Below are 101,835 nucleotides of genomic sequence, written 5' to 3'. Positions count from 1 at the left end.
CAGGACACTGGTTGTTTTATTAAAAAACACTCATTTCAGTACTATGACCAGACTTAAACCCAAATTGATTGTCACTGGTATTCCAGAAAGGCAATAGATGATTCACATAAAACGTTCAAACAGTTTTGAGATTACTGTGGCTAAAGCAATAAGTCTATAGTTACCTGAATCTTGAATGTCGCCATTCAAATTCTTTACAATCGGGACTAAGACAGTGTTTAAGCAAGAATTTGGTACAGTGCCATGACTAAGACACATATTAAAAAGTACACTGATATAAAAACAAATAATCAGCATAAACAATATGTTCAGCTGAAATTTTGTCAGCACCAGCAGCGCGGTTTATGGCAGTTTGACAAGCAAGGAACCAATTGTGTCCATGTTGCAACAAAAGTTGTAATATTTATCCCTAGAAGAAATACATGAGTTAACAAATTCTTTTTCAGTGTTGGTTTTGCTAGAATTTAGCAAGGAGCTGTAATGATGTTTTCACATCTCAGAAATTGCTTCAGGACTTTGTGCTCCACCAACATTTACAGGAAGAGAACTCTTTTTGCAAGTAGACTTTTTTACTTTCTGCCAAAATGACCTATGTGAGCTGTCCAAGTTGAGTGCTGAGGCAAACACATTTGCTCTATGTTGTTCAGAGGCATGATTACAACGGCGAAAGGCTTTTTTAAACTCCTTTTGTTTGCTCTGCATCAACTCATATAGGTAACCATTTCACTGTTTCCCATTTTTCACCTACATGATGTAACTTTCTCTGGCAGTAGCATGAGCTTGCTTAACATGATTATTCCAACCAGGAACAGAAAATATGTTACATTTCTTCTTTACACCAACAAAGATTTTATCAGAAGCTGCTTTGAGAGCATCAGTTATAAAATTATAGAAAGAGTCTATTGAGGCAACATGAGAAGCATCTGAACAATGAGAATTATTGCATTTAATACTTTCAGTTGGCAAGGAAATTTGGGATAGATATTTTTAAATACAACAATACACATGAACAGCAATTTTTAAGCATTGCCTCAACCATAAATTAAAGGTAGCCTACTGTTTGTGAGATACTGTTGTTACACTGCAAATGGCTATAGCCAGATTAAGACAAATAAAAAAGCATCAAAATTGTAGCCCTATGAAACTGCAATTTCAATTGAATTGAGATGCTGTTTGATAAAAATAAACTCAACCTATTTGATCAAAACCTGGTAGTAATAGTAAGTTCACTTTTCTATTTCGGTAATTCTTAATTTGCACATGCTTTAGACCAACAGAGCCCCACACATTCACGTTTTGCAGTAGCGTACTATACCTAACCAAGTCACCAGTCACCACAGATTGAATCCTTCCAGCTTACGGTGACGTCACAGCGATGTTGCCGTTTTTATTTTCGCAATAGAATGAGTGTCAGATTCGCCGATGTCAACGAAAGTTTGCAAGCGTGTAACTTAGTAGCCTGTTGATATTTTTTACAATTTTCTGGTCAGGGAAGTTTGTTAGTGTCACCTTTTTGGTATCTTAGGTAAATTTCGCAAATTTATTTACCTGTCAGGGGCACTTTAAGCTGGTGCTTTCAGGACATTGCAACAGTAATTCAGCCACTGCAACCGTAATAATAACTGTTGCAGTGTAGATTGTAATCTTTAAGTGTCGCAACTTGCTTTACTGGGCATGCAATAAGCTGTCAAGGAGCAGATAGACAAGATAGCTCATTTTAGCATCCTGATAAACTAATAGAACGTGAAATTCTAGAAACTGTTGCAAAATACACATAATATGCAAATTTGTGTGTTTAATGTGGATCGTAGCCTAGGCCTATATGCTTCATCAAAAATAATCGCTCATATCAGGCCAACTATCTACCTAAAACTTAGGTTATACTATAGTTATTTTACAGGTTTAAAATTACTAACGTTTGGAATTTGTGTATTCTTGCTTCGAGATGAACCATTTGTTTCTATTGCTTTCCTTCATAATTGTCGGCTGCTTATTGGGCGGTTCAAAAGGGTGGTAAGTGCGTCGTCAATCTAGAATTTTTGAGTAGGCCTAAACAATAACTATATTTAAAAAAGAATTGTAGCAAAAATGCTCAATAAATTGACCACGGTAATGAACTCAGTTTTTTTTTTCGGGATGGAGTTCGGTTACCCTATTATAAATTGTGAACTGGTAACTAGTGGTGCTTATTCTTATTGTCATAATAATATTACATTTTTGATGTATTAATTTAATACATTTTACTCTTATTGAAGTAAAAATTGTTAGCAACGACCCATGGCTTCCTGGAGGTAGCCTACGGCCTGATTTGTCATGTTTTACAGATTTTGACTACCTCTACTCATAGTCGTAGGAGATGGGGAGCGGGGGCGGTCGCCCTCCCGCTGAAAAAAAAAAAAACGTCGCGAATTTGGGTAAAAATGTCCAGTTATTTGGGCAAATCAATTTTACCATGATGTTTCGACATATCACCAGTTTACAAACTTTACATAATTGTTATAATTTATGAGATACATTGATATTTTCCAATGAATGTAAAATGTGTTATCATCGATTTTGGAAACTATTGCATGCGGCATTGCAATTTGGGCAGAATGATAAGTTTTGATTCAACATTTGCAAAATTAAGTGTACAGTAAAAGAGCACAATTGGCGAGCAGAGATAAGTTTATTCACAAGCATGAAGGCTAGATTTCTTTGCAGGTACAGTAGGATTCAAAAGCCTGCTGGGTGCTGGTAACCTTATGAGTATTTTTACAGTATATCCTACTAATGCAGTTGTTAATAAAATCATTTGGGCAAAAATGTCTAGTTATTTGGACAAATTCATTTTTATCATGAGTTTCAATATTTTACAAGTTTAGGAACTTTGTATAGCCCAGTGTTGCATTTTAAAATTTATTAACATTTTTTTAATGTAAAATGTAGCATCATAAATTTTGGAAGCTTTTGTATTTGGTATTGCAATTTGAGCTGAATATTAAGCTTCGATTCAGCATCTGCATAAATTAAATGCAAAAAATAATGCAATTGGTAACTAGATGTAAGCTTAGTTCAGATATTCATTATGATACTATAGCCTACATTTCTTCATCGGTGCAATTTTGAAAGCCTGCTAGGTACTGTGATAACTACGATGTTCCTGTTTTAGCATCGAAAACTGTTTAGATTTTTTGTCCATATCCTACTAATACAGTTATTTGTAAAAATATTAGGGCAAAAATGTCCAGTTATTAACGTAACGATGGTACTGAAAGAACAATGACTATGATTTCAGTAATATTAGGATAGCCTACATCAAAATTAATACAAATTCTAGTTTTGTTCAAAGGTGCAAGTTTGATGCAAGAAAAATTTAATTTGATGGTATGTTACGGTAATTAGGACAGACAGACCTTTGAATGTAGATTAAAATTAAATCAGCCTTGTTTACCTAAGTTGAACGTTTTGTTGCCTGTGTTTTCGTACACTGCCAAGTTGATAACTGTGGAGTCATTAGACCAGGGGTCGGGAACCCATGGCTCGCGAGCCATATATGGCTCTTCGTGGCCGCATCTGACTCACAGAAAGTTTTATCTTAAATTTTCATCACAATTTAATGCTGAAAATACGGTTAGAATGCACCAAATTAAATATGTATTTTTTTTTAAATTCTGGTAGACGTCCTCCAGAACCCGCGCTGTTTTTCTCATCTACAGTAAACACATGGCCCCTTTTTACAACTCATCCCATGCCACTACATCTTTGTTGTATCAAGTGTTAAAGCATTATATGGTTCTTACAGAAAAACATTTCCAAAAATGTAGCTCTCATGGCTCTCTCACCTACAAAGGTTCCCAACCCTTGTATTAGACTGTACACCACCTCAGAGATTGGATGTAGGCCTAATGCTGCGTTTTTGAAAGTATATTTGCAAAGACAAAATTTGGGCAAACTTTATTCGCCCCCTAAAATGTTTTAGTCTCCTACGGCTATGCCTCTACTGTCTGACTGAAAGTTTATAAGATTTTTTTTCAACTTTTTACTGACTCGTAATGATATAAAAGCTTTTTGTTACCTTGTTGAATGAGAAAGCAGTAAGAATGAGAAAAAGCCAAAAATGTCCAATCAGACTGTTAGCAAGCGGCCACCAGAGTGACTGAAATATTCTGAATCAAATTGTCTTTGTTTAGCAACCCCTGATAATTTATATTGAAACCCAATTTATCACCTGGAGAAGACAATCAAAAAGACGTTAAAACATTATCATTTGAAGATTTCATGCATAGGCTAGTTATCAATAACAGACATGCCTGATCAACACCAAAACATTTAACAATGTAACAAACAAAAAAATAATAAAGTGAACTTATTCGGCTACACATAAAGCCCTTTTCAAGCCTTAAAGAAAAGTATTGCGTTGTATAAGACGTAGGCTATTGTGGCGTAGCTAATTGAGAAACAGGCTGTAGGCTATAACAAAAATATGGTTTGATCTAAACAATTGAAAAACTGCATAGGTTTTCTTGCTTACGTGAAATAAAAACTTGATTACGCAGCACAACGAGACGAGTATTTGAAAGACGAAAAAGTGATTGTTCAGGGACGAAAAGTCCAAACATATTACGTAAGAGAAGCACAACATGAGACAGTTGCACAAACAAAGCATAACACGACAAATCAATAAAAGACGGTTAAGAGATAGGAGGCCCTGTCGCTAAACCATTGCCTGTTTAGATTAGAACAGCGGTTCTCAACCGGTGGGCCATGGAAAGATTCTGAGGTGGGCCACAGACCTATTTAAAATTTTGCCAGAGTTAGTGAAAAATTTAGTTTCTTTTGTGTTACTATAGTTAATTTTACACTTGTGTGTTTTGTTTACTTGTTTTGATTGTAGCAACAATGAAGAGTGCTGCTTTAATTTGCTGCAGAATGGTAATTTCCATTCTAATTACTGAAATAATAATTTTGGTGGCGTGATGTAATCAATGCCGTCTGTTGCATAATATACGAACGTTGATTTTAAGCAACTACAACAGTGTGGTTCTTATAGGGAGCCACTTGGCTCCGTAAAGAGAAATCTTTAACTTAAAGAGAGGAATAATCGTGTTGAAAGGAATAGAGAAAAAACGTAAATCAAATGTAAATTTATCTAAATAATCTATTGAAATGGTTAATTTATTTATGACTGAGCACATAGCCTAGTTTTAGATCAACGTCGAGTTTTTACAACACTTTATGATGTAGGCTAATAGACCACTTTGTGAAATCAAGTCATAGCCAAACTGAAAGCGGTAGCCTACTGAAATTTGTGCAGATCTGTTTTTAATATTTTTTTTTGTGAATTATTGCGGGGAGAAATTGACAATAGTAGTGTCTTTCAAAGAAGGAATATGGCATTAATGTTGAGAACCACTGCAACTACAAGTTAGTCAATAACATTCAGGAGCACGCATCTCATTGATGCACGGTATAATCTGTTTTGGAACATTTTCTGCTGTATTTTGTTTTTAAATCTATTTTGCAGTTTTTTCTTGCATAAATGATTATTGGGTCATAAGAATTTTTGTGCAACGAAAATGGGCCACAAAAGAAAAAAAGGTTGAGAACCACTGGATTAGACGATATTTTTGTTATAGCTTACTGTATGTCTCTCAAGTAGCCTACTTCTTATATAATTATAATGTAATATTTTTCTTTTAGGCTTGATAAGGGCTATATGTGTAGCCGAAAACGTTTGCTTTGTTTTAGTTTGTTATAATGTTAAGTGCTGTGGTGTTGCTCAGCTACGTCTGTTTATGGTTAAAAAGTAGCCTAACCTCTCTATCTAATCTAAATTGTAATTACGAAAAGTTTGCAAAATCTGGAAAAATTTGCAGAATGTAACAAACCAGGCCGTATCTCGAAGTAGCCATGCAATTATCATAAAAAAAATAAAAAAAATATCAATCAAAAACCGCCGTTGGCTTTACAACTTTCGGAACCTTTGCGACATAGGAAACATTGTTAGATACAACAACACTTCAAAACTGAAATTGCAGTTATTGTTTCGAAGTTTTGGTACCAACAAAAACTGTGAATCAAATTTGACCTCAAATTAATCTCTGCTGACAATAGCCTACGAGGTAAAGTAAACTAGCTTCTTTTTTGTTTTTAAGGTGGTTCAGTCGACGACGGCGGCGACGACGAACAGACTGTGCGTGCAAATTTAATTGGCAACCCTGCACTCGAACATGTGGGGGAGGTTGGGAAATTCCAAAGGCAACAACTAATTGCTGTAACAATTTACCAAGAAAAAGAGCGTGCAACATTCAATGTTGCAAAATTGATTGCAAGCTTGGATCTTGGGGTACTTACGGAAGTTGTTCATTACCATGCGGCGGTGGAACTCAAAATAAAACTAGACCCGTGCTAGTTGCTCCAAGCTGTGGGGGTCGTGCTTGCACTAACCGAACCTATTTTCGTGTTTGCAACACAGATTGTTGTGCTATAGATTGCAAGTGGAGCGGTTGGGGTGAGTTTGGAAGGTGCTCTGTTCCATGCGGTGGAGGATTAAAAATGCGTTCGAGAAATATCACAGCAATGGCATCATGTGGTGGAAAACCCTGCAAAGGTTTTAGTGGAAATGAAGAACCCTGCAATTCCCATAGCTGTCCTGCTGTTAATTGCACTTGGTCACAGTGGGAAGGTTGGAGCGAATGTTCGGTCTCGTGTGGCGTTGGATATCGAACACGAAGTAGAGAAATATCTATTTTACCTGAATTTGGTGGAGCAGATTGCGAAGGTCTAAAAATTGAAAACAGGTAAACTAAGATTTGCATTAAGGTTTTAATCGTAATTTATCGCTGCACAAAAAAATAATAGCTTACTTTTTTTTATGTCTTGTAGAGACCAATCTCTGTTTTAACAAATAACATTGAATTTTAGTAGCAACGCCCGGACAATCTAACTAAAAAGAAAAGGCGCTAAATTTAGACACTAAACTCTTAATTAGCAAGCGTTTCGAAAACTCATTGTTTTCATCTTCATCAGTGCTGTTGAAATTAATAGTAGCCTATACTGAAGATAAAAAACAGTTTACGAAACGTTTGCTAAACGTGATTTTATAGTATCTACATTTTGGGCTCATTTTTTTGATTAGATTAACATTGAAAGATATCGTGAAATGAGTTACACGTTTCAACCTACTTTTCTTAGGACCTGCAATAAAAACTGCTGCCCAGTTGACTGCACATGGGCGGACTGGAGCGGGTGGACACCTTGTTCCGGATTCTGTGGTACAAAAGGTAAAGATGGTCCCATACTTGATTGAAGTGTTGGGTATGAGAAGATAAGGTTCTCGTTGTTCTAAGCCTTCGGACTAAGGAGAGTAGGGTGGCCAGTTCCTTTTTCTCGGCCGCCTTTCCTGCAGCAATTATGCCCACCCAATTTATTACACCCTAGGTAGAGGTGAGATTCTGTGGACCCGGTGAGAAAATATTCCAGACGACGTATTACAAAAGTTTCAATGTAATCACAACTAAATCTTCACAAAAAACTCACCACTTTAAAACAATCAAATATACCATTATACCTGCAGTAACACTATAGTCACTACAATCATTCGACATGAAATAAAAATAAAACAAAGTTAGCTGTTGCCAGAATGATGTTTTGAGAAATAAACAGCATAAAATGACACAAATAATTTCGTTGTTTAGCTTGCTATTAAAAGAAACGCAAAAGCCCTAATTTATTACTTGCAATGACACAAGTTGGTTTTATGGTAGCAGGGGCCTTTTTTGTACCGCATAGGCTAAAATGCATTTCCATCGGTAACAAAACCAGGGATATCTAAAGAAGGGGATGCGAAGGCTCACACCGATTGCCTTATTCTCTTATGATACTACCAGGGTGGTAGTTTGTAGCGCGTGAAACAGGTAAGTTCTTTTCAAAATTGCAGAAAGTTTTGTCGTGCAGCTGATACAGTCAGCTACAGAAGATCGTTAGTAAATGTTACATAGAGCATATTTAAAGAATACTTGTTTGGAAAGACAATTGAAAAGTTACCAGTAAGCTGTTTTTCGTAACAAAGCCTTTGCAGTAGGCTAGATGTAAAGCAAGTATACATGTACTGTAGTTGAATTAACAAGTAACCATGAGCATGCAGTGAATATCCAGGCCTGATGCTAATAGTGCAATGCAGGTTATCATAACAAGATTTAAACTACTATCGGTGCCAATTATCATTTTACGATAAACAGAGATTATTGACGATAAACAGAAGCCCCTCTATTGTCAGACGTAATAAAAGCCTTCGTATCCTCTTCCTTAGATATCAAAGTAACTTCAGCGGGTTTAACATGATGTATTACATACACAAAGATAACATAATTAAAAATAAACTGTAACGTTTTCGACACGTACGTGTGTCCTCATCAGGAATTACATATCTGCAATATACATAAAATGAAAATTGTAAGGTAAATTTGAGTTTGCACTATAACTGTAACTATGTACTAATGACACTCCAGACTGAAAAGCACAAACTGAACGAGGGACGCAGGAATGATTACAAGTAAATTATACGGTGGAAAACAGATCACATGAGGTGTAAAGTGCAGGCATTTGACAAACAATTAGAACACACACAAGAGGAACGATGAGCCACAGGCGAATAACTGCCGGTTGAGAGATGGAGACGGAGATACCGGCAGTTATTCGCCTGTGGCTCATCGTTCCTCTTGTGTGTGTGTTCTAATTGTTTGTCAAATGCCTGCACTTTACACCTCATGTGATCTGTTTTCCACCATATAATTTACTTGTAATCATTCCTGCGTCCCTCGTTCAGTTTGTGCTTTTCAGTCTGTAGTGTCGTTAGTATACATTTACAGTTATAGTGCAAAGTCAAATTTATCTTACAATTTTCATTTTATGTATATTGCAAATATGTAATTCCTGATGAGGACACACGTACGTGTCGAAAACGTTAGAGTTTATTTTTAATTATGTTATAAGCTTATTTGTGTATGTAATACATCATGTTAAACCCGCTGAAGTTACTTTGTTTTATTTCTCTGTGGTTCAACAAAGCACACTCTCTATCAAAGCTTTATCTTTAGATATCCCAGAACAAAACTTAATTTTTTTATAAACCTTCAGTTGGCTTTATCTTGAAGCAAATTACAATGAACGCTCTATATGTTTGTTCGCTAGGAATACAATACAGAGGAAGAAGAGTTTTAAAGGAGGAATCATGTGGAGGAAATCCTTGCAAAGATGAAATAGTCGAACAGAAACATTGTGTCGGTTGTTGTCCTGTTGATTGTGAGTGGAATGAATGGTCAGAATGGGAAAGGTAATCCGCATGAAATACAAAGGACTTGACTTCATAAAAACCACGTATTAACTTTTGAAGTATATATTAGGGTGCGGTGAAAAATTAAAATTTTAGAATTTCAACAAAAAGTATGTCTTAAATGGTGGCCCTACACCTAAAAACATGTCTGATGGTGTTTTGGAGTTGTTGCACCCCTAACTGTCCGTGCAACTTTGGAAAGTTGTATGCGTGGGGGCCAAAATCATAAAAAATAGCATAACTCATGATCCATGCGTCGTAGAAAATTAATTTTTGGCTCTATGGAATCAGAAACACCATGTTTTTATTTGTTCTAAGAGAACTTTTAACTCTAAGAGCAATAGAATTTAAGTTACGTGTAAAAATCGAATTTTAGGCCCAAGAGAACGAGAAAAGTTCAGAACAGAAGTCAGAGTAAACGAAGAGAACTTTTTTCAGCTGGTTGATGCGATTTATTTTGATGGCAGAAAGGATTTAACTCTAACCTTGGTAAAAGAACAAACAGGAAAAACTTCAATGTCTACACAATTGGAAGAACACTACATTGTTGTTGTGGGTGAGCCAGAGGACTTAGTTTATTTGACACACTTTACAACAAGCAATAGTAAAGGAGAAACACTTGCTGAAAAATTTGTATAATGTCTTGTCAGGAACTGATCTGGAGCATAAACTGAAAATTATTGGTTCTGATGGAACTGCTGTGAACACTGGCAATATCAATGGTTGTATTGTAAACCTGGAGAGACACCTTCAACGCCCATTGCAATGGGTAATTTGTTTACTTCATTGCAATGAACTGCCATTACAATTTTTTCCTTACTAGATGGTTGCACAAAAAGTCCTGACAGCTTTTCAGGTGCAATTGGAAAAGAAATTGGCGGTTCAGTTTCCGAATGGCTTATTGCAGAGTTTCAGCCACTTCCATATTCCACTTTCCCGACTTTACCAAATGACATTACTGATGATCTAAGTTCAGACCAATTCTACGCTTATAGAATTTGTTGGTGCATCATTTTAGGAGAAGTGGATGAGGATTTGAGATTTATGGAAGTAGAACCTATCGTGCACTCTCGGTGGTTAACTCTTGGATGTAGAAGATCCAAGAACCTTAAAGTTTTGGCTGAATTTTGTTTGAAAGTATATTTTTCTTCTTGGTTTGACATCAAACTGAATAACAAGATTTCTGATGACAGCAAGAATTTCTTCAGAATGTTGACGACGACGAGCGTGTTATCAAATTTTAAAATCAGCAAGTAAAAGATGAGGCCTTGAAAACTCTTCAAAGAAATGCTTATTTTGGCCACCACGAAAACACCTTGCTTGCAATGTTGTGTGAAGAGGATGATGATATTCGAAGATTGGGTGTAAATAAAATAAGAGCATTACGAGATGGCTCTACTTCTGGATGGCATCGAGAAGAAAAAGATGTAATTGTTGAAGATGTTAGTAATTCCAACCAAGCAATTCGAAAATTTGTTTTACCAAAACTTAATGTCAAGGCAAAGTCATATCATGAACTTACTGATTTGGCACTCGAACGCATCACAGAGCCACCTGCTGTCAAGGACTTAAATGATGCTGATTTAAACGTGCTGTATGACAAACCGTTGAGTTTAAAACATCCCTGTCACAATCAAAGAGTAGAGAGACATGTCAAGCTTGTTACTGAAGCTGCTGGAGCAGTAGCTGGTTTTGAAAAACGAGATGGCATGATACGCCAGCGAATCAAATCAAGAAAACTTATGAAAAAGTTTCATACTAAGCATCAATTTACTGTCGACAAACTCTCTTAGAAAATAAATCTGACAACACATCGTATTGTGTTGACTGATGCACTGCTTATGATTGTGTAATGTATTGCTTATGATTAATGTCCCACACGTTGATTAGTCAAGTGACAACATTTAAAGAGCTTAGCTTAAGTACCGGTAATTAGCCCAAACTACAGAGTTTCTTGTCCCAAAGTTATTTGAGCGCATCATACACAATTTTGCATCATTGTTTTGTAGGCTACAGTACCAGTATACTATAAGCCAGTGCTCCATTATCGAAATTTGAAGTGTAAGCTCAACAGTCAAGCACTGACAAATGACAGAAATGAAAATTTTTCTTGTTTAAATTTTGTCATTGGTTTGTCTAAACTTGTTGTCAATTTTGTGACAGTTTTGCCCACAATATGTCTCAAATTTAGATATTTCAGCATAACTTAGATTCTATTGCTCTTAGAGTTGAAATTTCTCTTGGAACAAATAAAAACATGGTGTTTCTGATTCCATAGAGCCAAAAATTAACTTTCTACGACACATGGATCATGAGTTATGCTATTTTTTATGATTTTGGCCCCCCTGCATACAACTTTACAAAGTTGCACGGACAGTTAGGGGAGCAACAACTCCAAAACACCATCAGACATGTTTTTAGGTGTTGGGCCACCATTTAAGACATACTTTTTGTTGAAATTCTAAAATTTTAATTTTTCACCGCACCCTAGTATATATCTCAAAAACAAATTTAAGAAACAAGTATTTGCGCTTATTTGATATTTTCTGAACAACATGCACAAAATTGTTTGCATCTGTTAGTTTTGATTCAGCTGCAAAGCCGAGTGGTGAGAGCCATTAGTTCAACTTTCGAAAGGCCGCCGGTTCGACACCACTCAAGGGCATGTGTGACTGTGTCTTGAGCAAGACATTTAAAGGCATGCCTTCGACTGCAGAGTGGCACCACTTTGACTATAGCCCTTCATTTCTCTCGTGATTATAATTAACAGTACACAGCTCTAGAAATGTTTAACGTCCTTCTTAGGGGCCTGCTGAACTGATCTGAGTTAAGAATAAATTTAACAAACTTTTTAAAAAACAGATTGCTAAACGTTTTCATATGTTACGTTTGGTGCAGTTGCAGTGCAACCTGTGGACCGGGCACCCAAAGCAGATTAAGATCTTTTCTCACGAAAGTATCATGTTTCGGACAACAGTGCGCGGGACCAGATAAGGAAGTTAGAAGCTGTAACGAGAGGTGTTGTCCAGGTGGTAATCAAACTTCTATTGAATTACTGTACTTCATGTCATATGAGCTTATGCGTAGCTTAGAAATATCACAAGAAAAAACGGACGTTTGTTTTAAAAAAATAGTTTTGTTTTGTCATTGTGAAAGTTATGAAAGCAAAAGTTATGTGTAGAAATATTAACAACGAGGCCAAAACGCCTCTTTGATTGCCAATTTTATGGGCTAGGCTATATCATATCGTAGTTATTGAAGCAACCACACCGTTCTTTTAATATCTCTCGACGCGTGATTGCTATTTCTGATTTTCAAAATATTCCTTTTTTTGCATCGATTTAAAGTCCGCAGAAGTTGAATCAATGTGCAAAAAGACGAGTTTGCTGGCTGAATTTTGTTTGTGGCTTATCCTTGGTAGTAATAAACTGCAAATTACAGTGAACTGTGAAGTCACAGACTGGTCCACATGGGGTGATTGCACTGCCACTTGCGGCAGTGCAGGAATGCGGCATCGTCAACGAAATATTGCAGTCAACTCATCTTGTGATGGCAACCCTTGTGACATGCTTCTCGAAGAAAAAAAATCTTGCAGCCAAGCTTGTCAAAATGGTGGAACGTTAACACAAGAAGCTTGTAAATGTACAGATGGATGGAGTGGAGTGTGTTGTGAAAAAGGTACCATCCCTTGATACACAAAAATATACAGGTGTTAATGGCAAGTCCCTAAATAGGCATCAAAAACTTGCAAACAAGAGGCCTATCAGATTTCTATTTTAGTTTACTAAATCATAATTTCCATATTATAATGGTTGTATGTTTGGACATATAATAAAAATGAAGTAAATAAGGTTTGCAGTGACCAATAAACAACTGTCAACATACAAAACGTAGAAATAAGAATAATAGCCAACCAAGGAAGTAATAATCATTCGCTATCTCCGCTTGCAGCAGATTGCGCATCAACATGGGTTACTTAACAGGGTTCCATGTGATTTTATGAGCGTACTGCTTCCATGCTAGCTCAAGGCAGATTGGAAGAGGGTGATATGTCACCAGATTATTACCCGATTTATCCTCACTGCGTTATGCAAGAAAGAACACAATCGGTACCCTTTTTAAAGTCTTTGGTATGACCCGACCTGGAATCGAACCCAGGGCAACCAGCACCAGAGCCGAAGGCGGTAACCACTGAGCCACGGGTGCTGGTACCAAGGAAGTATCAAGAGGTAAATGGATTTTCACTCACTTGGTTGGCTATTATTCTTGTTTAGTGGTAATCAATCCCAACGTCTGTAGCCCTACCAGAAAACGCTGAATGTGATTATGCAGTGAGGCTGGTCACAAGTTACATAATATCAACGTAAATTAAATGACGACTATAACAATAATGCATTGCATAGGCTACAATATGATAAAAAATTGCTGAAGCTAAGTAATTTTATAGAAGCATATCTTATACAGTACATTAAAGTCACGTCCCTTACTTTTTGTTTTACCTGCTGTACTTTAATGTAGACATTGACGAATGCATTTTGGACGAAAACAGTTGTCACCCTTCAGCCACGTGTACAAATACAATTGGAGGATATCAATGCAAGTGCGAGGAAGGATTCATAGGCAATGGTTTTGAATGCGAAGGTGATTCCACTTTTTTGCGTCAGGGCCGCTGAGGGGTTGGTTTGGGCACAGTAATAACGACAACCAGCCTCTCCTAAAAAAATGTTATAAACACAAGATACTTCCTGAGAATATGTGATGCTTTCTTTCAGTTTTCAGGGCCACTGAGAGGATTTATAACTTTTCTTACACCAAATTTTTTTTGCTGGCCCAGATCAAAAAGCATCTCCTGTAGGCTACCCCTGGCTAACCCAATTGTTTCACACACTAAAATGACACGCATTGCTTTATTTTGATGCGTTGCTTTACTAAAGCTGCATTATAAACGAAACGTTTAGTTGGTTTGGTTGTTTTCCTTTCCACAATATTGGCCGGCAAAAGCAGTTGCTAAGAGCTCTGTGGCATGTAGGCTATTAGTGATGCGATACTGATGAGACTGAAACCAGTCACATACACCTAACCTATATCATTTGTCTATCGCTTTCAATTCTTGCTACACTCGATTGCCGATTAACATAAGCTAAATCTTTAATGTTTATACTGCTGACAAAGATCGCTTACTCAAGGCTAAGAGTATCAGGTTATATTTTACTTGTCAATTTTACAGAAATATAAAATATCTTAGCTGTTTTGGACCAGTTAAACATTACACAACATATTTTGGATTTTATGAGTCTGCGGTAGCCTACCCAAGTTAAGAAACAACAATAGGTCTATGTGATACAGAAAAGTTTGAGTGTTTATCAGGAAAATTATCTTTTCTAGCGCTAGCAACAGATGAACGTTGCAACCAGTGCTAGAAACGACTATGATATGATATTGTGAGTTATCCAAAATGACTAGCTTTTGCTTTTAAAATGCAAGGTTCAACTCACTTAGTTGCATCTTTCTGCGGTCTACTCTATTAACTCACATGCAATTTAAATGTAAGTTATGACTAGGGCGATTTTTTGTCACTAAAGTTACTTTTTTTTTAGTTGTACCAAATAACAAAAGAAATGTAGAACCAAAATTTCATGGTTGTGGGGTCAATATTTAAGAAGTTATAAAGTTACCAAAAGTCATTTTTTGTGCTTTTAGGTTACTTTGCATTTGTTAGGTTGCTTTATTTTGCATACTTTTTTGCCTAATTCCCCTATTTATTTATCTTTCATTGCTACTGCAGAGATGAATTTACATTCTATGTAATGCCAAGACTTTTAATATATCTTCTACTACAGTAGCTTATGCTATGGATTTTAGGTTTGCACAAGCCTTGTTCGTATCGCGTGTAGGCTATATAGCTTATTCTTAAAAACTCGTAAACGTGAAGTAATTTTTTTCGATGAAACAAATTGTGTAAACTATATTTAACCACTTGTTTTCCCTGCAACAGTTAAAGTGTTTGATTGACAGAAACTTGCTGCCAGAGAATGTAAAACATTACATACGTGTAATTTGAATGTGTAGCCTAATTATGATTTGAGTACAAATTGAAACTAATTTAGATGCTTTTTTATGTTGAATTACTGCCATTTTTTTCGCTTTTTTGTTTTCATTGAATAAAGTTACTTTTTGGTTACTTTTTCGCAAAATTAAAGTCACTTTTTTATTTTTTAGGTTACAAAAAAATCGCCCTAGTTATGACAGCTTAAAGTTTTGATTTCTGACTTTTCGATTTCAATGTGGAAACAACGCTTTAAGTGATATTTTTTTTTATTTCAGAAGAAGATCCCATTCTGTTGAATTGAGACGGAATTTCAGTTCAAGAAGGTTGTTGAGATCAAAATCACTAAGCCTGGACTCCATACAAAGATTTACTTCAAAACAAAAATAAGGATTTTATCAAAAATGTTTGCGTTTTGTCATTTTAATATTTAAATGGAATCCTGTTTTGTTAAGGAAAGGATGACTGTCTTTTTGATAATAAGAAAAAACTTCAACTAATAGTTTAATTATAATCAAATAAATAAAAGCAACTTTATTCTCGTTTACGCCTATAACAATTTACCGATCCCAGTTAACAGTTCTTGTCCTTTTACATTGTTTTATCGTAGGTTATAACAGCGATTGCAAAGATGATTTTGTAGCGGTCTGGAGGACGTTGAATTGTCTGAACATCCGCCCATATCTAGCTGTAAATGCTACAGCAACATCCCGAATACCAACTTGGTAGTGAAGATGATCTGAGGAATGATACCTTGTTCTTCTGCCAGTATGGGTTTATTACAAGGAAAAGAACGAGCTTCCAGGTCGAACACGTTACAGCCAAATAATGTCTTGATTACAAATAGAAAGAATTGGACAGATTCAGAACATGAAAACTAAACTATAACCATAAAATAAATATGACAATATAAATTGACATCGTGACTTCCAAGAAAAAGAATCCGTGGTGAACTGTCTAACATAACGCACCACCCGATTGACTGACAAAAACCATACTGATACTGACTTTTTTTAACACTGAGCAGTTGATTGTAAGGAAGCTCAGTGTGATTATAATGCTTCAAGCAATGCAGCATGCAGCAGATGCACAACGCTACAATACGTAAAACTGCATACTGCATAAGCTATAGGCTATGTACATCAAACCCTACTGAGTGGTACAAATTCTAAGGCAACGTCCAAATTCTAGCCAGCGTTTCAAACCCCTAACACAGATTTCACAACGGCATTGAGACGAAAGGAAATATAAGAAAAGCCGCAAGCGCTACACCACTGTTTCTCAACCTTTTTTGGCCCAACGCCTCCTTTATAAACTGGCGAGATTTTACTGCCCCCCAACAAAAACGATTAATTACGAAAAGCAAATATATATTCGCGAGCATGAAAACAGTATACTGGTAGTAGTGGTTACGGCATAATGGAACTCACCAGGTTTTGTGATATACTGAAAAATTACTGAATTTAAATTTTAAATAGATAGCGTTTGTAAACAAAACGATTGGTCAATCAAATACGACGATGGTGTAAGAGAAATTGTTTGGCTATTGTGCGAGCATGTAGAGTAGATTATCCAGACAATGATGTGACGAAATCGTTACGCCGGGCGGTAGATGGGTTAAACCAGAGTGCCCCCTGTAAAATCAAAACGCCCCCGTTGAGAACCACTGCGCTAAACTTTCAAAACCTCCAGTCGAAAACCGGCCATCAGACTGTAACATTCCTCCGTTGTCCTGTATACGGATTCACTTCATGCCCTTGTTACTACTGGAATAGGTAGGCTAGGCTAGGTTTCATTTATTTCGTTGTGGCCATGATCGAGCGGCTTTATCCATTTGTACACCTTTGGACATTGGCAGTGACTGCGGCTGGGTGTTGGGGAAGATGCCGGGTAGTCATTGCATTGATTGGTGAACCAGTTGTTAAATAAATTTGGTAAAGAAATTTTTCACTTAGAGAAATGCAGCCTTTACAGACATGTGACTACATTTAATATTCTCCGCCTAAATCTGCTGCTGACTTAAAATACTGTAATCTGTCTCTACTTTATGAACATTTATTCCTTGTTTCTGCAGATACTGTGTCATTTCATGTCCTGCTTATTTCTATGTTTCCGTATTATAGTGTTGACTCATTTTTATTTCTGATTTCAAAAGAGAATTTTGAAATCAAAATTATTATAATGTTTATTTTTATTTTATTACGTTTATTTCAGACAAACGTAAACTGACAAATGAAATGCAGCACACATGCTTTAACCGTATGTAAATGGCTTTATGCCAGAGTCAGTGGCGGCTCGTGCCATGGGGCTGCAGGGCTGCAGCCCCATGTGAAAGAACAAGAAAAGGGAGAATATGTTTTCCTCGGTGTTTGTCCGACCCGGTTACTTTTTTACTTAAGAAATGCTGATCGAAAATTAAAATATTAAAAGTTTCATTTGGCAGCACCTCTATTGGGCGAACTGCTCGGTAGGCACTTTAACATCACCCACTCGTGGAAGAGTGCCTGCTTTTCAATGTGAAATTGCTTTGTGTTTTAGTCACAATTTTCCTTATAAACTCCATTGATTGCAGTCATTAACATCCTTCTTGCACTCAGTTCAGTTGCAGAAGAAAAAATAGTATTAGCAGAGGGTGGGAATCGAACCCACGAAATCGAAATTACTACTCCTCTGCCCTAACCATTAGGCAACGCTAGTTGTAGCGAAGCATTCAGTTAAATTTCTTTGTATCAAAATTTTTCGATCAGAATATCACTTGTCGAGTCACATGACTGAAATCAGCTGAATCGCGAGTACGCTTTTCGACGAGTGGGTAATGTTAAAGTGCCTACCGAACTGCTCGGAAGGCACTTTAACATGCAGATATCCAATCCATGGACTTCTGTCCAATCCAACCACGAACCAATGAGATGCTACGTTATCTGTCCAATTGTGACCATTCCAGCATTCAGCCAGAGAATTTATTACTTTGAACTTTGTTTGGTAATTAGGCTACAGAAGAAAAAAGAGGTAGGCTATATCAGAGGTGGGAATCAAACCTACGTCAATGTAATGACTACCACCGCCCTAACCTAATGCGCCAAGTCAACCGATGGCATCATTCATCATTTTCAGCCTGTGAGAGCCCACTGCAGAGCGTAAGCCTTCCCCTTTTCATGCCAATTTACATGATTATGTGCTAGTTGGTACCAATTGGTTGTATTGCATTGTTTGTCAATGTCGTCCCTCCATCTTACTTTTGGTTTTCATTTATTTCTTTTGGTTTCTCGTGGTGTCCATGTTGTTAATTTTTTAGTCCATCTATTGTCCTGATATCTTGCTATATGACCTGCCCAGGACCATTTTAGTTTCTTGATTGTGCTTAATATATCTCGTAATTTCGTTTGATTTCTGATCCATTCGGCAGTCTTTTTATCTCGCCATGTTAAACCCATCATGATTCGTTCATGTGCTCTTTGCATAGTTCTTAGTTTAAGTGTTAATTTCTTTGTAAGGTTCCAAGTTTCTGCACCATATGTAGCGGTTGGAAGGATGCATTGATCGTAGACTTGTTTCTTGAGAAAAAGAGGCAGTTTTGATTTAAATATCGAACTTGCTCTTCCGAAGGCTTGCCATCCAAGTGATATTCTTCTTTTGATTTCATCTTCTTTATTGGAGTTGGTTGTAATTTTTTGGCCAAGATATATATAGTGATCAACTTTTTCGATAGTCACTCCGTTTAAAAGAATATTGCTGTCGATGTCTGCCAGTTTGTTAAACATAACTTTCGTTTTGTTAAAGTTCATATGAAGGCCAATCTTTTTGCTTTCTGTATTGAGTTCACTTAGCATTGTTTGTAGTTGTTTAGGTTGCTCAGATATAAGGATGATGTCATCAGCAAAACGTAAATGGTTTATGTATTCACCATCAATTTTGATTCCTTTTTCTTTCCAGTTAAGTTGCTTGAAAATTTCTTCTGAGGTTGCTGTAAAAAGTTTTGGAGATATTGTGTCACCTTGACGTACCCTTTTTTGAATCTGAAATGGTTCAGAGTCTTTGTGCAGCCGAATTATAGATGTATTTTCCGCGTAAATGTTTTTGAGAAGTTGAGTGTAGGCTATGATTGGTCAATTCCTTGTTTTTCCAGTGCTGAAATGACAGCTGATGTTTCCACAGAGTCACACGCTTTTTTATAATCTATTAGTCCAAGGCAGAGTGGGATGTTATATTCGTTTGTTTTTTCAACTAATTGGTTGATAGTATGCAGGTGGTCCATGGTTGAAAACCCTTTCCTAAAACCTGCTTGTTCTCTCGGTTGGTGGTAGTCCAAATCTTTAGCAATTCTGTTGGTAATTACTCGGGTAAAAAGTTTGTAAATTGTTGGAAGAAGACTAATCGGGCGATAGTTTCCCAAGTCTTTTTGGTCTCCCTTCTTATGAAGAAGTATGATGATAGCATTCTTCCTGTTGGAAGGAGTTTGTCTTGTTTTAATGCATTACGTAAACAGATGGGCAAGAGGTGATGAAATCGTTTCTTCTGCATCTTTAATTAGGTCAGGCGTGATATTATCTTCACCAGGCGCTTTATTTCGTTTCATCTGACCAATTGCATGCTTTATTTCAGAGATATTTACTTCTGGAGTGATTGCTAAAATTTGAGATTTGTCACTGGAGTTGTCGACCGGCCCTTGACCCTGATTGCTAGCATAGAGATTTTGATAGAATTCTCTTGTTTTTTCTATTATTCGGTTTCTGCATTTCGTAATAGAGCCATCTTGTTCTTTTATTCCAGTCATATGAATTTTTCCCAAGCTGAGCTTCCTTTTGGCAGCTTTAAAAACCTCGACCTTTCTGGATTGTTTCTTCAACAACATCAGAGTTGTATTTTCTTATGTCTCTTTTTTGTTTTTTACTGATGAGTTTGTCAAGTTCTGCTTTTTCGATTTTGTTCCTTGCTGATACTGGTTTCTTGAGATCTCTACGCTTCTTCATAAGGTTTAAAGTTTCTGTTGACAGTTTTGAACCATTGTTAGGCTTTACTTCTCTATACTTTTCAGCTGTTTTTGTAAGATTGATAATGATACTGTTATTTAAATCTTCAACTGTATTTCCTGTGTAATTGATTGGTTGGTCTTCCAAGGCTTGAAACTCATTTTTCAAATCCAACTGGAATGACAATTTGTGAAAAGGATCTATTCGTAGTGGTTTGTTTTTTGACCGAAATAACTGTCTTCTTTCTTTCTGAATGTCTAATTTGACAATGCTTCTCAGTATTCTATGATCGCTTCCAGTATTTACTTTGTTAAGAGTTTGAACGTTTTGGAAGATTTCAGGTTTGTTGGTAATTATGTAGTCTATTTCATTATGTGTTTCATGATTTGGGCTTCTCCATGTCCACTTTTGGTGCGGTTTCTTTTGGAACATGGTGTTTGTGATGCTGAAGTTGTTGCTCAAACAGAAATTGATTAAGTTTTCTCCACGTTCATTTCTTGTTCCGTATGGAAATTGTCCAAAGCAACTTTTCTTTTCCTGTACCAATTTTTGCGTTAAAATCTCCCATAATTACATTAAATTGAGTTTTTTGACAGTCTAGAGTTCTTTGCAAATCATCATAAAAAGCCTCAATCTCCTCCTGAGAGCTGAGGGTTGTTGGGGCATATACTTGGATAATCCTGAGATCATATCGTTTCGAACTTTTTATAGTTACACTGGCTACCCTGTCCGATTCGCCGTGAAATTCTTTTACATTAAGTATTGACCAGATTTTTGTGAATAAGAAATCCTGCGCCACTCTGCTTAACGTTTTCTCTTCCTTTTATAGAGCAGATGGCCATCCTTGATATTCATTAGTTTTTCTCTTTTTCTTCTGATTTCACAAAGACCAATCACATGCCACTTGATAGTTTTTATTTCTTCCATTAGGTTGGTAAGATGAACCTCTTCTGACAAAGTTCTAACATTGTAAGTTGCGATGAAAAGTTATTTGTTGTTTGATGTACCGGTGCATTGATTTGTTTGTACACAGTAGGCTAGTCATCTTTGCACACAGCACCCCTGTTCACTGCAGGTACTGAGGATGGACCTCTTTCCGTTGATCCACCGGGAACGGGTATTCTTGTTTGTACGCAGTAGGCTAGTCATCTTTGCACACAGCATCCCTGCGTACTGCAGGTACTGAGGATAGACCTCTTTCCGTTGATCCACCGGGAACGGGAAGTGATGTCTTTATTGGCATATTTTCACTGGGGAGTGTTGGGCCATGGCCTTCCATGCTGGCCCAGTGCAGGTTGGAAGGTGGGAGGGTGATGTTAATCTGACTACTCGCCAAGAACTTCTCTGATTTCTTTGAGCGTGTTCAGTACAGCTTCTTGGGTCTTTGTAACTTAGTACACAAGCTTCAACACCGCGACAAGGTCTCACCCAAAGTCAAGATGGCATAGCATTGATTTAATTTAGCTAGAATTTGCGTTTTTCCTTTATTCTTCCTAAACGCAACCGTGATGATGACGTCATGAACAGCGTAGCTTCTGATTGGTTCGTGGTTTATTAGAAATCTGCTTGTTAAAGTGCCTACCGAACTGGTCTGCAGCCCGAAATTCTGGTTTTCAAGCGCTCTGATTGGCTAAAAATTATCCTTGAAGCCACACCTCTTTTGGTATTTTTCAGCAATTTTTGAATCTGTTGGGGCTGCATGGAAAACAGCCCCACCTAACCGAACAACTTTACAGACTTTTTAAAGTTTTTTTTTATTTCGCAGAGTAGCGATGAGCCATGAATGTAGAAGTGTTAGCTGTAGAGTTAGGGTATTCAACAGGTTATAGAAAGTGCTAGTCCAGCCTATAGGGCATTTCAAAATCCCTTGAATCTTGTAGCTTATGCAACGGCTAGGCTAGTCAAGACTAAGCTCAATACTAGTAATTAAAGTTTGTCTCCAAAGCAATAGCCTACTGCTAGTTTTTTAAATTATAGCTTAGGAATACATCATCTTTTTAACAAAGTTTGAATGCAGTTTTTCAAAATTTGGGGTAAAAGCATGCTCAGAACGCTCCAAATTTAATGTTATTTTTCTGGGGTAGGACCCCCAAACCCCCCACGAAATCGTTCGCCTTCGGCAAACTCAGCAACCGGCTTCGCCCCCCGGACTATTTATTGCAGCCCCACTGTTCACAAACATCATGAGCCGCCACTGGCCAGAGTCACAAGATATTGATAGCCTACTGTAGAAGAATAGCCTACACAATAAGAATTCCAGTAGCCTAGTCTATTAGGCCGGCAGGCTACATTCTTCATTAGTCTGGCATTATTGTAGGCTTTACAATTGAAACACAAAACAGCATCATATATGTTAGTCAAAAATAGAACAAATTTAAGCCCTCTTAATAGAAAATCGGCCGTCTGTTGTTGAAATAAACATTTTTGAAATCGTTCTTAAAGTAGGGGAATATAGGCCTAAGGGAAAGGCTACTATTAAAAAGGTAGGCTGCAATCCTTCGTAATTAGGTCTACCTTGAAGCTAGCTGTGTAAATATTCAGCAATGCAGTTTCCCCTTATTACTGGCGATGACTGATCAGTAACATAGTAGCTGATATAACGAAATAAACATCGGCGACCGGATGGTGTTATGTGACCTGTGATGTATGTAATGTAGGCTACTAGACGTTGTTTTCCCATTTAATCAAAAATTTTCTTCTATTGGCCTAATGTGACGATTTTTTCATAGTTATCAACACAGAAACAAATATCTGACTACATGAAGCTAATGATGATTTTTTATTTACCTAGCTTTAGCCACGATTTTACTTTAGCTTCTTCCAGAATTCCTACAAAGTTTTTATAGTGTCTGATTATTAACTAGTGCTAAAGATTTTTTGCAGCGTTTGAAGAGCGCACTTTATCTAGAGTCCTTTCAAACGCTGCCACTCTCTATCCGTTTGCGGTACCGTAGGCTGATCACTTTTGTTAAATAACTTACTCATGGAAAATCGTAACAAAAGTAAAGCTTCTACCATCCCTAGCTTTAGGCTAATACAGTGGTTCCCAACCTTTTTGTTTTGGTGATTCCCTTTGAAAATTTTCGTATAGATACCGCAATTATACTATTAACAAATAATAGCCTACAACAAAAGGCAGCACTAAAAACATTTTTCTTGCATTTATTGACAAATCAATGCGATGGTTGACCTTGTACGTTTGCAGCTAACCGTGAAATTCGAGGTTGCGTGCTAGACAGAGCCAGTCTCATGTCGTCTTCCACATCCATTCTATTTCTTTCCTTCGTTTTCATATGCAGAAGAGCTGAAAAACCACTCTCACTTTGATACGTCGTAGCGAAGGGCAGCAATAGCCTACTTGAAAAGCCAGCTTATAAATCTGTGGGTATGAATCATACATTTCACACCAAAATTGAGAGAATGAATTCATATTATTGGTTCGCAATTGCTAATTGCTCACTAAAACTAAACAACCAGCATTCCAGTGCCACTTGAAAATATCTATCACTATGATTTCAAAAACACAAAACTATTGCACTGATGTAATGTTCAAGTTCTCTCTTCCTCCTACACTACAAATAAATACCTCAGATCACAAACTACTAGCACTAGGGCTAATCTCGTTGCTAGGATCTCATTGCGATGTGTTTACATCACCCGCAACCGCTTCATCTCGGTTTCATTTCTGTTGAAACTACCGACATGAAATTCAGACCGCCACGAATCTCATTTCGGTCATCGCATGTAAACAGACTAGGCTACGAGTCTGGCAGACTAACCGAAACGGAAAATTTTCATTTCGGGCGCATTGAAACGTCATGTAAACGTAGCCTGGCGCATACTAGGCTACTAGCGGACCGGTAGCCTAACTCGTCCAACTTACATTCACTTTTGTTGTTGCATGAGCAACAGCTTCGCGACCCCCTATAAAATGCTCTGCGACCTCCTTGAGGGTCGCAACCCCCAGGTTGGGAACCACTGGGTCAATCAATAAAAAATGCAAGCGCTTGCGTAGGCTAACTGAAACCATTAAATAAAGATAAAAAAGCCGTGCATTGCCCTCGACCTCGAGCATAATTGAGCGCAATCAAATAAGCTAAGGTTTTTTTGTGAAAAGATTACGGTAATAAGTTAAGGCTAATAAAAAACAAGAAAGAAGTCAAAGTTTTGCCGCTTCGTTTGAGAGTTTCTCAAACACCGTTTGCCAATTTTTTTCCTATTTTTAGTGCTTCATCTTAGCAGCATGTTTAGCACTCCGAACCGGGGTTGGCTGAACTAAATCTGCAATAGTAAAGTGGGACCAGTTACTTGGGCTCAGTTACTTGTATCTGTGACACCAAGGTCCAAACAGCGAACCATCTGTAGGCCTATGTGTGCCTTTGTCTACCCTGAAAGTAAAAAAATATATATTTATAGTCTAGATAAATCTATGGGCTATCTTTTTGCGTATTGTAGTTTACAATATTTAGGCTACAAGTTCATGATTTATTTATCACATGATATCAATCAAACAATAATTACCTTAATAATTGTAGAAGTTGTTAAAAAAATCTATAAACTTATAGCCTTATGACCAGGGCCGGATTTAGCTGATGGGGGGGCCTGGGAGACTTTTAGATCCGGGGGCCCTCGTGCGAAAAACCTCCTCTAGCCTACGTCTACAGTAGCATTAATCCAGCACCGCACAGCACAGCATTTTGCAGAAAGTTTAAAGGTTGAAAGAAAAGAATAATAACACAGAATAACATTTTTTCTACGTAGGGGCCCCCAACTTTTGCCTCCAAGAGCCCGGGCCCCCAAATTTTGAAGGCCCGGGGCACCTGAACCCTCTTCCCCCTAAATCCGGGCCTGCTTATGACATGTTTAGAGAAACAAACCGTTGAGTTGAATAGTGAGGAGATGCGCACCAGTTTTTGGAAAATTTGAGTTTGGGAATTTTATTGCTGGGCATCTGGCAACACTGTCCACTTGCGAGGAAATTTTTATAATTTGAGAAAAATCTGACGAAAACTTTTGAAAAGGCAAAGATTTGATGAAAAAAACTCATTTTTCAACGCGAATGCTGGGCGCCAATATGTATGAAAACCAAAATTTCTGCTTTTCATGACAGTAGCTACAATTTCAGAAATTCTAAGCGAAAGACTTCACATTTAATATCCCTAAAATTTCAGTAGAAAGAATTTCATTGATTTGCCAATACAAGCAAGACTGCCTATTTATGCATCTCTTGTTTAAAGTTGCTGTAAGTTTGATTACTTGTTATTGGTTAGTAAATAGGAAGGAAACCCTACTAATCCAGTAGCATACGGTGACATTTTTGAGGGGTTCACTTTTTTTCAACAGGCTTTAAGCACACTAGGTTTGCAATTTGCCCAATTGAACTGAACTGAACTGCTGATTCGGATCAGAGTCTCCTACAATCAGCGAACTGAGCAAGCGACAACTGAGCAAGTGCCAACTAAGCTAGCAACATTTGAGCAAGTGGCTGAAGTTGGTAGGCTAAATAAGGAAACCGAGCAAATCAAAACTTGTATATAATTATAATGTCACAAGTCAGTAAAATGAGTTTGACAAGAGATGACAAGGCAAATCCCACGTGAGGATGTAAATTTCATTTTCTGACTTAACAGAGCTGGAATGTACTTGCTGAGTTGTGGTATGCTGAGTGTTGCAATGACCATTCATATCGTACTAAAACAAGCTGATTTTATACCAGTATATATATATGATATATAATATGATATAAAGAGTCACTGTGTGAATCAAGCATGTGTTTAAAGCTTTCTAAAAAATATGAACCCCCAAAAAAGTGGTCACCTTTTGCCACTGCTATAATCGTTTTTTGAAGAGATATTATGCCGGAAACCGCTCTATATTTTCGAACTTAATATCATAATTTATTTTGATAAGGCAGACTAATATTTATGAATGGAGTCTATTACTGCTCTTCAAAATGCTTATGGTGGCAGTTCTGATAGTGAAAACTCAGAGATATCAGATGCTGGAGATGTGGATGTTTCAAAAGAAGACGATTTATTGCATTTGAAACCTTTATCTGGAAAGAGTAATACTGGTTTGGCAATAGCTGCTGTTCAATCCAATCCGGATGTTATTACAAAAGTAAGCGTCTTATGATGTTATATGATTGTTTATAGACATGATGTAATATCAAACTTGCAGTTTTATAGTAGGCCTGTGTTATTTGTGATGATTCTGTTGAAGATTAAGGTAGCTTAACCAGATATATATTGGAGTATATTGCTGAAGTAAAGGTGGCCGAGAGAAAGGAATTGGCCACCCTACTCTCCTTAGTGCCGAAGGCTTAGTATCATGATAACCGTATCTTCTCATTCCCCAAAGCTCAGTACCTGAGTAATAAGTATGGGACTTTTACTTTATATATCATAAAGAATGGTTACTTTAGTAATATTGTTGCTTGTTATTAATATTTTATTTGCAAGCGGTTTTGTTGTTAATGTATTTCAGAAGAAAAAAAACTGTAGCTTATTTATCAAAATGTTTTAGATTTTTTTATGTTATTCAACAATGTTTTTGACACATATTTTCCCATTCAACAACTTTTTTTGTTTTTGCAGGAAGACGTTTTCAATACAAGGGTTGTTGATCATATTTCTACCAAAGTTATAAATTACAACCCAACATATGCTGAAATGCATGCTCCAGAACAGGTATTATGAATATTTATTTTAAAATACAGAAATTACATTGTCTGAAATGTGTCTATAAATTTATTTTTATTGAAAAATCAATTGTCTTTTTCAGGGCCCTGTAAACCCATTCAAAACTAAACAGCAGTTGGCTCAAAAAAATACTTTAGCTGGTTTTGTACAAGATGCTCACTTTAGTGCGTTCAATTTTGAAAATCAACGAAGAACTTTTCATAGTTATGGTAAGGATGTAAATTTAGTTTCCATCTAATAACATAATTTGTCAATAATCACTTTATTGGTAATGCTATATGTATAACCAATGTGTACACATGTCTAATTTTGTATCAATTGTAGAATGTGTTTTCATTTTATTATGCAATTTGATTGGTTACCAGTAGTTTATGTGGTTACATGTTAGTGTAATGTTGGATCGTGGCATTGCAAGCATAGGCTATACATTTTAAATTGTTGCTTTTGTTATCAATATTTGGACTTGGACTTTACAATATCTTAATATACCATATGTAAAGTAAAGGTTCCATACTCAGATACTGAGCTTTGGGGAATGAGAAGATAAGGTTCTTATTATACTAAGCCTTCGGCACTAAGGAGAGTAGGGTGGCCAGTTCCTTTCTCTCGGCCGCCTTTACTTCAGCAACTACACCCACCCAATTTATTAAACCCTGGGTAGATGTGAGCGGTGTTTTTCAACAACCAGCTGAAGCCGGGATTCGAACCAGGTTTGTATAATTCGAAAGCCAACGCCTTATTCGTTGCGCCATTCCACCGCTGCGCCATTCCATATGAGGAATATAAATAATTGCTGAAAACTTTAGTTTTTCAAATTTATTAAGTAACCATTTCATTTTGAAAGGAATCAGTGTATCTTAAAAATACCCTTAAAAGCACTGTGATCAGTTTTTGTAAATCATCTTTATTGCTGATTATTCTAAATATATTTTTACTTTATCATCTGTTTTTAACTTAAACTGTATGCTTATCGTGCAATCTGCTGTTCCTCCTTCAATAAGTTTACGTCTTGAGTAGATGCAACCTGATTGTTAACCTCTCTTTCTGGGTTTTTTTTTTTCGCTGAGACTTTTCGGTCATTTGTCCGAAATGACTTGAAAAAAATCGGTCATTTTTTATTTATTTCGGTCATTTTTTCTGATGAAAACATTTCCTTTCAAGTAGCTGATACAAACCAAAATTTGCACTTCTTGACTAGCTACAACATTAAATTTCGCTGAAAAACGTTGACGTGTTTTATCTGAGAAAAGTTAGAACAAACAAACGTTTCTTCAACGTTCATCAGCAAAACTCAACCTTGCAACACTTTTTTCGGAGATTTTGACCGAATTGACTATATTTTTTTCGGACATTTTGCAAAAAAATCGGTCAATGACCGATAAATGACCGAAAAAAAAAACAGCTCTCTTTACTTTGTATGTCTAAGTCAATTCCATGGAAATCTCGGTACCGTACTTTGAAAATAATTTTTACATTTTCAGGATATGCTGTTGATCCTTCCATTGATAGTTCAGTCAAAGGAGACAAGATGGTTGGTAAGTAATTGTAGATGGAATCATTGTTTATTGGTGTATCAATGTTTATTGGTGTATTGCAAGGACTGTTATTTCTAATTCTATCGTATTGATCAAGTTAATAGCCAAGATGAGAGATGTTTCATTTGATATTGCGTGTTGATTGCTTTTTTATCAATTTGTTTATGAGCTGATTCCGTTTGTTGTCGCTGTAACAACCTTTGACATGGAAACCTTTTATCACTTAAATTAACTCGCTCTAATACTTTTCCATGCAATACACTTTGTAGTACCGTATACTATTATATACTCTTAAGGACAATTTTTAATTCTCTATTTTGATCAGTTTGTGCTACCGATTTTGAGCACAATCCTGATCAGAAAAAAACAGACAATGACAAAGCAAAAGAAGCGGAGAAACCTCTTACTTCTGGAACCAAAACTGTGTTTGAAAAGATAGAAAAGCGCACAGAGGACAAAAGAAAACGTGTGCGACAAAATGACCCTGAAGACGTCGACGGATTTCTTGGCCCTTGGGGAGGTTACGTAGGCGAAGTAAAGGTTGCCAAGCCAGATGAGGCAAGTCCATCTGTTTTGAAGATTTTTGAATCACTTTATTCGTGTTTTGTCTAGTTAAAACATGCAGTATATATATATAACGTGTGTGTTGCAACATCAGATTTGCAAACAAAATGCATTATACTGCATTTGAATAAGGACCTTCTGATGATTCTCCTTTTAGGTGAAACAGGTTGTCAAGGGTTTAGAGATAATAACTATATATATTTGATTTAATTCGCTCTGTTTGGCTTTTTGCTTAGCATTGAGCACTTTTTGTAGTATTAGAAATAGTTTTCATTGTTTAGTTATTGAGAAAAATGCTCGCATTAAAAATAGAGTTTCTTTGGCTGAATTTTTTGAATTTTACCTTGTTATTGAAAAACCACTTTGTTGAAGAAAAATGTTAGTTAGTCAATAGTTATCAAATACATGTTATTCATTTATGAACATATTAACAAATTTAGGAAACCCAAAAAGAATTGGATGAAATAACTGCTAAGCGACAGAAGAAAGGAAAGACTGAAGAAGAGAAGACGATTGAAGAAAAAACAACACTTCATGTCAAAGAAGCTACAGATTATCAGGTAAAAAGAACTTTCAAACAGTTTGCATTAACATAGGATTTGTGTGACGTGGAGGAATGCATACCAGATTGGTCACTGTTAAAGAATATTTTTAAGGCCGTATTACTTGAGGTCCGGCCATTGCGTAGTTTTAGCGATAAAACACCTATTGTCCATTGAACAATAAAATGCAACACAAATTCATAGTTGGAAAACTGGCTGAAATAAATTCATAAATCATGTTCAATTCGCAAATAAAGTAATTCGCATTAAAGCTTTTGTTTGACTTCAGTTAACGTTTGAAATTCCCAGCTGATCGAGCTGTGTGCTCATTCAGTTGATCTTTTATCAACAAGATTTTGCAATTATCTTGAAAGCGGTGTTTTACATGACGTTACCAAAATATTTGTGACTACTGACTATTCTGCATTGTCTCTCACTTCATTTTGCTTCGAAGAAGCCTGGATTGTAGCCCAGAAAATAATCATCAACCAAACTCGGTTTTGTCCCCACCGATAATGGCCTGCAGTTATGTGATGCAGATATATCTTTGAAAAATTATTCATCATTTGTCTTATTGTAGGGACGTTCTTATCTTCATATCCCACAAGACGTTGGTGTCAATCTAAAGTCAGATGTACCTCCAGCCAAGTGTTACCTTCCCAAGAAGCTAATCCACACTTGGAGTGGTCACACCAAAGCTGTGTCTTCCATCAAATTGTTTCCCAAATCCGGTCATCTCCTATTGTCGACATCAATGGATTGCAAAGTTAAGGTACCACATAGATTCGTAAAAATACATAAACCATTTACTTTAATAAGGCGTCTAACAAATTTACATAAACTCTTCTGCAAATGTTCAGAAAATTCCTTTTTTTTGGGCTTTTCTTCCTCACAGCCGAAGTTCACATTTTTTCCACCCTCATGTGTTGCTTTTTGCTTGGACTACATTAATTTGTATACCTGTGCTACAACAACTCTCTATCAAAGCCTTGTCACTACGTCATTATAAACGAGCCAAACTTTGGTTTTATCGTCTAATCCTAATGCCACTGCAATGACTGCTTTCTGTTATGAAGCTGCCCCAGCAACAAAGTATGTCGAGTTCAATTCAGTTCTATAGTCTGCTTCCAAAACGTAGCACTATTTTCTGTTTTCGTTGTCGCGAACTGTTATGCGACACCGATAGTTTGCATGTAAAATATTGAATCAGTTTAAAACCCTCTTTGATGCATGAAGTTGATAGATAAAGTGTAGATTATGAGATCAAAAATTAGGTGCACTCTATGGTAAAATTCAAACTTGCAAAATCTGTTTTTTTACGTTAATTCAACGTCTGCGGACATTGCATCATCGTAAAAGAAAAAAAAAATTTCCAGCTGAGATTGTTTTTCAGTGTAGTCCTGCTGGCTTATGCTATCAACTTTAGGTGCTAAAAACATACCCAATAATCTCAAACAAAGAAGAAAAACTTAATAGTTTTCAAGTGCCCATGCAATTTTTCTTTTTTTAGTGTTGCAGATGCTTGCATAAACTATTTCAAACTATCGTTTCTTGCTGTGGGATAGCATTGTTACAAATTCCTTTGAAAAGGCACTTTCTTGCCTGAGCAAAAATATACTTTACCAAAGTAAAACTAACTGGGCGATTTATATTTCAGCTTTGGGAAGTTTACAACAAACGAAGGTTATTGCGAACCTATGCTGGCCATGCCAAAGCAGTGCGGGAGGCATGCTTTAATAACAGTGGAACTCAATTTCTCACAGCTGCTTATGATCGCTTTGTTAAGTTATGGGACACTGAAACAGGTGCTGCAGTGTGTGGTCAGAATACGGAATATCATCATGTGAACAGTGATTGAATCGTAGATTCAATACAGATTGTGTGAATTCATACGTTGCTACTCATCATCATTTTGTTCCTTCCTCGTCTGGAGGGTTGGATACAATGCGCCATTGTTCTCGACCATGAGCTGTGCGTACTGCACATTCATAACTTAATTTTGTCCATTTTGTGATGTTTGTTGTCCAAATCATTCTTGGTCTGCCTTTACTTCTTTTACCGTTTATCTTCCCTTCTATTAATGATCTTTGTAATGAATTTTGCCTTATTGTGTGTCCGAAATACTTCAATTTTCTTCTTTTGACTGTTTGTAAGAGCATTTTGCTTGAATTGAATTTGGAGAGTACTTCATCGTTAGTGATTTTTTGTTTCCATGAAATTTTTAACATTTGCCTGTATGTCCAGAGCTCGAAGGCATCGATCCGTTTCTCCATTTTTTGTGATATTGTCCAAGTTTCAGAACTGTATAATAGGGTCGACCAGATATAGCATTTTAAGATCCTGAGACGAGTTGATAAATTTAAACGTTGATTGGTTAAAATATTTTTCATTTTTCCAAATGTAGTTCTTGCAATTTCTATCCGTCTAAGAATTTCATGGTCACACCTCCCATCTTCAGTTATTAAATGACCAAGATATGAAAAAGATTTTACTTTTTGTATAATTTTATTGTCAATTATAATTTGGAGTACTGTGGTGTCTGGTGATTTTGAGATTATCATTGATTTGGTCTTTTTAGTGTTAATTTTCATTTTAAATTCTTTACCAATTGAGTTAACATTGTCCAATATTTCTTGAAGATCTTCTTGTGATTCAGCCAACAGAACAGTATCATCAGCATAGCGTAAATTTGTTATATTCAAGCCACCAACTTTTACTCCTTTCATATCATCAATTGATCGAAAAATCATTTCTGTATATAAATTAAAAAGACATGGAGAAAGTACACATCCTTGGCGTACTCCACGCTTGATATCAATTCCTTTAGATAAATCTTTTTCCATGCGAATAAATGCTTTTTGATTCCAGTACAAATTAATAATAAAACGTAAGTCTTTGCCATTCATACCAATATTGGACAAACAATGAATCAGTTTCTCATGGTTAACTCTATCAAATGCTTTCTCATAATCAATAAAACATGCATATACATCTTTATTTACTGCATTGTAACTCTCACAAATTGTTCTGAAGTTAAGTATACCCTCTCGTGTTCCTTTACCAGTTATAAATCCACTTTGAGTCATGCTAACCTCATTCTCAATAGATTTTCGATTTCTTAATAAAATTATTCTCAACAAAATTTTCAGTACATGACTGATCAAACTTAATGTTCTAAAGTCACTGCAGTTCTTTGCTTTGGATTTCTTTGGTAGTCTGACAAAAACAGTTTCATTCATTTCTTTAGGTATAAATCCAGTCATATATATTTCATTACATAATTTGTGTATGCGTTTTAAACTTATGCCATTGAGTGCTTTTAGCATTTCTGGATAAATGTTATCCTTTCCTGCAGCTTTATTACATTTCAGATCTTGAATGGCTTTCTCAACTTCAGATATCAATATTTCTTCTCCTTCGTTATTGGTAATTTCAGGCATACATGTTCTATCATCATCATATAATTCTGTTACATACTCTTCCCATCTACTCTTTATATCCTCTTCCTGAAATAACATTTTTCCCCCACTATCCATGATGCAGCTGTTTGCTTGTTCAACTTTCTTCAAACATGTTAGCTGTTTAACTTTTTTGTGTAATTCAAGTGACTTATGAGATGCTTCTAGATGTTCTATTTCACTGCATTGATTTTCCCACCACCTTTGTTTAGCATCTTTGCATAATTGGGATATTTCCTTATTTAAAGCTTTATATTTCTTGTGATTATTGAATTTGTTTTTCTTTCTCTGTTGCATTAAGTCAAGTATCTTCTCAGTAATCCAAGGCTGTTTAATGTTTTTCCTCTTTGATGGTAAAATATTGGCAGCTGCATCATTTAAGGTTTCTTTAACTTCATTCCAACTTCTATCTATAGTTTCTTGTGTAATTACTTGAGGAATTTCTGTTTGCTGTAATAATTCAAATTTATTGTTTACTGTAATACTGAATTTCTCTCGATATTGTTCATTTTTAAGCATATTCATGTCCATATGTTCTGACATATTTGTTCTTTTCACTCTTTTTAGCTTTATTTGGATTTTCATAACAACTGGATTGTGGTCAGACATTATGTCACATCCTGGATACGTTTTAACTTGTCTTACTGCATTTCTGAACCTATGGTTTATCATAACATAGTCAATTTGATTCCGAAATTGACAACCTGGACTTTGCCATGTATACAACCGCCTAGCAGGATGTTGAAAAAGAGTGTTCGCTATTACTAAATCATTAAGTTTACAAAACTCCAGCAACCTTCTTCCACGTTCATTTAAATTGCCAAATCCATAACGACCAGTTGTGGGATATTCATGATGATCACCCACTATTGCATTAAAATCGCCCATTACTATATTAACTTCTCCACTTTTAGTATATTTAAGTACATCCTTTATTGACTCATAAAACAACTCAATCTCTTCATCGGTATGTTCTTGTGTTGGTGCATAGATTTGTAATATATTTACATTAAATGGTGCTGCAGACAATTTAATCATCATAACTCTGTTAGAAATTGGCCAAAATCCAATGACTGAGTTAGCTATTTCTTTTTTCATTATCATACCGACGCCGTACATATGCTGTTCTCCTCCTGAATATACAAAAACAAATCTATCTTCTGTCACTTTACCATCACCTATCCATCTAGTTTCACTTATCCCAATTAAATCAAAGTTCATGACCGACATCTCTTGTTTTAAATTTTCGTATCGACCTGCTTTATAAAGGGTTCTTACATTCCATGTTCCTATTTTGAGTGCCCTTTTTCTAGTATTCAGCAGTCTACCATCAGACTTATGCCTTCCAGAGGGATTTGGGCATAAGCCATCATCACGAGCAGCTGTGCACATAGAAGAGGTTCCTCCTTCCCTGTAGCTTTTAGGGGACTTCACAGCAGGGGGCCCTGATCAGTCTCCATGACTTATTTTCGTTTTAATAGCTAGCATTGTTTACTATGGAATATATACTTGGTAAGGCTCCAATCTTTTCCAAGGTGACCAGCCACTGTACTCTAAACGTCAAAAGTGTGCCTAACGGGTCACATCGTTTTGCTATCATGCCTTCCAAGCCATTGACTATTTATGGTTCTTCTGCCTTTTCAGCCATTCTAGACTTTATGCACTTAAAGGAATTGACTTCCCTGCCATGTTAAAGCTGTTCTAATATCATGTTAAATATCAGTTAAGCATGTTAAATATCAGTTAAATATCAGCATGTTAAATATCAGTTAAGCATGTTAAATATCAGTGTCACTTTTGCAAATGTCAACTTTTGGTGGCCAGATTCCTATATTTACACTTACCGTAGTTTTGTATCCATCAAACGTTTGTTCTTCCCGGAATTACCATGATAACCATTAATGTTGCGCCATTTATTTAACTGCTTGTTTTCGATCGATGATACTTTGCATTTGTTTATTTAACAGCGTTTAAGCTAAATCTCTAATGAATGATAAAATACCTTCATATTTTCCCAACAGGTCAGTGCTTGTCCAAGTTTTCCAACCGCAAAATTCCTTACTGTGTCAAGTTCAACCCCGACGAAGACAAGCAGCATTTGTTCGTCGCCGGTCTCTCGGACAAGAAGATCCTGACAGTGAGTTCTATGCATTTTGTCACTTGAAGAGCGTCTTCAGTTGAAGCGTATATTTTATTGTTTCACTGCTTCCGGCACTACAAACGTCTGGATTTGAATGCTGTGATTAGCTTCGTACTTATACTTTCACCGTTACTTCGGCACATTTTGTCCCAGTTAGAGATTAGGTATCTTAGTTTTAGTATACAAATTTCAATTAGCACTTTTAACTTTTCTTTTTGACGGCAATGTCAAAGCTGCCCCCAGCATTTAGGACTTTGGTGCGCCAAACATGCGCATTCCACAACATAAAATAACGTGCAATGCACAAACAAACAACGCAAAATTAAAATACAAAAAGGCTTCAGCTTCTATGTTTTGTTAAGGGTGGCCGTGTTGTTTTGATTCGTTGATAACGTTTTTCTGCTCATACTGTGATACACTTCTGGGCTTTCCCTGAAGTCTTGGTGCTCAGAGTTGATCCACCACAGATTGGTATCGAAACATAACTTGGAGTTCTGAAGTAGTCTCGTATGGGAGATGGTCAGGTTTAGGTGTAAAGTAGTCGGCTTGGATTGCCACACGTTTAAAAGTCTACCTGATAAAGACCAGTGTAAATAAGTTTTGAAGCCTTACACTCATCAAAGCTATGCTTTGTTTTCAGTGGGATATCCGTTCCGGTGAAATTGTTCAGGAATACGACAGACACTTGGGAGCCGTCAACACGATCACATTTGTGGATAACAACACCAAGTTTGTGTCGACGTCTGACGACAAAAGTTTACGTGTATGGGAATGGTAAGTCAAGTGACTCAACTATACCGCTTTCGTTAATGTCAGTCACGAGTCTTTGTCAATGCATTTACGCGAGAGCTTATTTTCCAAAACACATGCTGGGCTATCGACGTTTATTGTTCAAGTGTTGTTGCCTGTGAGTTATTTCACCTGCTAGCTACTGTTAATTGGAGATCTGTTTTTGATGTGCGTTGCTCAAGCACATACTACCCGAGAGTTGAACCATTGTTATTTGCTCTTGCCTTTTCTTTGTAGGCAAATATCCAACTGAGCCATCTTGTCAAGATGAAGTAAATCAACTACTCGACATATTATTGCTAGTTCAGACCTTAAAACTCGTGTTTTTTTCCGGCAGCCATCGTGGCCTACCGAGAGCTCTTTCTTGACGGCCAAATCTGCGTGCTTGGAGGCCAAAATACAAATAACGATAGCACAAGTAAATAGAATTAAACTTGCAACAATGCCAAAATGATCACTTAGCGTTGTTGAAGTCTGGGCGACGTCCTGCAATAGAATCGTTGTACCACGCAATCACTGCTTTATCGGGATTGCAATGCGGTATTGCAGGACCATCTAACGACACTAAATTGTTTCAACTGCTCGCTGCTCAGTAAATTGTTTCAACTGCAATACCGCCTTTTATAAAACCTGACCATATATACCATTATGATGTCACAATTGAGGGTGTGAAGTCACTAACCCACAACGGAAACTTTTCTCAACTCTGAAGACACGTGTTTTCCCCTCGGGTGTTAACTAAACTACCTGGACAACAAAATCCGTCATTTTTACATTGATTCTACGTTTGCAGTTGTTAAATCAGGGTAAAAATGACGAATTTTGTTGTCTGGGTAGTTCTCTTTTTAACAACCATTCAATGTCCGACAACATTGAATCCATATAAAAACGACAATATTGTCAGCTGATGTAAATTAGCACTTCGGATTAATACTTTGTTAAAATAAACGTCGGGAATTACAAACAAGAGTTATAGCTGGTGATCGCAGCTGGATATTTTCCATATAATACAATAGCAAATGTTTCCGCACAATGCAACAGTGGTGATTATGACGCGCTGACCTAATTCTGCGTCACTCATTGGTGCTAGATATTTTCGACTGTTAATCCACGATCATTGTATTGTGAAATTAAATAATTAGCTAAAAGAAACCAGCGGCCAAATTGGCCGACTGAGGAGGTAGCACCGGCGGTCATTCCAGCACTACTTAGCGGCCATGGCCGCCGGCTGCTTTAAGGCTTGCTAGTTTGGAAAGAAACACAGCCATTTTGAAAAACTGTACTTCTCAAACGTGATGTGTGGAAGAAATTGACAGCCAACCTTCGGCTCGAAGATGGCACATGATGATGGTACTTTTCGGTATTCAGACCAACTTAACCATTTACCAATTTCAGGGACATCCCGGTTGATTTTAAGTACATTGCCGACCCGTCAATGCATTCCATGCCTGCCGTTACGCTTGCACCCAACTCCAAGTGGCTGGGTTGCCAGTCCTTGGACAATCGCATTGTTATCTTCGATGTTCAGACGCGCTTCAGATTAAAACGAAAGAAAATCTTCAAAGGCCACATGGTGAGAGACTGCTGTTAATTTGTGTTTAATATTTATAGTTTACTGTATTTTTTGCTATCTCTTCCTCACTCGTACTCTTTCTCCATTTTACTTCAAAGAAGTTTAGTCTCATCCCGAAACATCGGTGGGGAGGGTATCAACCAATTACCTGCAGCGAGTTTTTTGTATTTCTTCATCCTTGGCATATACAATGTTTAAGTTCTTTTTCGGATATTTATTATATAGCAAATGCTTTATGATAAACACGAATGTAATGTTACAAGTTTTATCGAACTCACGTCGTCAGCTACAGGCGTTCTCAAAATTGTTGGAAATGTGAAATAAACTCTTCACCGGTTGTTTTAAAATACCACCGTAAAACGACGTATTGGTTGATGGAATATTTATGCTTAAATTAGGCAATCCTGTATACGGATATCAGTCTTGTAGATTATGTTTATGTTAAAGTTTCTTAACAGTATATTGATCACATATTTTGTACCAGGTGGCCGGATACGCCTGCCAGCTTGACTTCTCGCCTGATATGTCCTACGTTGCTTCCGGTGATGGGGACGGGAAGGTCTTCATCTGGGATTGGAAGACTACCAAACTGTACAGCAAGTTCAAAGCCCACGAGAGTGTATGCATCGGATGCACCTGGCATCCCCATGAGACTTCCAAGCTTATCACATGTGGCTGGGACGGCCTCATCAAGTTGTGGGACTGAAGGGTGGGCGCCGGCCACATTTTTGTATTTTTACATCGCCTTCACATAAAAAGCTGAGCCGTCGAAAACTATCCTCCAGAGTTGCTTACTTGAGGTGGGGAAGTTATCAACGGTGAACTTTGACCTGTGATGTCAGTTGTCACATCCGCACATGCAGGTACTCATCGACCGAAGTGACAATGACACAAAAGGAAACTTCGTTCGTAACATTTCGAAGTGAATTTTGTTTCCTTTTTCAGATTTTACTTTCATGTATGAAAAGAACCCGTTTTGTTTCTTTTCTAATTTGCTGTAAATGATCGCTCAACTTCACGATTTTTAAATATCTGGTTTCTGCAAAGACTGATTCACTGCCGTTCTCTTTCAAATATTGGTATGGATATTTTTTTGTTTTACCGACCCACGTCTTCGCGCATCATCATCATCATTTTGAACGCCGATTGGTCGTGAAAAAAGCGCCACATGGTTTTCAACAAATCGGCATTTTGTTACATTGATCCAACGTCTGTAGTCTCCATTTGACTGTACTTAATTGTCTTCAGCGTTTCATTATTTTAACACTTTACGCAAGGTTAATGCGAGAACCTACATAACGGTAGTCTGCGTGCGACTGCATGGAGTAGCTGAAGGGATATCATATACCTGAAAGTGAGAATATTATTTTTCGAAACATCATGAATACAAGAATGTTTAATCGTGCGTAGCTATCCAAACAACAGAGTCCGTCATTTTGCTGTATGGGTAGCATCATCTGTCTGGGAGCTGGTTATATTTTAAGATTGTTTACCACAGTTGTGAGTACACCACAAAGAAGTTGCGGCCACAATGTAGCCTACCAATATGGGTAATCTTGCGTGCTTGCCAAGCATCACGTGATTTGGAAGTATGCTAAAATTTCAAACAACGTATCCTAAAATTTCACAAAGCTGAGTGCGTATTCTTTTACTAGCAATCTTGTACCCGTATTTGAATTAAAATACATAACGGTGAAATGTTTATTTGAACTACATTGCGCAACACATCTGCAATGAGAAGAATCTTTGTTTTTCCGCTGTACGCTACACTTGCTCTTCGTGTCGTGATGGTGTTAAATTGCACTGTAGGGGTGCGTTACTAGCCGCCAAGAAGAATACAGCACAATAGCAAAGATGTGCATATTGGCAGTCGCAATACTCGCTCGAATGGTGAGCACTTTCCTTGACGGGCTAGTACCTATTCATAACCCCACATAACAGGCCACAGTCGGACACGACAAGAAAATTACTAAACAGCATTTCCTAAAATTTTTTTGCGTAACAATTAAATTTCCATACTGGCAAAGAGATAAACGAGTAGCTTCGGTAGTCTGAGCAACGCAGCAATGTTTGTGTCTTTGAACAAGTTGATAGTAGCAGCTTGGAAGCATGAACCAAACGACTTGAGTCATCTTTTCTTTTTCTTCTTTTTTCCTCCTTTCTTCCCTTTCTTTTTTCCTTTTCCCCCTTTCTTCTTTTTACCACCTTTCTTTTTGCCTTGCTTTTCTTTCCAAGCTGCATATTTTTCTTTTGCTTCTTCTGATGGCCCCTTACCAGTGACGCATTCCACTCTCTTTCCAACGCACTGAGTCTGAAAATGATTATTGCCTTAACTCGTGACAAGAAATCAACTTTAGAAATTGTTATCAGAACTTTATGATGCCTCCAACAATGCGATGGTTTATCTCACCGGGAACCTCTCCAACTCACAAAACTCATCCTTTTTCCTTTGTCTTCACGTCTGCAGACGTTGAAGCAAGATAAAAGGACTAATTTTGCGAACTGGGTACTAGCTTCTACTTCAAACAATCCGAAAAATCCTTTCACTAAAAGGTAGTTTTCTCAATAGACAAGATACTAGGCTACCGTATGTAGTGGAGAGTGGGGCTAGTCGGAAAGTTTTTTTTAAAGTGAAATTTAAAAAACTTGGTGCATAACCTGACAACTTGAAGTGGCTTAAATTATCATGTATGGTGTCCTCTATCATACAACCAAAAATAAGTATTGAGTCAATTAAGCTTTTAATAAAAATTTAAAATAAACAAACATACAATTGATTTTTCAACTAACCCCATGCCTGGGGTTTGTTGAAAAACTTCAGTTTAATACCCACTAATGAACTGGATACTCTTTTTTCAACCAAGAAACATTTACATGGGGTTGTAAGCAAATATGCTTACTTGCTTTAAAATCAAAATGCAATGAATTCTACACCTGATCATCGTAAAAACATTTTTTGATAAACGCATTAATAAAACTTGTGATGCCACATAGGCTACATAGCACTTTCCAAGTTATTCAAATTAAAATTTTACAATGTATGTCTGCTTAAAACAAGTATATTGGAGTTTATACTACTTATGATCATACCACGACGATATACTCCTATCATACTACATAGTCATACCGTTATCAAAACATTTTCCAACTAACCCCACCCACTATTTTCCAACTAGCCCCATTCGCATATGACAAACTATTTTCCTAAAATATTCAAGCATGGTGCATTGGACTAAATTGTTTTTATTTCTTGGTGTTGTAGAACACCTACAGATGACACACACCAAAAAACTTCTACCTATCTTTAAACGATATCGACGCATAAAATGTTTTTTAATACGCCAAAAATTTTACTTTGAAAGTAAGAAAATACAAAATTGTCAGCCAAACAGGTATATCTTGACTTAACAATTCGAAACTAACATGGATTAAGTGTTTTTATAAACTACTTCACATGTTTGCAGTAAATATTTAAAAAAGTTATCGAGAGTTAAAAAAATGATCATTTTTCAACTAACCCCGCTTTCCAAGTTCCAACTAACCCCACTCTCCCCTATGTTTGTATACTGTATATAGCTTACACAATATAAAGAGGTTTTGATCAAAGAGGCATAATCAGGGCCGGATTTACCAGTAGGCAGTTGCCTAGGGCGGATTATTTTTTGGGGCGGCAAAATATACGAATATAGTACATTGATAATACTGTACGTGAATATAATAATTCACAACAGATATATAGCAATTAATAAATATGTTATTACACACATTTATAAACAGTGCGGCAAGTCATCGCCCCTAGAGTACTTCACGCTTGATTGGTTTTCAACAATGTGCTGCTTAGCGCTTCTTTTAGTTATCTGTCTCGCTTAGTATGGAGGACTAGGCTTTGTCTGTGCAATTTTTATTAATCTTTGTTTGGTTTGTTTAACTGTTAGTAAATTTGAAGGAGCCTAGAAAAAATGTTTTTAGTCAATGTTAGGTTGATGGAAAAGTTGCAGGCTATTTTGTGTAGGCTACTGCCTTGATGCTTAAAATACCGTAGCCTATGTAAACAAGCCAAAAAATAAGACTAGTATACCTACGAAAGAACTTTAGTTTCATGAAGTTTTATAAAAATGGCGGCATTGAGGACAAATCAGAACCAGTGCCTGTGTTGTATCGAAAATTACCATCGACAATTTTTTTGGGGAGCGGCACTTTTCTCATCTGCCTAGGGCAGCACTTAGGCTAAATCCGGCCCTGGGCATAATGACTGTAATGCATTGATCTACTTATAGTTTTGAAGTGCTTTTCTATCTACTTATAGTTTTGAAGTGCTTGTCTATCTACTTATAGTTTTGAAGTGCTTTTCTGTCGACTGGGAGTTTTGAGTATAACCAACAACGTTTTAAGTAATGAACTAATAACAGTTTTGTACACTTGCAAATTCAGTTTTATTTTTTTATTACCTGAACAAGTAGATGAAACTAACTTACAAGAAAAGAATATTGTAATCACCAAATATAAAAGTATCAAATTTTATCATAGTCTACCATGTATTTTTCGTATTTGCATAAAAATAACGGAAAATCTTTAGCTGATAAATTTAAAACATTAGCCTAACGTCGCCTTACTGAAGCTTGTGTGAAATGAATGTGTAAATTGTGACTTGATCTGTATCGAGCCTTTACAGTCCTTCAACGGCTAAGTTATTGTTTGTTTAAGGGAAAGATATCGAATAGTTGGACGCTTCTATTCAAGCAAGAGGTTTTGTTAGGAATTAAAAGTAAAAACCTGTCCCTTGTTAGGCTACTATGGATATGTAGATATGAAGACCAATTAATATCGAGAAAAGAAAATACTGTGGTGTTCGATACACTTTCATAGATAGCCTGTAGGCCATAATGTAATACATTAAGTTATTATTCCTCCTTCCTGTTTGTTTTTAGCCCACTATTTGCTGTTCTTTTTATAAAAAGCAATTGATTTGTTGTAAAAGATACAATTCATTTGTGATTCAAATCAAAAACAATTTAACCTTGTAAACTCAAATCAGTAGCCTACCGGAGTACCGCGGTATTCCCTTAGTTTTTGCAAATATTATTTTTAACTTGATAAATGCCGAGAACTAGCATTTAGCTGTTTTAAGTGATAGGCTGCAGTCAATTCGGAGTTCCATAACACTCAAAAATTTCTAACTAACTTAGTTATATGTAGGCTAAAGATAGCATTATCACATTGTTTTGTTGCAAATTTCCTTTTTACTGCAGAGGCGAGTAATTAAATTTGCTTTCCCATACCTGATTGCACATTCGACAGTGTCCCGGATCTTTCATCAAGCCGACGAATTCTCCTTTCAAGCAATCGTTGCAAAATCTGGTGCCACAATAGCGACACATAAACACCTGACAATAAAAAAATAATTTAATGTCATGTAGTGACTGTCCAACCACTTTAAATTAGGCTACTCGTGCTAAACTAGGCTGCTGGTGCAAGCCACTTGAAGCCAGGTGACGATAATTTTTGTTTAGCAGCGAGCCAGCGACCTACATTCAATTTGCAGTAGCCTAGATCAGGGGTGTGCAACCTTTATTACAGGAGGGCCATATATAAATATCTGGGTAAAACCGCGGGCCGCACGTTTATTTAACATATGATTTCTAGTAGTTGCAGGCCCAAAAGAGTAGTTTTTCTTGTTTTTCATGTTATTCTTATATTAGGGGTTATCTCTTTCCAGAATTAATAAGTTAGGACGCATAAATTTCTGAAGAAAACTGCTATTCAAATTTATTGTCACACTGTCTTTAAACGAGCTCAGTCAGAAGTTTGCAGCTGGCTTCTTTTCCTGACGGCTTTTTCCAAATTTACTTTAAATGGAAGTGATCGCAATTCGAAGTCCATTTTCCAAGTGTTGGTCTGTCAGAACCGATCAATAGGGAGATTTCATGACGCCCGTTTTAGAAAAAAATGTTCGCACAAATACGTTGAGCCAAAAAGTGCCATTTTTGAAGCCATGGATTTTTGAAATGTGGAAAGTCATCTTGGTTGAGATGTTTTCGGTAACAATCGCCAAGATTCATTTTAAAATACTTTGCTTTCAAATCCTTTTTCTCTTGAAGATCAATCTGTTCAAGTTGGATATCAGCTGGTGCTTTGTCAATGTCCGTGTTGAATGGCGAAGAGAATATATCAAACAAATGTTCATGAGATTTGAAGTCCTTGAAACGAGCCAAAAAATCATACAACAATTTTTCAAATTTAGTTTTCTTCTCCGGATGCATTTCATAGTCTCTCAAAGTTGGAAAGTGGAAAAGATGTCCTGTCTGTATGTGAGCTTTCCAAAGTCGTACTTTGTTCATAATGCCTTTTATGTGACCATACATTTTTAGAAATAATTGATTAAACTACCATTCAACGTTTTATAGGCAGAGAAAATTTTTTCTCGAACCGTAGAAAATCTCATGATCAGATCACCGCTTCAATGCGTGATGGAAATCTACAGATAAATCTGCATCTGGCATTACAGAGTGCAAAAAACAGTGTTGCAGAACGCGTTTTCGAATGTTAAATTCTCATCAGTGCAACTACGTTTATGAACGCAATAACAACGGTTAACTTTAAACTCAATACAATACATTACAAACATTATAAGGACATATTCTCAGTGTTCAATTGAATATTAATAAATCCAGAGACATCAGAATAGAAAATTAAATACAATGGATTGGCGGTGGCCAGTGAGAGACTTCTAAAATGGTTAACAAAAGGTGCAAAATCTACAATATTCCACTCCACAATGAATTGTTCAAACGTACCAGACTAAACTAAATTACCGTATAAACATGTTTCGTGGGCCGCACACAATTCAAAATTGGCACATCTTCGCGGGCCACATAATTTTTCTTCGCGGGCCACATTTGGCCCGCGGGCCGCACGTTGCACACCCCTGGCCTAGATCTTTAGGCATATTTGACTTTCCACGCAATCAATTTTGCCCAACTCGTGGGATTATTACACCGGTTGAAAAGTCAATTTTTTTGCAGTCTTTTGCCAAAGCTACAATGAGTAAACTTATGGCAAAGGCTTACTCATTATATCAGTCGTAGTGTTTGATGATTTTATGTATAGAAAAAACGGCGAATTTTTACAGAATTTAACAAGTGAATTATTTCTGAAGTGGTGACTATTGGGTATAAATCCCTTTTTAACTTTTAGACCACTGCAAGGGTGGATCCAGCAAGCTTTAAAGGAGTGAGGACTCAACAAACCACAATGGTATTATTATTTATTTGTGTTTGACAAAGCTGTCCATATCCAAAACAACGAAATAATACATAAAGGGCACAGTGAGCTACTTTGGATGTCGTCAGTTTAAAAGCTCACTAAATAGGCTATCTGCTGTTGCAAACATAGGTTTAATATAATCCGACCGTGCAAATACACTATAAATAAAGTTTCCTTTCTCTGTTTTTGGGGGTACTATCGCCCTCAGTGGATCCGCCACTGGACCGGTATGTTCCTTTGATAAGCAATATTCGGCTCCCTTTGTCCAACTAAATTGTTATGTCACAAAATGGCTTGCCTATGTCGTAGTTGTGAACTAACTCACTGTGAAGATTTTATCTATAAAAAACATTATTCACAGCTATGCGACGCGCCAGTGTCCGATAAAAGAGAGTCAAAAACCACTTTGAAATGATCGTATCAATCTTTTATAAGTTAGTTATACTTACTGTATCATTGTACACGCATCCCCAGCGACACATTTTCCGACAACAGGGCGTTTGTTTGGTTGCCGCTGTACCATAAACTACTGAATTGTTGTTATCAGATTGTAACTTTGTAACAATAAAAATAAGGGGCGATTGGCTGGATCTTGATCTGAAATTCTAAACTTCTTTTCTAGGCGTAGCCTAGGCCTAGCCTACTTATTTCTAGCAACAACAACAACAAAACATGTTTTAGCTATAATAGCTTTATTAAGACCTTAGCCTACATCATATTTAATTGAATCAAATACAATTAAGCTACCACTCACATCCATCTTACAATCTGTTTTACCCTTGACAATATTTATAGCGTGTCAAATTTATTGAATTTTATTCTGGGCCATGGCCGCAATGAGGAGGGCCATGATAAAGGCCTATTTTTTATTTTATTTTTATTTAAGATCACACAAGACTTATAGCCTACAGATTTTTTTTCAATGTAAATTATAGTCCATATTTTTTCCTGATTATTTAAGTAACCAAGATTAAACTACACAAACACATAACTTATAAAATCTTCCTCTTTCTAGATGAGGTCAACGTGATATAACATTTATCAACTGTTGATAGCAAACCTCTGGTTACTTTAGGCCAAATATGTTTTTTGCTTCTGTGTATCGACAGAGTGCATTTCAACTACTGACTGAAACACTACAAAGGACAAGCGGAACACGCGTACCAAGGTGGAGTCGTTTTCTTTATGACTTAACAATGAAACTACCCTGTTCATAACAATGAAATCAACACAAAAGGTTGAAGAGCGATATATTTTTGAAACGTCACTTGCACCATCGCAAAATCGTCTGTAATTCAAGCAAGTGCCTTTTGTAGCCTAGGCTACACCAGCAGGTCTATTTTCGAAAACCTTGATTATGAGTAGGCTACTATAATGTATAGGCTAACTATATGGTGATTATGATATAACTTACCTATTATATTAAATGTATTGCTTTTTGTTTTACCGGTTTAGTTATGAATGTAGACCTGTTGGTCTGATGCAAATAAATAACATTATAATGGTTTATGGGCTGGTCGAAAATCCAATAAGCTTAGTCGTAATATGTAAGAAGCTATATATAATCTGCCAGGATTGTTGAAAATCAACAAGACATTTCGTTTCGACAAATTATTTAATATCAAGAAACAAAACTGTTTAAAACGACGTTTTTTGGTTGTAAAAATTGCAACTTTTTTAGAGAGTACTAAATTTGAACTGAAACACAATCACGATAACTAATTTTGTATCAAGAAACGATATATTTCAAATTATTATTAGTAGCCTAAATCACCTTGTTTCTACTTTGCAACGAAAACGCTAAGCTAACTTACACAAACGCATAAAGAAAAGTTTCGCGTTCCCATTTTTCATTCAAAACTACCTAGCCTGCGATGGTACAAACAAGTGAAGGCGATAATTTCCCTTTAACTGCTACGCATTTTTTGAAGCATTTTCAGATTTAGCGTGAGTAATTCTTTGGTTTTGAACTGTTGTATTTTGAGAGGGGTAGGCTAACTGCCATAAAAAATCAAAACATGAAAGTTGTTGTATTTTCAACAGTCTTTTAAAATAACTTAATGAAAATGCTTTAAATGACCAAAAATTCTGATAGACTACAAAAAGTTTGCGTTTTTTTTATTTTTCTCATTGCCATTTGGACATCTGAAATAAAACTCTTCAAACTGCATTGCGATAAAATTCTCCGCTAGATGTCAGGCTTTTGACACAGACGTTGTCGCAATCTATGCGTTATGGGAAGAAAGAGTTGAATAAATTTCGTTTTGCAAAAATTAAAATTTGCTGTAAATGATTGAAAATTGCAGAAAAATTCAAATACAAACCTATTACGGTAATTTAATTTTTTTCAATTATTAGGAAATAGGCTGCAAGTCTTCCTCTTTCTAAAAAAGTACGACCCACGCAGCTTGGCAAACAAAGACTAGAGTTATGGTGATTGCAAACAATGTGTATTTTTTAGGGCTTGGTAAAGAATTAGGGAAACACCCTTGACCAAGTAGCCTATTAATTATTATGGAAGGTGTGTGCTGTTTGAGCCGAGTAAGATTTCGGACACATGACATTTGCTGTAGGCAAGTCAATTTAGGCTTTTGCAATTGGTTAGAAAAGCTGCAAAAAACACTGCTTGCTATTTTTCCTATTGATTACTTTGTAAAGCAAGCACAAATTCTTGTCTGCAGTGGTTTTCGCGTGACCTCAGCAAACAAATAGGCCAGTTAGATATTGCTTGCAATTTTTGGTAATTTAATTGATTGTGGAAATCTTTGTCCTTGGACAGAGAAGGTCTGCGAGTTGCGCATATAGCCTATATGTAGAGGCTTAGCTATAACCACTGATCGACGCAGGCCAGAGTGAAGTTTCCACAGTCTTGTTGAATAGTTGTTTTCTGTAAACTATTTTATTCCATTCTTAGTTGTCACTGAATAGAGAGTTGTCATTGAATAACGTTGCTCAAGCGCACAACCCAAGAGTTGAACCAGCGCTGTTTGATCTTGCTGTTTTTGATGAACAAAGTCGGGTGATTATACCATAGATATCTTACATTATACCAACTAAGTTGTCGAGGATGACAATGGCGTGAGGCTAGCACTCTATAGCTTGCAAATTAGCTTTGTTGGGCCTATTACATATTCACATAGCCTATCACATTCTAGCTCAATTACTGACTGAGTGAATTTCCAGTGGTTCAAAAAAATACATGGAGCAACCAGACAAGCTGCAATCTGCAAAATGTTGTGGCAGCTGAAAAAACAACAAAACTAGAGTTGCCAAATTTGAATTTAAAAAATGCCAAATGTATTTTAAAAAAGAAAATAATACCAAATCTTATTTTTAGAGTTGATCAACAAAAAAATTCTGTTGCAACCTTTAATTTGTTGATGCAGACAAAAACTGCACCGAAGTGTTGCTGGAGATGCAGACTGAAAGAAGAAAAGCTTTTTAAAGACCAAAAAAAATAATCAAAAACTGTATGTCCGAATGATTTGTATGCTGTTGGACATAGAATATGAAATTAAGCTAATTTATGTTTATTCACTAATTTATTTATGTTTATTCACTAATGTATATTATTGTGAAGAAAGGGGCGTTCTTCCCGGCTATCAGCACAAGGCTGAGCACTCATTAGTAGGCTACAGCGAGCAGCTGCGATTCGCCAACCATAACGGTGTAGCTTCCACGCTAGCCATTCAGACCATCCAATCAACAATATGTTTCTCGGCAGCCGATTTGTAGCAAGAATTGACAGCGATAGACACGTGTTTCGCCCATGAGGCTGGGCTCATCAGTATCGCACCGTATTCTGCCACAAATTTATTCGACCACCGCTTTACCAGTCAGTTTAACTCTTATCTTTGTGGAAACAAAGAAAAAGCCAACAAAACCAGCAGGCGCCAGGGCAGAGGACATTGTGAATAAAGGGGCGTTCTTCCCGGCTATCGCTGTCAATTCTTGCTACAAATCGGCTGCCGAGAAGCATATTGTTGATTGGATGGTCTGAATGGCTAGCGTGGAAGCTACACCGTTATGGTTGGCGAATCGCAGCTGCTCGCTGTACTAGTGAGTGCTCAGCCTTGTGCTGATAGCCGGGAAGAACGCCCCTTTCTTCACAATGTCCTCTGCCCTGGCGCCTGCTGGTTTTGTTGGCTCTTTCTTTGTTTCCACAAAGATAAGAGATAAACTGACTGGTAAAGCGGTGGTCGAATAAATTTGTGGCAGAATACGGTGCGATACTGATGAGCCCAGCCTCATGGGCGAAACACGTGTCTATCGCTGTCAATTCTTGCTACAATTCGGCTGCCTAGAAACATAATGTATATTATGTTCATTCTTTAATTTATGTTAGTCCGAATTTTAGGCCACTTGGCCACCTTGTAGTGTTTTGCTGCTTTCTGTCTGTTGTGGAATTTAGATTGCTATGGTGTTATTTTATTCGTATTTTTTATAATTGTGCCGTATGCTATTCTCGCAACAAAATAAATAAATGGTTTCTCTGTTTCTCTTGTGGTAACCTTGAGGCAGATGACCGTTTGGAAATTGAACGATTTGTCATATTACCCTGCCTATGCAATGTCAATCAATCAATCAATCATTTTATTTTTCGTCATTAACGCGTCCGAGACGAAAAAGATACTAACTACAAAATCGATATAGGCCTAGACCTACCAGCACGTTAATGAACGGGAAAAGGTGGCAAAACCTTGAAAGGTTTAAAACACGCCTGAATGAAAAATTATGTAGTAGACTATATATCAGTAGTTAGAACGGCCACAAAGGGTTAACTTTTCTACAGATATAGTTTTTCATAAAATTTGAGACAACTCACTATGATTAGTCTACGAAGCAGCCCCTTTTTTACAGCTGCTAATCTACAAAAAAGTTCCCGACGTTAGAAAAAGTTTACTTTATTCTCACATGACGAATTGCTTCAGCTGCGTTAGTGATGCGTGACAATCGAGTGGCATTAGCCTTCAGCAATTCAGCATAGTACCGCATCAGGCACTCAGGCTCAGACAGTGTTCCATTTTTTCAGGGAATTTATCCCTAGATTGGAAATTGTATGCCAGATGCCTACGAGAGACAAACTCAGGGAAATGAGCAATGCTTTGCCTTGGTTAATTTACTGCAGCAGTAGTTAGCGCGTTCGGCTCGCAGTCGAGAGCCTGCATGTTCGACTCCAGCCACCCGCACTTGCTGTTGTTTCTCTGGGCAAGAAACTTTACGATAATTGCCTCTACCCAGTGATCGATCTCGAGTAATAAATGGGTAGTACCAAATTTAAGTCAAGTCCGCTTTCCCGCAATGCAGGCTAAAGATATGAAAAACAAAACTGCACTGATTGAATATCGTGTACGGGTCAGTCCATCCTTAATCAACGAAGGTTGTCAACCCACGTTCTCCGAATTTTACGAAACTTGGTAGGCCTACACTGATTCCAATAGCTAAAAAAATCATTTTCTCCAAATTTGAGCATTCTAGCTCGAGCGGTTTTGGAGGTATCGCATTTTGAAATTACCGCCACTAGGTCCAAATTGCGTCACGCTTCAGTGAATTTGAGCTTCTACAGCTTCCCCCTTACAGTAAATCGATGGAGTAAAATGCTATTTCCCCATTTTTGAGGGTGCTGAATCCAAAAAACTGGGTTAGAACATTCTAAATAGTTGCCTTCATGGAGATTTTGCTGTTTGAGGTGTCTCACTTTGTGCACATGTTCCGAGCCGCTATGATACTTTACGAAAAAATGAAAAGTCATTTTTGGTAGTTGAAAAATGATATTATTTGAATTTAGTGAATTTAAGTTTTGCGTATGGTTGAGTAAAAAGTTATCAGTAATTCGAAAACGAAGTGTCATATGTTCTACATTACAGGTGAAATTAAGCACTTATTCTATCTATCAGTAGCCTATACTCTGTGTATAATTTAGTAATGGATAATATCCCTTGTTCAATTGGTGTGCACTTGAATGAAAATGATGAATGTCATAAACAAACTCAAATTCGCCAGAAAGGCTTTCTCTCATTTGAAGAAATTGGTAAAGAACAACTGCAAATCTTACAAATGCGTGCTGAACTGGATGACGACATTGTCTTACAAAATGGGAACATAATGCTTTCACAATGAAAAGATTTTATTGCACAACTATGCGGTTCGTTTTTCAAAATGTTGTGACATATTTAACACACATTCAAGACTTCGGTGTCATAAAAAGCCAAATGGGTCTCATGAAATCAATCTTGCCCACGCTTTATTTCTGAAAAATAAAAACTTAAAAGCCATTCCTGGACAAAAACTTTGTAGGAAATGCTGGACTCTTCTCACAGAAGATATGACAAATGATGATTCATCCAGCACATCCTCGATACCGGTAAGTGACAAGTTATCTCAGATCTCATCATCTGAAAGTGAACTAGAAACAGAGCTCCATGGGAAATTGGAACATATGGATTCATTAAAGAGAACCAATACAGTTTTAGATGCAATCGGCACATCTCCCATTACAATAAAATCTAAAAATAAGCATCAAAAACTATCTTACAGTACCGAGAAGCTTGAAAAAAGTTACAAAACAATTGAATGAGACATTTGCACAAGCAGTTGGTGTATTGGCAATGGATATTCAAAGTACTTCGCAGGATGAAACGATTGAAGATCATAAAATAAATGCAGTCAAAGCAAAAGATTCGGATCTCATAATGGATGAATTAAAAAATAAGCTTTACAATGCTGACCGTGATGATAAGTATTCTATTTTAACTTTAAAACCAAATTCTTGGACACAAAAGAAAGCACAACAATTCTTTAATGTGTCAGATTATTCTGTGAGGCAAGCCATGATGCTGAAGGAAAAAAGGGGTGTTGGGCAAACCTGCCACTGTAGGGAAAAAATACTAACTTTCAGAAGAAACCAAACAAATCATTCGTGAGTTTTATCTTGATAATGATCATTCCTTTTCACGAATCATGCCAGGTCAAAAAGATAAAGTGAGTGTGAAAAGGAATGTGCATGAACAGAAGAGATTGTTACTGTGTACATTGAAAATAAGCAGTGCATGATAACAACTGGACAAAATCTTCAGTTGAAGAAGTGTGTGTTTGTAGCATGCATTTGTCTACTGATATCCACTGTCGGTATGTGAAATTTTTTATACTTTCAGCAGCATATAAATCTGTCAAGTAATCTTGTAGTACTCTCAAACCAGGACAATTAGAGCAACCATTCATCATGCACTGCTTATTTTCAATGTCGCAGACAATCATCTTTATTAAATCTTTATAGTCCTTATCTGTCTTACTGTTGTTGGCCATAAGTATCGCATTATGGTGGTGTGTGCATACACAGACAGTATGCGTACCAGCTGAAGAAACTGTGACACACTGTTTGGGCCTTTATGAAAAAAATGATGCTCTTCCAACTTTAATATCAGGATGTCTCCTTTTGAATATGGAGTACAGTTCATCAACGTTACACAGTAACAACCTCTTCTGTTCATGCACATTCCTTTTCACACTCACTTTATCTTTTTGACCTGGCATGATTCGTGAAAAGGAATGATCATCATCAAGATAAAACTCACAAATGATTTGTTTGGTTTCTTCTGAAAGTTAGTATTTTTTCCCTACAGTGGCAGGTTTGCCCAACACCCCTTTTTTTCCTTCAGCATCATGGCTTGCCTCACAGAATAATCTGACACATTAAAGAATTGTTGTGCTTTCTTTTGTGTCCAAGAATTTGGTTTTAAAGTTAAAATAGAATACTTATCATCACGGTCAGCATTGTAAAGCTTATTTTTTAATTCATCCATTATGAGATCCGAATCTTTTGCTTTGACTGCATTTATTTTATGATCTTCAATCGTTTCATCCTGCGAAGTACTTTGAATATCCATTGCCAATACACCAACTGCTTGTGCAAATGTCTCATTCAATTGTTTTGTAACTTTTCCAAGCTTCTCGGTACTGTAAGATAGTTTTTGATGCTTATTTTTAGATTTTATTGTAATGGGAGATGTGCCGATTGCATCTAAAACTGTATTGGTTCTCTTTAATGAATCCATATGTTCCAATTTCCCATGGAGCTCTGTTTCTAGTTCACTTTCAGATGATGAGATCTGAGATAACTTGTCACTTACCGGTATCGAGGATGTGCTGGATGAATCATCATTTGTCATATCTTCTGTGAGAAGAGTCCAGCATTTCCTACAAAGTTTTTGTCCAGGAATGGCTTTTAAGTTTTTATTTTTCAGAAATAAAGCGTGGGCAAGATTGATTTCATGAGACCCATTTGGCTTTTTATGACACCGAAGTCTTGAATGTGTGTTAAATATGTCACAACATTTTGAAAAACGAACCGCATAGTTGTGCAATAAAATCTTTTCATGGTGAAAGCATATGTTCCCATATTGCAAGACAATGGCGTCATCCAGTTCAGCACGCATTTGTAAGATTTGCAGTTGTTCTTTACCAATTTCTTCAAATGAGAGAAAGCCTTTCTGGCGAATTTGAGTTTGTTTATGACATTCATCATTTTCATTCAAGTGCACACCAATTGAACAAGGGATATTATCCATTACTAAATTATACACAGAGTATAGGCTACTGATAGATAGAATAAGTGCTTAATTTCACCTGTAATGTAGAACATATGACACTTCGTTTTCGAATTACTGATAACTTTTTACTCAACCATATGCAAAACTTAAATTCACTAAATTCAAATAATATCATCTTTCAACTACTAAAAATAACTTTTCATTTTTTCATAAAGTATCATAGCGGCTCGGAATATGTGCACAAAGTGAGACACCTCAAACTAGGGGTGTTCAATTTCGATTTTCGATTCGATTTCGATTATAGTGATATTCGTTATTCGTGTCGGACATATTCGAAATTATAGCCGCCCTTTCGGCTGAACGCGGTTGAAAGTAACGCGAGTGGCGCGAAATCTGTCTTGTCGCATTTTGCAAGCGAAAAAAGACTTCGACGCATGCGCATCGTCGATCACGTGACTATCACACGCTCTCGCGGGTCCAACGGCCAGTCCTGCACCAGGGATGCCAGGTTGGCATTTTTATTGCCAAATTTCACAAATTTCTCAAGAATAAAGATAGCTAGGTTGTGCAATAGCAGAAAGTGTAGGCTGAGCTTTGTCGCAATTTTATCCATTTTTTACCGAATCCATAGGCGCCTAAGCCGTGGGGGCAGAGCCGTAGCCAGACTGCAGAGCAAGGGGTAGCCAGACCGCATAGCAAGGGGGACAACTTTTTTAGGGGGGGCCGAACAAATTTAAATATGCAAAATCATTATAATTGTAGCTTTTGCCCGAGAATATTGAGATTATGCCAAGGGCGAGGCCCCCCTGAAAAAAAGTTGACCCCCCTGCTCTGCGGTCTGGCTACCCCGGCTGGCTACAGGCCTGCGCATATTTCTGTGTGTGGGCAACTTTTTATGCTGTATTGATACATAAAACAATAGATGAACTAGCGATCGGCTGCAGGAAAACATTTTTTGAATGCAAACCGCAACCGCTTCGCGATAAATAATCACTAGAACGAGTTGCGATGCTACAATTCAACACCAGACAACAAAATCTGTCATTTTTACATTGATTTAATGTCTGCAGACGTTGAATCAATGTAAAAATAACTAATTTTGCTTCCTGGGACATAGCAAAAATCTACCATTTTGCGTCGATTCAATGTCATCAGATGTCGAATGCACCCTAAAACAGCATAAATTGCCTACGTAGACGGAGCGTGCGTTTAGCTTGATGCGCTTGCAAACATACTCGATGTCGCTTTCGAGTCGAAACCTCTGCATTCTGCAGTGAAATGTCGCGGCAGTGAATCGCTCGCTGTGAAAATGAACTTGAAGTGTTTGGGATCCCAGCAACCTCAGCTCCAGCGGAGCGATCGTTTTCAAAAGCTGGCCTGATCGTCACGAAGCTGAGATCCCGACTGACGGGTGACCATGTCGATCAGCTTGTGTTCATAAACACCAACATGGGCCTGGAGCTGTAGACGTTATTTTGTGTTATTTTTTCGCAAATTTTTATAGCTTTTTTTCGCGTTTTCTAGCAAATTTTCATGTCGTTTCTTTCAATAAAATCACATTTTGCAGTTTGGTGAATAGTTGTGATATTCCAAATCGAAATTCGGAAATCGAAAATAAATTGAATTTCGAATTTCGAATATTCAAATAATCGAAATTGAACACCCCTACCTCAAACAGCAAAAATCTCCATGAAGGCAACTATTTAGAATGTTCTAACCCAGCTTTTTGGATTCAGCACCCTCAAAAATGGGGAAATAACATTTTACTCCATCGATTTACTGTAAGGGGGAAGCTGTAGAAGCTCAAATTCACTGAAGCGTGACGCAATTTGGACCTAGTGGCGGTAATTTCAAAATGCGATATCTCCAAAACCGCTCGAGCTAGAATGCTCAAATTTGGAGAAAATTATTTTTTTAGCCATTGGAATCAGTGTACCAAGTTTCGTAAAATTAGGAGAATGTGGGTTGACAAATTGGAAAAAAAACGTTGATTAAGAATGGACTGACCCGTACGGTAGTGTGTGCTGAAATCTGCTGCAATGCACTTAATTTTGTAGGCCTACATCTTTTTGAACTGATCCATCCACCTCAACTTCCTATTTTAAATTTTCCCTAACAATAAGGACTGTTATGCAGTGTACTGAACTGTAGTGGAGTAACTACAACTAGTGTTTGATACTAGAACTGGAGCATTCTTAATTGTCCTATTAAATGAGTTTTATTTGTTTTATTGAAATAAAATCTATTTGAATGAGGCACTAATGATGCTCTACAGAGTGAAATGCCTACGCCATAAATAGGACTCTGCTGCTTCTCCATGCATTTTTAATAAAAATACTACACTGATACGTACCGTAGGGTACTTGATGGAGAATCGCTGGCCTGCTGCTTTTCTTTAGTCAGGAGATACCTTATCCTTAATGGAACTCAATAAATGAGTTTTATGCGTGATTAAGCATTTCTAATGTTTAAATCGATATGCATTAAGTTCTGTGAATTTTGATGCAATTTAGGAAATTTTAATCATTGTTTTTGAGAATTTTATGCTTGCATTTGTGAGAACACTGCAATTGGGTTAGCGCTCAGCACAAAAGAAAGATAGCAGAAGCAATATTATTAGAAGGAATATTACATCAATATTGGAACTGGCAAATTCAATTCACAACACTTTTCATCAGGCTGTCATTCATTACTACATGTGTGCTTCTCTCTGTTTTTGTTTTATTTTTTGCTATTTGTTTTTTTGGGTTTTCTGGTCGTGCTAACTACTGATATATAGCCTACTACATAATTTTTCATTCAGGCACGTTTTAAACCTTTCAAGGTTTTGCCACCTTTTCTCGTTCGTTAACGTGCTGGTAGATTTATATCAATTTTTGTAGTTAGTAACTTTTTCGTCCCGGACGCGTTAATGACGAAAAATAAAATGATTGATTGATTGAAGGAACAACCCAGACAGAAAATCAAAGTAAAAAAGGGTTGCTTTGCAGTCCGGGAATAGCCTAAGCATTTTATGGTTAATTGCAATTTCAGATTCATATTTCAATTGTAAAAAAGCAGTCTCTAAAAGACCGTATTTCAGTTATTTTTAAAGCAATAAATGGGATAAACTAGGATGTACCATTATGATTTAATTCTGCAGCAGCGATGCATATTTCTTACTACCGGTAGCTATAATAGGACTGTGCTTGTACCCCAGAGCTGAATAACGTTTGCAAGGATTTTTATTTCTTCACAAACTTTAGAGTACTGAATTTTTTTTCAAAATTACCTGTAGCCCAGCAGCAGGAAGGTGGGGTAAAAGTTATTTCAGTTTAATATGGCACAGCCAAGCGCACCTCCAGCTTATAATGAAGCAATTGGAAACGAAAACAAGCATCACCAATCCCAAGTGGGGCCATATCCCACGGGTTCTCCAGATGCTCCCAGTGGTCCATATGGTGCAACATATTCTCAGCCACTTACTTCTCATCCTGCTGGTAAATCTTGACTAGCCTACTGTACTTTGGGCAAACTTTGATTGATTGAATACAGTGACTCTTGACCCCAAATAGGGGAACCATAACCTGTTACCCATAGGTCTGTCCTTTCCTGTACCGTATATTTTTATTTGTAATGTATGTTGTCACAATAAACCCAGAAAAATCACTTTTATTTCATTAGACGTTATATACAGAATCAAGGCTATATAGGTTGAATCAAGGTCATATTCAGAATAAGACTGTTCACTTGGCAATTATATATAAAACAATATTTTAAATTTTCCTGGTGACAGCAAACTAAGCTTCCACAAGATGTTGAAAACGATAACCAGCTTTTTTTTTGATGTTTTGTCAGTCAGCTTGACTGACTTCATCAAGGGGTCTGAAACAATTGAAAACTACCTGTTCAGTAGCAAACCTGTTGTGAGTGATGAAGTAATTGGAAATAAGGCGGGTTATTGTTCTCAATCAATCAAATTCTGCTAACTATCAAAACTGATCCAAGGCAAAACTAACCAAGGAAGACCAGCACTAACTTTCAAGCGAAGGGTTTGATTGCTCACAGAGCACAGCCCGGAAGAACTGCGACAGTTGGCTGTCGCCAATTATGGAGACTTTTATTTGACACTATTTTGCACCCTACTGATGTGATATATATAAATTATTATTATTATCATTCTCAACATCTTACGGTAGCCTCGTTTGTAGTCACTAGTTTTTTTAATCTAAATTGCTATTCCTATACCCTACTTTTTAATTTTGTTGAAATTTGAGAATGATTCTAGATAATTATTTTAATTGAGAATTGCTGTATTTTAAGCTAAATATACTGTATAATCATTTTTAGTGGTTTTCCTTCAATGCGTATTGTTTATTCTCGTTATGCAGAAACTGCAAGATTTAGTCCGGCAGCTCATACAGCAACTCCGACGTTTGCCCATAATAATGAAGGATTTACTACAAGGTAATTATAAATATTTTGCATGGTATATTTATGAATGAGTAACTATGCCAAAAATAAAATACAACTAAAGGGAAATAATTCTTGGAAAAGTTTTCACCCAAACCTGGAAAATGCTGTCGCTTCCGAAATAACCGTTTTGATGGGGACAATGACATTCTGAAAAATCTCATTTTGTGGCAGCTTTGATTTATTTAGGAAAATTGTAAGGATTGTTTAAGGATGCAGTTTGTTCAAACTGTATTATTACAATGTGAGGAATGCACATCATTGGCTGTTATTTTACAATAATTTAGCAGCTTGAATGCTGGTTAAGTATATAAGTGATGAGCATTTATTGTAGTAACCCATTCATAATGCCATGGAACTAAATTAGTCTGCTTTACTTACAAAACTTTAAGCATGTTAAAACTGCGGTCATGCTAACTAAACAAAACATAATTCTACAACAAAGACATATCGTTCACAAGGACACAATACAAAAACACAAAGAATAATGCATGCCAGTGAAAAAAATTTAGAAAAACAGGGAATGTTTGGAAGATTGTATTTTGATATGGCAAACTTGGTGCAAGAAAATTAATTGTGAGCTGAATCAGATCATCTGATCAACATATTGCAGGTACATCTCACCACAGAACTATTTGGTGCAAATTCTGTTTTATCCATTGAGCCTATTTTGTACAGAAATTTTTGTTTACCAGTGTTGATTTGAATTTTCATCACACTTTTTTACCATTTTTCATCTAGGCTAGGCACTTAAATTATCCAGTATGATACTCAAAACAAAAAAATATAAGCTAAAACTAGCAAAAAAGCTAACCTACGTACAACTGGAAGTAAGATGATGTCGCAATACTAATAACTCATTGTATTTGAAGGAAATTATTTAGATGTTATAATAAATTTTTGTAATGACAAAGGAAAGTTTGTATTGAGTGATTTTTTTTATTTTTACATTTTTGTTCTGTGCAACACTACCCATTACCATTACAACAGTTTTATGCCATACTTTTCAGAGGGTCGTTTGACGATCAAAGTGTGCGCCGACTGTTTATTCGGAAAGTCTACATCACATTGTTTCTGCAACTACTCGTTACGTTTGGATTAGTTTGTATTTTCACATTCATGTAAGTTGAAAATGAATATTTTTGCTTCATCGGTCTTGCTTACCGGTATATGCTTTTATAGAGTCGGGAATAGAAGTCATGTGTTTGAAATTTTATGCATCATCATCATGTGCCGTCTCTAAGACGAAGGTTGGCTGGCAATTGTTTCCCCGCGTCACTTTCTTTCGCTTTTCTTTTTGCTTTTCCGATGCTTGACAAGTCAGTCCGCTGTTTTACATCATCTCCCCAAGTTTGTCTCCTGTTTCCCTGCACCTGTTTCCTTCTACCATATTGTCATGAGTTAACACAAGTCGAAATTTTATGTAAATACCTAGTCGAAAATACTTTTTATGAACAAAAGCCGTAAGCATGCAGGTGGAACTCAGGGTGTCACTATAGACAACTATGCTTTTAACATCATGTCAAAAATAATTTTGTAATGAACTGTAATAATTTAGTTTGAACACAGAGTTCAAAAGTACCACAGATTATATTTAAATAACTTTTAAACAGAACTATATAGTGTATATGTCGTTGTTGACTTCCTCCATCTGTTTTTTTTCAGACCAGCAGTTAAGCTCACTGTACGTCAGAATGCCGGCATGTACTATGCCGCATAGTAAGTACCGGATTTTTGCAATTGCAGGTTTTTACCACAACCGTCTAGATTTTTATTGTCAACTTTGTATCAAGAATTTAAATATTCTATGTGAGCAACATAACGATAAAGCATTCTATTATTTTATGAATGGTATTTTAGCAAACTAGAAGTTTACAAATTTGAATTTAGTAAAGTAGCGACAGCACTGGTATGGTTACGCAAAGGTAAAACGTTTAAAACTCGGAACGAATTTAATGTTTGTGCAACCGTTCTTCGAGATATTTTGGCCTTCGGTTCCCATGCTTTTAGTTTGACTTCATAGTTTTGTGAAATAATAAGTAGGCGAGGCTACTTTTTTGTTTGCGGAGTTAGTCCTTAAAGAAATTGCATGTATTTGGTTTTTAGGCTATTTGGTTTTTATTTTACTAATTTTTTATGCGAGTTATGTGCTTAGTGATATTTTATTATTATGTTATGTGTTGAAAAAATTGACGCCAGTATGCCATCCTTTGGTTATTTGAAATGGAATTCTCTTGTTGCATAACAAATATTTCACAGCATATATTTTGCAGTGCGATTTTTTTGGTTCTCTACATCACGCTAGCATGCTGCGAAGGAGTTCGTCGAAAATCACCGCTTAACATCGTTCTGCTAATTTTGTTCGTGAGTACAACACTTTTCAATGGCCCATGTAGCGGCTAACACTTGTATATTTGTACTTTGTTGCAGCATCTTTACCATTGTAATCATAGGCGCCGACTTTTCCAAAAACCTTGGGGGACGAGAAAGGTTATGACGTCATAACCATAACGCTATTTTACTTAATTAAAATAGTATTTGATTAAGCTTACTGTCTTGTTTATATTGACACCGAGATCGCACTCCGAATTTGTAGAATCGCTGCTTGAGACGATAAGTTTTACTTACGCAAACGCATACGCCCAGTCGTAAAATTTTTGATATTGTTAGCTCATAATTGGAACAGTTGGAAAACAAGTCGATTCATTTCATTTTCGTGCGAGTGAATAACAACGATCAAGACAGTGAAGTTATCGAAATAAAACGCAAAAAATCATGATCTCAAGCAGAGTGGAAACCCGCTATCAGTTTTATTAACCTCGTTTTGCTAATTACTTACCTTCAAAGCGTTAACAACGGTGAAGTGTTTTCTCTTCTGTTTATTATCGAAAGCCTTTATAGTCTTTTATCGAATACCGTATATACTCGAGTATAGGTCGAGATGTTTGCAAGTGATTTTCACCTCAAAAAGACAGGTTTAACTTACTCACGGGACAAGCCGTTGTCTCCAGCTCGGTAGTTTTCATAATGAACGCATTTGGCATTTTTACTGTGGCAAAATCATTGCCGACGTAGATTACGGAGTGTGAAATGGCGTCGGCCGCGAAGCAAAAGTTTTGAATACGTTTATTTGCAGTGATTCAAACGTAATTTTCAAATTTAATGATTTCTTGTCAATTTTAGATTTTATACACTTGTTGAGCAATATGCTAAGCTCACGAGACAAAACAGCAGAAAGAGCTGTTTTAAGAGATCAATTTTTTTTATTTTTGCGTGTAGGATATAATCGTTCTTATTACGTAACATTCCATGATTGTTGAAGTCGATGTCAAATCTTAGCGGCCGCATAAAACAATGATGCCAGGTTAGCTAGGTGATAATAGCGGTAAGAGACGTCGTTAATGCAGGCAATATCTGCGACCAAGACCATTAAACACCTTTTCTTTTATTGGTTTTCGATTTAATTCTTACACATTGTGAACAAAACAATGTGTTCTGTTCAATCATAATTGACCTCAAAACGGGAAGACCTCGTTGAAAATAGTGCCTCTAATTTAGCTGGTTTACTTAATATTGCTGTGAATGGTTACGTGACTATTCCAGCAGCGTAAGTTACTCTACATTCAACTTTGAAATTTCCTTACCTTCAACGATCATGGTATGTCAATGCCAATACTTAGAATGAACCATTGAATGGTAGTGTCGGGAATAAGGTGGTCATACAACTTATACATGAGATCGATCTATCCACGAGTATAAACGGTAGTACAGGAGTGTATGTATAAACTATAGGAGTGTAGGAGTGTATACCACATAGGAGTGTAGGAGTGTATACCACACTCCTAGTATAGGAGTGTAGTATAAACTATAGATGAGTGTATATTGATGAGTGTATGAGATGTATATATTTTCACAATATATATATACATCAATACAGTGAAAAATGCATTTTTTTAAAGCTGTATTTACGTAATTGTTTGTTGTGTCGTAGTTTCAACTCGATAAAGTTTGCTAAAATCGATTTAAAAATCTAACAAACGTTTGGATAACTCGTGAAATGAGAATAAACATTCAATCATTCGCTTTTTTGCTACCACGCGTTTTGACTTTGAAGCTGCTCCTCACGCGCGAAAGACAAGCAGTGTGCGACTGTGAGCGTGCGTGTCGTGCGCATCTCAGTAGTAATTCACGTTCCAGAGAAAGCCATGCGATCAGCTGCTGTTTTGTGGGCAAGAGCAACGTAGGCTAGGCTGTTTTTTGCTTTCGGCATTCTGTCCGTTTAAATGATCTAAATCTCTTTTGCGAAGTATTTTATCTTTGAAACACCACTTGTAATAGCCGTTTTTGTTGCCCCTCAACTATAAATTTACGGGGGGCGCCGCCCCCCGGCCCCCCCGGAAGTCGGCGCGTATGATTGTAATGTAAATTGTAAATGATTCCATTTTGAAAGTCAAACCAATTGAACGCAATCTCTTATTTAACTTGACATGTTATTAAATTGCTCAAGTTCCTTTCAATATCAGTTTTTTTATTACTCACTGTGACTGATTCTATGATGTCTAAAATACAAAGTATGGCTTCAGTATACTCCTTCATCGACGTTATGAGCAAGCCGAGCAAATTATACTTCTTGTGAACACGTGACATCGGAGTTAAAATGTTTCGTGTCTTCGAAGTGCTATTATCGCATTCCAAAATTGACTAAAGCAATCCCATGAGCATATTCAACCACCTCAACACTATCACATGCTGATGGATGTCATATAATTAACTGCTGTTCTTAAACAATTAACACGGTTTGCATATTGCAGTAATGATGACTTTTACGCAGTAACGCACATAAGATATGTGCTTCCACGTTCTTACACATCATGATGTTAAGTACGTTATGTTTTTGTAAAACAGTGATACTGATAGGTTCTTTGTGTTTATCTGAGGACAGAAATCCAAGGAGTACATCTCCTGAAAGCGGAACCTTCTTGTCAGTTCAAACTAAAACTAGGAAGTTGAGAGCTAATGTGAGATGCCACCCTTCATCGCACTTCAAGTACTTTGCTACACTGTCATCACTTTCTGTCGACGAGGGTCAAACCGACTATCTTCCATTTGCCGGTTTTACTCTGGCCGTTTAACTTCGAAGCTAAACTTCAGTGCTGCACAAGAGTTGAAGTTCTTACCCTTTTCTTGTTATTGGCAGACCCTTGCTTTGTCTTACATGGTTGGAACAATCGCCAGTTTTTACGACACTCAAGCCGTAGCTGTCACCATTGGGGTCACCGTGGTAAGTTGCTGAATCAAAACATCCTGACTGAAAGGTTTCAACAACGTCATTCAGGAACTTGCTCTTTTTCTCATTGATAGAGAGAAGACAAACTTGTTGGCGTTTTTGAGACGTTACATCAATGTGAAAAACGACTACTTTCCTGACGGATGCAAAGTTTGCACCAAGCACTGTGCAACAATTTTAGATTGCTCTCAAACAACAAATCAACCGTTTTCTACATTGATTCAACGTCTGCAGACGTTATAACGGTTCTAATATAAATTGATACTGTCGACTGATTTGGAAAGAAAAAATGTCATACCTATTCTAAAAACCAAAACGACCACGAGTTATGAAAGTGCTGTACTGCTGTCAAGCATCGTGAAGCACTAAACGACCAAGTCAAAACTTTTTACTAACTTTTATTAAGGTTGTTGCTCCATCAGTGCTGTTCGTGTGTTTAAAAAGCCTTTTTGAGATAAAAACGTCATAACTTTTGCTGCTGTATCGGTTTCATTGAACAGCTTTGTTGAAAACCTAGAGGTATTTATGTAACTCTCAACTAGAAGTTTTTTTGCTTACTTAATACGTTAGCGTCAGTCGGTGTGCCTGGTTTTATTGTAAACTATAAGTGATATAGGTTTAGTAGAGAGTTTACTTTGTTGCATCATAAACAAACAAAACAAAGTGTTGTGATGATCAGTTGTTTCAGAGAGAAATCAAGAAATTGAAAAGCATGTTTTATATAAATGAATATCCTTCTCATTTTTTCAATAAAATCTTAAACACCTTCATGGCTGACAAACCCAAGGATACGCTTGAAGAGGTAGACTTTAATCATTTTATTAGTACACCCTTTTTAGGAAAAGATTCAACCAGTTTTGCTAAACTTATATAAAAGAAATTGTCACGTGACATTCATCATCTGTGTATGAAACATTTGAAGTGCATCAATATTTACAACTGAAGTCGCCTACCCCCTTTGCTCTTTCTTCGAATCTTGTGTACACATTTAGTGGTTTGCGTTTCGCAAACCAGACATACATTGATATGTCAACCAGACATTTGCTGACAAGGGCCGGGGAGCACTACTCAAAATTAACAACCAAAAGTGTAATTAAAGAGCACATCGCCTTTTGTGTAACGTGCATTGACATTGTCTCGATTGACCAATTTAAAATCATCTCTCGAGGCAAAACTGAGTTTCAGACTAAAAGCCTTAAGAATCAAACGTAATTAAATCCATCTCTCAACAGGCAGTTATTCGCCTGTGGCTCATCGTTCCTTTTGTGTGTGTTCTAATTGTTTGTCACATGCCTACTTTACACCTCATGTGATCTGTTTCCCGCCATGTAATTTACTTGTAATCACTTTAGTATCACTTGTTCAGCTTGTGCTTTTTAGTCCGCAGTGTCGTTACAGTTATAATGCATAGTGAAATTTATTTTATAATTTTCATTTATGTATAGTGCAGGTTTAAGTAATTCCTGATGAGGACATACGTCTACGTGTCAAAAACGTTTGAGTTGATTTTTTAATCATGTTATATCTCTTTGTAATAAAACATGTTAAACCCGCTAAAGTTACTTTGTTTTGTTTGTCTATAGGTGGTATGCAGACAACGTTGTGTAGATGAAATAACAACGTAATTCTATGTCTTGTTCACCAGGTGGTCTGTCTCGCCGTGACGTTGTTCTCGATGCAAACAAAGTTCGACTTCACAAAATGCGCTGGCCTCTTGTTTGTCCTTTCTTTGGTTCTCTTCATCTTCGGCTTCATCACCATTTTCACATACAGCTACAGCTGGGTTAGTACACCCCAGACGTCAAATCAATCGTTTTTACATTGATTCAACGTCTGCAGACGTGAATCAATGTAAAAAAACGTTAATTTGTTGTCTGGTTCAGTAAACCACCAGTAAACTGCTTTCAATTTGAATTATGTGCATCGCAGTGGGAAGATATTGTAATTTTGACATGGAACTAACGCCATAAAATGTTGGTTGATCAACCCAATCGTAAACAGCATTTCCTCAATTTGCGAGAGAAGGCTTATCGCCTTTTTCTCAAATCACCGTAATTCTTTCCTTTGCAACACTTGTGCAGTTGTGCTAGCTTTTGCAAACTGCCGACGTAACCAAAACCTACTTTGCTGTTGCTGATAAGCGCTAAATTATTCATGAGTGATCGGTAAGTGCTCTCAGCTTTAGAATTATTTTTCAATATCATTACCAACTGATTGGCTCCACGGATGACCCACTTTTGCATATTTTCATTAGCTATAGTATGTGATCGGTCATGCTCGCTCTTGGGTGGCTGTCAATTGGTTGCCCGGTATTGCGGTTTTGTTGTAGTAGTAGTAGTCCAGTTTTAATCCGGTGATGTCCCCGTTACCGAGGGTGGCCGGATTCACCTCCAAGTGCCGCAATCGTCTTCACACCCTGCCTCCACATCGATCTGTCTAGCGCGTCCTCTCTTGTCAAGCCCACCTTGCTGCTTTCTTCCTCAACTTGCTTTTTCCATGTTTTCTTTGGTCTTCCTTGTTTTCTACGACCCTCCACTCGCAACTCCAGCGCTCTTCTCAAAACATCATCTTCATCCCTTCTCAAAACATGCCCATACCACCTCACTCCATTCGCTTTTGCCAACTTATCTTGTTAATTGTTTTCTTCCACAGTACCTCCAAATCGTGTATGGAGCCCTTGGAGCCCTCGTGTTCACCCTGGTGAGTGGAAGTTCTTTGTGAATTGTTTATTTCCTGAATTATACAAACCCTACTCGACTCTTGACGTTTCTGGGGACAACAAACTGAAGTTTAAAAATGTGTGCTTTTTCATATGTTAAAAGCCAAAAGGTCTACAGAGGCATGCGACAACTCAGCACGTTCTTAAACTAAACAAGCACTTTTCAGCTACTGTCTCAGTCAGCAAATTTAAGACTGATTCAGTTTGGCGTTGCTCAGTGTTGTCTTTCTCAGTCGTAATATGCTGAACTGAATTTGCTAGCTTGTGACTTTCCAAGTTTGGGCTTGCTCAGTTGTGACTTGGTTAGTTTCAGCACTTGACGATTTCAACCATTTACCGAATTATTTTTGCTTTGTTGATAACTTCTGGCTTGTAAGAGATCCATGTACTCCATCTCCAAATAAAGTTTTCTTTGCATGAGGTTGAAAACAAGCTTTCGAATTGTAGATTATGACAAACTTTGATTTTTGATAGTTTAGGTTTTAAGCATTATTATAAAATGTGACAGTCATGGTTCGGTTTCACCATTCTGTCTTCATTAATTACATGTCATATAAGAAAAGCCTCAGAGATACTTGCTCTGCACGCAGTTAGTCATTTTTGTATTTTGCATCTAACTGTCGTGAGCCGCGCACTTTGTCAGCTCAAATTCAATTGCCGCATTTATCGTTGACATGTTGAGTTGACTCAATTTTCTTTTGGAAATTTTTTCATACATTTCAAACAAAACTTGATTGTAGACCAGGGGTAGGCAAGCTTTTTGGACCAAAGGCTAAAACCTTTTTAATCTTTGACAAGCGGGTCATGTGAGTATAGTTAGCAACAACAAACGTTATTTAGCTTCCACAATGAAACTGTTACTACATGTAAGCATAACTTTATTAAGTTTGACACTCGCAAAGCTTCGAAAACTTTACTGAACGAGCTTTTCTATAAATCTGGCCAGGTTAACTTTTTGTGAGCTTTTTACTGGGCTAGCCCTGCTGTCATCAATAATGTGATTAAACAAAGTTTCAACAATTTTTTAACTGCGACGGAACAATTAAACGAAATCAACAATGCTTATTGCTTATTGCTTAGTCATGACATAACAATAAACCATAGACCCTACATAACAAAATTTCAACAATAATAATAATAAAGTAAACAATATCACACCAAATCAAAAGAATCGGTTGATTTAAATACAGAGCTTTCGCCACACAAGTGTGGCTTCATCAGTATAAACTTATTCAAATAGAATTCTATTATTAAGATTCTATTTGAATAAGTTTATACTGATGAAGCCACACTTGTGTGGCGAAAGCTCTGTATTTTAATCAACCGATTCTTCTGATTTGGTGTGATATTGTTTACTTTATTTAAAATGTTTTGTCACACCGTGCATCTCAGTGGATCATCAGTTGAATTATAGGAAAATTTGATGAAAAGTTTAGGAACGAAGTTTTGTTTTTGAATGATAATAATGTTTGTTTTTATATAGCGCTGTATCTATCGCAGAATGCGTTGCTCCTCAGCGCTTTACAAAGCAGACAGTGTCAATGCAGCCGTATAGAGGCGCAAATGAGTACACTTTTACCCGAATCCATTCCACTTTTACCCGAATCCATTCCACTACTCGGTGCCAAGCAAGAATTCGATTCAGTATCACTTTAAAAAGTCTTTGGTAAGACCCGACAGGGTATTGAACCCATTCCTACCAATTCAGAGGCAGGCGCACTAAGCCACCGAGAATGATTGTGTGTGCATTAGAAAAAATACTAATGAATTGAGTTAAAGCATTCGTTTCCTCCAATATCAGGCGGGCCAGATTAAGTAGCCCAACGGGCTGGATTTGGCCTGCGGGCCGTAGTTTGCTAATGTCTGTAAACGTTAACCTCTCTGGGCGATTGGTTTGCTTTTAATGGTAGACTCAATGTTTTTGTTAAGTTTGCGACACCTTAAATTATGATCACGTCTATCTTATAAATGAGCCCCATTACCACATCTTCAACTTCCACAGTTTCTCGCCTTTGACACCCAGCTCATCATGGGAGGCAAGAGATACGAGATGAGCCCGGAAGAGTACATTTATGGAGCACTCAATCTTTACATCGACATTGTTTACATCTTTATTTTCCTCCTCTCTTTGATTGGAGGGAGCAGTAACTGATGTAATGAGCTGCATGTAGCCTGCCGCTCCCAGTTTGTGATCACAGTGCATATCGATTGTGGTGTTTGAGTTATTAAGTTTGAGTTACCGTACTATTTTTATCAATATCCGGATATTTAAATTCCGACCGAATGGCTCTCATTGAGAATTTACACACATTTGGGCGACTAGCCGAGTGAATTGCTAATAATTTGTCCGTTGCAATAGCACAAGTGCAACCAATAATATTGAAGAACTGTCGACAATGCATTTGTGCATTTGTTTAAATTTTAAAAGACTCATTAACTATTTTGTCAATTGCCACAAAAGCATCTTCTATTAATTGAGTTATTGCAGTCTTTAAGAAGATTGTTAATATGAGGTCACTCCAGTGAAACTAGATTCGAGATATGTTCAGCAATACAGCTATAACCCGCTTACTATAAAGTGAAAGACGCGAAGGACTCCAGTTCACCAGTTTCCTTTCAGTGCCATATGCTAACTAACACTATCGGACGGTATGCTTGTTTGTGAACAAACACACCATAGTCTAACTGCATATTCGTTTCATACAAGCACCAAGTCATAAATAGTACAACTGCGTAATTCCACGCGGTTTCATATGTTTGTATTACAAATTACAACTATACTACCAGTACCAGTTATTGCATGAACCTAAACTATCAGTTTTGATAAATTTTCAATCGAATTGAGAGAATGTTTTTCACGTACTCCAATTAGTAGCCCACTATTGCTTTATAATGCTGTTTCAAAGTTATTAATACAAACTAAAGGTGTCTATGTGAAAAAAAATTCTCAGAAGGTGACCGCATAGTCTTCAAGTCCAATTGTGTGTGTAGTAGTGTATTGTACAATGTACAGTTTAGTGTGCTGTATACTGATGTTCTCATTGCCCAATTTAGCCAAAGTTTCAGCTTTTTCTTGGTCTAACGTTTCAGCTTAGTATTCTGCCGAATCATTCACTAATAATAGTAATTGTGGGATTGTTTCAAAACTATTTCATGTTTCTTCATCTATGGAACATTGGAAGTCGTCAAAACGACGTGAAAATGTAATTCTGCTTTCTTTGAAATGGGTGCAATGTCAAAACTGAAAATTAAACGTCATAATAGAAAACGACGCGTTTCAAAAAAAAAAATTGTACAAACTCTGCTTCTTTGCATTGTATGAACGTTTTTTTAACGTTGTATCAATGTAAAAATGAGGAATTTTGCTAGCTAGGGCGAATGTTTTATATTCTAACGTCACGTCGCATTGTTTAATGTACTCGTTTCATCCCCAGGCAGCAAAATCCGTCATTTTTACATGATTTAACGTCTGCAGACATACGTTGAGTAGTAGTAGTCCAGTTTTAATCCGGTGATGTCCTCGTTACCGAGGGTGGCCGGACCTCCACACCCTGCCTCCACATCGATCTGTCTAACGCGTCCTCTCTTGTCAAGCCCACCTTGCTGCTTTCTTCTTCAACCTGCCTTTTCCACATTTTTTGGGTCTTCCTTGTTTTCTACGACCCTCCACTTGCAACTCCAGCGCTCTTCTCAAAATATCATCTTCATCCCTTCTCAAAACATGCCCATTCCACCTCACTCCATTCGCTTTCACCAACTTATCAACATTCGCATTCAACCCAAGCAAGTTCATAAGTTCTTCGGTATTTCATTTGTCCATTAGCTTCACATCACACATTGCTCTCACCCTCGCTCTCTCAGTTCTTAAAATCGGAAATTCGTTTTCCCGTAAGCACCATGTCTCACTTACGTACAGCATTGCAGATCTCACACAACCAGTATAAATTCTTCCTCTCATTTTCAACGGAAATTTTCTACCACATAACGGCTCTCGACACTCTCTGAATTTCACCCAACCAAACCTTACTCTTGCAGTCACTGCCGCTTCACTACCACCACTGGCATTCAATCTATCTCCTAGATAACAAAAGGCATTCACTGATTCAACTTCGTCATTCAGCTTTTCAACAGAACCAACCATTCCTTCTTCAATCTTCTTTCATCTTTCAAATTCAAAACCATCTTCGGATCTGCACGCCACTCTCTTCATCTTTGCACATCTTCCATGCACCCACTTCCTGGATTTCGTAACTGCAGGGATACAAACGTTGAGTCAATGTAAAAATGACGAAATTTGCTGTCGGGGTCTGTGAACAGTTTGATTAGTTTCAGTGTTACACTCGGCAACTGTTTAGAAACATTTACTGTAAGCGTTTGGCGTACTAATGGAGATGGTGCATGACCTGTTGTATGACCAGCGTTTTCTGTGTGTGTATGCGTGATGCAACGTTTCAGTACTTTAATATCGTGATCGTATTACACTGGTCATTCATTTCGAAATGCTGAAAATATTGTTGTGCATTCAAAACCTTGTGAATTCCATCTTCACATGTGCCACACAGTGATTTTGCAGTCAATAAAATCAGCCATGTTCAGTTGTTCACTGTTCTTGGTTTGAACATTGATTGAATGTTTATTTGTTTATCCTCGGATTGAGAAAGCTTCTTTGAGAAATTAATCCTGGCAGTTTCGCATACTTGTGGACTGGGGACAGTAGAAGTAGGGGATTGCTCACTCAAAAAGGAGGTGGACAACTGGAGGGTCACAGTATTATGACAAAATTTGGTGAAACTGCAGCTTAAGGTCTACCGCCATGTGTCGCATAGCCAGGTGCAGCAGCATACCCAAAAGCAAAGAAAACTTTTTGCAGTTCTGCCAATTTTTAAATTTTGCAATGACCATCCAGCTGTCCATATCGTAAGAAAAATCAATAAAGCGAGTCGTTCCGGTATTCCACTGTCCCTATTGTGGACGTATAGGCTTTGAACCATTGACGCAAGGCCGGCTACCGAGATTGACAGAATGAAGTTTGTCGTTGAAGTGTTATCTGAATCATTCAATCCACTAGACGCCACAGAATGGAGAGCAGTCTTTGAAATGCTCAAGCACTCACCCTCAGAGTCAACCAGCGCAGGTTGATGTTGCTGACTATTCATAACGTCAGGTGCTTAACACTGAGCTATCAAGGAGGGCTTGATCCAGCCCATAGCATCTTTTCACAAATTGGGACTAGGTGGGCAAATTTTCAAAAAAGGGCACTTTTAGCGCGAGAGTTATCTTAAAAAGGGCACTTTTCGCGCGTAAATGATGAAAAAAGGGGCATTTTTTTCCCGAGGGTAAAACATGTAAGCTTAAAAATGTAGATTTCTCAGGCAAATTTCCCGTAAAAGGCATATTATAGCAGTAGCGTAGCCAGGAATTTTCAATGGAGGGGTTTTGACGATCCAGCAGCGGGGGGTTTGGGGGGCCTCCCCCAGAAAATTTTGAAAAGTTACTTTGAATTTGGTGCATTCTGAGAGCATTTTCAACAAAAATGTGGGTATGAATATTCCTGTAAAATGGTGCTGTCCGGTGGCATAGCAAAAGGATAAGATCATGTTTTCTTCGGCATTTTTTGCAAATAAAGCTAAGTCTCTATGTTTTCTTGTTGCTAATTCCTGGCTGAGATGTTTGGTATTGGCAAAACTCGCTCTTTCAATACAGTTTTTTGGTAATTTTTTTTAGACTGAAAGCATCATTCTCAATATTGTGACGTCACACGCGTGCCAAAGGGGGGTTGTAACCCTCAAACCCCCCCTCTTGGCTACGCCAATGTATTATAGCCTACCTAGACTAAACTTTTGAGTCCCATAATTGATTCCTATATTCACATTTTCCGCCCAGCGCCCACAATATTTTATAAATAATATTGTAATAAAATTTAATCTAGCAACATTTAGTTGCAGAGGTCTCTTGTACTAAAGTGAAAAGAAGCAACTACGATAATCTATAAAACACAACTGCTAGTCTGCTAAGATATTATAATGAGTTGAATCTTTGCAGAATTAGATGATTCTAAATAGCTGGTATTTTATTTTGATGAAAATCAGGAAACAAACTTAATTTAGAATCTCACACAAAATTTGAGGTACTCACAACACAAGTTGCTAATTAATCTGCTTGAAAGTAGTAGTAGGCTCAAAAGTAGGCTCATAAGTTCTAAATGTATGCTTAAGCTTTCCATTTAGCTGTTCATTCTTTAACTTGGCTCTAACTTAAACAAAAGTTAAGTCTTAAAAATTGCCCACCTAGTTTCAAACTAGGGGGGCAAAGAAAGGGCTAGGGGGGCAAGCAAAGGGACTAGGTGGGCAATTGCCCACCTAGTTTATATGTGAAAAGATGCTATGATCCAGCCCAGAAGTGTGATCGCTGTTTTATTACAAATCAGAATCCGCAGACCAGCCATGAAATTTTGGCTTTAATTTAAAATTCTTAAGCATCTCTAAATGACAGACACAGATTTCAACCAAAACGTAAGTTTTAATATTTACAGCTTTAAATAAAAGGTAAATGGTTTGATAATGTGGTCAATCTTTACGTTTAGTCGTATTTGTAGGCTAAGTGGGTGGTGAATAATAACAATCAACACTTGGAATGTAGGATTTGTCCCATGCGGACGACAGATAGCCTACCACAGCGACATGAATCGCCATACTTAGCAGTTGCCAATGAAATGGTTTTCAGATTCGATAAAAAGAACCGTAACACTGAAGCATAACGTTGACACACCTAGAAGAAGTGATACGTTGAATACAATTAATCACTCAAAGAATTCGGCTAATCTAATTACCACCTCCTCCTCCCCCACCACATATAAGCAAAATAAAGATAAATATCATTACTACATCTGTGTATATTGCAATGCTAGCGACGACATAGTCTTCAGGACTGTATTCGTCTTCTTTTCCCAATACCCTGTTGATGTCGTATGATAGGAACTGAAAGAATACATTGTGTAGTTAAAAATCTTCATTCAAAAAAACATTTTTTTTTAGTTTTTTTCAGGGTGGACTTACCTTAATAATGATAAGTGGCGATTCTTTGCCGGTAATCCTAAGTAGTGAGTACAAACAAAAAGTAAAACTTCACAGCGAGATTTAGTAATTGCGACATTACAAACAGGGTTAGATGAATTAAGTTGACAAAGCTTACTATGGCGAAGAGAAAAGCGCCGATAAATCCATACACGACTTGAATGAACTGCAAATAAAAAATGACGCTTGTTATGGGTTGTAATATTATAGGCCTATTGACCACCGTAGACTACCTGACAGTGACGGCCATGGCAGCGCAACCTGTAGACACTGGTGTACGCATGATTTTCTTGAGGGGAGCCAGACCCATAGCTTATCTAAATTGATTTCCTTTTAAAAAAATAACTATGCGATTTACTAACCATCGCCAGCACAGGAATATCAGAAGACAAAAGGTCATTCTTACTATAGTTCCTACTTGTAGTCCAAAGGCTTTCCACCACTGACGCAACCCGGTTACCAGGATTGGCGGAGTGACATTTTGGATTATTGAAGTGTTGTTGTTTGTGCATTATTTCATCCACTTGGTGTCGCAGAATGAAGAACAATCCTTTTCATTCTGTGCTCAAGCGCACACCCGAGAGACGAACCAGCGTCGCTTGATCTTGCAGTTTCTTTGTACACAGAGTTAACCAACTGAACTATCGGAGCGGACGAAGTGCCTTTTTGAATCCACCACTGAGCAATAATTTAACTAGAAGGCTGAACCATTGAGCAAATACAGATACAGTATAGCAGCTGCAACTGTACCGTAGGCTATATTTCATAATTCTACGTAAAATACAACAGAAAATGATGGATTGACTTTATTTTTTATTACGGTTGAGTAAGGAGATGCCCCTTGTCTGTTTATCAATATAATCTCAAGTATTGAGGCAGATAACAGAAAAACTATTGTTTGCATAACTCGCCATCAAATGGTATGGCGAGTTATCAACCTATTAAATCTAATCTAGTTTTACCCAAATTTGTTGATAAGTGAAGACAGACGCAATTCCAAACCAAAACAGAACAAACAAAAGCAGGATGAAGCAGCCACACCACCCTGCTGCGTCTAACCTAGTCCACCAGGATAAAGCAGATACGAGGAAACAGACTCCCTGCAATTTGATAGAAAAAATTAATTCGATTGAAATAAAAGACTCTTTTTTCATGCGGGCATGGGATGGAATGGAAGACAGAGTTTGGGATGGAAGATGGAAAATGTCAAGGATAGAAAGGAATGGAAGATCTTGATGATGGGATGGAAGACAATCCTCCATCCCAATTCCATCATTAACTTTCTAGCGCTTTATCAAGACATGCAAAATGTTACGTTGCTTGCTGAAATAATTCGAACGACACGTTCAAACAACAATTCAAACGGTACGTAATCCTTAGGTAAATACTGCTGTTAAATTTTTAGCTTAAATTTAGCCTATGGTTTTTAGGTTTATTTGTGGCGTATTCAACACGGAGATCGCAAAACGTGAAGATGGAAGAGATTTCTGAGATGGAATGGAAGATTTCTAAGATGGAATGGAAGAAAATCTCAGGATGGAAGATGGAAAAAACGTCTTCCATTCCATCACATACCCTGCATGTGAGAGGCCAAGCTGTTTGTCAATTTTAACACACAAAAGTTGCAACCGTGATCAGTGTTTTATTATAACTAGGTCTATTAGGCTCTATAGTAGCCTATAGGCCTAACCGACCAAAGAAAAATCAGAAAACTTTTGATTATCAAAATGTTACAGATGATAAAATATTTTCCTAGAATTAAGCGAATTAATTCTCCATAGCCTTAAATCCAAATAACATACGCATGTTTATTGTAATTTTGGTTCGTAAGTTAAGCGATGTTTTTTCTTTTTAAAGATAGAGAGCTTCACTGATTTGCTTGTAGCTCAATTATTCAGCTAAGGAAAGCTGCAACTTACCGCACTGATTCCAAACGCAACTACCACCGCTTCAGTGCTAAAGTAACTGGCAATGGTTCCGGCAAAAAGTGACATTGCTATAGTCTGTAAAGTACAGTAAAGCAGTTCAAATCAAAAAGTCTTTAGATGAAAAAGATGACAAAATAAAAGCTTAGGCTATCGGTGAAAAAAGTCTTTGTCTGAACAATGAAAATTACGCCAGATGAAGTAGGCAACTTGCTCAGTTCATAATAATATGGCTTAACCCAGGGCTTCCCAAACTTTTTTGCTCGCGACCCCTTTTAATCTCCTAAAAATTTTCGCGACCCCTTACGATTAAAAACGACGAACAGTGCGAAATATACATTTGTGATATTTATTGAAAAGCTTAGATCAAACGAAATTCAAAAAAATTATCGGCACTCAGTTCAGTTTGTTTTTATTTTTTATTTATTTCTGACTATCACAACGAAGCCTATATGGGTAGCCTACTGGAAACAAAACAAAAAAGCAAACATTTATTCAATGTGATGGATATGACTGCTTTCTGCCACAAAGCAAGTCCAGTCGTGGCTCAGTGTTTGTTAATGCAGGTCTCAAGGCGGTTTTGATGTTGCTGAGGCTGGAACCGTAGGCAAAGTGAGAACATTTCAGATAAATCATTTTGAAATTTTTGTTTCCACATGTTCAATTTTTTGATGAACGCATCAATTTTAAATTTCAATCCAAAATATTGATGTTTTTTCCTAGGATGATGGACAAATGAAATTCGTTCAGTTTTTCAAGCAAATCTGACATTTGGCATAATTCCAGAAGCTAGATGCGAAAATGAGGGACCAAGACTGAATTTTATTTTGTTGGAAAAATCACGATTTCAGTTTTCAACGTTAATTGGCTAGCCATTTTAAAGGTTTGACTTTTGAAAGCCACTTCACTTCACGATGCGGTAAAAGAGTTTTTAACTCCGATGAGTTACTTCACCTCATAAATTTTCAAAACTACGGGAAACCTATTGAGTGCGAGACACTTAATAAAGTTAATATCTGTCACAGCATCTCGCACAGAAGTGTTAATATGTAGTAACTTACCTTGTGCAAATTGGTATACTTTCTGCGATCCCTGAAGTTCGTTACGCGACCTCTTGGGGAGTCGCAACCCCCAGTTTGGGAAGCCCTGCCTTAATTTACCAAACATGAGATTTCATAAAGCGAAAAAGACTTTGCAGAAGAACAACTCAGAAACCAATAAAATGGTCCTGTTAGCCTACACCTGGATCAAATGGAAAAAAATTATAAACTGAAAGCTTCCTTGAAAGCTTAATCGTGGCAGTTTCGCATTTTTTGTTTGAAACTTTAAAACACCGACAGTCAACAACAAAATATACAGAATAAAGTTTTGGCTTGTTGACATGGCTATTGAGAGAATATTTTGGGCCCGGTAATTATGGAATTTTTGGGCCCCAAATCAAAACATTTATAAGAAAAATGCACTGCATCCAAAAAATATGCTGTGGTGCCTTTATGTTTCGGGGCCATTTGAGAAGGTTCTGAGCACCTAAAATTATCCCGGGCCACAGACCAAAAGTACCCTCTGGACCTTCTATCAACGCTACTGCTCGTTAAAGTGTTGTTTGTAACTTATACCACCCACTATCTGCCGCTGAATGGAGATTATTGGAGAGCTGTCGAGAACTACGTTGCTCAAGTGTAGCATGCACTCTGAAAGTTGAACCATCGCTTATAATCCTACTTACAAGGCCTACTTATAATCCTACAGCTTATTTGTTTTCAAACTTAGCTGGTTTGACTGCCAGGATTTTGAAACATTGCGATATTAGCAACCTGAAAGTAAGCACACCGACAACGTTAGCTCAGTGAATACGCGCCCGGCTCAAGATCACGCGGCGCTGGTTCGATTCTCGGGACCTGTGCTTCATCAACGCATTTCAGGACTGCTTTCCATTCAGCGGCATGGAATAATTGGAATAATTCCCACGGCAACAACACTTCAACAATCGGAAAACTTCACTCTGCCAAGCTCGGTAACCGGCCCTGCGTCAAGAGCCTTTACAAGTAGCCTATGCGAAACTACCAGGAATAATCTATCAAGGCTTTGTCAGTCCTATAGGATAAAGATTCAAACCAACCAATCAAGACACTATTTTTTCACACGGCCAAGTAGTGGCGCGGGAAGTAGGGGTGCTCAAGGAGCTGCAGTCCCCTAGCTAATTCAGCCCCCCTGGAATTTTTGATAATTTCTTCAGCCCCCCCCTAGAAAATTCTGACAATTTAAGGTACATAACGTTGTAAAGGAGGTGAGGCGTATTGCAGATGCCTACTTCGTTTAAAGAGTTGCAGCTGTAATTCGTGAATCTTCTGTACGTAAATCTTTATGTCGCTTTTTGTCTTTATGTCTTTAATGTCGTTAAATCTTTATGTCTTTCATGTCGCTTTTTGGTTCCAATGAAGTTGCCTGCAATTTTCTGGGTTTGTGTCCTACTCGTTGGTGCGTTCGTGCTTCTGCCTTCGCTCGTGTTGTTAAGTGCTACCCTACCCTGTTGCAATGTCTGATTGACATGACAGAAGATAGTACAATTAGAGGAGACGCACGTACAAAGATATTCGGCTTGGTAAAACAAGCATGCATGATGCGACTTTACTTTGCGATTACCAGCAGCAGCCGGTGAAGTTTTTCAGCCTGCAGAAGCCGTCGCAAGATATCTCCAAAACAAGAAGATATCTGCTTCTACAGCTTTTGAATCCATCACCATTCTCTACAAACGGATCAAAAATCTCAAAAAAATGAATTCGTTTCCAAGCTTACGGAAGCAGTGAACGTCTTTACGTCTGCCAATAACCTAAAGATGCCAAAGGATCCCCGAGTGAACAAAACTCCAGCAAGATTTCGAAACACAGAGGAATCGGATGCTTTGTCGTCTGCTGGAGAAGGAACGTGGACACGGCAATACACCGAAGCCCTTAATTCGGTTCAAACTGAGCTTGATCGAAGATTCGGCCAGGCGAATCTGCTTACAGCAGCCAACAGAGAGAAGGCCCTTCTGAGCTGGGCAAACGGTGAGGAAAGATTTGATACTGAGATCATCTTACTAGATGCCATCAGAAAGATCGCCTAAAAACGGAACTTACCTTGCTCAGCGATGTTGCAGCTTGGTAAAACCGCAAACTTCTTTCAAAAGGTTGCAGATATGCTATCGCAACTAAACCCCACATAAGGGGGTCTGGAAGCAGTGCCGGTCTTTGGGGTGTGCAAACCGTGCGATCACACAGGGCCCGCAAATTAGGGGGCCCACAATTTACTCAGAAAATGCAGTAATTTTGTCATTTCCAATGAAAAAATTCAGCAAGTGAATTCAACAGCAAAGGAATTAGCAACAAGAAAACATAGACACTCAACTGGTGCAATCTATTTCGTCCCCTGAACATTTCGTACCCTGAAAAGATCGAGAAAAAAAAACAACAGAGACGAAGTCGCTGATCGGAGTTGCGGCAAACATTTCAAAATTTCTCTCGATCTTTTTAGGGGACGAAATAGGTCAAAATTTGATTCTGTTACTCCGATTTTAGGGTACGAAATCGGGGTACGAAATAGGTTGCACCCAGACTCAACATAGAGACATAGCTTTATTTCCGAAAAATGCTAAAGAAAGCATGATCTTATCCTTTTGCTATGCCACCGGACAGCACCATTTTACAGTAATATTCATACTCAAATTTTTGTTAAACATGCTCTCAGAATGCCCCAAATTCAAAGTAATTTTTCAAAATTTTGTCGGGGAGGCTTCCCAGACCCCCCGACGCTGGGTGTCGCCTTCGGCGATCACGCCGACCGTCAAACCACCTCCTCTCCCCTTTCAAATTACCTAGCTACGCTATTGAATTGGATCATTGTCATTGGGGCTCGCAGAGCATATTCCGCACAGGGCCCGAAATACACTAAGTGCGGCACTGTTGGAAGCCCCCCAGAAGCTGACAGCACTACGGCAGCTTCAGCCCCCCCTCCTAGAGAAAAATAGTTCTCGCACCACTGCGGCCCAGCGTTGTAGGCCTACTCAACTTGCTTCATTTGCAGCAAACACTAACTGCATTATTAACTCTGTACGTACATAAAGCAACCTTTTCTGGCAAAATGTAACGTGAAAAGAAGTTCTTATACACCATTTCAATTTAATAAATACAGTAAGTTATAAGTTTAACGGTCCATATTGGACTATGTCTATATTGACAACGCATAGCCTACAATGTAGCCTATTTTTAATTTTTTCAAGTCGGCTATAACTCTTGCAATAATTTAAAAAAATCCCAAACATTAGCCTACCGTATATAAAATATTTCACATAAATTTGTTCCTACCGTGACACAGATGGCGATGAGGTTCTGGGGGGATTTTCTTTGCAGGGATTTATTGAATGCGATAATTATGTACAGAACAAACGTTATTCCCCTAAAAATCATAGAAGATTTAACTCATGAACTTGTTTCTAAAAAAAATAAACATTTACAGCCTACTTTCTTAAGCTTAACAAAGAATCAAATTAATAGTTTGTCATGTTATTGTAAGGTAAGGACAGTTTTTCTCAATATTTTTCCTCAGAAAATTTAATAAGCTGATAGATTTAGTTTTTCATCTTCTAAGTTGTTATTTCAATTTGAGGAAACATAGGTAGGCCTAGCTATGCGATAGGGATGGAGAAACCACGTGGGCCTCGTGGGCCCAGGCCCACCTACTTTATTTTCTGGGTGGGCCTGGCCCACCCACTATTGAAAGCCAACTTTCTTTAAAAAGATAGCAAAAACGGCAAATCAGAGAAGGAGTTCCAAAAAAAGGTCTTCACTCATTTGATGCACAGTTAGTTTGATTATCTTTGATAGCTCAATGATGAAATCCAATCTTCAAACTTTTCTGTTGAGCCCATTATTGATGGGCAGCACGTGTGGGTGTGGTTGCGTGTGACTGGTGGAGCAATCTATCAATCAATATAATTATTCTCTATGCTCTCTATGGTTAGAACAGTGATATCATTACATACGCACGTATGACGTAGGCTACTGTATTGTATTATGCTGCATATTATTACTCCCAGGTGGTATTATAACTGTATGTGTATTGTTGCCTTTTTATTTGTGTGTACATTGCCACATTTTGTACAGCGCTATAGAGCAATTCAACAATTTTGTAAATTTGTTTGACCAAATTCGGCCCAAAAATGGAAAATTTTGTCTGTTGGCACAAAAGGCAATTATGAAAACGCAATGTGTGAACCAGGGGTAGGCAACCTTTTTCTAACAGCCGGCCAAAGCCAAACTTTACATGGTTTTGGCGGGACGTAGCCTATTAATACCAGTTTTGATAGATTCAGTGGCATGATTTCAAGGCGTTGAAGTAGCCTAATGCCTTCAAAATATCGGCCAGTAATATCTTTGACGAGAATCAGCTGAACAAATGCTTAAACATCAAAATCTTTGTTTACTGGATGCACAAATACTGCCAGCTCAGCTGTAGGCTTAGCCTATCTGTCCTGTCTGTGCTCTCATCTATTGCCATTGCGAAGAACTGTAGATATACGGTACAAAAACTTTTTGCTAGATGCTACGTTCTCCGATATCTTTTCTTTTCGTCGAGTTACGGTTCTTGTTGAAAGACTTAGGCCTATATCTGAAAAGTAGTTTGTTTTTTTATCTCTGGACATATGGTTTCAATAACATCCATCTTACACCTTTTCTCAGATTCTCCATCACTATAGCCTACGATTGATTGATTGATTGAATCTTTATCCTCGGACTGGGAAAGCTTCTTGCAGTGCTTAATCCTGGCAGTTTCACATGCTTGTAGAGACTTTGAATCACTGACGCAGGCCCGGTCACCGAGATTGACAGAGTGAAGTTTTTGATTGTTGAAGTGTTGTTGCCGGGGAATTACTCCATTCACTAGGCGCCGCTGAATGGAGAGCAGTCCTTAACGTGCATTGCTCAAGCGCACACCCCGAGAGTCGAACCAGTGCCGCTTGATCTTGAAGCTTCTTCGTTCCAGAAGTGACGTGCTAACCAATTGAGCTATCGGGGCTATGTTTTGCTATTGATTGTGCTACCTTGTAGCTAGCAAAAGAATTTTCTGATTCATTGGTTTTCCTTTCCTTTGTAACAGAGAAATTTGCTGTTTTAAAGTTATTTTTGAGTAGATTAACTTTGCCGTTCCTTGTTTGATCCATTAACTCGGAAAAAATAATCTGTTTTGTATCATAATGGCGCTTTATGTTCTTTGTTTATACCAGTGTTTCTCAACCTTTTTTGGCCCAACGCCCCTTTTATAAACTGGCGAAATTGCACCGCCCCCCAACAAAAACGATTAATTACGAAAAGCAAATATATATTTGCAAGCATGAAAACAGTATACTGGTAGTAGTGGTTACGTCATAATGGAACTCACCAGATTCTGTGATACACTGAAAAATTACTGAATTTAAATAGATAGCGTTTTTAAACAAAACGGTTGGTCAATCAAATACGACGATGGTGTAAGAGCAGTTATTGTTTGGCTGTCGTGCAAGCATGTAGAGTAGATTATCCAGACAATGATGTGACGAAATCGTTACGCTGGGTGGTACATGGGTTAAACCAAAACGCCCCCCTCCCCCCTTATGCCGAGGTAATCATACCGCCCCCGTTGATAACCATTGGTTTAATCAAACAGAAACGCTGCAAATCAAAGCCTACTAAACTGATTAATGAAAAGTACCCTACTTGTTCTTCCATTCGATTATACTGTAATAAACCACTGGCCTGGCCACATATTATTATAATTTGTAAAAGAGCGGCGGGCCGGATGATTTTTCTTGGCGGCCGTAGTATGTCGACTCCTGGTGTAAACGATTTGAAATAGCCTATTAGTAACTTAATGCAACAATGTTATGGGGGGTCTGGGGGGCCTCGCCCCCCAGAAGTTGAATTGACTTTGACTGTTGCGCCTCTGGGCCCACCTACTTTAAAAATGGTTCCTCCATCCCTGCTATGCGCTACGATAGCCTACTATTTCACAGAAATGCTATAAGCTAATTAGGCTACTTTTAAAGTACCGTAGGCCTTGTATTTAAGCTGCTTTAATCTTGTAGTTAGGCCTATAGGATCTGCTACTGCTACCAAACATATCTAGCAATTAACAATTTAGTGCAAAGACACAGTACCTTAGGTTCAATATCAAACCTATCACACTTACCCAGTGACAAAAATCAAATACGAACGACTTACGATGAAGTCACGAATGGCTTGCCTGCAAAAATCAACAAACAGTTTGATTTATAGCTTGTGCAATGTGCATGTAATCTTCTTCGACAGGCTTTACGTTTTTCTACAAAGAGTTTTTTTAAGAGCTTTACTCTTTTCTTAAAAATTCCTTCAGTCTTAGAACAATGTTTATGTGGCCTATCTGGTGTCCATGAAATCTTCCCGGATCCACAAATCCCATTGTGGTCCGGGGCACGTTGAACTAAATTGAATAGGCTACATTTATTTCACAAATAGCAGGCTACTATAAATTTAAAGCAGTAAAGATCATACAACCCATTTAAGAGTGGGCCTACCTTTGCAATTGTTTTATTTCATTGAATGATTGGCTCCGGGAAACTTTAGTTTCGTAGGCCTACCGGTATTGAAAAATTTCGTTTGAAAGCTTAACCTGAAAGGTTTCTTAACTTTTTGAAAAGGCTTCATAATCACAAAAAGTTTAGGAATACTGCCTTAAGTAGTGGTGGCCTAAAGTGGTGAGCAGAACATTAATATGTAGCGTACCGCAATCAACAAAAAATATTTGTCATGCAGTTAAAGATGATACTCACACGAAAGTGAAGAGGCAAAGTATAGCAAATGTGACCAAAAGTTGCAGGCAGAGTATACCAAAAACTTTTTTGATGAATTCTCTTCTCACATTTTTCTCTTGAAACGATGCCCTATTATAAAAGAAAGGAAAGATTAGCGATAGCCTACCCAAACATCCCGACTACGTGACCCCTCGGGCGTATAGGCGCTCGCCGTCGTATCTCAACATCGCTAGTGCAGGTAGTGGTTTTAGTTTTGCTTTCCTTAATTTAACGATAACTAGAAAAATTAGAAGACAAATGTTAGAAAGACACGTTAACGATGATGAGACCTCAACCAGAGTAACATTAACAGGTTCACGTCAGGTCTGCGTGTGAGCCAACAAACTTATTTGGCCTAGATGACCAACCCAGCAGTGAAGCCTTCAGAGTCATAATTTTCACGGACTACTGGTATTTGTACTTCCACAGTATTTGAAACACCAAAATCTAAAAAGAAGAATAGAAAATTAATTCGTCGCTAGCAGCTGCTGAGCCCTTGTGAAACTCAATCCTACACATTAGGCTAGGCTACTTTTTGGTTTATTTCATTCAAAATTTACGAAAAATTTATAAATTTAGAGTTTAGTCTGCAACAAAAATAGCCTATTAGGAGGCTAGCCCTTGATTAGAGATGAAAACGATTCGATGAACTAAAAAAAAACAGACGCTATTCCGAAGTAAAACAACTAAAATATTATAGTTTTTAGACACTTTTATTATATATAATTTCAACAGTGGGACCTATTCAACAGTGCCGTATTTGGACCTCTGCAAAAATTTTTTATTTGTTTCTAATGTTTCCAAGTTTTAATTTAATAAAGATGAAGGTGATGCATTGTGGGTTTTCTTTACGATCAGGCACGCGGTTAAAGAGAAAAACAAAGTTTTCGATTTTGAACGTAAAAAGTAATTTTCGAAGGGTGCAGTTGATGTTTGACTAATGGTCTTAGGCAGCACACTGACCAAGGTTTGATGTTGGTTAATATTGCTTGGCAGTTAGTGTAGACAGTTGCATAGTTTCATATTTGACACTATCACAACTAGAACGTTTTGAATTGAAATGTCAAAATAGCTGGTTGTGGGACCTATTCAACACTCAGCTCAGGGACCAATTTAACAGTAGGCTAAACAGACTGTTAAATTGGTCCCACCGGAAAGCTCTAAATAACACGTTTTGCAGAAAACAAAAACGTTTATAGCCTAATAGCTAAAGTCCATTGCACCACACAAAATGTTAAAACTTATATCGCCCAGATTATCGCTGGGCCCAACAATGAAAATGACTGTTTATCTTTCCCGAAATAGAAAAACTTGCTTCAGTTTCGTATGATGACATTGTTCTGGTGTTGCCACAGCCACAACCAGTTGCTCAAACTGCCAAACTGTCGGGCATTTTCAAGTTCTCATTTGAAGGGACCGATTGTGTGGTATTAACTGGAAAAACCGTTGGTGCCATGGACATTAACTTGTCACATGGCTGCCCAGTGGCGTTGCCAGCTTATTAGGTGAGGGCTAATTTCGGCAGGGGAGGGCGCACCCCATGCTGACGACGCCCCTGCGGTTATAATATATTCATGCGCGTGTAAAAATAGTTTTCTTTTTGCATTTTCTGTATTAAAAATGAAAAATAATAATCAGATGTTTTGGTCGGATTGATGTTGAATTGGTCCCCTGGGGGTGGGACCTATATATTCAACAATTCAGACAAAACTTGAACTAGAGAAAAAAATGTTAAAATTTATAAAAAAATTTTTTAATCTTTTCAAAGAGCGTAAACGTTAATGTTAGGCCTATTTGTGCTCGGAAAAAGTTTCGGGAAATTCAGATGAAAAATAGAGCTTCCAGGCAATGAAATCAAAATTTGTTGAATAGGTCCCACATCTCCCCTACAGAGCGGTGTGTAGCCTAATATCCAATAAATGTAAGGGCAGAATATAAATTTGTCTTCAATTTTTCAACAACAAACAAAAACTCAGTAGGCTAATAGGCTACAGCAACGTATCTACAGTAAGTTCTTAATATGCAAAATAGACAATTTCTACAAATTACGACAGCGAGCAGAAAAAAATCGGTGCAGATATGCAAAACACTTAAAAAACAGCAAGTAGGCTATATACTATAGGCTATAGCTCCTAAAATTGAAACGTCACTGAAGACTACTGTCTTCATGTGGCTAATAGGGTAGGTAAGCTACGCTTTATATATGATGTATCGCAAGTGTAGGCTTAGTCACTGTCATCAAACCGCACTGAAAAACGTTTACAGTCACTGGTGACTTCAAAACTTATAAATTTTGACGTACTTGTCTGTTGAACCGCAAACGAATCATATGAAGGAGGAGGTGCGGTTGGTGCCATGGGCAATGGCTGAAGTCTAGTTGGCAACGATGCTGGTGTTGAAGAATAGTATCCACCTAACGAAGGCTCTTCATAACTGGGAGGCAATGAGTCAGGGTGAACAGTGTTGAGGGTATACATACCTTGCCAACGTTTTCACACACTTAAACTTCCTTGCCTAAATTTCTAAACAAAATAAGTTAGGCGGCTTAGCCTGACTGATGATTGTCTACCGTAGGCGTATGTCTTTGAAATGACTATGCCAACATAACATACAGTGCTACCAAATGCAAGTCGTCAAGTCAAAATCCTATTTTCACAGTGATCTAGACTAGTTCCTTCGTTACAGGCCTACACGACTCCAGCACTATTGCTATCTGTGAACAATAGCAGTTCACAAGCCCTTTGTCTTTTTCGCCAAGTTCCATTCAATACGGAAACCTAAAGCGCCCGTGACTTGGTTTTCTATTGTTTGAGAATGGCATACGACAGGGGTCGGCAACTACCAGGCTGCAGACGGATAGTCCACAAAAAATATTCCTTTTTGGCGTAACTATAGTAAATTTAGAACATTAATCCTCAGTATGGCATTGCACGTTTGCTTGATCAATCTATCACGCTTTGATGATCAGGTTGTAAAAATTTCTCTTGAGTTGAACTGGTACCTGGTAAAAGTATGTCGCCCAGCCCTGAAGTTGTAAAACAATGTCATCTTAATTTCATCTGAGTGCTGACGAAGTGTTTATAGCATTGGTTGATTGTTTTATGAGTAAAGTTTAGCCTTTAGCAATGCCATATTTTATTTATCAAGGTACGTTACTAACGAGCAAATCACTGTGCTGGCTACTCCAACTAATGAGACTGCATCATTAGTAGCCTTGGCCATTTATTGGTCCGACTGGTGTTCCATGGAACACCGGTAGAAAAAATTACAAGAGCTTTGATTGATTGTAGAAATTTTTGTCCTCACACTGAGAAAGCTTCTTTGAGAGCTTAATACTGGCAGTTTCGCATACTTGTGTATAGGCTTTGAACCACTGAGGCAGGCCGGGTCATCGAGATTGCCACAATGAAGTTTCGGATTGTAGAAGTGTTGTCGTCTAAATGAACTATTTCATTTACCAGGCGTCGCTAAACGGAGTGCAGTCCTCAATATGCGTTGCTCAAGGGGATAATCCGAGCGTAGAGCCAGCGCCGGTTGAACTTGCAGTTTCTCCGTTTAACAGGCGCTTGACCAACTGAGATATCAGGACGGACTACACAGCTTCAACTTCACAGAAAGAACGACTGCAAGCATTGATTTATATTGAAAATGCATGGCTGAGTAATTACAAGGACGACGATTAAAATCTAGCTTATAATATTGCAATCACAGGCCACCAACGCCTGGTTATTCAGATTAAACAAAAAAGATATATCAAGAAAACGCGCATTTTGATAGAATCATTCTTTTTTTGTGTCTTGGATCAGAATACCTTGTTTATAACAACAATTCAAATGGATAGAAAGCACAGGAAAGGTGAAATCTTCTCTATCAGTAAAATGCGACTAAACTTTGAGAATTTAACAAACTACAAGATACAACAGCAAAAGCAATATCCACTAAAAGTTAGAGAACAGTTGTTGCCAGCCAATACACCGATACAAGCGAATAAGTAAGTCACATAATATTATACAACGCATGCTGCAAATCCTTTTCTCTGGTAACAATTCAATGTAGCTTGTAGCCCGATAAATGTGGAAACATCCTCAAAACAACTCAAACCCTACTAAGCTGCGTAGCAAAAAAAGAAAAATTTTATTCACTGCAGAAAGCTGACTACGTTGCCTTCTCGTTGAGACAAGCTACCCAGACAACAAATCAACCGTTTTTTGCATTCGTCTGCAGACGTTGTATCAATGTATAAAAAGCGATTAATTTGCTGTCTGGCTAGACAGCCTAGTTTATGTAACGTTAAACGTTTACATGAACAATCTCACACACAACGCATTGATGAAATAATTTGAACAATCGCATATAAAATGCATGAGAAACAAACACAAGTTCATGTGAACTCGAGCAAATTATATTACAAAAACAAGAGGCTTTCCAATATCATATGAGACTCAGTTGAACAACCGTAATATTGTAATGTAGGCTGTAGGTAAGACATGGTGGTTAAGGTAATGGAGGTATGTTACTGTAGTAAAAAAATGTTAAAATGTGAAGGGGGTAAAAAATGGTATCATATGATATTGATCAGCTTCATGGCGCAAAGTGACAATAGCTTTCTCCCTCATCTAGTTACAGAAATACAAGATGAGTTTACTACAATGACAGAAAAAATGTAAATGCAACATCTTAAGGTCTTCCTATTGAACGTTTGGGGCGTAAAACTACAGTATAACTTAGTTAGACTATAATGATCACTAGTAAGATATTGATGTGTGGAGTGTAAGTTTCAACCATCGCTGTGGTTCAAACCAATGGATCCTGCATCATTATCATGGCAAGGCTTTTCCAACAGGCTGTCAAAGAGAATCTCAAATCACGCTAGAGTTATTTAGCAACAGGGTGTAGTAACACTGCTCCTTTCTGACAAAAGGAAGTAACCCACATTTTAGCGAAAATGAATTTTTCTGGAAACTGGAACATTTAAATATGGAAAAAAATTTCTGACACAACAAAGAGTTCTCACAAATGAAGCATTTCTTTAGCAAAGTTTTTTCAGTTTAATGCTTTTGTAATGAGTAAAAATAAACGCGTTTCATCAACTTTCTCAGAGCAGTGATATCGGGGTTGCTTCTTATTATAAGAAAGGGGCAGAGTTGTGTGATGCGTCAAAGAATGTTTTACGTAACAAAGCTACGAAAATGACAAGAATGAAAATCTCCACATCTAACAATGACAACTCCACAATCGCAAACAGTATATTTTCACTGAACCCAACCTGGCATGCGTCACGTTAACACGGGGCGTCTGAGTGTTTCTGTTCCTTCATATTTCCAAAGTCAAATTTCTCGAACGGGACAAAGTCATAAGTTAATTGAAAGTATTTTTTTCGTCGATTTATTCACTTTCGGACAGATGACAGGCAATACATCAATTGGATTAAATGACATTGTTCAACAAACAATACAATAACCAAGTAACATTCACATAAAACTGAATACGGGACTGAAAAGTTTGGGTGTTCATCAGGACAGTTATCGTTTCTAACACCAGTTGCAACGTTCATCTGATGAAAGTGAAAGCAACAATAAACAGGTTGATTTAATGCTTCACTGACGTTTCGCGCACCATGACAATGCTCATCCTCAGAGCAAATAACATACAAAATAAAATTTCGTCTGGAATTTCTGTTGGCCTTCACTGCTTCGAATTTATGTTTATTGTTGGAAGTTTTTACGTAATTTAACGTGGAAAGTAACCGCTCACACATCATTGGCCAATCTTTAAAATATTGTGTGTTTTATTTTTTCTTGCCTTCAATCGCACTGCAGTATATAACTTTGTAAATTTTATTTTGTATGTTATTCCCTCTGAGGATGCGCATTGTCATGGTGCGCGAAACGTCAGTGAAGCATTAAATCAACCTGTTTATTGTTGCTTTCACTTTCATCAGATGAACGTTGCATTCATACAAAACTTAAACGTTTTCGGCATAACTGTATGGCTTCATCAGAAAGTAACCTAACACATCTAAACAAACTAAAAAAATAACTGAATAAAAATAGTACTGAAATGACCGAGAAGTAATTACAGTTTACAACACTGACAAACCGAAGAAACATATACGAAAGGTGGTCTCAGCAACTTTCGTATCTGCTTCTTCGGTTTGTCATTGTAATGTCCTTCAATCCAATCACTTTGTTGTCTGTCATTTGTCTGTGGTATTTTACAGTTCCTTTTCTCCCAACGCTATACTGTACTATTTTATTACTCTATTGGTCGATTTTTTAAGAGACTTAAAATTGATTTAACGTCTATTCTATAGCCGTTGTATAAAAAAAGGACAATTTTTATTTGCTGGAGCATGAATACTTTGTCGCCCCATGTTAACGTGATGGATTTGCCATAGTCACAAATTTACATCCCCATTACTTGGAAGAACCACCAAAAATGGACAGAAAAAAGAGGAAGATGTAGATGATGTCAATGTAGAGGACGAGAGAGCCAAAGATGTATTCCTCAGGGTCCAGCTCATACTTCCGTCCTCCCATCACAAGCTGAGTATCGAAGGCCAAGAACTGAAAAGAAATTGCAACAACGCGATTAAAACAATTGTTAGAAATTGCAAGTCAGAAGATATTTCATTGACAAAATCCATCATTTTTACATTGATTCAACGTCTGCAGACGTTGAATTCAACGTCTGCAGACGTTGAATTCATGTAAAAATGATGGATTTTGCTCTCTGGGTACAGATTTAGACTTGCGGTTGTAGTTTTCGCTTTGGGCTATAAATTCCACGAAAAGAATGTAACATTTGCAAAACGTGTACAATCCTGCAAAGCATTTTTGCTTGGATGTATAGATTGTATACCGTAGCTAGTAGTTACAGAAACTAAAATTTAATAAAGAAAACTAGATAGGGGACCTTGTTTCTCAGCAGACAGACTGCACAGTGCAAGAAAACTAACCCTTTCTTGCTCAAAGTATTTATGCTATGCTATGAACTTGGCGCAGATAAAAATGAACAAATTTTGCAGTAAATTATTTATTATTGCTCGAAAGCTACCTACCAAAGTGAAGACCAGGGCGCCGAGGCATCCGTACACGACTTGCAAGTACTGGAGAAAACAACAAATTGGCAAAAGATATAAACAACAACACTGCGTTATAAAACTATGGACCACGGGAAATTACAATATTGTTTTCTTGTTTGAGATAATATGGTAACGGCCATTTTTGTGGTGCAATTTTCAAGTAGAGGTGTACGTCCAAATTGGTGTGCGTCTAAAGTAGCAGCAAAGATTTCTTATATTTGAAACTTGAAAAAACAATGCAGAGATGCTTGTTGACACTGTACAGCAGGGCTTCCTAAACTATGGGTTGCGACTCCACACGGGGCATAAAATCTCACTTTTAGGGTCGTCAAACAAATTAAAAATGAGCCTGCAGTGGGTAGTTCACACGGAAACTGCCCAAAGGAAGCGAACATTATTTTCTAAAATGAAATCGCACAATAAAAAAGTTGGAGAAGCCCTTCTGCACTGCAATAATGAAAGCATAGTCCATCGCAAAGTTGAAAAACGCTCTTAGTTGTTAACTTAAATGACCAGGTGTAAAGTTGCACATAAGAAATGAGAGAAGACTTTCGAAAAACACAACACGTCTGCCAGGTAAAAACAGTTGAGTAGGTTTGCACAAAGTCCTGTCTTGGTTAAAATGTAACTGAAGTCACGGCACGTCAAATTCATACATGGCATGACGTTGAAAAACTTGTGTAAACACGGTTAACCATTCTATAGAAACGGTTAGAGAACGCGGAAACGAGGTTTCGGATTTCATCCAAGGTGACGTCATGATGACGATGACGTATAGTATGAAATGCAAATGCGGAACGTATGAAAGCGAAAAATCGTGAAACGGGAAAAAATCGACACGTATCTGGAAAAACTCACCCAAACCCTGTAGTAAGTGAAGATGGTAATGAATCCGAACATGATGAGAACGAACAAGAGGACAAACAGCAACCCCGCACATTTTGTAAAGTCGTACTTGGTCTGGATTGAGAAGAGCATCACCGAGAAGCAGACTACCTATGAGAAAACGTGCGTAAGTGGAATCACGTTTACAAATCTTTCACCTATTTTACTACTCTATTAGCCTGCATGACTGAACCAAACGCCCAAAATCTTGGCAGAGTTGCTTTCGATATTAGCCAACGAGGCTGGTAATAAATACCTCATACAATGCAGGTTTACAACGACAGATATTGTGAAGAAAGGGGCGTTCTTCCCGGCTATCAGCACAAGGCTGAGCACTCACTAGTACAGCGAGTAGTTGCGATTCGCTAGCCATAACGGCGTAGCTTCCACGCTAGCCATTCAGACCATCCAATCAACCAATTATGTTTCTCGGCAGCCGATTGTAGCAAGAATAAATTTATTCTTTCTTTTAATTTTGCTACAATCGGCTGCCGAGAAACATACGACAGATATTGTTGAGTGGAGTTTAAAAGTCCAACAGTTCGCTAGCTTAGCTCGTCACGGGCAGCATAAAGAAAAGAACGTCACTTACAATTGTCACTCCCATTCCCACCATGACAGATTGAAGATCGTGGAAACTCGCAATGGTCCCAACCATGTATGACAGAGCTAGAGTCTAAAAATATGACAAAATTTTTATGGTAAGCTTCTGTAGTAAGAACACAACTACAAAACAGTAGTCAAAACGTTGCCTAACGTTTCTCCATGTCGCATTCATCAGATGCACGTTTATTTATATGAAAATTTATTTTAAATTTGTATAATCGTTTCTGTTTAACAAGTATGCTCTTGTTGGTTGCTCAAACGTACGATAGTGTTTATTTTTTATTAATGTTTATTCGGTTTTGCTTTGACAGGCAAAGTAAAGAGTTCATAAGTACTTTACTGCAAAAAGACATAATAAGAAGTTGCATAGATCTACAGGGTGAACAGAAAGTTTTCGGACTTTTTTCATTTCATGATTAAACAATTTTAAAAACATATTGAAATGAATGTCACTTATATGCCTTTTAATAAGCTAAGTATCTTGCTAAACTCTCTAAAATTTAAACCTAATTGTAAACATAATTGTAAGGTCTAAAATGAGCCAAAGTGAAGCCATCACTTAGCTCCATCGCGCGGGAAAAACCAACTCTGAGATCATTAAGCTCTTAAAAGTTGCCAAATCCATCATTTACCATGTTGTGAATAGATTTACACACACTAACTGAAAATGGCAGATGCGATACGGAAGAAACAACTTCGTAAAAACGAAAAAGACATTAACAACACGCAAAATTAACATCAACACTCGAAAACGAATTATGAAATGCTATAGATGAACTACGTTACTTTACAATGCAGAAACATCGACACTATCATCACAAATGATTAAACGACTTCAGGCATTTATAGAAGAATGCTTAAAATTTCATGGAAGAAAATTGAAACATTTTGGCCACATAATTCGCAATAATTCTATTCTAACACAACTACTAGAAGGAAAAATGAACGGCAAACGAAATAGGGGCAGACCACCAAAAATTTGGACTAATGATATTGAAGACTGGTCAGTAGGGTGATTCATAAATTGATTTTTTTTTTAATTCAGTGGGGCACCCTCTTGTATCGTGTCAATACCTGAAAAAATATTCCTGTCAAATTTTTAGGGCAATCGAAAGCATTTTTAAGGTTGCTACCGACTTTGAAAGCTGCACATAATACACAAATGGGTCCCTGTCAACTCAACAGGGTGTGCAAGCTCGACCCTCTTAGATTTTTCATTTTTCTTGAAATTTACACTAAAGTTTCATATTGATGTATAATAAACACAAAAAAAATTTCAGCTCATTATCTCAAGACGTTTAGAAATTATAGCCCTTCAAAGTCACCAAGGTCCCTCAAAATGAATTCGCATGTAAATTTTCCTCCATGTTTGGGTCTTCATAACTTTTAATCTAAAGCATTTACAAAGCTGAAATTTGGTATTCTGATTAAGAAGCAGCCCTAGTTTTCATATCTACTACCAAAATTGCTAGTTTCCAATTAGTTTTAGATATTATATAGAACCTTTCAAAAATTGAATTTTTTTACATTTGAAAAAAAATTATCAATTTTTGATGTCCGCTATCTCCCAAACCAATAGTCACAGAACTACCATTTTGCATATCATTAATCTATACTAGTTGATAATTAACCACCATGAGACTGACACCAAAAAAATGTGAAATTATTGAAGTTTGGAGGGTGTAAAGATGGTTCGGGCTTCAAGTAAGAACGTAATAGAATAGAATAAAATGTACATGCAAACACATTTTGAGGGACCTTGGTGACTTTGAAGGGCTGTAATTTCTAAACGTCTTGAGATAATGAGCTGAAATTTTTTTGTGTTTATTATACATCAATATGAAACTTTAGTGTAAATTTCAAGAAAATCTAAGAGGATCGAGCTTGCACACCCTGTTGAGTTGACAGGGAATGACCCATGTGTGTATTATGTGCAGCTTTCAAAGTCGGTAGCAACCTTAAAAATGCTTTCGATTGCTCTAAAAATTTGACAGGATTATTTTTTCAGGTATTGACACGATACAAGAGGGTGCCCCATTGAATTAAAAAAAATTTCAATTTATGAATCACCCTACTGGTCAGTGGTCAGGACTTATGTCTAAAACTGCGGTAGAAACATCTCACAACAGAGAAACTTGGCGCCGCAGTGCCTCCAACTCTCGACGAGATGAAGGAACTTAATGATGATGATGATGAATAGATTTAAGAAACTTGGTACATCTTAACATTGTCCTAGGAGTGGAAAACCTCGCACTGCTCGAACAAAGAAAGTAGTTAAGGCTGTCCGAAAAAGGATGGGGAGAAACCCAAACGGATTCATCCGTCAAATGGCCAAAGACATGAGTGTGAGCAACACTTCAATCAAACCCATCGTGGAAAAGGATCTTCAAATAAGAAAACGGCAGTTCCTTACACCTCTTCAAAAGCAAGAGACTTGAAAGAGCACAGATTCTTCTTAGAGAGCTGAAGTCAGGCATGGCAAGAGATTATTTTTTCAGACGAAAACCCTTCACAATTGAAGCTCAGTTCAATAATCAGAATGACAGAATTTATGCAAAAATCTTCAGCAGATATTAAAGATTCTGTGGGAACAGTTTACCGCCGTCAAAAGCGGTGTTCTGTCATGGTGTGGGCCGCCATCTTCAAAACTTAGAAAGAAAGGTCAAGTAAGAACGTAATAGAATCGGTCAAGAACAGGGTTGAGAAAAAAACGTTTTTTTTTTTAAAAAGCCCAACCCGAATGTTTTTTTTTTAAAACGGGTTTTATTTAAAAAAGATGCAAAAAAGGTAGATTCATGCTTGTTTCACCTCAGAGACTACTTTTTACCAATGAAGTGCCTCTCACTCACAGTACATGCTGGCATAACTCAATAAAATAATGCACTAGGGCTGTTTAACTATGAGGCCTTCTTGCATAAATGAGTTTTAGCGTAGTACAAAGTGGCATTACTTGATTTTTGTGTACAGAAATATCCACTGTGTTTTCAATTTATCCTTGGAAATGTCCTTCACAATCACATCCTTAAGTCCTAATTTTTGAAGTTTGTTTTAAGTACCCTGTAGTACTTCGGTTCATTTTTTCAATTTTCTGATAAAAATTGGACAAATATGATGCTCTGGTTTTTTAAGTTTTTTTTTTGGTTTTTTAAGTGGGAAAAGGAAGACGCACGAGCGTGAGTTGAATGAGAAATATTTGAAGCACACCAGTGAGACTAGAGCTAACAAAACAGCCGTAAAACGAAAAGTAAAAAATAAACATTCACACATATCAAAATTGCTGAAAAAAGTGGTCAATATAACACACAGAAGCTCACCAGGGCAACCAGCATGACGATGTTGACGGGGTGTTTCCGGGCCGCGCTCACGAAGCAAACAAGGATAAAATACATGGAGAAAAACACAGCACTGCAAAGAAATTGAACAAAAAGTTGCATAAATAGAACAAAAATAAGAAAATGCATAAAAAAAAATACAGAACAGATTTCAATTGCGTGGCGAATTCCTGAAACCTTCTGCTCCAGAAGGCAATGTCCCGAAACGTTAAATTTTCATTGTAAAGAGCTAAAAAGATTAAAACTGCACCGTGAGAAGTACAGTATAACATATTGAGTATTACATAGTTAGTTTTTCTGGGATGCAACACCATAAAACATTTTGTGAATACGAATGCAAAAACCAGTAATCGAATATTTTAAATACATACTCAGTGAAGTAACATCGGACAATATTAATATTTTTCATCAAAATTAAATAAAAACGTTTGTAAATCCATAGTCACACATGCCTAATTGACGATTTGAATGAGCAACTGTAATCTTTTACAGACACAAAATTTTAACACCATTCCACAACTACCTTTGAGATGGTTTATAATGACTCTTACTGTAACCGGTACCGTACATACTTTCGGGATGTAAAATGTAATTAACAGTTAAGAGTGGAGATAACTTGAATCGTATTGATACTTACTAAGCAACATAATAAATGGCTGGACTGGTCTGCACGAAATATTTGACATCATTTCTGCAATGAAGAAAACAATGGTATCATGATGCAAATTTGACTCACACAGTGCAAACATGAACAGCTGAATCCTCCCATAACACTAATTTTAAGTAAGCTCGAGTAGGCCTAATCAAAAACATAAAAGCAACATAAAACTTACATGAAAAAAAATATGCAGACAAATCCAAATGTGACCAGCAATTGCAAACCGAGTGTGAGAAATACTTTTCGTACAAAAAGACGACGTACATCCATGTCAGCAAAAGTACCCCTGAAATTACAGTTTGTACAATGTATCACACCCTTTCATCGTTGAAAAAACGTATATAATATATTAGTATTTCCAATACTACATATGATATATTTACAGAAAACCATCTTTTTAGCAACATTATTTTAGCTATAGTTTTTGTTAGGCATAGACATTAGACAACTTATGTATCAAGAGCAAACAAGAAATTCTAATAACAAGACAAAATGAATTTGTCTATTTACCTAACAGTAAATCCAACTTCGACTTCTGTCGACTCAGCATAGCCTGGGTTAGGTTGTGCTGCAACACAAATTAATAATTGAATTATTTTGCTGAGCCTGGATTAATTCTTGGAAGTTCTTCGGCTGATGTAAGCGATGGCCCAGTGTTGTGGATGAACTGGTTTGAGCACTTAGTGATTCTCGAACCTTTTCTCATTGTGTTCGTGTACCATTGAGAAGTTTCGTACAGCATTCATATCCACCTATCTACAAAACCTCAAACCACAAGCATATCGGCTAGATCAGGGGTGACAAACCTTTTTGCGGTTGTGGGCCACTTTGTCAATTACACACGAGTTATCGGGCCACACAATTTTTTAATCATAACCTACCATGAAATGTTTTAGAAGCGACTCAAGATATTATTCATGAAAAGTAACAAACGGCAAATGAAAGTAATAAAACCCACACAGTTGAAATTATCTTACGCAGAATCGAAACATACAACAGTAAAAATAAAACCAAATGAACTTGAGCAAAAAAGATAGAGCAACAGTACTTGCACTGAAGACAGTTTAATTTTCTATATAAGTTTAATTTTCCAGTTTAAGTGTTTGCTTTCATATGAGTATGATTTCTTCTTATTTGGCTCTATCCTTTTTGCTCAATTTGACGAAATGTTTCGACCATTATGCTCCGAAAGAACAAATCAGTTAATGAAATTTCTTTTTCAAACAACAAACAAACGCCCATGCGAATCATACAACTGAAGCTATCTAGTGCAGGTTGTAGCATTGAAGCATAAAATATTAAAAAATAACATTGAAGCATTGAATTTTTTTGCTTAGTGGGATTTTTGGAAAGTTTTTTACTTGACTAAGTGTTTAATATTAGGTCGAACAGACAATGTGGCAACTCTCAACTGCCCACTAAGATTATCATCTGTCAGCCTCGACCTGTAACAACCTGTAGCAAAGGAAAGGTGTACCAGTGAAGACATAAAACAGTTTTGAGATGTCTTTACTGCATGAGCGATTGTCAAATTGTTTTGCGGGCCGCACAAAATTATTTGATGTCCGCCTACGGCCCGTGGGTTCGTCACCTCTGGGCTAGATCAATGAAGAATATGTTAAAGGAGTAAGCACAAGATGCAACATCTGGAAAGTAATGCCACAACTCAGTTTTGAGTTACAAAAGATGGAAAACAGTTTCTTTAGTGAGTTTGCTCACACACCACTCAGGAAGACTTTCATCTACCAGAGTTTCGGAACCAGTAGTATAAATGCTAGATTAGTGGCCTACAAATGGCGTCTGCTGCTATCTTTGCCTTATAAAGCATCTGACTCCCAAACACTAAGACCTAATTTCACTTTATGATACATTAGGAAGGTCAAGGACTCAAGGTCTCATGAGTACACATGCTACAGTAGCTTGTAATTGTAAACAGGCTTATTGAATGATTGAGTTTAATCTTGGTAGTTTTGCAGACTTGTAGAGGGTTTGAACCACTGACGCAGACTTAGGTCAAAGAGATTGACAAAGTATCCACTTGTTGTTAAAGTGTTGTCTGTAAATTATTCCTTTCACTAGTAGCCGGCTAGCCGTTGAATGGAGAGCTGTTCTTGAAATGCGTTGCTCATTTGATTAAATTCACTATTATACAGTAAGAATGGTCAAAGCCTTCACAAGCTCACATGTACTATATATATATTATGGGTCTGCTACTATTCGGTGAGTTCCTAACCTCTAACCCTAACCCCAAACCCTTAACCCTAACCCTAAAACGGCAATGATAATTAGGCTACGGTACCCGATAATTTAAAAAAAAAATTGAAAAAATTCCCCGTTAAGGGATCGGACTCACCGAAACGGGCCATTCCGATATATTATACAGTATAAAAAGCTTGAAAAAAATTAAAATTGCAACCTACATAACTCAAAGCCAATTCAGTGTACCTGTTGGTGCAAATGTTGTGTTTGCATCTGCATGCTCACTGTTTGTAGTGAACTGTTGTTGTGCAGTGTCTGGGTATCCCGGTTGTCGGTTATCTGGTGTCGATGACATAGCAGAATTCAATTGAACAAATTCCTTGTGGCCGGAGGTATGACTTTTATTTGTAAAGTCCAAGGTCCCACCTTTGGTACTGTCAATGGCATCTTCATAAGATGGAGGGGAGGTTGGAGCAGCCATGTTTTTAAAATAGTGTAATGAACTATGCTAAACTATTTATTGATCTGTTACTGTTGATCTAAATAGCCTTTATAATCTGTTCCAAGAAATAAAAATCAACTAGTATAACGTTAGAATTTTTCAAACAAAATTTCATAATAAATATCTAAAAATTTCTGGTTTGTATGTTCTCAATAGCTAGTCTTACCAACATGTGATAGCTAAAGCCTCTGAGGCGATGGTCCTTAGTCTCTTAAAAACAAAATACCTTATTTCTTTCTCTTCAACAAGAAAAGTTGGATTTAACTGGTTTGTAACTTTCTGTGTCAAATTGCATAGCACATATCGACGGTCAAAAACAAAAAAGTTGTAAGTGACATTTTGAGAAATTCCCTTTTTTGCATTTTCAAAACCTATGCACTTAGGGCTATCTACTGCTATTTTACTACTATATAATATACAGACATTAATGCTCAAAGTAAAAGCATTAACAAAATTCAAAAAAAGAAAAAAAAGGAGTTTTTTTGGGGTCTGCTACTATTCGGCGAGTCCGATTCGGTGAGTCTGATTCGGTGAGTTCCTAACCTCTAACCCTAACCCTAAACCGGCAATGATAATTAGGCTACGGTACCCAATAATTTTAAAAAAAAATTGAAAAAATCCCCTGTTAAGGAACGGACTCACCGAATCGGACTCACCGAATCAGACTCACCGAAACGGGCCATTCCGGTTTTTTTGGCCCTTTACTCCAAAGTGTAAAAATGCACTTACGACTTTTTTGTTTTTGACCGTCGATATGTTGTGTCCATTAGGGTGATCCAAAAAAAAAATTTTTTTTTTTAAGTGCTTATTTATTTTTGAGCTCCTAATGGTTAAAAAGTTAAGTTCCCAAAGTTTCATAGTGATTTGTTTACTGTAAGTACTGCCTAGAATTTTTCATTTTTTTCAAAAATGTCAACCTTAAGCCATGCAAGAGGAGACAATATATATGTCATTTTTTCAGTACGAAATTTTTTATAGTCACTGTTCCCTATAAAGTAATTTAAATGAAAGGATGGATACTATAAACTACAAAGTAAAGATTACTATGAAGTAAAGAATTTTGCATATTTGTACATGATTTTAACCCCAGTTTGGACAAAAATCATGCTTGTTTGAAACTTAGAAGGAACACTGTTTACAGTTCATAAAACGCTTCACAAACAACGATTACACTGGTCAACAGCAAATTTTAATCGAGCTCGTGATTGATTGATTCTAGAAGCATTTTGTGCGCTGATTTCAAAAATGTCTTTGTTTTTTTCCTAGCACATCCTGTTTTCTAGATATTCCAATTTTAAAATTTTGAAGACATGCCACATTTACAGGCAAGTAAAGCAGTTTTTTTTTTGCAAATTAAGTGTGACGTCATAATAAAACAATGATATAAACAATAAAACAATGATACGTCATAATCAAGCAAAGGGACAAAATAACTTATCCAAACTTGGAATCTGCTCGCCGGCCGGTTCCTCATGATGAAACCATGTCGCCACCTTTACCTCCACAGGGAGGCCTATAGATTCCATTGAAAATGATGGTGATGACGTCGCTTCATTAAGCGAACTCTCATCAACAAGATCTGAGTATCAAGAAGAAGGCAGGCCACAGTTATTTTCCCAGGAGCACCTCAATGATTTGATTAGAGACCTTGGCCTTTCAAAGCAAAAGTCAGAAATCCTTGCGTCAAGATTAAAAGAGCGAAATCTGGTTGAGGAAGGTGTTGCAGTGAGCCATTACAGAAAACGAAACAAAGACCTCGCTGCTTTGTTTAAAGTTGATGGCCCCCTGTGCTTTTGTCATGATATTGAAGAACTTTTTCACAAATTGGGAGAAGTTCACAATCCTCATGAGTGGCGAGTTTTCGTCGATTCCTCGAAAAGAAGCCTGAAAGCTGTTCTTTTACATAACGGAAATGAAAAGCCATCCATTCCCATAGCACACTCGGTGCACCTAAAGGAATCTTATGAAAACATCGAAATTCTTCTCAATGCTATTAATTACAGGGATTATGAGTGGAGTATTTGTGGAGATCTGAAAATGATTGGAATCTTAATGGGGATGCAAGGGGGATTTACAAAGTACTGTTGTTTCTTGTGTCTGTGGGATAGTCGCACTACCAGAAAAAGGATTGGCCAACAAGAAGCTTCTACAATCCTGGAAGAGAAAGTGTCCAGAATGTCCCGCTAGTTAATCCTGACAAAATTCTTTTGCCGCCGTTACATATCAAACTCGGCTTGATGAACATTTTGTGAAAGCATTGGGCAAATCAAATTGTAAAGGTTTTCTGTACCTCTGTAAGAAATTTCCAAAACTAAGTCATGCAAAGCTTAAAGAAGGAATATTTGTTGGTCCACAGATTCGAGAAGTTTTAAAAGATACTGACTTTGAAAAATCACTCACTTCATCAGAATGTCGAGCATGGCAATCCTTTAAATGGTTATGCTCTAACTTTTTGGGAAATTTCAAGGCTGCTTCCTTCAGCAAAGGTGTTGAAAGGTTGGTCTCAACTTACAATGACATGGGCTGCCGCATGTCCCTCAAGATTCATTTTCTTCATTCCCACCTGGACTTTTTCCCTGAGAACCTTGGTGCAGTGAGTTATGAACAAGGTGAAAGGTTTCACCAAGATATCCAAAGCATGGAAGCACGCTATCAAGGGTTCTGGAACGAAAGGATGATGGGTGATTACTGCTGGATGCTGCATCGCGATGATTCAACATGTACAGTTGTACACCTATGCCCAGCGATTTTAATGCAGCAATGTCTAAGTGTCATTGCAACATTCTAAACACTATCTTTGGTATCATGCTGAACGTTTTTCTTGTGTTTTTGTAATATAATACAGGGAGCTTAAAAACCTGACATTCAGTATTGTGCTAGCTCAAGTATTTAGTACCTCAGACAAGGTTTAAGAGGCATTTTTTGCACTCTAGTGTCTATATGCATACATATGCAACTAAATAGTGTTGAATCTGTGAAAGCAATGCACAAATCTGAAACACTCTGCTCTCTGAAGCTAATCTAAATTTGAAAATTGTAGCGACAAAATCGGTATTTGAACGCAATATTGACGTTTCTGGTCAAAAAATTTCAGACCAATAACTTTAAAACCTGATGTGCTAGAGCGAAACTAGCGCCAGATTTGAAATCAGCAGCAAATTGTGGTCTAAGAAAAGTTACTCCCATTCTCGATTAAAAAATTTTTTCAAATTTTGTTAACCTGTGTTATTGCTGATCATTAAACTTTTGTTTTTGATTGATATAGGATATTGTTTTCTGTGTCTTTCCACAACTTGAATAGGCTAAACTGTTTTTGTGATTTATCCTGGGTCATCGACACATTGAAGTCGCTAAATAGTTTTCCAGCTTTTCCAGCAGAGTCGTTTACTACTTGATAGCCTTTGACGATATCTTTTGCCACTTTATAGCTTTCCAGAGCAACCCACAGTTCAATATCTTGATGAAAAAAAATCAAGGCAAGCTATTCATTTAATTTATCGAAAAATAACATAAATGATCTTGGCCATCCACCGTGCATGGTTGAAGGCACCTGGAAGCCGGAAGCGTATGCCATGCTGTGAGCTTTCTCCAACGAAATTAGAGCAACTTTAATAAGCTCTCGATATTCATCCCTCGGTACTACTATTGAGTGTAAAATGAAGCAATTTTACGTTTTTTTTTTCTTGAAATCCGCGAGAGTGGTTTGCAAATGAGGATCATCACAAACTTCATAATGCATCTTTGTTGAGGCTTGACCACTTCTCCTTGAATCTTTTAAACGACAAAATGGTTAGAGCTAAAGATGAACCAGAGACAGCAGAAAA

General features: G+C 37.3%; 6 protein-coding genes across 8 annotated transcripts; 3 read left to right on the top strand and 3 right to left on the bottom strand.

The window, feature by feature from the left end:
- The first annotated feature begins 1,900 nt into the window (after window positions 1-1,900).
- Window positions 1,901-15,904, top strand: LOC145777048 (coadhesin-like). 2 transcript variants are annotated; one of them, XM_082588321.1, is made up of 8 exons: window positions 1,901-2,013; window positions 6,138-6,782; window positions 7,177-7,265; window positions 9,175-9,316; window positions 12,215-12,345; window positions 12,758-12,994; window positions 13,835-13,957; window positions 15,641-15,904. In XM_082588321.1, the coding sequence occupies exons 1-8, from the start codon at window positions 1,946-1,948 to the stop codon at window positions 15,664-15,666; spliced, it is 1,461 nt and encodes a 486-aa protein (XP_082444447.1). In that variant the 5' UTR covers window positions 1,901-1,945; the 3' UTR covers window positions 15,667-15,904. The 2 variants fall into 2 exon arrangements, with proteins under 2 accessions (XP_082444447.1, XP_082444448.1); XM_082588322.1 differs by lacking the exon at window positions 13,835-13,957.
- Window positions 4,790-98,057, bottom strand: LOC145777049 (protein lifeguard 2-like). Of its 2 annotated transcripts, none has more exons than XR_014290304.1 (10): window positions 97,756-98,057; window positions 95,821-95,878; window positions 95,486-95,596; window positions 95,290-95,343; window positions 94,635-94,725; window positions 91,307-91,390; window positions 90,688-90,825; window positions 89,806-89,853; window positions 88,235-89,311; window positions 4,790-4,894 (listed from the first exon to the last, which is right to left on the bottom strand). XR_014290304.1 is itself a non-coding variant. In XM_082588323.1 (10 exons), exons 1-10 carry the CDS (start codon window positions 97,988-97,990, stop codon window positions 86,338-86,340), a joined length of 996 nt encoding a protein of 331 aa, XP_082444449.1. In that variant the 5' UTR covers window positions 97,991-98,057; the 3' UTR covers window positions 86,328-86,337. The 2 variants fall into 2 exon arrangements, 1 of the variants encoding a protein (XP_082444449.1); XM_082588323.1 differs by lacking the exon at window positions 4,790-4,894 and adding an exon at window positions 86,328-86,368 and having other exon boundaries at window positions 89,166-89,311.
- On the top strand, window positions 25,499-39,302 carry LOC145777125 (pre-mRNA-processing factor 17-like). Its single transcript, XM_082588420.1, has 13 exons — window positions 25,499-25,574; window positions 26,247-26,452; window positions 26,929-27,021; window positions 27,116-27,242; window positions 28,515-28,568; window positions 28,894-29,126; window positions 29,573-29,692; window positions 30,255-30,446; window positions 31,332-31,479; window positions 35,154-35,269; window positions 35,913-36,046; window positions 37,457-37,634; window positions 38,119-39,302. Exons 2-13 carry the CDS (start codon window positions 26,261-26,263, stop codon window positions 38,338-38,340), a joined length of 1,809 nt encoding a protein of 602 aa, XP_082444546.1. The 5' UTR covers window positions 25,499-25,574; window positions 26,247-26,260; the 3' UTR covers window positions 38,341-39,302.
- On the bottom strand, window positions 39,471-45,553 carry LOC145777126 (uncharacterized). Its single transcript, XM_082588421.1, has 3 exons — window positions 45,347-45,553; window positions 42,914-43,018; window positions 39,471-39,945 (listed from the first exon to the last, which is right to left on the bottom strand). Exons 1-3 carry the CDS (start codon window positions 45,377-45,379, stop codon window positions 39,763-39,765), a joined length of 321 nt encoding a protein of 106 aa, XP_082444547.1. The 5' UTR covers window positions 45,380-45,553; the 3' UTR covers window positions 39,471-39,762.
- On the top strand, window positions 56,373-70,525 carry LOC145777074 (protein lifeguard 2-like). Its single transcript, XM_082588362.1, has 9 exons — window positions 56,373-56,925; window positions 57,817-57,892; window positions 58,909-59,019; window positions 59,564-59,617; window positions 60,172-60,262; window positions 63,096-63,179; window positions 64,831-64,968; window positions 65,838-65,885; window positions 67,907-70,525. Exons 1-9 carry the CDS (start codon window positions 56,766-56,768, stop codon window positions 68,054-68,056), a joined length of 912 nt encoding a protein of 303 aa, XP_082444488.1. The 5' UTR covers window positions 56,373-56,765; the 3' UTR covers window positions 68,057-70,525.
- On the bottom strand, window positions 72,136-85,362 carry LOC145777575 (protein lifeguard 1-like). The gene is made up of 9 exons (XM_082588989.1): window positions 85,048-85,362; window positions 83,114-83,192; window positions 82,725-82,835; window positions 82,106-82,159; window positions 79,246-79,336; window positions 74,897-74,980; window positions 73,940-74,077; window positions 73,096-73,143; window positions 72,136-72,881 (listed from the first exon to the last, which is right to left on the bottom strand). Exons 1-9 carry the CDS (start codon window positions 85,220-85,222, stop codon window positions 72,726-72,728), a joined length of 936 nt encoding a protein of 311 aa, XP_082445115.1. The 5' UTR covers window positions 85,223-85,362; the 3' UTR covers window positions 72,136-72,725.
- Window positions 98,058-101,835: the final 3,778 nt, after the last annotated feature.

The sequence above is a fragment of the Aplidium turbinatum genome, chromosome 9 (assembly GCF_918807975.1).
Source record: "Aplidium turbinatum chromosome 9, kaAplTurb1.1, whole genome shotgun sequence".
Lineage (NCBI taxonomy): Eukaryota > Metazoa > Chordata > Ascidiacea > Aplousobranchia > Polyclinidae > Aplidium > Aplidium turbinatum.
This window is presented reverse-complemented; position numbering and strand designations above follow the sequence as displayed.

Excerpts from the sequence above, each read along its gene's own strand:
- LOC145777048 (XM_082588321.1), top strand. The coding sequence starts at position 1,946 with ATGAACCATTTGTTTCTATTGCTTTCCTTCATAATTGTCGGCTGCTTA. Across the intron at positions 2,014-6,137 it reads TTGGGCGGTTCAAAAGGGTG|GTGGTTCAGTCGACGACGGC; the intron begins GTAAGTGCGTCG and ends TTTGTTTTTAAG. Across the intron at positions 12,346-12,757 it reads TAACGAGAGGTGTTGTCCAG|TGAACTGTGAAGTCACAGAC; the intron begins GTGGTAATCAAA and ends TGCAAATTACAG.
- LOC145777125 (XM_082588420.1), top strand. The coding sequence starts at position 26,261 with ATGGAGTCTATTACTGCTCTTCAAAATGCTTATGGTGGCAGTTCTGAT. Across the intron at positions 28,569-28,893 it reads CAAAGGAGACAAGATGGTTG|TTTGTGCTACCGATTTTGAG; the intron begins GTAAGTAATTGT and ends TATTTTGATCAG. Across the intron at positions 31,480-35,153 it reads GTTATGGGACACTGAAACAG|GTCAGTGCTTGTCCAAGTTT; the intron begins GTGCTGCAGTGT and ends TTTTCCCAACAG.
- LOC145777126 (XM_082588421.1), bottom strand. The coding sequence starts at position 45,379 with ATGTGTCGCTGGGGATGCGTGTACAATGATACA. Across the intron at positions 43,019-45,346 it reads GATGCGTGTACAATGATACA|GTGTTTATGTGTCGCTATTG; the intron begins GTAAGTATAACT and ends TTTTATTGTCAG. Across the intron at positions 39,946-42,913 it reads ACTGTCGAATGTGCAATCAG|ACTCAGTGCGTTGGAAAGAG; the intron begins GTATGGGAAAGC and ends AATCATTTTCAG.
- LOC145777074 (XM_082588362.1), top strand. The coding sequence starts at position 56,766 with ATGGCACAGCCAAGCGCACCTCCAGCTTATAATGAAGCAATTGGAAAC. Across the intron at positions 63,180-64,830 it reads TCACCATTGGGGTCACCGTG|GTGGTCTGTCTCGCCGTGAC; the intron begins GTAAGTTGCTGA and ends CTTGTTCACCAG. Across the intron at positions 64,969-65,837 it reads TCACATACAGCTACAGCTGG|TACCTCCAAATCGTGTATGG; the intron begins GTTAGTACACCC and ends TTTCTTCCACAG.
- LOC145777575 (XM_082588989.1), bottom strand. The coding sequence starts at position 85,222 with ATGTATACCCTCAACACTGTTCACCCTGACTCATTGCCTCCCAGTTAT. Across the intron at positions 73,144-73,939 it reads TCACTTATCAACAAATTTGG|TTCATTCAAGTCGTGTATGG; the intron begins GTAAAACTAGAT and ends TTTTATTTGCAG. Across the intron at positions 72,882-73,095 it reads GCGCTTTTCTCTTCGCCATA|TTCCTATCATACGACATCAA; the intron begins GTAAGCTTTGTC and ends GTATTCTTTCAG.
- LOC145777049 (XM_082588323.1), bottom strand. The coding sequence starts at position 97,990 with ATGGCTGCTCCAACCTCCCCTCCATCTTATGAAGATGCCATTGACAGT. Across the intron at positions 90,826-91,306 it reads TGGGAATGGGAGTGACAATT|GTAGTCTGCTTCTCGGTGAT; the intron begins GTAAGTGACGTT and ends GTTTTCTCATAG. Across the intron at positions 89,312-89,805 it reads GCGCCCTGGTCTTCACTTTG|TTCTTGGCCTTCGATACTCA; the intron begins GTAGGTAGCTTT and ends ATTTCTTTTCAG.